This window comes from Mercenaria mercenaria, chromosome 4 (assembly GCF_021730395.1).
Source record: "Mercenaria mercenaria strain notata chromosome 4, MADL_Memer_1, whole genome shotgun sequence".
NCBI classification, from domain to species: domain Eukaryota; kingdom Metazoa; phylum Mollusca; class Bivalvia; order Venerida; family Veneridae; genus Mercenaria; species Mercenaria mercenaria.
Genome location: NC_069364.1, coordinates 47,082,419 through 47,226,597, shown reverse-complemented (window position 1 = coordinate 47,226,597; position 144,179 = coordinate 47,082,419). Strand labels below are relative to the sequence as shown.

At 33.2% G+C, this 144,179-nt stretch overlaps 1 protein-coding gene and 1 long non-coding RNA gene across 3 annotated transcripts; one reads left to right on the top strand and one right to left on the bottom strand.

The window, feature by feature from the left end:
• The first annotated feature begins 60,728 nt into the window (after positions 1-60,728).
• Positions 60,729-65,535, top strand: LOC123553367 (uncharacterized). The gene is made up of 5 exons (XR_006686718.2): positions 60,729-60,843; positions 61,301-61,402; positions 61,905-62,060; positions 62,406-62,490; positions 63,644-65,535. It is a non-coding gene; the product is annotated as an uncharacterized LOC123553367 (long non-coding RNA).
• A 14,578-nt stretch (positions 65,536-80,113) lies between these two features.
• On the bottom strand, positions 80,114-132,616 carry LOC123551600 (WSCD family member CG9164-like). 2 transcript variants are annotated; one of them, XR_006686441.2, is made up of 3 exons: positions 131,613-132,616; positions 87,986-88,234; positions 80,114-83,585 (listed from the first exon to the last, which is right to left on the bottom strand). XR_006686441.2 is itself a non-coding variant. In XM_045340645.2 (3 exons), the coding sequence occupies exons 1-3, from the start codon at positions 107,514-107,516 to the stop codon at positions 83,395-83,397; spliced, it is 831 nt and encodes a 276-aa protein (XP_045196580.1). In that variant the 5' UTR covers positions 107,517-107,589; the 3' UTR covers positions 80,114-83,394. The 2 variants fall into 2 exon arrangements, 1 of the variants encoding a protein (XP_045196580.1); XM_045340645.2 differs by lacking the exon at positions 131,613-132,616 and adding an exon at positions 107,126-107,589.
• Between the last annotated feature and the right edge of the window lie 11,563 nt (positions 132,617-144,179).

Here is a 144,179-nt window from a genome sequence, read left to right as displayed (position 1 = left end):
CAGAATATAACTTCATGGGCAGAAAAATGGTTGGTAAAATTCAATCCTTCGAAAACTGAATCCTTACTGATATCACGTAAAACTCACAGAAATATCAATCATCAGCCAATCAGAATGTAAGGCATACAAATAAATGAAGTCCGTACACTGTGAAAAAAGGGTCAATATACGGGAGTGTACGGTACCGTATATTTCGAAAATACGGGAGTATACGGGATGTATATTAAAAATATACGGACCTAATATACGATCCCGTATTCGGAACATCTAGTATACGGGAAGTCCGTATATTTGTCATGCATATACGGGATCCCGTATACGCCGAATATACATAAATGTATATTTCCCGTATATATGCAATATACGAACTTTAAAAAAAAAATCCCTAGAAATGGTATTTATTCGTGTCCTGCTTTAACATAAGTTTCATTTTCATGTATTCGAAGGGTCTTGCGACTTTTTTTCCCGTATACTTTCCGTATTTTAGAATATACGGAACACGTATACGAGCCTGTATATTCCGAATATACGTAGTATACGGATCCCGTATTTTTGCCATATACGGACTGTGATTGCATCTAATATACGGGGCATATACGGACTTGTATTTTCTAATATACGGGCTTCGGATTTTTTCCGTATACGCATGATATACGTAGTATATGGATCCCGTATTTTTATCATGTACGGACTGTGATTGCATCTAATATACGGGGCATATACGGACTTGTATTTTCTAATATACGGGCTTCGGATTTTTTCCGTATACGCATGATATACTAAGTTTACGGATCACGTACTTTTGTCATATACGGGGCATATACGAAACTGTACTTTTTGATATACGGGCTACGGACTAGTCCCGTATATGCATGGTATACGCAATATACGGATCCCGTACTTGTGTCATATACGGGGAAAATACGAAACTGTATTTTTTACTATACGGGCTACGGACTAGTCCCGTAAATCCGTGGTATACGCAATATCGGATCCCGTACTTGTGTAGTATAAGGAATGTTTTTTGCATCTGATATACGGGATATACGAACCTGTAGTTTTTGATATACGGGCCAGGTTTTCCCCGTTTATGCAAGATATGCAGAGTATACAGATTCCATATTTTGTCACTTTAGACTGAATTTGATTTTCGTATTCGGGAATTCACGGACCAGTATTTCTAAAAGATACATTTACCAGACTTTTCCCGTATATGCATGTTTAGTATACAAATCCCGTATTTTTTCTTTTATGTGAACTGATTTTGTATATGGGCACATACTGAAAGATGACAAAATGAATGTCGGTGATACCTACAGCAGAATACGGTATGTTAGAAAAAAGCAAGACAAAGACAGGTATGAGAAAAAAATCATATTGTTATTAATTGGAGACATGTCAGATTAAACTAACATTTTATTCAACTTAAATACTTTTTAAATCAGTTTTTCAAACGGTTATGAATCATTTTCATTTCTTGTCCAAATGAAATAAGCAGAATTAAAATGTGAGTAATCAATAACATCAAACATTTCTTAATATTATTATGTTCATTTCTAATTGAAAAACTAGCAATTCGCACATTTAGTTCTGCGCGGTTGACTCAACAAATCAGTTGAGTATCACTTCTTTTACTATTGTCTGTACATGTTTTCGTTATTCCCATGAATGCTGATTACCGCTATAGGCTTTTCGATTTGCCGTCTTCTAAAAAGAGCAGTACACCCCTCCTAATGTCCGAAGATGTACTTTAAAAAGACGCATGTTGGTTCTGTACTGGAACACGATATGTAAGCAGGTTACAAATGATGAACCACATGGAAATATTCAGTTTCCTGATCTCAATAAGTATAAGCTTTTATCTGTTGTTACGAATGTCACTGAGAACGAATGGCTCATCCGGGCTGTCTGTCTGCATCTGTTGATCAAACTAGTAGAAACTTCACACATGAGTATATTCTCTATCGTGAAAATAAATAGTCGTCCCGTTTTCTGATTCCAGTAAACAACTCTTGTGTCAACCTGGAATAAAAAAAAAATCCACGCATTAAAAGTTATAAAAAATGGACTCATGCAATTCATAGATACTGATAATTATATCTATTAAATGATATGAAAATTATGACGAATAAAATGACATGTGGGCAGGGATGACGACATCATTAAGTGTCAGAACGCCCATACTCATTTCGTCGCGAAAAGAAATTAGATATCATTAAATGTGCCTGTTGATATTTAATACAAGTTATCTATGTAGTGTTTTATTTGCATTTTATGGTTATATTACGTTAAAATCTATCTCCCAAATTATATTTAATATAAAATGCATGGTGTTCATAGTGCCGTCACACGTTGTCCGGTCAATCCTCACCTCATTTTGATGAATTGTCTTCAAACTGACATACAGTAATAACATAAATACGGGAGAGACTTTTTTCAAGAGAGATTTTACCTGTCACAAAACTTCAAAAGCACATAAAGTACGGTAATGGGATCTAAATAACACTTCCCCATTTTATTCCTACCAAAATGTCAAAACTACAGCCACGGTATAATTTAAACCAACGCTAGTGTTAACGTAAACTATGCTAAATTAGTGTTCCTTAACCTGTCGGCCATTACGCAATCCTCCGTGTTAGAACTTATTCAAAATGCACAATAAATCTTTTGTACAGTTTGGATAAAGTATATCAGAGTGACATAACAGCATTCTCGCATACCAGAGGTCTACCGTGGTTTCCTGGGATTTTGACGAACATCTGACTGATGAGAATGCATAACAGTCGCGTTTTTTTTTTTTAATTTAATATTTCAAACATCTCTTTAAACTTTGTGACTGAACAAGTTCTGAACGATATATTTGCCTCTAAACGTTTTAATATTTGGTTAAACAATCTGAAGAGTTTCCAGAATTTCCAATCTCGCGGTCAGTATAATATTCTTAGACAAGTAAAATATTCATCATAAACGTCCCATCTCTTTATCATGTTCAAATAAATATAATGCATCTGTAAATCTGGATTTAAAATTATCCAAATCTCATAGATTAACCTAACTAAAATATAATAAATAATATCAGGGTATCAATATAATTTACATTATTTCATATTAGAGTTGCCGAATACTAGTATTCGATAATAATTATGTAACAGTGTTTACATGTCTAATCTGTGGTAAAATGAAAGAAATGGTACTAGTTTGATTGAATGTTTGAAGATCGAATATACAGACATACTCGATTTTATTCCTAATAAATGACCACTTTATTTTCAGAATGATTGGTTTTGCACGAGCGCATGTCTATTCGTGCACGTGAACAGGCCTGGCTAGAGTAACAGAAAAACGGTAGACATGCAAAGATAGACCTTCCCGCGAGATGTTCTCACAGTTTTTTTTTCGAAATATATAGACCCCAGGCAAACAGGCTTTAATATTCCTTAATCAATATTCCTTAAATGCACAGGATATGCTTGACGATAAAATTCTACAAATAACATCTACGGAGTAAAATATTGAAAGGAGGTTCGATTAAAAAGCACAATTATCAGTTCATCAAGGATACCTTTTAAGCTGAAGTTGTCACATTATGAAACTTAAAATAGGAATCATTTTGTTTCTATAAACTATTAAAAAATGTCATATATAGAAAAAAAAGACGGTCGCGCCGGGAAACGAACCCTGACCGCAGCGGCAATAAAGAAGTTTTTCACTGTCGTTACCAATTATAACGCAAGGGAGGGTTTAGTGTTTAATGCGCGTTAAATATACAAGTTTTATCGTAAAAATTAGTTAAAACATCTAATTCTCATGTGTTTCCGCAACATTATAGTCTGTCAGTATACGTAGCATAATTATACACCATTAATATCCATATATCTAAAAAAAATATAATGCCGTGCCATGAGAAAACCAACATAGTGGGTTTGCGACCAGCATGGATCGAGATCAATGTATGGTCCTGCGCATCCGTGCAGTCTGGTCAGGATCCATGCTGTTCGCTTTCAAAGCCTATTGGAATTAGAAAAAACTGTTAGCGAACAGCATGGATCCTGAGCAGACTGCGCGGATGCGCAGGTTGGTCTCGATCCATGCTGGTCGAAAACTAAGACTATGTTGGTTTTCTCATGGCACGGCTCAATTATATATTTTTTTTCTGTTCTTGTCGGACGATCTGGAGGCCAGTGCCTTTTTTCTTTTTGTATTCGTTTAAACATTGCGTTATTTCTTAAATTTATTTTAACCACAAGATTGCATACAGTTACACTAAAAATAAGATAATTTAATTGTGTCAATGTTTAATCACCCTTTAAATTTCATTATGTATTACAATATTGCCTGGGGATAAGAAATATCCGGTCAGTGTTGTTTCAAACTGGGTCAATAAAATATGTTAACCCACTTACTACAAGTGATAGGTTATTTTATGGTTTTATGGTTAACCTGTTAAGTACATCATTTTGCGCCCTGCTGAAAAAAAAAGACGTTTGTGGTCATATTTGAAGTATTGTAAAAGCTGAAAAAAATGGAGTAAACAGAGAACTGAAAAAAAACCAGTCAATCGGAAATATGTCAACCTTAAATTTGTTAAAATGTCAAAATGTCCGTTGAAAATCTATTTAAAATATACAGACTATGCCTGAGCAAATTACTTATTGTTTGTACATGAATGGTCCTGAAAGAAATGTTGGTTTTAGATGTTAATATGTAACGATTTTAAATATGTTAGATACCATATTCTATACTAAATTATACTATTATATTTGACAATGAATAAAGTATTTATACATATCACTTTTCCGCATTCATTTAATATTAATTTAAACTTCATTAAATACATTCGTTAGTAACCTTTGCCTGTAAATGCATCTTTTTTTATAAAATTATAATGACCAAAAATAGTTATCGATTCACCCACCCCCACCCCGTTACAACAACAAACTTGTACGGAAATCGACAAATTGGATTATTTGTTCTCCCGCTATCCGTTTAAAGATGTAATTATCAAAATTGAATGCAAAAGATCTATTATTAGTTATTTTTAGGTCACTATAAAATTTTTATTAACTTTCAGAATTAATAAATTCTATAATATAAAATTTTGTATTTTACCAACCTTTTTTTTACAATACTTGAAAAAAAAAATACGCATCACAACCGCTTACATAGACTTACAAAGTCTGTAGAGATAAATAATCTGTATTAGTATAACTTTTCTCTTAACAGAGGCAAGAGTGTATTTTTGCAAAAGTGCCATCTGAAAAAAAGCGTTGTCAGATACCGGTACCCATTTCTAAAAATAAAAATTGTAATTATTAACTTATTAATGCTTTTCCGAGATTCCAGTTTTAATCGAATGAAAACTGCGTGCCGCCTTATCATCTAAGCTAGCCTCGGCTACCTAGCTTCTACGAAATAAAACTTCTATCTGGAGTTGTTTTTGTCCTTTCAACTTTAACCTCGTTTAACCCCAATGGTATTCATCAAATGATTTTGCACGATATTGTTTTTTTTATTTCAAACACTTGCAACATCAACATTTAGTGACTGACATCCTTGTAGACTATCGGATGAAAAAATGAATGAAATAATAGTTAAATGATTAGTTGTGAAGAAATGATCAATCGAATGAATGAATGAATGAACTATTTAACGGCTATTCTGAATTTCTTTTTTATATTAAAATTACAAAATTAAACTGACCTTTTGACGCTTCTGAATTTGTTAAAGCAATAAAAAGCAACCGGTGTTTCCGATTAATTGAAATATAATTCATGGTCTGGTTTGTCACAAAAAAAATCAGTTTATTAAAAATTAAAACATAAAAAATCAAATAAGTACTTACTCGTGACTTCCTTTCCCTCTGAAATATGCAATATACAGATTATCGCGTGCGGTCACTTGAGCCAGATGTTATCGCTTCGGGATATGAACGCGCGAAGCGTGACGAAGCGTGTTGGCAACTGATTGGATACCTAATATCTATGCATTAAAGATCCCAATTAATTTGCGCTAATTTGTGTTAATTGGCATTCATCGAGTTTCTGATATTGTCAATTTGCAGGTAGAAAAAATGTTAGAAATTGTCAGACTGGATTACCAGGCTTAGGGTACATGGGCTATCTATCTGATTTAGTTAATATGCATACAATTATTATCAATTAATGTTGCAGTAAAAATGTTCGGCAGAAATTATATGTACAGTTTATTTTCGTGGAGATGGGTAAATCAGGGTAAATGCTTATATCATTTGATTTAATGAAAGACACTCATTAATCTTTGCCAATATTTTTCGAGCGTTTTCGTTAATTTTAAGCAATATTTGTATTTTATACTGTTAATCAGTGTCACGCCATCCACGTTTGCTTTAAAGTAAAGTAATGTGATGTTATCGCTACCTGTTTTATCTTTATAAATTTTATTTTTTCTCTTAAAGTATTTATTTTTTAGTACGCTTTTGACTGGTAATGTGTCTTTCTTTTTGTCTAGAATATTTTAAATAATTGACTTTTTTTACAACGGGTGAATATGATAACTTTTAATAAATGGACCATAAATATCACGGTGCGTTTGACAAATAAGTGGAAAGTTTGCAAATAAATTTAGGGGAAAAGGTATGGCCAAAACTCGAACCCACTACCCTGATATTGGCAGCTAAACGCTTTGCCGCCCAGCTACCTGCACATGCGATAGTATAATATCAACTAAGAATTATATATGTAACATCTGTATCGCTATTTATGTTTGGACATTGAAAATGAATTTCTGGAAATATACGAAATATTCACATGTGCTAGGTCAATACTAAAGGACCCTACATGCACGAGAAATAAAATAGTCTGCCACAGTGTATACTACAGTGGAATAGAGGGGACATAGGAAACATTTTATTTATCACGTGCGCACGTGTTAACACCACATTCGCACATGTTAGATACCACGTGCGAATGTGTTGATTAACACGTGCGCACGTAATAACTATCTTAGCTAACACGTTCGCATGTGATAGCTATCACGTTCGCAGTTGTTAGTTGACACGTGCGAACGTGAAATATTACCAACGAAACTAATCGAGATATCAGCCTTTTTTCAAAAACAAGAAACACTTACTTCGTAAATTACATCTAACTATAAATAACACTTCCTTATGAAAGACATCCATTTAGAAAAATTGCAGATCTTTCACGCTTTTTCATTGATCAGTTATCACATGAGCACATGGTAGTATAACGTGCTGTCATTTGCGCACGTGATAGTTATCACCCGCGCACGTGTGAATTACCACATACGCACGTGGTAGCTAACACGTGCGCACAGAAAAAAATAGAATATTTCCTATGTCCTCGATATGCCACCGTACTATACATAGAACATCTGCAGAATTACTTCGAAACAGAAGTCAACGGATATGAAAATATTTTTCGCTTAATAATTTATAATTAAGTAACAGTTGAAAGTGAACATTGAACAAAATGGTTTAAAATACATATTTTATAGCTCTTTGAATTATATTAAACTGAATGACTTCGGTAGATTATGTGCTTTCTTTATTACCAAAATGCTATAGTTTAAAGATTCGACCCACCTGGAGTGGGTTTCCGTGGTCGAGTGGTTTAGATCGATGACTTCAAACCAGTTGCCCATCACCGATGCGGGTTCAAGCCTCACTCAGAGTGTTAAAATTCTCCATGTGAGGAAGACATTAAGCAGGTGCTCGCTCGTCACGATGAAATAATGCACGTTAGGGCACCTGGGGTATTCCTCCACCAAGAAAACAAGAAAGTCGCTAAAGGACCAATAAGTGTGTCAGCGCAACGTTAATCCCAACAAAAAACACAAAAAACGACCTACTCGGTCGGTAGCAGACGATACTGTATTAAATCGAACGAAAGGCGTTTGTTCGAATCTTTGGACGCAGACACATTATATCGATTCTTTTTCGTCTGTAAAAATATTAGAATTGATTTCACAAGTAAAGTATCAATACATGTCTTATATACTTTTTCAGTACAAAATATAAATGGATTAGTTCCTCTTTGTTTCTATAAATATTTGCATTGTATGCACAACCGTTGGAAATGTGCAGAAAAAGAGTTAATTTATGCTTGCATTAGATTTTTACAATGGCGATGATCCACGGATGTATTTATCACTACAAATAAATAGGGATGAATTGATTAATCCTTTTCTTTTCTCAATCGGCTATTTAGATTAAATTTTAAAATAAATCGGGAACGCGCTAGATGAAATGATGGATTCATTCATGTTTGATTTTAAATTTATACCTGTTTTGGTCCGTGAATGCTTTTTTTCAGTTCATGTCATATTAGTATTAAACATTTCTTTCTTTCAATATTGGCATTCATTCTACATACACGTACAAGTTCGAAAACATACAAAACGTTTGACCTTTGAAATGGCCGGAGAATATAATTTTCACTACACAAATTGATTGCATCCCGTATTTTTGAAATATATAAATTATTTAAACCCCGTATTTCCGGCATATACGTAAATATACGGAGTTGTATACAAAGCATATACGGACATATACGTCCCGTATTTTCGAAATATACAAATTATTTAAATACCGTATTTCCGGCATATACGGTAAATATACGGAGTTGTATACGAAGAATATACGGGAAATTTAATCCCTGTATTTTCAAAATATAACAAACTATACATACCCCGTATATCCAGAATATACGGGAAATATACGGAGTTGTATACAAAGAATATACGGGAAATATAAGTCCCGTATTTTTAAAATATACAAATTATTTAAATCCCGTATTTCTGGCATATACGGGAAATATACGGAGTTGTACACCAAGCATATACGGGACATATACGTGCCGTATTTTCGAAATATACAAATTATTTAAATCCCGTATTTCCGGCATATACGGGAAATATACGGAGTTGTATACGAAGAATATACGGGAAATTTAATCCCTGTATTTTCGAAATATACAAACTATACATATCCCGTATATCCAGAATATACGGGAAATATACGGGGTTGTATACGGGACATATACGTCCCGTATTTTCGAAATATACTAATTATTTAAATCCCGTAATTCCGACATATACTGGAAATATACGGAGTTGTATACAAAGAATATACGGGAAATTTAATCCCTTTATTTTCGAAATATACAAACTATACATATCCCGTATATCCAGAATATACGGGAAATATACGGGGTTGTATATGAAACATATACGGGAAATATACGTCCCGTATTTTCGTAATATACGGATTTATGTATCCCCGTACACCAGACATATACGGGAATATACGGTGTTGTATACGATCAGAATAACCCTTTTTAAAATATCCCGTATTTCAATAAGATACGGGGTATCGTATACTAAGAATTCCGTATTTCATAGTATACGGAAATCCGTATTTTGTTAGTATACGGACTTTAAATATACAAGCCCCGTACACGCCCGTATTTTAGTTTTCCCGTATTTCTTCCCGTATACGGGTAATATACGGGATCCCGTACACTCCCGTATATTAACCTTTTTTTCGCAGTGTTAATCATAAACACTTGGGTATCAATCTCTCGCATGATCTGCGGTGGTCCACACACATAGAATACATTAAAAGTAAGGCTTGGAAAAGAATCAATATTATGAAAAAACTAAAATTTCAGCTTGATAGAAAATCACTTGAAGTCATATATATATCTTTTATAAGACCAATTCTAGAGTATGGAGATGTATTATTTGATAACTGTACACAAAATGAAAAACGAGAGCTTGAGCAAATTCAACAGGAAGCGGCAAGAATAATTACTGGAACAGTCAACATAACTTGTATCCATTGGTAACCTCATGACAGAGGTTGGTTTAGAATCCTTGGAGAAACGGCGATACAAACACAAACTTTTTCTTTTCTTTAAAATGAAAAACAATCTTACCCCACAGTATCTTTCAGATCTTGTCCCTTTGTCAGTTGGCAGTGAGCATCGCTATCCAGACATGTCGAATACTGAATTACTACATTACGCATTTGTTTCTTCAGATATGCATGTGAAATCTTCAGTGTCTCAATTAGCTATGGTTCAAGATCAGTGTCTGCAACTTGTACAGTTCAGTAAAGAGGAACCTTTCATTTTGTTACATATTTGCTGTTATTGTAGGACACACATGAGGAGAGTAGCTAGTCCTTTCCAGCCATGCATGTAAATGTGCTTCAGAGACTCTGAGAATATGTACACATTACACTGTTACATGCTGTAATACAGTGTATTCCACATTATTTTCAAAATACTGTGTCTTTTAGTGTATCAGCACTGTGTTGTCTCAGTTTATAGCGCAGTATGTTCACAAATAAAACTTAAGATCATGCAATACCATAGTAAAACGTTTGCTAACTTTTGCTTTTAAAGTTGTAAGTTTAAAGTTGGCTAAAAAACTTTTCTCCTTCATAAGTTTAAGAAGGTGATTGGTCATTATAATTGCAATATCATTTTAGTATGACAAAGTTTATATTGACATTTTACACCAATGTGAATTTTTCAACTACTCAATGGATTTTCTCCAGTCTTAAAACATTTGTTTATCGTACTTGTCATGGTTCATTACTCCTCCATATTACTTGTGTTGTACCCTTTTCAGTTTCACTGAAGAATAGGTAGAGCTATTGCACATCCATTTTTCAGCATCCCAATTTTAGAGTGTTTTATGTACGCTTGTAACTCAGAAATATGTCTCACCCAAAGGTGGGGGAGACGTATTGAGTTTGCCTTCGCCGTCTGTCCGCATTTGAAATTATCATATACCGATTTTAGGCCAAATATAAAGAAATACTTTTTGTCTAAATGGCAATCGTAATGGAACAATGCTTCATTCCATAAACTTCATGATATCAAACCTACTCTAGGGGAATGGCACCAAGTGAACAGATCTGTTCGCAGTGAGGAAGTTGTTCTTTCCCGCTGTCGACTAGGTCATACCAGTTTGACTCATTCTTATCTTTTAAATAAAGAAGATCAAACCGAATGTGTACCATGTCAAACACCGCTAACTATTAAACATATTCTAATCGACTTATGGACTTTGCTACACAACGCAGTACATATTATGACGTTCAATCTTTGAAAGAGTTATTTGAAAACGTTTCAGTCGGAAATATTTTATCGTTTTTAAAGCAGTTGGGAATATATCAACAAATCTAACATTTCATATTTTTATTTACATTGCAATGTTATTATGTTTAAAGCTGATATTTTTACACACACGTGTATACATTTTTACATAACTGATTTTAGATATGCTTTACATTTTTACATGGATGTTTTTAGATATGTTTTACATTATTCATAGTGTTCTTTACATTTGTACGTGGATGTTTTTAGGTATGTTCTACATTTTTACATAAATGTTTATGCTTAACAGTTGGCGTTTGCAATATGACTTCTTCTCGGCGATATATGACCATTGTGTGTCAATTCGCCGTAAACCCAACTCACTCACTCACTCACTGTCAGCATTAAGTCTGTGCGGCTTTCAGAGGACAAACTGCTGGCCAGATTTCAACGAAACTACAGAAGTGATCAGTACCAAGCCTAGTGTTATGCATATTGCTGCACAAAATGACAGCCAGAGCTAAAAATAGAAAAATCTTATCCAGCTTTCACAGGTCACTACTGGAAAAATTTTGATTAAACTTAACAGGAGAGAGCAGTACCAAGCATAGTTGTGCACATCACCGACACGTTCCGTTGCGCTGCAGGACATAGCCGCCATAGCTAAAGGTTTACACACAAAAACACCTAAAACACCTTCCAGTTTGCTAATGAAAAATGTATTAAAACGTCTTACAGTTGTTCACTGTAATAATTTGACATCAAATGCACAGGTTCCATAATTGCATTTGCCATTTTTACAAAATTATTGCCCTTTTTTACCATAGCAATATTTTGTGTAACATTTTACCTCATTAAACATCATAGGAGCAGAATGTTCTATGACTCAGAAATTTTGGCACTTTTGTACTTGTCATGTGTATGTTTTCATTATTTTATAGTGTCATTACTTTTTGTTTTGGCAGTTTGCGGAAGTGAAGACATACATTTGTAGTTGTGGTGTGCGAGCGTCCGTCCGGATGTGCTTGTCAGGACTATATTGTGAATTATTCAAACATTAAGAAGTAGTATTTTAAGTCAGTATTTGACTTCTTGTTCAGTACTTCTTGATTTCACTGTTACTATGAAATTCCCTTTTCCTAGAAATAAGTTGGCTTATTTTTGGTGAACTTTACACACTGATTTTTGTAATAGTAATGAGATATATCAGGTGAATGTTTCTGTTTATATTGCTCTTCCATATATGCGTACTGTTTTAGCTCACCTGTCACGTAGTGACAAAGTGAGCTTTTGTGATCGCCCTTCCTCCGTCGTCCGTCCACAATTTCCTTGTGAACACGATAGAGACCACATTTTGTATTTGATTTTGTTAAACTTGCACATAACTTGTATAGGCATAATATCCAAGTTACTTTCGAAAACTGGCCTTTGGCTTCAGAGTTATGGCCCCTCAAATGGCCGAAAGGTGCCTTTTTGGCTTGTGAACACGATAGAAACCACATTTTGCAATCAACTTTAATAAAACTTACTCACAACTTGTATTAGCAATAAATCTCGGTTCCTTTCCAAAATGACCAGATCCCATCATGGGTTTTAGAGTTATGGCCACTCATAGGGCCAAAATTTGCTATTTTGGCTTTTGCAGCCATATAGAGACTTCATTTACGGTTTGATTTAATATAAACTTGCTAAATATCTTCAACAGCAATAAATCTTGGATTCCATGATGCATCTGTTGGATCCAATCATAGGTTCCGGGGTTACAGCCTCTGATTGACCCCTGACAGAGCCAAAATTTGGTAATTTTTACTTTATGAACACGAAAGAAGTGACATTTTATATTTGATTTTAACAACACTTACACACAACTTAAATCACAATAAAATCTCGGTTCCATTCGAAAACTGGATAGATTCAGTAATGGGTTCTAGAGAATTTTTGCTTTGATTTGATACAAATTTGCACAGAATGATTATCTTGATGATCGCTAGGCCTTGATCGAAACCGGATTATGTCGGGTCAAAAACTAGGTCATCAGGTCAAATTAAAGGAAAAGCTTGTAAACAACCTAAAGGCCACATTTATTACCCTAACTTCATGAAACTTGGTCAGAATGTTTATCTTGATGATTTCTAGGCCAAGTTTGAAACTGGGTAATATGGGGTCAGAAATAGGTCACCCTGTCAAATCAAAGGAAAAGATTGTTAACGCCCGCCCGCTTAGCTCAGTAGGTAAGAGCGTTGGTCTACGGATCGCGGGGTCGTGAGTTCGATCCTCGGGCGGGGCGTATGTTCTCCGTGACTATTTGATAAACGACATCATATCTGAAATCATTAGTCCTTCTCCTCTGATTCATGTGGGGAAGTTGGCAGTTACTTGTGGAGAACAGGTTTGTACTGGTACAGAATCCAGGAACTCTGGTTAGGTAAACTGCCCGCCGTTACATGACTGAAATACTGTTGAAACACGGCGTTAAACCCAAAACAAACAAACAAACAAACAAAAGATTGTTAACACTCTTACGGCCATATTTATCTTCATGAAATTTGGTCAGAATGTTTATTTTGATGATTCCTGGGCCAAGTTTGAAGCTGGGTCAGATGGGGCCAAAAATTAGTTCACCCGGTCAAATCAAAGGAAAAGCTTGTGAACACTCTTGTTCCTTTGATGTGCATGAAACTTGTTAAGAATGTTTGTCTACATGAAATATCGAAAGAGTTTTTATCTATGGTCATGTGGGGTCAGAAATTAGGTAACGAGGTCAAATCAATGAATAAGCTTGTTTACACCTCAGGGTTAATTATATCTTCATAAAATTTTGCCAGAATGTTTATTATCATGAAGTCTTGAACGATTTCAAATCTGGGTCACGTGGGATCAAAAAAAGATCACTAGGTCAAATTATAGGAAAAGGTTTATACACTCTGGAGGACACTGGGTAAAACATGCTTACACTGTTATAGATTATTACACAGGTAAGCGACCTAGAGCCAACTTGGTTCTCTTGTTTATGAATTGTAGTTATTTTCTTTATCTCATGAAAAATATCCACCGTGTAAACAAAACTATGTATACAGATATCTCATGCCAAACCATTTTATGTTTATCCTTTTAGTCCCTAACTTTCAAGTCGGAAATGACGAGCGCAGTTATTATGTATTGTAAAACAAATAGATCTATAAACTTGATAAAATGTTTCCTTTTGATATTGAAACTAACCAATTATTAGATACTCTGTCAAATACATAAGACATTTGCATATATATATTATAACTACATAAGTTGTAAATATTTGCTTTTAAGTTAGTTGCAATAAAATATTGTGGAAAGGACTATTTCTTACAGAAATCATAACTGTAATTTCTCCATCATAAAGATTATATTTTCACCTGTTAACATGACACCTCATTTTCATTTGTATAACATTTATACTTTTGACTGTCAACAAAGTGCAATACCACATATTATTATTTTCATACACATCTTTGCACTATTTTCATAAACTATTATATAAATAATTAGATATGATATTAACAGAATTTAATAAATATTAAAGAACATAAGTGTTTTCTGATTGTTACATGTAATAGACCATAGGTCAAGTTAGGGTCAATTCTGACACTTTATATGCAAATTGATAAGGGAGATAACTAGTACTGTCTAATGTAGCCAATATTTAGTTACACAGTTACCTTCCCTATATACAAGTAGGACTATTTGCTGTTGATCATCTTTTGAACATTTTTCCATTACTGATGACAGAATATTGAAAACAGAAGTTGTTATATCATGCCATTACATTATATTATTATTATTATTATTATTATTATTATTATTATACGACATTTATATAGCACTCTTTTCATGCACTTGTACACGTTCAAAAGTGCTTTACAGAATAAATTGCAAAAATACAAACAAATACCTATACAAAGATAATGCATTCCACATTGACAAAAATCATGAATGAAAACAAGTATAATTTAAAACAAGATAAAAACATAAATGTATCGGTCAGTTAACAAAATATTGTACAAAGAAGTGGGTTTTGAGCAGGCTTTTGAAAGCAGCTAGCGTGTCAGCTTCCCTGATCTTGACAGGAAGGGAGTTCCAAAGCTTTGGAGCAGTGCACGAAAAGCTGCGATTGACATACATCATGGTTTTAGATTTTGGCATAACCAGTGACAACGTGTCTTGTGATCTTAGGGTCCTGACCGGTTTATACACTTCTAGCATATCCCTAATATAGGCAGGGGACTGATTGTGTAAAGCCTTAAAGGTGTCGGTCCGAACCTTGTACTGCACCCTGTATTTCACTGGCAACCAGTGAAGCTCCTTCAGAACCGGTGTTATATGATTGCAGCGGGGCGTCTTAGTGATTACGCGAGCTGCAGTGTTCTGGACATGTTGCAACTTGTTAAGTGTGCTGTTTGGTATACCACTTAACAAGGCATTACAGTAGTCTAACCGTGAAGTAACAAGGCTGTTTATAAGGGTTTTTGTGGCATCACTGGTAAGATACCGTCTGATTTGACCTATTAAGCGAAGTAGTGCATATCCAGCCCGGCACACCGAGTTGACTTGTTGTTCCATATCCATACCGCTGTCAAACACTGCTCCAAGATTCCTAACACATTTCGTGGATTTTATCTCAGAATCACCGGCCTTCACAGAAACGTCCTCAATGTACTTGGAGTTACGCTTTGATGTCAATAGCATTACCTCAGTTTTATCAACATTGAGCTTTAGCATGTTGGAATTCATCCACGAGACAATTTCAGCCAGACAGCTCTCAATGCGGCGCAAAGCTTCACTTCTGGCAACAGCCTCTATCGGCTTAAAAGGTAGGTATAATTGAGAGTCATCAGCGTAGAAATGATGAAGAAGTCCATGATGTCTGCATATGGCACCCACGGGTTTAGTGTACATGATATAGTTCTTTGGACCAAGCACTGATCCCTGGGGCACACTGTATTTCATCAATGTAGGCGTCGACAACTCACCATCAACGCATACAGTTTGATAGCGGTCACTAAGATATGATGACATCCATTCAAGTGTTTTGTCTGTGACTCCAAAATGATGTTCGAGCCGGTGTAACAGTGTGTGGTGATCAATCGTGTCGAAAGCCGCAGAAAGACCGAGTAGCAGGAGGACTGTTACAGAATTTTGATCGAGAGATGTGAGGATGTCATTCTGTACCTTTATCAAAGTCGACTCAGTTGAATGAAACTTTCTGTAAACTGCAGTCCCTCATGTAGCTCATTTTCACTCAAGTGCCGCTCAAGACGCGCATCTACTACCTTTTCTAAGATTTTTGAAATGAAAGGGAGGTTAGATACAGGCCTGTAGTTTTTGAAAATGTTTGGTTCAAGACCTGGTTTCTTAAGCAGGGGTCTTATCTTAGCACTTTTAAACTATTTTGGTACATAACCTAATTCCATCGATGTATTTATGATGTTTGTTATCAGCGGCAAGAGCTCATCGAGATATTTCTTCAGAAGCCATGTTGGTAAAGGGTCAAGTTCGCAGGATTTGTTTGGAGATTTTTGTATAATTTGTTCTACCTCTTCTATCGTTGTAGGAGCCAAATCAATAAGACAGTTTGCTACTTCTTGGTGTTCTGAACAATGCAAGTCTACTGAATCACGATCAGTTTGGCTATGCGAAATAATATCATTCCTAATGTTCTCAATTTTCTCGATGAAAAAGTCACTAAACTTCTGCGCAAGTTCCTTTGATGATGTGTTAGTGGGACGGGAAGCATCTTGGCCGTCTCCTAGTAGATTTTTGGTTATCTTGGCCAAACTTTTGTGGTCAGTGCCACACGACTTCACATTATCAGAGAAGTAGTCGGTTCGGGCCTGAATTAGGAGTTTATTCATGGTAGCACATTGGTCCCTATAAAGTTGATGGTCGATTGTTAGTTTGGATTTACGCCATTTACGCTCAAGCTTGAGTTTTAAGTGTTTAGCCTCATGAAGTTCGTCTGTAAACCACGGGCAGCTAGGTCGAAGAACGATAGTTTTTGTGCGTAAAGGAGCGTGTTTATCTATGAGTAAGGATAATCCTTTTGAATATGCATTTACTAGCTGATCCACGTCTGCGCCTTCTGGAAACGTATTTAGCGCAAGGGACGCTGAGATGTCTTGTTTGAAAGAACTTACGTCAATACAGCGTAATTTCCGAAAAGAAACTTGCTTCCGTATCAGAGCTGGTCTTGCGGCACAGGCGTTGAAGTGAATTGCATGATGATCCTGTGACATATTACCAGTATTGTCACAAAGACTGGGATCGATGACCTCGACACATGATATTATTTTGCTGTCGTTCCTGGTTATATCAACATCTAATGTATGACCGCGGGCATGGGTTGGTCCGTTCACATGTTGATGCATACATGTACCACATGACTGAAGTACACTTTTAAATCTGACAGCATCTCGGTCTGTTGGAATATCAAGATGGAAATTCATGTCTCCCGCAATGATGATGTCTTTATCAACTGTAGCATACCTGCCTAGGAAAGTAGGCCATTCTTCCTCTAGAAACACGCTAGTCTTTAAACCGTTTTGTTTTGTTGGTGGTGGTCTATATATCACTGCCACTCGTGCAGAAAATCCATTGATGCTCAAATTACAATCCATGTATTCAAATTGTTTAAAATCTTTGTCACGACTAGATGCAACAACACGAAGAGTAAATGCAGACTTATGTATGTGAGCCACACCCCCTCCACGGCTGCCGCTGCACCTTGCCACACTTTTAATTGAATATCCATTCGATAGTTCGCCAATACACGTTTTAGCCATGGTAGTTCCGAGCCAAGTCTCAGTGAGTGCTACCAAATCAAAGTCATTTGAAACTATATGATCACACAGAGAAACTGTCTTATTTTTGACAGATTTTGGGTTGAAACTGCATACACAAATTTTCATCTCGCTTCTTCCTGTTGTAATGGATTAACATCTAATTTTGGTAACATTTTTGGTATTTTGCTGCTGAATTTCAAGGTTTTGGCTATCCATACAATTTGAACTGTTAATACAGATTTCATTTCGTGGTCGAACTATAATTGTGATTTCTTCAGGCAGTACTTGTAAATTATACAAATGGACCCCTATATTGACATCCCATATTGATTTAACTTTATGTTTACCTCCTCTTGAACCTCTGTATTTTAAAATACCTAACTGTTTTATTGTTGTTATATATAACGATGTATACTTTTTATTGCATTTGTTTTTAATATTCTTTAAATTAGGTACAATGCCTTGTGGTGGAAAATCAATTAAACTAAATATTTGGTTTCTTTTTTTATTTTCATAACCTTTTATTTCTTGAGCGTCGATTTGACCTGTAATTCTGTCGGTGCGACGATATCTCCAAAAATATAAAATAAATAAATATGTTCAGGCCTTCTTACTGGTTAACTGTTTCTATCTTAATGTACTGAATACAAACAAATGTAAGCATGTGACATTTTAAGTCATTACAATGTGAATGGATGTACTGAAGGGACTTGTTTGCTTTTATTGAATCGCATATTAGTCTCGGAGAACCTACATATTGTTTGGTGAATAAGAGGGGACTTTTGTTAAATGTGTCTTATTTTTTACCATGTGTCATCTATTTATCGTTTTACCGAAGACATTTATACATGGAACAAAATATTGTTGAGCTCAGACGCCCTATACCTACAGCGACAACTTCTATCCCCAGAAGACCCATAACCTGGGCAACCACTTCATTTACCCGAGAAAAGCCTAAACCCGGAGAACATCAAGATCTACATATTCGAGCGTTTTGTTGTATAATCCTTCTACTACAAAATGCACAGAACTGTTTTCGGAAGATTCGAAACAAATCTGATCTACAATTGCCTGTTTAGCCCTTGTCCACCCTGTGACACGTATTCATCATAAGAATTAATATTAATCATTCACACCAATAATTCCATTTGCCTTATATGATACACTTGGCACTTGAAAAAAATAAGCTAAACATGTATACCTTTCAAAGACCATCCTTTAAGGAGGTAGGTTACCTTCATATTTGTATGTGCGCATGTCGAACCGGAAGCTAACGTGACGATTTACGACGACGTTTACGACAAACTAAATGTGTTTGTATATACATTCTTCTGAAAACAAATCATGACTCTGTCTTCGATCTGATGCTTTGTGGTTTAATAATGCGGAAATAATGAATAAATTGCCGCAGAAACGCTTCAAAACAATGTTGCCTTAAAATGACGTCACTGACGTCATGACGTTACGTGTCAGTTACCGCGCAAAATTAATAGTTTTTATCTTGAAAGTACGTAATTCTGTGCATTTTTTTTATTTTAACTATTTTCAAATAACCATTATTTGCTGAAATATTTTTATGAGTCTTTTGCTCTGAATAAAAATCAATATTTTGCTGCTTTTATGTAGTTATATTGAAATGTTATGCGGAATGTAAGAAAATGGATGATGGTAACCGATGTTATTTGGAATATAGTTGGGTGAAAGGTTACTTGTTACGGCCATTTTCAAATAAAAAAATCTAGCAGTTTGATTTGTAATACCTATTTTTTCAGGTTCCGTTGATAATTTGTTACTTATATACTAAAACTAAGATCTAAAATTGTTCAAATTTCTGTAGAAAATTGTGGTTTCTTGAATTGAATTGATGTTACCATGGAAACGAAGCCCGTGACCTATGTATCTAAATGTAAAATTCAAAAGCGTTGACACTGGTCTATTTAAGAAACACAGCTTCGGCTTTTTATTTTCATTTCAACAATATCCACGAGAATAATAGCAGCATGCTAAACGATTTTTCCATGAAAAATGCCAGACGAGGGGTACTGCTGTAAGTATTCTAAGCTGTGAAATTTGTTTGAATAAATGCAAATAACACGAAAATATAACTTACGTTAGAAATAATGTTTTATAGCTACATTAACTAGAAAGATAATCTTATTCAATATTTTTTTATAAGAAACTACGACAAAAGGCAAGATATAAGCTATTTTAAACATCTCTGTTGCCATGGTTACTTTAAACTTTAAGAAAAATAGGGTACCATGTAAAGTGCATGGTATTTTGCTAATAATATTACCCAACTATTACATGTTGGTCATTAACAGAATGGCACTGAAGCCATCGAAAACCCCTCTTTTATACATAGTTGTTTAAAAATGAGAGAAAATGCGTTACCATGGAAACACGAGCCCCGCGACATATACATTTTAAGCTTTTATTAGAAAGATAACGTGCATACTAGTAAAATTATCAATTATGCAGACTTCTACGGATATCAATGAAACTAAAATACACTGAAAAGTGGTAAATATCCGTATTTTCCTTCTTCTTTCAATATGAAATACCTTTGGAGGGTCATGTTCTTCAAACCTGGATAAAAATTGAACTTGAAGGGACAGAGACAAACAAAATTGAGATTGTAGCAGTTAAAACTTCATATTACACGAAATACAAAAATGTGCTGCAGTTCAACTAATTTGAATTTTACCCATGTAACAAGGTAACCTACATCCTTAAGTGATCAACCTTATCTAAATAAAGTAAGGGTACGCAAAATAAATTTGAAAAAATAAATTCTGCACCTGTCAATATTATCCAATAAAAGTATTGTTTGAAAACCACAGTTTGAATTTTATAAAACGTGCCAATTTCATCGAATGCGTTTTTAAATGATTATTATGAAGAACTACAACATTTCGACGCTGTTCATTTGTAAATTTCTCAAAGAACATTATTCCGTTAGGAAATTTACTTGTGTCTAACGATTTTACACGTATTTCAGAATTTTTAACGATTACTTCATTGAAAGCCCTCTGATCATCCTGAAGTTGTTTTTCAAGTGACTTTTTCTATGCTTGTATAAGTTTAAGGCTTGGGCGACTGTGTTTTATAACTATAAATCCTGTACAGAAGTTTCTCACGCCATATTTCGGCGTCAAGATATCAAAAGAATCGTCAAAATATGGAAAAGGGCTATGTAACCAAACAGTATCAACATCTGTAAACACAATATCAAATCCTTGTCCTAAGAATTTCATAATATAGTCTGAGCGTTTTGAAACCAGTCGATAAAAATTCTTGGTTCTGTGCGCCAATGCCTCACTCGATGAATTCTGCGAAGTAAGTTCAGTTATAATAAAAGTATCAAATTGCTGCAGTTTTTGGCAAACAATGTTATCTTCAGCAATGACTATTATTCTGTTTTCCAAATAAAGCTGTTTGTAGAAATGAAACCAGTTCTGAAAAAAGTCGAAAAAACCATCATTAACTGACGTTAATATAATCCAATTATCTTTAGATTTCGTCTTTTTTTCCGAAGTCTTTATTGTTTTCATGTTAAAATAAATCGAGAGATAAATACATGAAATGATAAGAACTAAAAGCCAATGTCCCCGTATATGCTCAAGAAGTGTTGTCATGTTTCTGATTTATTTATATGATTGTTTGCATACAGCTTCATCGTTAAAGTATGTACAAGTGTGAACTCAATAAAATGGCTAGAACACTGAACATTTTCAGTTGAACAAAAACTGATAAAATACAATGTCATGGGCTTAAATATGAAATCCAAATATGAAGACATAATGTTCTGTAGGCTCATGATTTTCTTACCCGATCCCCGAACATTAGTGTAATTTTAAAAATAACTACGTGATCTGGTTCTATTCTATTATAACATATTACTAAAATATTAGTACCATAGAAAATAAAACAGGATATATTTTGAATTTATCAAAAGCCTGTAATCAAAGTTTGTTAAAGGAAATACTTGGATTCAGTGTTTTCATTTTTTCTGGTCCTTTGGTATCATGGTATCTTAATATCTTTATAATAGATTTCCACTTTACTTTTTTTACTGAGGTGGGCGTGACGGTTGTTGCTCTTTTCATCACCGCTCAAGAACAAACTATTTCAAACCAAGTTTTCTATTGTTTTACTTGGTTCCATTCTGTGCTTCCAAATGATCTTTTTAAAGAGTTTCTTAACTATTTCAATAGCAATTTTAAGTGCCATGTGGTGGCCGTAAAACGTTTACCCGTACTTAGATTCTGTGTTTTATTTTTTTCTGCTCCTTGGGATCGTGGAATCCATTCAATGTCTTTCTAATACAATTCCACTTTAGCCGGTGCTAGTGATGCGTAATGAGTGTTGCACTTTCCACTGCCTGTCAGGAACAGGCTCAATCAAACCAAGTATGTTATTTTTAACAAAAAAACAATTGTTGCGCATCTTAACCCACATCATATGATCCAAGGGTCATGACTCTGTCACCATTATTGCATGAATTAAGCCCCTTTGCACATGAAACTTCAGGTTAAACACCAGGGTAAAAGTATAGAAGGCAGACAAGCTCAGAAAATGTCTACTTTTCAGTTGAACACAGTGCTATGAACAACAGAAAACTGATACATTATAAATATCTCTACTTTTATTGAACTGTTTTTTGTTTTTTTTTTTTAATTTGGAACTGTAAACAGATGAATCTCGAATGTTCAATGGCTGCATTATTTACACTTTAGGCGAGTCCATTTTAAATTATTGCAGTTCTGTTAATATCTGTTTGATTTAATTTTTATTTTAATATAATCAATGTTAATGGTAGCTGCATAATTAGCTCTACATCATTTTAATAATTTCATAATAAATATCATAAACGTTTTTGCATAAAAACGTTAGTCAATAAAATAAGTATTTAAACTTGATTTACCTATTTTTAAAATGGAATGAGACCGTCCATAGTGCTGATTACACATCACAGCGGGCGGCACGCGCTGCTGTGACGGCACGAGCTTGATGACCGGAAGTATCGCCGAAACATCAAAGGTGACCTTGATTTTGTCCACCGACATGGGTGACCAATCGTATATTAGGCGCCGCTAATTAATTAATAATCATTTAACTTAGCAATCATCATGGAGATCAGACGTGTGCTTGTTTTGCTGATTTGTTCGACCTTCTGTCTTGCTTATTTTCCACATGAAAAGGTAAGTAAATAAATATATTTAGGGCTTACGGCTACTTTAAAAGTTCTATACAGTCAATAATTGTAATTTATTCCAAAATATTCATTTTTCATCATACCAATATTACCTAGGGTCTAACTTTCATTACAGAAGTACATTCAATTATTCAAAATAAATGTGAATTTTAAATTCTTAAATCCATATGATGCATGTTGGCAGCCTACTTCAATTACTTGATTACCATGTAGAAAAAGAGTACCAGAGTGTTTTCACTTTTATGCAATACTTGTCTTTTTTCTAATAATTTTCAGGTCGAAATTTGTTTCAGAGACATATATAATTTCATGTAATAATATAATTATATGTCCCGGTTCATTATATTTTTGGATTATGGAGGCTTATATTTTTGGATTATGGAGGCTATACTTATACTTAAGACTCAGATTTTCAAAAAACAGGCTAATTTTTAATTTGATATTGAATCTTTTGTTATTGAAAACTGATTGAAACATGCAGGATGAGTTACAAGAAGCAACATGTCAGTTTTAATAAGTATATACCCCTCACAGTAATTGGTATTACAGGGGCGTAGGGACGATTTGAGCTTTGGGGCGGCGGAGGGGGTGGGTTTCGGAGGTGGTAGCACCATCCCTTCAACGGGGTCCCGGTGGGCCAAAGATATTTTGCATATACTATTAGCTAGAGTAAATGGTGCATTCTGATGACTTCTTGGACTGATCAGTAGCTGTTGAACATACTCGTTTTTTTTCTCGAGTTTTCATCCCTATAAAATTTACAGTTTACTGTGTTTAAACACTGTAATGGCGGTACAATGTTTGATACGGACAATGTCTTGCCAGGGTAGAACCAATAATGTCTAAGTAGGGGATCGAGCACAAGAGCCTGACTTACAAGGTTAATCCAATCCCTTAATATGGCATTTTAGTCATTACATGGCACAGGTCTGGTTCCAGAAATATTTGACTGCAATGGGGAAGGGGTTGGGGGTGGGGAGGCACCAGTCTAGAACCAAGACGTGACTGCCGAGGCGCATAGCGCCGAGAGCGGGTAGGTACGGGAGCGGGGTGTGAGGGGAGGATTTCTGCCCATGTAATGGGTTCAGGGAGGTCTTGCCCTGGAAAGTTTTGAAATACAAGGATGAAATGGTTGCCTCAGGAGCATTTTCTGGGTACTCCCCTCAATTTATGGGGGTCAGGGGACTCTCCCCCTGGAAATTTTTTAATTTCAGTATGAAATGGTGACCTCTGGTGCATTTTTAAGTCTAAATTTGTATGCAATGAAGGAGTTAATTCCTGCTTGATGGGAGGGGGGTCAGCGGGCTCTCTCTCTCCCCCTCCCCACCCCGCCCCCCCCCCCTGGAAAATTTTAAAATAAAGGTATGAAATGGTGGCCTCTGGTGCGTTTCTGGGTCTAAATTTTGAGAGAATATTATTCCTTTGCCGAAATAGTTGGGTGTACATTTGATAAGTATGGATCCGCGCCTGTGGCATTTATAAAGGTAAATTTACGTAATTCACTGTTTTCTTTCTGAAAGAAGCACAAATTATTTATTCGTATGTTACTATATTTTCTTTGATATTTCAAACAATATGTTTAAGTGTCAACAATTTTTAATTTTATATATTTTGTGAAAAGACATCTAAATATGTCGATTTGCTTTTCTGTTTTACTGATGATACTTACCTTTGTTGGCAGAATCTGAGACACAACATAAATTCGAGTGTCTATTATCTGTTAAGCAGTAAGCAGTTAAACACAATTAACTTTCTTTAATTGATGTGTCGCCTATAATCCGACTCTGCGGGGCGTGAAAATACAGCGAACTTGGATTTTGTACAATACCTTGTCACCAAGATGATCTAGCAAATTTTAAGGTGTAAGCAATATAACATATCAGTCGCCGATGCACTTCATGATAAATTGATAATTGGCAAGGGAAGACCGCCGTATTTATTCTCAATTACATTTTCTAGCCTTTTCAAAAAATTACGAGTTCGGCATTTCGCCGCTCCTCGAAATATTGGAAAATATCTTTGACCTGAGGGCAAGCAAGTTGAAATTTTTAGCTACTATTCAATTCATACTTGAAATTTGGTTTTTGCAGGATAGGTATCATTTTTTCCGTGTTTTCTAATGCAACATGGTGTTATACTTTCATGGGATGGAAAATTAAGAGATGTTGTATATTTTCTCATCATTTGCAGAGAAATATCACATATAGCTGAAAATTGTCATTCATTGATAAAAACTGAGAATTATTATTATTTTTTTTTTCTTTTTATTAGATTTCAGTAAGCTGTGAATTTATATGTAACAAAGAATATAGGAAAACACTGTCTTTGTAATTGCCCTAACAAATATCTTTGTACAAATTTTGAATTAATTTAATTTAACTGAATACCTTAATCAATTTCTGACAAATTCCCTCCCAATTTCAGAATTATGTTACAATTGTAAATTTTGATGACTCTATATAATTTTATCCATTTTATAAAATAAATCCGATTTTAGGAAAATTATTTTGGTAAATTTCTAGAAGTGCAACCGCGCCAGTCGAGTTCCTAAAGTCATGTGTTATTTGGAGACAGATGCCCCCTTCCTCCTACTATTATTAGGCTAATACTGCTATTTCCTTACTTCAACTTCCAAATGGCGAAACTGTGTTGAGCTGTTTTGTTTCTGCAGAAGTTGTTGCAACAGACCCTGTTGGAAGTTCTTTCACTTATTCAGATATGGTACGAAATTTACTTTTTTAAAATGCCCACTGTAGTAAGGTAATGGCAATTGTTGGTCAGTTCATCTATTAGAAACTTGGCCGCCCATTCTTATAAAATGGATAGATATAATTTTTGATACGCAGGTATTTATAGGTGCCTAGTATATCCCTATAATTATATGAATAGAGTAATGATCTTCGTGTCCAGAGTGTATCTTTGGCATCCATGGAAGGATTTTGAAATAACTTGTCACAAAAGATAACCATAACGTGTCGCGTGCAAAATCAAGGTCGCACTTTAAGGTCAATTTGTTTTTTTTTTATTTTCAGCTCACCTTTCACGTAGTGACTGTGTGAGCTATTGTGATCACCCTTTGTCCATCGTCTGCCCGTCCACAATTTCCTTGTAAACACGATAGAGACCACATTTTAATCAAACTTGCACTCAGCTTGTATCCATGGCATAATATCTCGGTTTCTGTCGAAAACTGGCCAGATCCCATCATGGGTTCCAGAGTTATGGCCCCTTAAAGGGCCAAAATTTGCTATTTTTTGACTTGTGAACACGATAGAGACCACATTTTGCAATCAACTTTGAGAAAACTTGCACACAACTTGATGGGAATAATATCGGTTCCTTTTGAAAACTGGCCAAATGCCATCATGGGTTCCAGAGTTATGGCCCCTTTAAGGGCCAAAATTTGCCATTTTCGGCTTGTGAACATGATAGAGACCACATTTTGCAATCAACTTTAATCAAACTTGCACATACTTGTATTGGCATAATATCTCGGTTCCTTTCGAAATCTGGCCAGATCTCATCATGGGTTCCAAAGTTATGGCCCCTCAAAGATCCAAAATTTGCTATTTTGACTCAATTTGCAGCCATATATAGACTTCATTCATGGTTTGATTTGATACAAGCTTGCAAAATATCTTGGATTCCATGATGAATCTGACAAATCCAATCATAAGTTCTGGAGTTATTTATATCTGATTACCTCCCCTGATTTTATCATGACCCCCTTCGAAGAAGGAGGGGAATATTGTTTTGCAGATGTCGGTCTGTCGGTCGGTCGGTCGGTCGGTCTGTATGTAGACCAATCCGTTTCCGGATGATAACTCAAGAACGCTTGGGCCTAGATTCATAAAAGTTGACAAGGAGATTGGTCATCACCAGCAGATGACCTGTATTGATTTTGAGATCTGTATGTCAAAGGTCAAGGTCACAGTGACCCTGATTTATAAAACGGTTTCCGGATGATAACTCAAGAACGCTTGGGCCTAGGATCATGAAAGTTGATAGAGAGGTTGGTCATGACCAGCAGATGACTCTTATTATTGATTTTGAGGTCAGTATGTCAAAGGTCAAGGTCACAGTGACCATGAAGAGTAAAACGGTTTCCGGATGATAACTCAAGAACACTTGGGCCTAGGATCATGAATAAAGGATAGGGAGGTTGGTCATGACCAGCAAATGACCTCTATTGATTTTGAGGTCAGTGTGTCAAACTTCAAGGTCACAGTAACCAGGAACAATAAAATGGTTTCCAGGCAATAACTCAAGAACGCTTTGGCCTATTGTCAAGAAAATTGATAGTGAGGTTGGTCATGACCAATAGATGACCGCTATTGATTTTGAGGTCATTAGGTCAGAGGTCAAGGTCACATTTGCCAGGAACAGTTAAACGGTTTCTGATCTTCTTGTCCTAAACAACAGGGCCTAGGGCTTTGATATTTGGTATGTAGCAAAATCTAGTGGTCCTCTACCGAGGTTGTTCAGATTATTTCCCTGGGGTCAAATATGGCCCCACCCCGGGGTTCACATTGTGTATATAGACTTATATAGGAAAAAACTTGGAAAAACCTCTTGTCCAAAACCACAGATCCTAGGGCTTGATATTTTGTATATGACATCATCTAGTGGTCCTCTACTAAGTTTGTCCAAATTATTCCGCTAGGGTTAAATATGGCCCCGCCCTGGGGGTTATATGGTTTACATAGACTTATATAGGGAAAAACTTTTTGTCCAAACCACAAAGACTAGGGCTTCGATATTTGTAATGTAGCATAATCTATTGGTTCTCTACCAAGTTTGTTCAAATTATCCCTCTAGGGTCAAATATGGCCCCACCTCGGGGGTCACATGGTTCATATAGACTTATATAGGGAAAAAACTTAGAATCTTCATATCTACAACCTACATCATTCAAATTTGGATCACATGTATTGTTTTAAGTGGCAAGATGAACCTTGATGTGAGTTGACCTTGATCTTGACCTAGTGACCTACTTTCACATTTCTGTAGATACAGCCTTCAAATTTGGACCACATGCATAGTTTTGTGTTCCGAAATAAAATTTGACCTTGATTTTGACATAGTGACCTACTTTCACATTTCTTAAGCTACAGCCTTCAAATTTGGACCACATGCATAGCTTTGTGTACCAAAACAAACTTTGACCTTGTTATTGACCTAGTGACCTACTTTCACATTTTTGAAGATACAGGCTTCAAATTTGGACCACATGCATAGTTTTGTGGTTTCGAAATAAAATGTGACCTTGATTTTGACATAGTGACCTACTTTCACATTTCTCAAGCTACAGCCTTCAAATTTGGACCACATGCATAGCTTTGTGTCCGAAATGAACATTGATCTTGAGGTTGACCTATTGACCTACTTTGACATTTCTGAAGCTACAGACTTCAAATTTGGACTACCTGCATATTTTTGTGTTCTAAACTGAAATATGACATTGATTTTTACCTAGTATCTACTTTCACATTTCTCAAGCTACAGCCTCCAAATTTGAAGCACATGCACAGTTCTGTCTACCGAAATGAACTTTCACCTTGAAAATGATCACATGCAGAGTGTTTTGTACCAAAATGAAATTTGACCTTGATTTTGATCTTGAGCTAGTCTTAAAATTTGGAACAATAAAAAATGGCTCAGTCGTCAGAAACCAAGGTCACTCTGTGATCTCTTGTTAGGTCAAGGTCAGATTGGACCAGAACAGTAGAACTTTTGTTTACAGTGAGCTTATAACTTCTGTTCCTTGTGCAATTACTGAATGCATCGAGGGGGGCATTTCGTGTTCGACGAGCTCTTGTTCAAAATGGATTTATATCAGTAACTTCTTATAGCACTCATTTGAAAATGCATTATTGTCATTAGTTGGACTCAGACTATCAGGGTAGATAACTATGGACTGATTTTATGTCAAATTACCTCCCTTTATTTCAAATTAAAATTTGTATATCCCCGTAACTAATGAAGGTACTGATTTGAAATTTCATTTATGCAATCAGATGGACTTGGACAATCAGTGAAGAAACATATTGACTGAATTTATGACAAATTACCTCCCTTTATTTTTTATGTAAATGGATATACTTAGCCGCTTCTAATGAGACTGCTTTGAAACATTATTTATGTCTTCCATGGTATGAAATTACTACTTTTACTTTGTTTTCTAATATATTGTTGTAAAGGCTTGTACCCTGTATCTTTTACATGCATATACCATTACATGATTACTTCCCCTGATTTTAGTAAAAATATGTATTTATCTCAGTCAGTATGTAAGACTCATTTGAAATTTCATTATTGTCATTAGTTGGACTGACACAATCAGGGTAGATAACTATGGACTGGTTTTATGTCAAATTACATCCCTTTGTTTCAAATTAAAATGGGTGTAAGTAACCAATGAAGATTCTGAATTGAAATGTCATTTATGCCATCAGTTGAACTCGGACAATCAGTGTAGATAGCTTTTGACTGAATTTATGACAGATTAGCTCCCTTCGCAGCACATCTAATGATATTGGTTTTAAATCTTATTTAAGTCTTCCATGTAAGGAATAGTCATAGTAGTGCAAAAATGCAGCATTAAGGCCTAGGACATGAAACTAGGAACGGAGATTGGCTATGACTAGTATATGACCCATTTTTTATCCTAATGATATTTAAAGTGTATGCCTCTGTGATCTATGTCAAAACTTGATCTTATCAATAAGAGCAATGGTACTTAGGTGAGCGATATAGGACCATCATGGACCTCTGGTCTTCTTTTTTGTCTCTCAGGTCAATTTCACAAAATGATGTTGTTTACTTTTGTTTTTTCTTCGGCATATTAAAATCGCATTCTTTAGCACGCATCGGGGGCATTTGTCACCATTAGTGACATTTCTTGTTGGGACATATTTTATCTGAAATAACAACCACTTTTACATGCATAAACCAAAAAGTTAGTTCGTAGTGATGTAGATAATGTACATTTACAAACTCTAATTTACTAAATTAGTTTTGATAGTTTTTTACACATGTTTATATCCTTAAAGTTCAAAGTTCAAATTCTGATTTGGTCCAAATATTTTTGCCAAGTTATTGCACTGTTTTCACTGAAAATTTTGACAAAAATGCCTTGTTCCCTCAATAACTAGACAGGGCATTTGTCACCTACAGTGACATTCCTTGTTCTCTAAATATATGGGTCAGTTTCTGGCCAAATGGGACCGTAGTCCTTTTAAAATTGATGCAATATGATAATTGACTCCTGTATAAAATGATATCTTTATAAATAAGCAATCACTGGCTGTGGGAATGGAATTAATAGCATCAATTAGGTCCGGAAGGAATGCGTGTTATTTTTCATTTATCCATCCATAACTTCCGTACATTCATTTCTTGTCAGGTCTTTTCAAACACTTTTCATCCAGTCGTCACCAAACTTGATAAAAACATTTTTCATCCAGTCATCACCAAACTTAATAAAAATATTTATGGGCATGCTATCTCAGCCAAGTCCAATGACAAGCTAAATCTCCTCCGAAGTACATACTTATTAAGTAGGTGGGTACTCTTTTTGGAAATTGGTAAGAAGCAGTCTAAATAGCATTCATTCCAAAAATAACATCAAATATAGAAATAAATAGCTGTCTAAAGTAGAAACTGAAATTCTTTTTCAGGTCCACATGTCGTTTCTATATGTAGGACATACACACGAAGACATTGATGCCTCATTCAGTAAGATCTCAGAAAAACTTAGAACGACAGATGCAGAAACAATTCCCCAGTTACTGAATCTAGTCAGAAACATTGAAGATTTAAGTACACTGAAACTATGGGACGTTAAATCATGGCTAGAATCTTCACTAACAAAAGTAAAAGGCATCATTGAACCGTCACATTTTAAAATTATGAAAACATCTGGAAAAAGACAATCTGGATCCCATACTAAGAAAGATATTGGAAAAGGAAATAAGTAGACCTGTGGTAATTATATAAATACTGTGTATTATTATGTATTTGTAATGTGTTAATTTGTGAGTTAAGAGTGAAATTAAATCTATATTTTTATGCATCTGACTGACCATTGTCAGAGCCAATTTTACAAAATATTTTCACCTTGTTCAGAGCATACTGAATGGTTTGGACATCTACATGGAAGGACAAGTTCACATTTGAAGATCAAAGGTCCAGTCATGTATGAATTAGCTACTGCTAAAATTTAAGATTAAGACATCGTATCAGAACTTTTTATTAACGATTAATGATATTTTCCAAACATAAGTTTTAATTTCTGTGAACACATTAAAAATTTACAGTTATCCTGTGAAAGATGACGAAATTTAAAAACAAGTTGAGAAAGCTGAAGTCAAAAAAAAAAAAAAAAAAAAAAAAAAAAAACAGAGCGCATCCAAGGAGGTATTGGTTCGGTTTTACATCTATTTTCAACAAGAATTCAGTTATAAAGTTATATCGAACAGTTCACCTAACCATCCTTCCATGGCACCCCAAAGTCTGTAAGCAACTGCCTACTTTTTCACGCAAAGAATCGTGGTCGGTAGCAGAGGTATATCATAAGTACTAGAAATATCATATACCTTGTGTTTGGAGTAACTTAAATGAATCTGTTTCCTCACATTTTTGAACTGGCAACAATCTAAAAATTAGTTTGTCATGTTTATAGATGCTTCATTGTTAAAATGTGAGTGTTTCTTCAGCCTAACTGTTTTAGCCTTAATTTAGTGCAGACAAAATTAATTAATGCTGACTTTCATGATGAGAAAATGACTACTGCCATTAAATAGGCAATAACAGACAGATCTATATCATGAAAAAAAATCTGACTGATCAGACTATATTTTGAACAAATTTTGGCTTTATTTTGTTCTGATAAATAACAGAACTTTACAAGGGTATTGTACTGTGGTTGTTTCCAGCATGTTAGAGCATAGTGCCAATTTAAAAATAATCATACTCGGAATACTAGTGATTCTAAATAGGTGGAATTGCACTTACGCATTTGTAAGCACATGCATATTGCATTCAGAAGGTCATGAGCTTAAGTCTTGGTAATTTTTAATCTAAAGCAAATCTTTTATCTGTCACATACTGCCTCTATATGTTTTGTATATATTTACATGAAGATTTAACGATTGAGAGCATGAAGTTTCCTTTTCAATTGAATTTAAAAAAAAAAATATAAATATTTTTTTTGCTTGTTTTGTTTATGTTCCTGTTTTGTGTATTTCAAGAAGGATTGGTGTTAACCGTCAAAGCACTGTAGTACAGGTTAATAGAAAAAAACTAAATCAACAACATCAGCAGTGCCAAAGAGAAACAGACAAACAGGTAAAGGAAAAACAGTGTGCATTTTATATCAATATTTTTAGAATAATAAAAGCATTAATTTGTTTCTATTTAAATGGTTAATTGGGTGAACCAAAAGTGTGAGCCTTTAATTGCGACCATCTCATAACACCAAAACTAACCAAAAAGCAAATATTATTCAGAGTTAGCCATAACGTTCAGTGGTCAATAACTTACTAGAAGAATGTCTATATAACTTGGCACACATGTATATTGACACAAATGTCTTCCAAAATACTGGACCTGTAACATTAGTTTAACTGTTTACTCATAATGATAATTAACTCTTACCCTGATTTAATCTGCCTCCCTGTCCTGTTAAAATTCTAAACTGTACTGCTCCATCTTTCAGTTTGGACAGCACCATGTAAAAGTTTATAGGGGAGTTTATAGAAAAATTACTTACTTAAAAGTGAACAGTGCAGATTGTGATAAGACTGCGCAGATGTGCAGGCTGATTTTGATCTGCACTGGTTGCAAAGGCATAAACCTTTGCTACCAGTAGCCAGAAAGTTAAAAGACATTCAGGGGTTGTTACTTTATTTTTCTTTTAATTATAACATGGTAACAATTGTTTGTCTTCAGAAAGGCGAATCATGAGCACCATACTCACAGATGAGAGGAAGAGACACATATGGTTGATAATCATCTTCGAACTTCTGGGACATTTACTCCTGTACATTATCTATGTTTTTATACTGACCAGATGTATCAAAGAACTTTTTATTATGATGGAGTTTGGAAAGCTATTTTGTTAGCACACTTTGGTCAGTTTCTGTGTGTTCTTACAGTAAACACATACTTGGAACACTTTTGTTTTGTGTTTTGTAATGTTAACAAGTCATTTCCTGGCAGTTTGTTGGTTTCTTATCTTTCAAGGCATTCACTTAGTATTGCGCAATAAACAGATCAGCACATTTTTAAGCTCACCTGAAGACAAAGCACTCAAAGGTATTATTGTGATCTCCTTTTTATCCGTAGTCAATCTGTATGTCTGTTCACATTTAGCTATATGAAGCATGGTCAGAATGTTTGTCTTGATAAAATCTCGGCCAAGTTCCAAAGTGGATCATGTGGGTTCAAAAAGTAGTTCACTTTTCAAATTACAGATGAACCTTGCGAACACTCTAGAAATTTTTAAGTGTTAAATCAAGCTGAAAATAGCTCAGAAAGTATATCTTGATAATTTCTAGGTCAAGTTCGAATCTGGGTCATCTTGGGTCAAAAAATAGAAAATCATTGTGAACACACTAGAATCTACATTTAAAGTACAATCAAGTTGAAAATTGCTCAGAATGTTATCTTGATGTTCAAATCTGGGACATCTTGAATACAAAAGTAAGTCACAAGCTGAAATCATAGAAAATTCTTGTTAACTTGGCTTGTTTTCCTTTTTTAAGTTTATTTAGAAAATATTGCAATTATTGTTAGAATACACATTTTTATGCTTCCTGAAGGGCAAGCATATAGTTGCTCTTTGTCATATCAATCATAGAGGCCATTGAGACGAAGAATCAAAACTCTACCTTACCTAGTTATATGCCCAATGGGGCGTATGATGTTAAAATGCCGGTGTATATCCGTCCGATAGCAATTTCGTGTCTGCTCTGTAACTCTTGAAGCCTTGAAGGATTTCAAAGACACTTGGCACAAATGTTCACTACTTTGAGATGATGTGCAGAGCCCTTGTTTCGGATGGCTCCCTCCAAGGTCAAGGTCATACAGGTGTCAAAGGTCATATAACTTTGTTTCATGTGTATATTGCTCTGCATTGTGGTGCTCTTGTTTTTATTTGGGAGATACCCTTTTTGTTCACTTACAATAATTTTTATGCCCCCAAAGGGAGGCATATTAGTTTTCAGCTGTCTATTCGTTCGTTTGTTAGTCACAACGTTAACATTTTGCATGAAGGCACTTAACTCGCGAACCACTGCAGCCAGGACATTCAAACTTCACATGCTGATAGTACTTATTGAGTACACGACCCCTACTGACTTTGGGGTCACCAAGTCAAAGGTCAAGGTCACCAGGTAATAGGTCAAGGCGCTGCGGGGGCATTTGTCACCATTAGTTACAGCTCTTGTTATTGAATAACTTCCCTTTTATTTTACTAAAAATAGCTTATTTTGTTATTTTATTATTGGCCTTAGGGAAAAACCGAGTACATTTTTCTGTGGTACAACATGAATGGTACATTCAATTTTTAGGTGTATTTTGACATATCTGTACCTGGTAAGAGTCATTTTGTAAACTTAGAATTATTTTTTCTGTCCACTTAGAATTGTTTAGTTATTTCTTCGCTTTGTTCTTCCTATTGGGCTTCAACAGTCAAGTTCTTTTAATTTTGCTCCCATCCTCCCCTGATATAACGCTTAGGGCGTATATTGCCCCGCCTGGCGGAGCTCTTGTTTATAGCTCACCTGAGCACTTTGTGCTCAGGGTGAAGTATTGTGATCGCTCACCGTCCGGCGTCCGTCCGTCCGTCCGTCCACACTTTCCTTTAAACAACGTCTCCTCCTAAACCAACAGGCCAATTTTGATGAAACTTCACAGAGATGTTCCTTGGATGGTCTTCTTTGAACTTTTTCCAAAGAATTGAATTCCATACAGAATTCTGGTTGCCATGGCAACCAAAAGGAAAAACTTTAAAAATATTCTTCTCAAAAACAAGAAGCCTAGAGCTTAGATATTTGGTGTGAAGCATTGCCTAGTGGACCTTTACCAAGTTTATTCAAATCATGACCTTGGGGTCAAAATTGACCCCGCCCCAGGGGTCACTTGATTTTACATAGGAAAACCTGTAAAAATCTTCTTCTCAAAAACCAGAAGCCCCAGAGCTTAGATATTTGACATGTAGCATTGCCTAGAGGACCTCTACTAAAGTTATTCAAATCATGATCCCTGGGGTCAAAATTGACCCCGCCCAAGGGGTCACTTGATTTTACATAAGATAATCTTCAAAAATTTTCTAAAAAAAAACCAGAAGGTCTAGATCTTAGATATTTGAAGTGAAGCATTGCCTAGTAGACTTCTGCAAAATTTGTTCAAATCATGACCTCCGGTGTCAAATTGACCCAGCCCCATTGGGTTACTTCATTGTACATAGAAAAACCTTCAAATTTTTCTAAAAATAAACCAGAAGGCCTACAGCTTAGATATTTGACCTGTAGCATTGCCTAGTGGACCTCTACAAAATTTGTTCAAATCATGACCCCCGGGATCAAAATTGACCCCGCCCCAGCGGTCACTTGATTTTACATAGGAAAATCTTCAAAAAATTTCTAAAAATAAACCAGAAGGCCTAGAGCTTAGATATTTGACATGTAGCATTGCCTAGTGGATCTCTACAAAATCTGTTCAAATCATGACCCCCGGGGTCAAAAATTGACCCGCCCCAGGGGTCACTTGATTTTACATAAGAAAATCTTCAAAAAATTTCTCAAAATAAACCAGAAGGTCTAGATCTTAGATATTTGACATATAGCATTGCCTAATAGACTTCTACAAAATTTGTTCAAATCATGACCCCCAGGGTCAAACTGACCCCGCCCCATGGGGTTACTTGATTGTACATAGAAAAATCTTCAAAATTTTCTAAAAATAAACCAGAAGGCCTAGAGCTTAGATATTTGATATGTTACATTGCCTAGTAGACTTCTTCAAACTTTGGCCCCGCCCCAGGGGTTACTTGATTGTACATCAGAAAATCTTCCCAAAATTTTCTAAAAATCATCAGTTTGACATTTGAAACATGTAGCACATATTACTCTGGTGAGCGATCCAGGGTCATCATGACCCTCTTGTTTAATAATCTCCACATTTTATTAAAACAATGCTTGTCCGGTGCATAATTTGAAAGATAGGCATTTGGTTGAAATTTCATATAGTGATAAAGGCCATTGTCAGGAAGTGGTATGCCAAAGAACTAAACTCTACCTTGCCTAATTTTCGAGTCCTCTCCCATTATTATACAAAATTATGCTTGTCAGGGGTATAACTTGAAAAGTATTAGAGAATGTGATTGAAAATTAATGTAACGAGAGGCCATTGAAAGTAAGTGCAGTGTCAAAGAACAATAACTCTTCCTTACCTAGTTTTTCAATTATCTCCCCTTCTTATACAAAATAATGCCTGTCAAGAGTACAACTTTAAAAGGATAAACAACATTTGACTGAAACATAATATAATGATAGAAGTGCAGAGCAGATGTGCTGTCTGGAATAACCATAACTCTACCTTATTTTTTCTCGAGGAAGCGAAGACATAGTTGTCCAAATGGCTGTTCGGTGTATGTTCATGCATCTGTCGGGGTTTGTTTTTCCAGACCATAACTTTGACTTGCATAGAGCAATCTCGTTTATATTTGGCTTGGCATGAATGTTAACCTCAGTGAGACGGAGTGTCATGCCCAAACCGCAGGTTCCTATCCCAAAGGTCAAGGTCACACTTGGAGGTCAAATGTTAAATTCAATAATGACTTTGTCTTGAGCATTTCGTCTTCATGCATGGAGGGATTTTGATGTAACTTGGCAAAAATGTTCGCAACCATGTGAGGGAGTGTCATGCGCAAGAACCAGGACCCTAGATCTAAGGTCAAAGTCACACTAGGAGGTCAAAGGACAGATACGAGAATGACTTTGTCCGTAGCATTTCTTTTTCATGCATGGATGGTTTTGATGTAACTTGTTCACCATCATGCGACGGAGTGTCATGTGCAAGTAACTAGAATTACTTCCTTTTGTTGTTACTATAAATAGCTTATATTGTAACTTATTTATTACTGGTTGTGGGGAAAAATCAAGACCACTTTTCTGTAGTACAATATGCATGTAACATCCAATTTTGAGGTGTATTTCGACCTATCTCTACTAATAAGGATTATTGTGTGGACTTAGATTTTTTTAAAGGTTTACTTGCCTTTGTTGTTACTATAAGTAACTTATTTTGTAACTTTTTGCAATCATTTTTATTTGACATACATGTTTGCCTGAATGAGACAGGGTGTCATGTGCAACTCCTAGTCCTTATGAAAGCTGGCGGGCTAGACATGTTGCCTGTGGGCATCTAGTTTATTATCTCCCTTTATTATACAAAATAATGCTAGTCTGGAGTATAACTTGAAATGTATTAAAGGCATTTGATTGAAACTATATATAATGATGAATAATTGTAGGAGGAAGTGAAATGTCAAAGAACGATAACTCTACCTTACCTAAATTTATAATAATCTCCCTTTATAATACAAAATAATGTTTTTTCAGAGCATACTATGAAAAATGTTAAAGATATCTAATTAAAACTTCACAGAATGATCAAAGCAATTGAATGGAAGTGCAGTGTCAAGCACTTGCTTCAGAGAGTATCATTCAGTTTAACTGATCCCTTGTTTGTATTTGAATTAGAAATATATGTTATATATACATACATACGAATGTATGAATCCTATTAATTAATTAATTTTTCGAAAGATAATTTTACTTCTTGTTAGACTGACGTATTGATCTATTCAGCACCTGAGTAACTTCATGTAACATTCTTGATATTTCGTTTCGCATCAAGATTGTGTAACTGATAATTGATGGAGCTAAATTGCTTGGTCAGTATGTACAAGTCTCAATATTTCAAACTCTTTGCTCTTAAGTTTGATTCAGTTTTCACTAACATACAAAAAGATGGTTGTAGTATACCTTCATTGAATTTCTTGTTGCATACCACTACTTCTTTGTACATTAATAAGGTTGTCAATAATGAATCTCTTTGTCAGTGTAAGAACATGTATAAGTAGATATACTTGTATTTTGTATACCAATGTGATTGGTTTAAAACTTAATTCCTGACATCAGGGTATATGTTCTTATTTTATATCAGTAACCTCCCCTGACTTTATTCAAAAATGCTATATAAGTACATGTTACTTATTTGAATGAATCCAGTAAATATGATATAACTCATCAGCTAGTACATGTAATTGAATTAGTTTGAAACTTCATTTATGTCTTCCAATACAAAAATGGTTACTTGACTGATCTTTTAATGCAATAAATGAAACAAGTTTAATTTATAAATTTACACATTTCATTTTATTCGTAAATTTACAAAGTTAATGTTTCATTTCAAATCACTGTATTTTTTAGCAATTAATTTATGTTGTTCGTAAATTTACAAAATTCATTATATTCGTAAATTTACGAAGTTCATTGTTTCATTTCAAATCACTGCGTTTTTTATAAATGAAATAAGTGTTTTAACAGTTCGTAGATTTACAAACTTCGTTTTATTCTTAAATTTACGATGTTCATTGTTATATTCAAATATACAAAGCCTATTGTTTCATTTTAATGTTAATCAGTTTAAGCTACTCCGTTAATTTATGAAGTTGTTACTTGTTTATAAATTTACATTTCTTAAAATTTGATATTTTTTTCACTATTTCAGCTTGTTTGTAAATGTAAGAAGTTGAGCTTTAAGTTATTCAGATTTTTGCAATAATGGACAATTTTAATCAGTTTAAGCTACATCGTAAATTAACCAAGTTGTTACTTGTTCGTAAATTTACGAACTGTGTCAAATACATTTCTTCCCATTTGTTAATTTTTCACGGTTTTCATCTTGTTCATGAATTTATGAACAAGTAACAACTTTTTTGCTTTGTTAGATTTACATTTCTTACAATTTGTTAATTTTTCATCTTTTCATCTTCTATGTAAATTTATGAAGTCAACCTGAACTTTCTCATTTTTGCGAAAGATAAACAAATAAATCACTTTCAGTACTTCGTAAATTTACGAATTATGTCAGATTTACATTTCTTCGCATTGTAAATTTTTCACAATTTCATCTCTCTCGTAAATTTTCGAAGTGGAACTTTTAAAGTTTCTCAGATATTTGCAAAATAGATATTTTAATCACTTCAAGCTACTTCGTAAATTTACGAAGCCGTTACTTGTACATAAATAAACAAATGATGTCAGATTTACATTTCTTCGCATTTGTAATTTTTCCACAATTTTCATCTATTTCGTAAGTTTACGAAGTGGAACGTTTGAAGTTTCTCAGGTTTTTGCAAAAATAAAATAGAAATTGTAATTACTTTAAGCTACTTTGTAAATTTACGAAGTTGTTACTTGTACATAAATTAATTAATTATGTCATTTGTTTGTTTGTTTTGGGTTTAACGCCGTTTTTTCAACAGTATTTCAGTCATGTAACGGCGGGCAGTTAACCTAACCGGTGTTCCTGGATTCCGTACCAGTACAAACCTGTTCTCCGCAAGTACTGCCAACTTCCCCACATGAATAAGAGGTGGAGGACTAATGATTTCAGACACAATGTCGTTTATCAAATAGTCACGGAGAACATACGCCCCGCCCGAGGATCGAACTCACGACCCCGAGATCCGTAGACCAACGCTCTACTAGACCAACGCTCTACCTACTGAGCTAACCGGGCGGGCTTAATTATGTCAGATTTACATTTCTTCGCATTTGTAAATTTTTCACAATTTTCATCTTGTTCGTAAATTTACGAAGTGGAACTTCTAAAGTTTTTCAGATTTTTGCAAAAATAGACATTTTAATCAGTAGAAGCTACTTCGTAAATTTTACGAAGTTGTTATTTGTTCGTAAATTTATAAACTGTGTCAAATTTACACTTTTTATTTCTTTCACTTTTTCAGCTTGTTCGTAAATTTACAAAGTCCAGCTCCTTAACTTTCTCAAATGTTTGCAAAAACAGAAATTTAATCAGTTTAAGCTACTTCGTAAATTTACGAAAAGTGTCAAATGCACATTTCTTTTCTGTACAAAGCTGACTGTTTCATTTTAATGTTATCTTATTTCGTGCAAAGCCTTGGCAAACTTCGTAAATTTACGAACTACTTCCTTTGAACACTTTTAAAATCCAATTTATGTATTAGTTTATATGAATTTTTACGACTTATTGCATTCGTAAATTTACGAACATGTCTTAATTAAAAAAATCTTAGCGCTAAAACTTAAAAGTATGTTTTTATTTTTTATTAAATGCAATTAAAGGGTTGTTCGTAAATTTACGAAGTTTATCATATTTGAAAATTTCCCAATAAAATTGCTTTTGTAGAATATGAATGATGATTTTTATTATGTATTATATGTATTTTATATATATATATGAAAAAAAAATGTCATTTTATGTGTTGATTTTTTACTTCGCTTGAAAAATTTACGAAGAAATTACTTTGTAAATGGGGAAAAAAACACGTAAATTTTTAAGGATGAGGTTAAATGTATGAAGAAATGCGTGTAGATTTTTTCTTCGCTAAAAAAATTACGAAGAAAATACGTAAGAATTTGGAAAAAAAAGGACGTAAATTTTTAAGATTTTGGCTGAAAAAGAGGAATCTGGATATAAAATCCTCTTTTAAAATACAAGAAGTTCGAAGCAGATTTCCAATTTTGTTGCCTCCAAAAGAAAAAATCATGAAAATGTTAATAGAACGAACACATAAACAGTTACTACATAGTGGAGTTTCTCACACTATCAGCCAAATCAGACATCGATATTGGATTCTTCAAGGCAGAGCAACTGTACGAAATGTCATAAAAATATTGTGTTGTGTGTCGTCGTCTGGAGAGCGGACCCTATGAAATGCCGCTAATGCCATCACTACCTAAGAAAAGAGTCACGGAATCTACGCCGTTATCTAGAACGGGTTTAGACTATTTTGGTCCGGTTAGCATTAAACATCGGAGGGACTAAAGAAAGTATGGGTTTGTCTTTTTACATGTTTGGTAACCCGTGCAGTTCATTTAGAGATGATACAGGATTTGTCTGCAAACGAGTTTGTTATGTGTTTGATGAGATTCATAGCTAGTGATTAGTGATAATGCACCACAGTTTAAACTTGCTAGGCAGACAATAGATTTATTGTGGAAAGGTATTATAAAATGTGACGATGTACAAAGCTATGCATAAACTGAAAACTTCAAGTGGTCATTCATCGTAGAATTTGCTCCGTGGATGGGAGGATTTTATGAGAGATTTGTTGGACTAGTAAAAGATCATTACGCAAAGCGATAGGTAGGAAAATCTTAACCGACGTTGAATTTGTTACAACATTGAAAGAAGCAGAAGTTGTAGTAAATTCTAGACTACTGTTGTACGTTAGAGACGACATTGAATCTTCAATCACATTGACACCCGCAAGCTTTGTGTGAATAACTTCTGGGAAATATGGAGAAACGAATGTATCTCCTTAGTTTAAGGGAACGAACTAAAAACAAAATGAAATGTGGCAGAATTCAGTCAAATGCATCACCTAGAGTGGGTGATGTAGTGTTAATCAAAGAAGATATTCCAAGAGGCAACTGGAAAATGGGACTAATAATCAGTCTGCATACAAGTAGTGACGATGAAATCAGATGCGCAAAGTTAAAATCAACATCTTACCGAATTATTTGTCGGCCTTTAAACATGCTATTTCCTGTGAAATTGTCGGAACAAAATGTTGTTCCGAGTGATAATGAGAGACCCACAACGGAGATTGTTACGAAGCAAAATCGACCAGAGCGTGCAGTTGCAGATAAAGCAAAGCTGAAAATAGAAAATATAACATAGTTTTCAGATACTTTGCTAGTTTGACGGTCGCTATACGCAAGATAACATTCTCTACAAACTTTATCCGTAAAGAACGATAATCAGATCGTATTTTGCGTTTCATTCGACCTGGCGGGGCAGAGTTAATCACTGGCTTACGCAAAAAATGGTAATCTCAAAAGGCGAGCAAAATAGGTAAATCAATATAATCGTTTATTTTCAAAATCTTCGGTAACCAACGACTAAAACTCAACGCTACATTGGATACATGTACTACATACCTTACACAATAATGTAGTGGATTGTTGCGAAACCACGCCCCACAAGGTGAAATAAAATGTACAGTATATTGTACGAAAAGAACTCATAAGCAGCTAAGGATAACAAATGATGACAAAAGTTAATACTGATATAAACTGGTATTGACAAAGTCAAAAATATTATGTTCACCAAAAATGTTTATCATTCTTTAGGCGTACTACTTGTGCTCGGGGGAGTTTTGTGTCTATTTATGTCTTATAGATTTGACAACGGAATCATCGTACACGGTTAGCAACTTTCCTTAAAGTAATACGACACAATGCTATCATATATCTGAAAACATGTTTCAGTTGAATATTTACATTAACATCAAGTGTGAATACACTTTCGTATAAAATAATTCTTCTGCATAAAAATCCCTATTTCAAAAATAATATGAGACAGAAAATTTATTTGAAACTCATGTCATCGCTTTTTACTAAATTCAATCAATTTTCGCGTGTGATACAGCTTAGCTTTCAAAGAAATGTTAAAATAACTATATACAGAACAAATTATGGAGTATATAAAGCATTATTATTTTTTTATGGTGGTGTGTATCCAGGCGAGGCACAACTTTGTTAACCAGGGTCAGACATTGGAAGGTATTATACAACTTAATTTATCAAGTGTTCTCTGGAACAATCTGTGAAGCTAAAATGGATGTTTTTTTGTTTTGTTTTTTTTTTGTTTTTTTTTTGTAAATTCTGTTTATATTATTCTTAACAGAATTGCAAATTGTATGGACCATTGTGACTAGACAAGTTTGTCTTACTGTGAGGAAGAGATCAGAAATGTGATTACTTACAGGCAGCTTACAGTCTGTGATAATTTTGTTATCAAGCTATCAACATGTTCAGACGAAACAGAAAAATGCATATGTTTATAATTCTAAAGGTAGCAATAGTGTTGCTGTTTATTTGTTGTTATGTGGTGATATACATCCGTGCCCTGGTTCCATGGCTAGTGACCCAGAAGAATCTACAAAAAATGTCCGTTCATTTCATACATCTAAACATCAGAAGCCTCCTCCTTAAAATCGACGAATTACGTATTTTAGCCCGAAACTGTCGAGCAGCCTGCATATTTGCAACAGAATCATGACTTGATGAAACTATTTTTAACTCAGAAATACATATTGATAATTATATTCTCAAAAGAAAAGACAGAAACAGACACGGGGGTGGTATATGTATGTGCATCAGAGGTGACTTGGCATTTAACTTAATGAATGGTATTTTTCATAATGAACTTGAAGCTCTTTCGATTGAGATACTTTTGCCTAAAACTAAACCTTTTGTATGTGGTTGACTCTACAGACCCCCAAAACAGCCTAACTTGATATTTTAGTAAATGTGTGCTCATCAAATTCTTGTTTTAATTAGAAAGAATGTATAATTTTAGGTGATAATAACATAGATGCTTCAAATGGTTCAAATGCCGGACCTACCGAAAAACCGGAAACTTCTGAAATCGGAAAATTTTCTCAGGCCCGAATATTCTCCTTCTAGTTTCTACACAGACCGTACTTCTACATACTGGAACTTCCAACGGCTGAACGACGGACGATATTTACGTAAAAGTTGACTTATTGGATTCAGTGTTATTGTATTTGCTGATCCATCGGCATCATTCAGTCCATTCAATATATTTGTTATAAAGTTCCGCTTAAGCCGGTGCTAGGGGGCGTGAGGGGTTTTGCACTTGCCATTACCGCTCATGAACAGTCTCATTCAAAATGAGTCTGCAATCATGTTGCTTGGTTGCATTCTTTGCTTACAAAGGATCTCCTTATAAATTTTATTATTTCAATACAATTTTACTTCCAAAACACGCACGACACAAGCAAGAAGATATTTGTTTGAATTCAAATCTGTACCACCCCGGAAAATTTTATCTGTGATTCCCTTGTTTACGACTTTGTGTTTGCCGATTAATTTGACACGCATTAGAATCATAACCTGTCAGTTAAAGGATCAAACACCACCAAGGATCTTGCTAACCAGATATTGATCTTTCATTAAAGAAATGATCAGCGGTTTAAATATTGATGTTTACATCACACAACCTAATTGGTTTTTAATTCTAATTGCGATATTATTAAATGCTAGCATTTAGTTAAGGAATTTAACCAGTTCGGACATTGTTTGATTTCATAATTGTCAAACAGTTTCTCAAACTGTCGCAATTTCAAAGCTGGATGTAGGTATGTAAAACAATGAGTAAATGTTTTAAACTCACGGCATTTATGAAATCCTTACCATTTTCATAATTGAAACGACAAAGACACCGTAGAAAATCGTAAAACTGAACTGTTCCGTACAGGACAAGATTAGAATAATTTGCGAGTCTGATCTTGCTCTAAATCACAAAGAACAAATATTGGTATGCAACCGGACTTTTCTTATGGTCCCGAGGATGTGCAGTTTTCGGAAATAACACTATACAGCCTTTTCACTAGATTGTTAATATTATTGTTAACAGAATTTGAAATTCACATAATCGAAAAAAAAAAAAATAAAAAATAAAAACTCGTTTAATGGTTGCAGATTAATATTTTAACTAAATATTTTTACCAAATGGATATCTTCCTTCGGAACAAAGTTTCTAAAATGAAAACTATACTATCGATGTCTGTGAAAAATATTGAACTTTATTATTATTACTATTATTATACAGATTAATATATATAAATTGATCTTTTTAGTAAACTTGGGGAAATTATTTCATTTTGTTACACAAATGCATTGCAAAATTCTTCAGGAATATTTAAGGCAGATTAACATATAGCGTAAATAACTACAAAATGAATTGAAGTGTCACTAGGATTTGCATGAAGAAATTGCTGCATGCTGTTTAAAGACGCTCGATGCAGTTTCGTCATTTTTTCGCAATAATAGATTATAATGAAATGTTCTGTGTAACGAGATAATTTTATGATGTATTGAAAAATTAAATAGAATAATTGGTCACCAACACTGTTTTATTTTTATTTGTACCCGGATATGATGTTATTTTGAACATTTTTTTTCAAAATTTCCGTTCTCCTACCATGTATTTCAGTGAAGTACAATAACTAGCATAAATTTGAAATCTAAGCAGTTTTATAACAGAAAATAATAATTCTAGTAGCAACATGCTCAGAGAAATCAAAAGAAATTAATTTTGTAAGGAAACAAAAGTTGTTCAGCAGAACCGATGGTTATTTTTTTTTTTCGTATTTTTTGTCGATCTTAAGTCGGTATTTCTGCTGTTTCATCGCGTTTTACATACTAGAATTAAATCAAAAACTGCATATGTATTTGCCTATGTCTATCTTATCTAAAACAAAAAGAAAATTGTAGGTCACCATTATTTGATTTCGCTTACATTAACTTACAACTTACTTGTGGATGTGGAGGGCATAACGGAGATGACTACGAAATACGTAATCAATTTTTATTTAAACAATGGCATATATTCAGCCAAACTCTTTGACAGTATTCTGTTTTTGTCGACAGATTAAGGCAAATATAGTTAACAAGAGGACCAAATTGTCTTAGGTCACTCACCTGAGGAACATCTGGAATAAACTGGCTGAAAGTGTGACTGAATAATCTGTTTCTTTTCTGTATTCTTAAAAGACGAAACAGAGAGAAATCATTCCGGCTGCTGCATCCTTAATCTTTAATCTATTGATCTTCAAAGCAGTAGGGTTTATCTACTCCATTTGGCCACACCCACCAAGTTGGAAGGATGTAGATTAAAGGCTTCTCAACAAATGCCATTTGAACTATTTTCTGTGTTTAGAAGTCAATGATATGAACATATGACGTATTCCCTGGGCCAATTGAATTGCCCTCTAGGTGACTGATGAAGATGTCTTATCAAACAAGCGAATATTACATTCCATGCAGAAGTAAATTTTCTTATCGCCTTACCAAATTCTTACTTACAATTATTACGGGAGTGATATTCAACGATTTTCATTTAAAAAACAATATATACATATAAAACAAGGAATTCCAGTGAAAAATCCAGCCCGTATTGCATACCAAAAATATTTCCTTGAATTGACTGGGTGACCTTGTTTTAGACCCCAGATAAATACTAATACAACCTGATTTAGATTTCATCAAGACTGTCTTTCTGGTCAAAATTCGTGAATTTCCAGTAAAAATGCAGCCCCTATTGCATGCACAAGGCTTTTCTTTGTTTTGACCGGGTAACCTAGTTTTTGACTGTCAGAATAATTTGTATAGTTGATAGTTTCCTGACATAATAAGTAAGCACAGATAGTGCTTGAAACATTTTTCGTTGTATCATTACTGTAATTACAGTTGAATTATTGTAGATAATTGAATTTGGGTCATTTGTTGCTGATTTGGGTTCATTATATTGATAGCTGGATCCCAGCATCAAGCATTATGTTATAGACATTAGCTGAAGGGAACCAACTATTTGATAAAGCAAGTACCAGTTTTTAAATACTATGTTCGAATTGGAACATTCTATAAATAACATAGACTAAAGAAGAGTTGCGGAATTTCAACAAGGTTTTAAGCTATAGGAACAGCGCAAAGGAGTTTTACCTTAACGGTAGTTCAATGCTATAGAAACTCGTAGAAACGTGTCTAAAGGCTTTTAACGTCTGCAACCTTTCAAAAATGTCAATGAAATTTAGTTTGTATTTCGTTTCAGTGTGACCACCTTTTAGAAAAAGAGACTGAAAACGTGTTGAAAATTGATAAAGATTGTTTCAATGGCTTTCGAAGCAGTTGTGTAATTTGTATAATTGATCTTGACTCCATTATTTCCTAACACTATTTTGACTTTTTTGCGTTTACAGTCACACTGACAAAATAATAGACAATTTTTCAGCTTAAAATATTTGCGGAGAACCCCAGTGCAGGTACCAATTAAATGTAAGGCAATGGTGAAAATCTAGGTGGAACCACCGAACTTTCGCGAGTCAGATTCACGGTTTTATTACATGACATGCGACAATAATTGAGAGCAACCTTTTTATATACCGTTATAATTCGAAATACAGACACTACATCAAATATTTAATTCAAAACTAATATTTTGTATTGTCACTTCACAGCCTTGTCTTTTTTTATTGTTCACTTCACAGCCTTGCCTAAGCCGGTCAAGTCAAATGAAGTTAATCAGCAACATTTACCATCGGAACCATATGAATCAAAGTTTACGAGTCATGTATCAAGACCACAACTTAACAATGCAACTGTGCTAAGCCAAAGAAAAATTGTCCTCATTATAGCATACCACAGGACCGGTGCAACGCTAACGGCCTCGCTTTTTCAGGAATATCCGGACACGTTTTATGTTTTTGAACCTCTTCGAAGCGTGCTAGAAAAGTTTAGTGATCTGCAAGAAAGCAATGGAACATACATCACTTTTCATTACATGTACACAAAAGAAAGGTTATAAGAATTATAAACATTTCATTCTCGGAAAATGAAAGGAATAAAATTGCACGGGAAGTGTTGCATTCTTTTGTCTGCACACTTATTATGTTTTCAGTGACTCTCTCATACTTAAAAATTGCAATTTATGTGATATTTTTAATATTGAGAGCAATATGTGTTTCTGATCAAATATAGTCTTGGATGACCAGACATGTCACCTAGAGGAAAAATGCCCTTTTTAATTATTTACATTATTTTATTTAACAAATTTCGTTCTTACGTGCATGTATTATTTTGTTTCAGGAACAATACTATCTCAAGTAAACAACAAGCAGTTTCGGATGAAATAAATAATTGGTGCACGTGTAAGCTTGGTTTACTAAGGATAGAGAGTCTAACTGACAATTTTCACAGAAAATTCAGTACCATCATGAAGAGTGTTCACAAATGTAGCAAAGGTTTGAAAAACCAAAATTACATCAAGACAAAAGTTGTTAAAAGATGCCTAAAAACGACAGAAAGTCTTTGTGAAAAAGCACCACTAATAGTGTTAAAGTTTATACGTTTAAAAATGATGGAAGTTGTCAAAATGTTGCCATTTTATCCAAATATGAAAATAGTACATCTTGTTCGAGATTTTGAATTCTAGACTAAGGTCAGGGCTGTAGTATCAAGTACGTACCAGAAAAAATGTTCTAAGACATTGCGAATCAGTCATGGATAACCAAAAACAGTCAAAAAGAATTTTTCAACGGTACCCGAACACATTGAAAATCATTAATTATGAAGATATCGCAGAATATCCTTTGGAAACGTCGCGTGTTCTTGTACAATTTGCAGGACTGCGTTTTACAAAACACATGCAAGATTTTATTCGTACACAAACAAATTCAACGGTTGACTCATGTCCTCACTGCACACAGAGAAAGAATTCAAATGCAACAGCCCGTAAATGGATGAGTGAGCTGAACCAAAGTTATGCTAAGTATATTTATGATACGTGTAAAGCAAGTAATATTGTTTTAGGATATCTTCCATTACCGTCTTTTAATAAAAGTAGGGAGAAAGGAGCTTCTTTCAGACAAAAGGTGAATGTACATAAAGAACTCTTAAAAAATGAAAAATTTTGACAAAATTTCAGAACGTTGTTATTGTGCAGATTTCAAAGGAAGACATGTTCATTCCATGCAATGAGTCAGTTACTCTGAGAAATGCTGATGAAGAGTGTTCATAAATAATTGGATGTCAAATTGCAAAATATACGTGTAAATAAAGAACACTTTGAAATTGATTTCGTGATCCTATATTCACATTTTCCGTTTGAAAGTTAAGTTTTACTGATCAAAATTGTTATCTTCCTAAGCTGAATCTTTATCAAAACTAATTAAAAATGATGCATATTTATTAAAAGCTATATGCCATTTAACTGAAAAAAGAACATTTTTTACCACTGTTCAAGTTTATTTTAATTTTAACTAGTCTTGGAGGACGTCTTAATACAAAACTTGATTCTTCAGGATTTTCCGCATGAATTGCGAATTTATTTTAATCAAATTGTGTAAAAGACATTCATACAATAAATATTTTGTTTATCATATATTTTAACGGTTGCAACATAGTTTGTTTACATTTACAGCCAGCGGTAATAGCAGTACTACCTGTTCAATGAAGTCAAAAATGGTGTTCATTTCGAAATACTAGTAAATAAAACAACGTTACAGTAACAACAAAATTAATATTATTAAACAGAATCCCACTGTTCTTGATCACTTTCGACGTAGTGTTTCTTTACAGCTCTTCATTTCAAAAGCACAACCTTTTTCTGAGTAGTTCCTTAATATTTTTTTCATATGATAATCTATGACATCTAGACTCCTGGTCAAGAGCTGCGGTAACCGGAACCTTAGACCTTTTCTAAAAAGTAGGGTATACGCAGCTCATGGTCGTGAAGTTGTCCCTAGGGAGTTTTGTGAGCAACTCACGAAGGTCGCAGCGGGTTTATTAATATATATCTTTTGTAATTGAGAACATTCAGTAAAGTGCAGATAAAAACATTTTGGAATATTTCCTTAAAACTTTTTGGGAAGTTTTAGTACAATGGACGTAAAAGAAATGTCTAAGGCAATAGAAAACAAAATACATCTACACTACCAAGACATGTCCTAAAAGTAAATACCCGGGCGTTGAATTAAGGCACAATTTTCAAAATACAAAACAAATAAATACGATTTGGATTTTATTCAGGCACATACCTGAAATTGACAAAAAGTCAAAAAAATTAGATTTCGCTGGACCTACGATTGCTAAGTAATGGCTGAAAACAGCTGTAAGTACGAAGCGCAGCGTGAACAGATCAAAAGGAATAAAAAATACAAAAACACATTTATATATTTAGACGAGATTCCAGTTGATATCTTTTTGCGTAAAGGTTTAAATACTAATACTGTTATTTTGTTAGCATTCGACTCCGAATTTTTGAATATGTTCAAGTTGATTTTTGCAAAGACTTAATAAACGATATGACTTGAAAAGGATTATTTGCAGGGCGGCGGAGGGGTAAATTATCCAGGACTACCCCCACCCCTCCCAAATCTTACTAAAGCCAGCAAAATATTTTTTCATACTAATATCAAATTAATTTCATCTAAAAATGCTGTCCAGGAAATCTCAATTTACACATTTCGGGATGTGTCAGTTAAAAAGATTGTCAACAAAATATATAAAATGAAGGATGAGGTGGACAAAACCCCTTTCCTTGTATCTAAAAGAAATAAACATAAGTTTGCAGATGTTATCTATATCTATATTATTTCAATCCCATTATAGAGAACGGTTAGAGACACTGACCTCCAAACTTCGGCTAAAAGTTATATGTCAACTGATACTTGTCTTATCGTATCGTAGGCATGGTTCTACTTGATTTACAGAATGCTTTTGATACTGTTAATCATAGCATTTTGTTAATGAAGTTGAAATCCATTGGTCTTAGTATAAATGCTGTCAGATGGTTTCAGTCATACCTTTCTGACAGACAGCAGATAGTTGATGTATCTGGTGTACAGTCTAGACAATCTTCTGTCACGTGCGGCGTACCCAAAGGCTCGATCCTTGGTCCCCTTTTATTTCTAATATATGTGAATGACATGAGTGCAGTGGTCAATAATAAACTTTTATTATATTCTGATGATTCTGGTATCCTCGTTTCTGGTAAGAGTAGATCGGCTATTGAATTTATTTTATCCCATGAGCTGGATCGGGTTAGCGAATGGCATGTTGACAATAAACTTTCTCTACATCTTGGCAAGACAGAGTCAATTCTTTTTTGGTCTAAACCTAGGTTAAGGTCTCAGTCAGTCTTGAATATCACTTGCAATGGGACAAGTATTCAGGCTACCAATCAAGTTAAACATTTTTGGGCCGTTTTGGATCAGCATCTGTCTTGTGAAAGAGTGCAAGGTCAGTGATCAAGAAGGCAAATTCCCGCTTGAAATTTTTATATCGCAAAGGACAATATCTCACACTCCTGGGAAGTTGTTGGTCACATCTTAAATAAAGTGTCTTTTTGACAATGTTTGTTCTGTCTGGTATCCTGGTTTGTCTCAATACTGGAGAAACAGGTTACAGACTACCCAAAATAAACGTTTTGTGCTAAAGTTAGATTCCAGGTCCCACATAGGTACTGAACATTTCAAATTTCTGAACTGGTTACCAGTATCAAAGAGAGTTGACCTGATAACTCTTTGTCATGTGCATAAAATCAAGTATGGCAATGCTCCTAGTTATTTAAGCGAGCATTTCGTGCCTCTGAACTCAGTACATGATAGACTTACACGGTCTAGAGTGGTAGCTCTATCTCCAAAGGACCCAGATGATGGCTTTTCATTTAATGACACTGGACGTTATTCATTACCTAGGGTCGGTAGTTTTGAGAGAAAATCTTTTGCCTTCAAGGGAATAACACTATGGAATGCTATCCCGCAGAGTCTTAGAAATATTGAAAGTCTTGCTAAATTCAGGGATGCCATAAAAGTCCATCTTTTGACAAGTTTTTTTATTGTTTTTATTTTATTTATTTATTTTGGTTTTTGTCTTTATTATCTTTTAGGATTGGTCATAAATTTTAGATTTGAAGTAGTACCAATGTATCGTATTTACTTAGTTTTTACCAATTAAGGCCTCTGATATTCTCTAGGTAAGTAGTCTGTCATTCTTAATTGAATTTGTGCAATTTTATGTGTAAAAAGCTATTCTGTGATGCATTTCATTCTTAATCATATGACTATTTTGATAAATGTGCTGCCCAATTAATTCATTAATAATTTTGATCTCTTACTATACATGACTTTCTGTGCCAGGCCTCCAATATCAGGGACCACTATGGAAATAAGAGGAAAGTTACTTCCCCTTTGTTGTGTTATCCCTGGTATCGGTGTGCACTACATGGCTCAATTTGTATGTCATCGTGTTTTTGTTACTTGTTTTAGCACATGCATCTTATTGATAATTGTCCTGTAAATCTAGTGTCAAAAATGCAAATAAAGGAAAAAAATTGCACAGAAATGGTTTTTTTTTGTTTTCATGTGTTGAGTCAACAGTGAAAAATCTACCAAAATCTAAGTACGCAAAATATTATTTTTTGGGCAAAAAGGCTGGAAACTGTATATAAAATTGCAACATTCTGGAATATTGATAACACGCCTATAACTATGAGTAAATTGGAATTTTGAAGCTTAAAAATGTTGAAACTTATCTTGTATATTGTCTTCAATGAATTCTTAACATTGCATGTATAAAAAGATACACAGACATACCATTGGTGCCATTTTATAGTTCATTTTAAAGTACTTTAACTGTGATGCAAATATTTCGTTTTAAATCTGCGAATTAAATTTGGGAGAAAAGGGTTGGAACCCTACTAATTTCTTTAATTTAAAGAATAACTATATAAACTCACTTCAAAGTCAGATACTAACTTAGGCAAGTAAGCCTGCGGATAAGATTGCATTCTTTTATTGTATTTCCATGTCTAACTTACATAGTTACTTCTAGATTTTAATCGTGTTGTCTGCTAAACATATAACATTTAGGAAACACTGTTTCTCACCGACCAGGAGATAGTCTGCTTTATTTCTTCACAAATAATCAAACAAGTCCTGATTTCTGAGCTATTATCAGCTCGAATAATCGAAGAATAGTCTAGCTGTTCTATTCTACTTACATTGGCGTCGGCGGCGGCGTCTCATCTTGGTTAAAGTTCTGCATGCAAGTACATATAGCTATAACCAGGTGATAGCATCAAGAACTATAACTCTGACATGCATTTTGGCCAAATTATGTCCCTTTTTGGACTTAGAAAATCTTGGCAAAAGTTTTGCATTCAAGTACATATAGCTATTACTTAAAGGCATATAGCTCTGTAACTTATTTTTTTTTCTTTTCTATTTCAATTACCAACCTCATTGGGTAAAGTCCCATAACTCTGATATGTATTTTTGGCAAATAATGCCTCCTTCTGAACTGCTGAAAATCCTGGTTAAAAGTTTTGCATGCAAGTTACTGTCTCCAAATCAAATGCAGATATTAAATTGAAACTTTATTGTATATTCACGGTTCTAAAACTAGGTTATACATCATGTAACAGGAAAATTTAGAGAAAGTGCTCACTTAGAATGTAATATTATTTTAGACTAACACATAAAATTCCTGTTATTTTTCATAATTTAAGAGGTTATGATGGTCATTTTATTATGCAACAAATAGGAAAATTAAAAAAAAAGAAATATACGTTATTCCTAACAATATGAAAAGAAATATGGCATTGATGGTAAGTGATTTGATTTTTAGCTCGACTATTCATAGAATAGTGAGCTATTGCACTCGCCCATGCGTCGGCGTCGGCGTCGGCGTCGGCGTCAGCGTCCGCGTCCCGATTTTGGTTAAGGTTTTGTATGTAAGCTGGTATCTCAGTAACCACTTGTCGGAATGGATTGAAACTTCACACACTTATTCACTGTGACAAACTGACTTACATTGAACAGGTTCCATAACTCTATTTTGCTTTTTTACAAAATTATGCCCCTTTTTCGACTTAGAAATTTTTGGTTAAGGTTTTGTATGTAAGCTGGTAACTCAGTAACCACTTGTGGGAATGGATTGAAACTTAGCACACTTATTCACTGTGATGAACTGATCTACATTGCACAGGTTCCATAACTCTATTTTGCTTTTTTACAAAATTATGCCCCTTTTTCGACTTAGAAATTTTTGGTTAAGGTTTTGTATGTAAGCTGGTATCTCAGTACTTACTAATGGGAATGGATTGAAACTTCACATACTTGTTCACTATCATGATCTGACATGCACTAAGGAAGTCCCATAACTCTACTCTCTTTTTTTTCAAAATTATGCCCCTTTTTCGACTTAGCAGTTTTTGGTTAAATTTTTGTATGTAATCTGATATCTCAGTATCCACTAATTGGAATGGATTGAAACTTCACACACTTGTTCACTGTCATGATCTAACATGCACTGTGAAGGTCCCATAACTCTACTTGGCATTTTTACAAAATTATGCCCCTTTGACTTAGCAGTTTTTTGTTAAGTTTTTGTATGTAAGCTGGTATCTCAGTATCCACAAATTGGAAAGGATTGAAACTTCACACACTTGTTCACTGTCATGATATGACATGCAGTACAGAGGTTCAATACCTCTACTTTGCATTTTACAAAATTATGCCCCTTTTTCAACTTTTGTATTCATTCAATTGACAAGGCTGTTGAATAGTTGAGCGTTGCTGTCCTCCGACAGCTCTTGTTATATATAGTTTTCAATTTATGTCTCAACCATTGGATAACTTAGTAAAAAAATATTCCAGAATTTAAATACACATCTCAAGGATTAAAAAGTAAAAAAAAAAATGCGAAGCTGGAGCATTCAGTTGCACTTGAATTATTGAAAAGAAAAGGTATTGATCCATATGATTACATGGATTCATTTGAAAAATTCAAAGAAACAAAATTACCTCTTAAAGAAGAGTTATATACACAATTAGGATTAAAAGTAACAAAAAAAGAAACCCATAGAATATTAACTTTTGACGAAAGTCCATGGTTAAAAGGATATATTGATTTTAATACTCAAAAAAGATCTAAAGCAAAGAATTCTTTTGAAAAAGACTTTTTAAAGTTAATGAATAATAGTGTAATCGGTAAGACGATGAAGAATTTGCGCAAGAGGGTTAATATTAAATTAACACATGATGGAAGTTTTTTATTAAAATATATAGCAGAACCTTAATTTGTTTGTTCAACAGTGTTTAATAAGAATTTGTTTGGTATTCATAAAATAAAAGAAAGTTTATTATTAAATAGACCTTGTTATGTTGGAATGTGCATTCTAGATTTATCAAAATATTTAATGTATGATTTTCATTTTAATTATATTAAAGTAAAGTATAAATACAACTGTAAATTACTATTCACTGACACTGATTCATTATGATTTGAAATAACAAGAAACGCGGCAATGCCACGAAACCAGGTTTTCAACACTTTTCATAAGAATAAAAAAGTATACTGAATCACAGTGCACCACTTTAAAGCACAACCCTAACCCTAACCCTAACCTAACCCTAACCCTAACCCTATTTTTAGTAACAATGACCTTGACCTTGATCCCAGAAACCCCAAAATAAATCCCAAGCTACAACTTTATATGAGTTTTCTATACACCAAGTTTCATCATGATAGCTCATTCCTATCTTAAGTTATTGACCGGAAACCCTTTTTCTATTTTAAGTAACAGTGACCTTGACCTTGACCCCAGAAACCCCAAAATCAATCCCAGCCTTTGTCTTGATATAAGCTACATACATACCAAGTTTTATTCAAATATCTTTACCGAAACAAAAGTTATTGACCAGAAACCCTTTTTCTGTTTTAAGTAACAGTGACCTTGACCTTGATCCCAGAAACCCCAAAATCAATCCCAGCCTTTGTCTTGATATAAGCTACATACATACCAAGTTTTTTTTTAAATATCTTCACCGAAACAAAAGTTATCGACCGGAAACACCAGTTTGACGCCGCTACCCGCCCATCCGCCCGACCGACGACATACCCAAATCTAATAACTCAGGTTTTCGTTAAAAACCTGGTTAAAAACCAAAGATGCGTATACGGATTTTATAAAGACAAAGATTTATCTGATAATAGTGATTACAACCCAAAATCAGAGGTATTTTGATTGCAAGAAGAAAGTAATTGGAAAATTCAAAGATGAAGCTGCCGGCATTCCCATTGTTGAATTTGTCGGACTAAGAAATAAAATGTTTTCGTATTTATTAGGAAATGAAGTTAATTTTAAAAAATGTAAAGATAATAAAACGCAAGTTGTAAAGAAAACAATAGTTCATAAAAATTACAAAGATACTTTGTTTAATTCAACCCAAATTAACCATATCTTTAAAGTTATTCGTTCTAGTAAGCATAATCTTTTTTAGTTATGTTATAAATAAAACGTCTTTATCATGTTATGATGATAAAAGATATATTCTTAATAATGGTATTGATACATTAGCCTATCATTAAATTACAGAACCATAAATTGTTAATTGAATATTCATAACGTTTATGGAATTAATATAAATTGCATCATTCATTTTAAATTCATTAGCATAATTAATAGAAATAGATTCATTTTTTTTTTCAGTTATTTTTTTGCATTGTAACTTTGAAGAATTTTATTTTCTTTGTTTTTAAGTCCAATTTAGCTTCTCCTTTATCTAATTTAATTGCATCTATAAGAATAATTAAAATGCAATTTTGTTTCATTGTTAAATTATTACCATTTTGATCTAAACCAAGACTAGAATTTACAACTTTCCATTAAAATAATCCAGCAACATTTTTTGTTTCAGATGTTAAAAACAGAGGAGGTTTTCTTATCATTTGCCGTTCTATTTTTATTTACTTTTTCCTTGATATTATTAAATATTCCCATTACATGAAAAACACAGTAATTAATTAAAACTTTAATTAACTAGATAGAATCTGACATAACTTAAACGTCGCTCCTTTTTTTAAAATTAACTTTAATCTTTTTCTTAAAAACCAGAGTTGTATTTTTTAACCTCAGATGTTATATATTCTATACCATTTGTGTGATTATATTCCAACCGAATATTAAAACGAGCTTCACCAGATAAATCAATGTGATGATCATAGTAATCAGTAATAATATTCATTTCAATTATATAATCCCCATCTTGTTGGATTATGTAATCCCCATCACGAAAATCATAATCTTTTTCAATAAAACATTTATAATCTGTAATCTTATTAACTCGTATTCCAACTAGTGCAAAATAATCTAGGGTTCTTGATACCTTTTGTTGTAACTGTTTATCTTCAATATCAAATTCTCTTCCAGAATAATCCCTTACATGTAGTTGTCTGCTATTGTAATATTCGAAAAGAAACACTTCATGTCTTACTTTCTCTAGTTCAGATTTATATTCTGTAAATTTATTTTCATGTTTAAGAATTACATCTGCTAAATCATTAACTCGTTTTGTTGTAGCTACATCAGAAACAGATAAATTGTCAACAGTATTTTTGCTCTAGCTAATTTTGTTTCTTGTTTTAATAATTGATTTTTTAATTTTGTAATTTCTTCTGCATTAGTAGAAATTGCTTGAGTATTAGCAGTAATTGATTCTCCTTGTTTCACTAATTTTCAACTACAAAATCCGGTTCATTTTTTTTTTTTTACTATTGACTTCGTTAATATCTTTTTGTATTATTTCTGTAAGTGTATTTAGGTCTGCGTATTTTAAATCGTGACATGTTCTATTTTAGAATTAAGCTCTTTTTTAACGTTGCCTAATGCTGTGTCATGGTCATCACCTCTTTGTGAAGCTGCCTTTTCCAGTTCAGATTTATATTCTGCAAATTTATTTGAAAAGTCAGTATTTAGTTTATTTATTTCTGTTCTGATTTCTAACTGATACATATTTTGTAACTTTTTCTCAGCTGCAATAATGTTGTCTTTTAGTTCTTCATGTTTAATAATACTATCTTTTAATTCCTGAACTTGATTGTATATTATTTCAAAATTGGTTCTGAATACTTCTTTCATCTGAATATCTGTCAAATCAGATTTCTCTTCAAGTTCTTTAATAGAATTAACCATACCTTTCAGTTCTTTTTATTCAATTTTACCTTGTAATTTAACTATTAATAATAAATTGTTTAGAAAAGAAATCTAAATCTTCAATATTCTTTACTTCGTCTTCTAGTGTCTGTTTAATACTTCTAATATCTTCAAGTTTATAGTCTTCTATTACACTTTGATTTTTTTAAACACAAACCGTTTAGAAACAGCATCACTGGGTTTATCTGGATTTCCTAGGTTGATTATTTCATTAGCTCTCATATCTAATGCTCTGTTCATTGTGTTATCAAGTTCCTTATTTTTATGAAGATATGTGTCCATGCTCTTTTTGAATTGTTTTTAGTAGCATAATCACTTAAATCTATATCAAATTTAACTTTACTTATACTGTCTGGTTCACTTATTTGTTTTACATCATTAAAAACTCCCATTATATTATTTAGTAAAGTTTTTTCTTAAAAACTTCCTTGATTTTCAACTTAAAAGAAATCATATTTTTGGTTTGTTGCATTAGCAAAAGAACTACGATCTATATTTTGTACATTACAAATCATATCATTTTCCTTTTTACCTGGACTTTCAAACAAAATATAATGTGAACAGTTAATCCGGATATCTTTTGGTGTTTATAGTAAGACTGACTTAAATAAATAACAGAACAGTTTTTATGACGTCCTTGAATAAATTATTTTGTTTTTTTCATTTTGAACTTTTTTTTCTTCACATATAAAATCATCAAATATTACTACTTTTTGTTTTTCTGGTTCAAGATCATTAACATAAATTATTTCATTATTAGAATATTCAAGTATTTCATTTGGTTCTAATTTAATTTCATCTGCAATTTCATTCAAGTGATATATTAAATCCTGATATTTAGATTGTTCTAGGTTTTTAGCATAATTTATCATAAAATATAAGAAGTTTTCGAAGCATATGCATTAATGTATTTGCTTTTCCTGATCCGGAAGATCCACATAATAACATTCTAAAACAGGAATCTGACACAAAAGGATAAATTTGCTTAAAATTATTAGATTTATCACTTTTTTTATCATAATTAGGAATTTTCATTATATAAAAATCTTACAATATCTTGCATTATCTTACATTATTTTATATTATTATATAAATGCTAGCAAAACTTAAAGAAATAAGAATAAGACAAAACTTAGTTGGGCAAAAAAATAAAAAAATCAGAACAATAAACATCTCGCGGGAATGTCTATCTTTGCATGTCCACCGTTTTTACTGTTACCCTAGCCAGGCCTGCTCACGTCCACGCGGATAGACATGCGCTCGTGCAAAACCAATCATTTTGAAAACAAAGTGGTCCTTTGTTAGGAATGAAATCGAGTATGTCTGTAAATTTGATCTTCAAACTAGTACCTTTTCTTTCATTTTACCACAGATTAGACATCTATACACTGTCACAAAATTATTATCGAATATTCGCCAATTCTCATACGAAATAATGTAAATTATATTGATACCCTAATATTATTTATTATATTTCAGTTAGGTTAAGCTATGAGACTTGGATCATTTTAAATCCAGATTTACAGTTAGTTTTCTATTTCCATACTTTAATACAGGACTACTGAATTAAAAGCCGAGATGCATTATGTTTATTTTAACATGAAGAGATGAGACGTTTATGAAGAATACTTCACTGGTCTACAATAAATCTCAGCGAGAATATTATACTGACAGCGGGATTGGGAATTCTGGAAACTCTTCAGATTGATTAACCAAAAAATTAAAACGTTTAGTGGCAAATACATCGTTCAGAACGTGTTCAATCACAAAGTTCAAAGAGATATTTAAAGTTAACTAAAAATGCTTAACAAAGAAATGCACTAAATGTTTCGAGTCCGGTCATGTGTTCGCGGAGTGCAGCAATGACTGAGTGTGCTTAAAGTGTAGAATTAGTGGTCACAAACAAAGTGAATGTTTATTGAATGCTAGCGGCAGTGGAACCGATTCAGATTCGGATGATTCAACTACAGAGGATGGGCCCTCTGAAACTGACGATAACGAGGAAAGCGGGGAGGACATGAACCAAACAATGAAATTTGTTCCCCAAACGTCCTCACCAAAACCCACTGAAGATGAACCGTCCGAGATTTCCGTGAATCACGAGCCATCTATCATGGCTAAAGTGCAACAGCATATGGATAAATTCCTGAATAAAACTGAAACGCCGAACAAGGGTAGACAGTTAAACGTGACAAATAGATCACCCCCGACTCCCACTGAAACTCTACATGATAAACAGCAGAAAAAGAAAAAGAAAAGAAAATAATTAACTTTACAAATATGAAATGTTTCTTGAAAGTAAACTGAACATTGATAACGTTTTACGGACTATGAATACTGAATTATGGATATACTCTATGATTGAAAGAAACTTTAAAAACATGTATAGATATGTAAAACTGACACACGGCTGTATTAAGTACAGTATATATTTACAATATGTACACTTTGCTATGCAATTAATTCTGTAATAGGTAAACATATTATACTGATGTATGCTCCCTATTGTAACAGATACTTTTATTTAAAATGTATAATGGTGTATATTCTAATACTAAGCGTTTAGACAATCATTTGTTTGTACACCTGTCCAAGACACTGTCTTTTCCTTCATGTGTTATAATGTCAAAGGAAAATAAGTTTCGTGTTCATTGGCGTGTATTATGCAAATTTGCATATATTAGACATAGTACTAGAGCCGTTTTACGCAATCGAATACCGCCGGAAGTAGAACATTTATGTCAACACCGGTTTCGTATTTCACGTGAAAACAGCTGAAAACTGAGAGGTTATCAAAAAATTATTAAGTTACGGGTACCATTAGGATTTTTCATGCATTTAAACGGTAAGTATAATGTTTATGGATTATTCAATACAGTATGAAAGTAAACTTTTACACTTTAAATGGAAATTATGAAAGAAAAGTCGATAAGAAAGTATTGACTTTCTACTTTCACTTTCATTGTCGCTTTTAAATTGCCCAAATATGTTCTTTCTGCTAATTTGTTTTTTCTTGTTTTTTGTTTGTAAATACATAACCCTATAGCAAATTAGTGTGTGAAATGACAGCTTATTTAAAGCATCTGCGATTAACTGGGCCTTAGTTTACCGATTTTTCCATTTAGAATGACCTTTGACCTTATAATAGCTTATAGTCTGTTCTATGTATTTTAGCTGTAGTCAAAACAGAATGTAACTGAGCTAAAATGAATTTTCAAAATAAACTGCTGCAAATTGTAGGAATAGAATAACATTGTATATTTAATATTAGTTATTGAAATATTATAATTCATGCATTTCAGACAGAAGTACAAGCCAACAAATGACACATTACAGTGGCTGCAGAAGCTCGAAAAGTTACTTAGAGCAGGGGCAGTCAGAACAATGGGATAATGCTTCTAATAGTATGTAATTTATTTTTAAAGGCAATTTATATAGGATAGAAGGGTATCACATTCAATGTTTTACAATTTACATGTAGTTTTATCTCTCTTTATGATGTTGAGAAAACACAAGTCAGTGACATCAAATTTATAACAACACAAACTATTGACCGTTGATCTATATAAGGCAGCATTTGAGAGCCTATTAGTATTCAAAAGAGCAAACAGTTGACAATTAACAGGCAGGCCATTCTTTTTAATAACACCATAAATAAACTTTCATAATTTGTTTTTCTTCAACTTCTGAATTTAGGCTGGGAGCCATTCCAAACTATGAACTGGTAAATTAAATAAGGAGTCATGTAATGATTATGGATGGGATACATTATATTTTTATGGAAAATAATAATTTGAAACAATAATATTTTTTTAAGATAAAGGTGTTAAGGTGATTTTATAAAGATGGTGTTATGTTTTTTGCATGATGAGTCTTTTCACAGATTTTATTATTTATATATTTCAGGGTGTCCTACATGTCTAATCAGGTTGACAGAAGTGGAAGATGGTCTAGTGGTACAATGATGTACGGATGAAAATCTTTAATAAGTTTAACATGTAGAAGGAAATGCAATGCCAGTTATTAAAATTACATTCCCCACAACAGATACACAGTGTAAATGTAATTAAAATGATTTTATGTAAATTTCATGTAGGATTGTACATCAACCATTTTGAATTAAGAACTTTTGATTTAGGTAAAGATATCTATTCAGACTTCTTAAATCTTAGCCCTTCATATGATACAGGGATAAAAGATCTACTATTGCCAGCCACTGTCCATGTTTCAAAGTTTTTAAACACACAATAGCAATAACCATTTTGTTAAAATATCTTGTTAATGCAATGTTTTTTTGATATCTGTCACTTGATGTTTTCAATGGATAAGAGTCCTAATTTAATGTAAAGTCTGTATTTTTCAGTAATTGAAGTACAAAATTTGTAGGAAGTTGTTTCTTTATTTCAGTGTAAAATGTTCTGTGGATTCATATGATGGGAATGCCAGTGTTGATCTGTATGGTTTAATTAAACACAGATATTGATACCTTCAGGTAATTGTTTACAATATTCAAATAGTTACAATGTAGATCAATAATTGATTTGGTATATATCACTTCAAGAGGCTTGTGTAAAGTTTGTTTCACATGAGACCAAGGGTTAAGTATGATATAAACTTTACACTTGCAGTAAGAAATGATACAGTACCAAATAATTACAGACTTATGAATGTAACTTTCCAAATATCTTACAATTTTCTCCTGAAATTAATTCAAAAGGTAAACACAATTCTATCGTTTTAAGCTTAAAAAGGTGAATGTAAGATATAAAATATGAAATGTCAGGTATAATGTGTGTTATTTACAAAGGAATTTAATATATAGTATAAAATATAGCCTGCCATCATAATATTTCAAAATACAAAATATATGCAGGCTATATTGGAGTCACACATGTCTATCTGTCCACTTCGTATCTTCTAAACTTTTTAAAGGGTTTTCATGAAATTAACACCAGTTGTTGAAATGCAGAGTGCACACTGCATGTCACTAGTTCATCGGGAACTGGTAACAAGAAAAACAAATATAGGAAAGCCATTTGAGAAAGGAATTCGAAAATTGTATTATCGTTTGGTAAGTATGAATATTGGCCTGAAAAATATCCCATGGGTTATCTCTGCAGTTTTTTCGTTGGTAAACATTTAGTTAGATGTATACCCTTGTGAAAATCTTGGGCAAACATAACCTTCCTCTTTCTATAAAAAAGAGATTTGAATGTTGCAGTATTGCTTTCATGTAGATCTATAGTTGGAAATATATTTATATGACTTTTCCTCTTTAATTGCTTGGCGGATCTTTATTAAACTTGGCTCAAAGGTCTTTATTTAAATATGTTAAAATGGGAGCACTTTAACTGTTGCATTTTTTTTTATATCAAACACTAATGTTACTATTAATTTTTCTGTGTGCCATACATATATTTTAGATCAAATAGTAAAGGTCAAGTGAGTGACTTACGGTCACTATTGGCCTCTTGATATATTCTACTAAAATGGCTCTTATGCATAAGATATATCGAAGTTTTATTAGTCCAGAAACAGTTTGACTTTTATCCTACCTTATATTCAGAAATATACATATTTTGAATATTAAATAGCTGCAGACATCTCGAATACAGAGTTACTACATTATGTATTTGTTTCTTCAGATATACCTGTGAAATCTTCAGTGTCACCATTCAGCTATAGTTCAAGATCCGTGTCTGAAACTTGCACAGTTTAGTATAAAGGAGCCTACTGGACCAATTTTGTTACATATTTACTGTTATTGTAGGACACACATGTAGAGAGCAGCAAGTCCTGTACAGCCGTGCATGTAAATGTGATTCAGAAACTCTGAGAATTATGTAAACATTACACTGTTATAATTTTCAAAATACTATGTCTTGTAGTGTATCAATACTGTTTTGTCTCAGTTTATAGCACAGTATGTTCACAAATCAAACTTAAGATCATAGTGATCAGTATTATTAAAATCACTGATTATTTATATGGTGACAAAAATTAATTTCATGCAATACCACAGTAAAACGTTTGATAATTTTTGCTTTTGAAGGTGTAAGTTTAAGGTTAGCATAAATTGTTTTTCTCCTTCATAAATCTAAAAGGTGGTTAGTCATTATAATTGCAATATCATTTTAGCATGACAAAGTTTATTTATATTTAACTAAAACAGCAGTGTAAATTTTTAAACTACTCAATGCATTTTCTTCAGTCTTAAAACATTTGTTTATCATAAGTATCATGGTCAATAACTCCTCCATATTACTTGTGTTTTGTCCTTTTTAATTTCACTGAAGAATAGGTAGAGGTATTGCACATCCATTTTTTAGCATCCCGATTTTGTCTCAGAATTATGTTTCATCCAAAGGTGGGGAGACGTATTGTTTTTGCCTTCTCCTCCATCTTTCCGCATTAAGCCTATCCAGCTTTAACAGGACAAGCTGCTGGCCAGATTTCGATGAAACTACACAGGACTGATCATTACCAAGCATGGAGTTGTACATACCGCTTGCATGTTCCATTTCGCTGCACTAAATTGCAGCCAGAGCTAAAAAAAGAAAAAACTTGTCGGCTTTCACAGGTCAAACTACTTAACAGATTTTGATGAAACTTCAAAGGAGTGATCAGTACCAAACATATTTGTGCATATTGCTGACACTTTCATTTTGGTGCACAAAATAGCCGCCATAGCTAAAGGTATACAAAGATTGGATACATGTTTTGTCATAAAAACACCTAAAACACCTTCTAGTTTGCTAATGAAAAATGTATCAAACTTCTTACACTTGCAAAATGTAATAAATTGACATTAAATGCACTGGCCCCTTAACTGCATTTGGCATTTTTACAAAATTATTGCCCTTTTCTTACCATAGAAATATTTGGTGTATTAGTCTTCACGAAACCTTGCAGAACAATTTCCTTATGTTCCCAGTGTCAACTTTGATAGTGACATGTTTACTTTAGAAACACTGCAGTGATGTAACCACTGTACTAGTCAAACGTTTCGTATTTCAGTTTTTTATCACATTACAGGCTACTGGTTTTTATCAGCCTTCATAAAACTTTCATATTTCAAAAAATATTGTATTTGGATTTGAACTGGCATTATTCAAACATTATGAAGTAGTACTATAAGGCAATATTTGACCTCTTGCCCAGTACTTTTTGATTTTATCTGTAACTATGAAATTGCCTTTTCCTAGAAACTGGTTGGCTGTTTTTAGGTGAACTTATGTTTTTAATGAATTGTAGTTATGATCTCATGAAAATGTCTATTTTTAAAAAATTTATAATTTTTACTGTCAAAAAAGTGCAATACCACATATTTATCACTTTCATTAACATACTTGTACTATATTCATTAAACATTATATAAATAATTATATTTCATATGAACAGAATTAAATAAATATTTAAGAACATCAGTATTTCCTGATTACTAGATGAAACAGACCATAGGTCAAGTTGGGGTCAATTCTGAGACTTTATATGCAAATTGATAAGGGAGATAACTAGTACTGTCTTAAGTAACCAATATCAAGTAACACAGTTACCTTCCCTTCACACAAGTAGGACTATTTGTTGTTGATCATTTTTTGAACATTATTCCATCACTGATGACAGAACATTGAAAACAAACGTTGTTCTATCATGCAATTAGATCATATATAAAAAATATACATTTTTATTCCATTTTTTAAATGTTCTTTAAATTAGGTACTATGCCTACATATATTATTCTTTTTTTCATTTCGTAAGATTGATAAGTTGCAAAAATTTGCTGATTGTTCTGTATGCGCTTTTATATATGGTTGTAAATGCACTCTCATCCAGAATCATACAAATGAACTTTTTGACTCTGCACACTAGTGTCGAGAAAAACATAATTACGTTTATGACACATATAAGAATACTGTATATGTGTAACAGTTGGTCACTGTATAAAGGTATAAAGTATACGCACCCCTGTGTCGGACAAATAGTAACATTAATAGTAACAATTTACGCCATCCACGAAGTTTTCGTGCGTTACATTATATTATTGGATATATTTAGTACACTGAGTCTCCCATTTTTCGTTGAAATTTTAAACATATAGTATTCGGCAGGTCGTCAATTTAATAGTTCTTGCTGAAACTGTAAATATTTTCACTAAAGTCTGTCCCACCTATCTGGTTAACATCATTCTTAAAATCATGATATGCGTTATGATGCCCTAAAATATGTTTTTATATAGCGCAGATCCATATCTCTAGGCACTTTTTTCATTTTTCAAAAAAATTTTTTTTTGAAGTTGATATGTTCAATTTTGTATTTTCTCCATAGACCGTAATGCTAAATGACGTCGCGTTGCTTCTTGTATATAAACAATATGGCGGCGCCCTGTAATACATTTTTTAGGGGACAACTCAAAATTATCGACGTTTAAATGTATTAGAAAATAAAACTCGGGCCGAGTTCACTCTGTATTGCTAAAAAAGTCTCACTGTTGTTTTATGAATTCAAATAAATGTTATTGATAAAAGATGATACGGGGAACAATTGGCATGTTTAACTTCCAGTGTTACAGAGTAATTTAAACATAGTTTTGATGTTTGAGTATTAATCGTTAGTAGATCAAAATGTTTTAAGAGCTTCCCTAAATTTGGGTCGATTTTAAGATTAATGTTACCCGTAAAGCAGAAAAAGGTAGAATATCTTACCCTTTCTCATGCCCAGCTTAATTTTCCCTCGTGCGTATCTGGGTCGCCAGCATTTGCGTTATGAATTGTTTTTATTTTTTTAAAAATACTTAAATATAACTTGCCTAGATCTACCTGCATATTAATAAAAAGACATAGCTTAGATGATAGCGCTTTGAACATTCTCATGAACAGAATACGGACAAGATTCCCGATTTCCGGGATAAACCAATTGACATAGTGGAAGAAACACTGGTATTTATAATTCCGAATTAAATAGCGGATATCAGTTACTTGATATTTTTATCATAAAGTTTGTCTTGATAACTTTGTCATTTAATCATTTTATTTATAAAATTCTAAAATAAATACTGAATACACAAATCGTCGGCCGGCGTCAAAAATACGAGATTTTAGCATGACATAATCGTAATCAATTGAAATGTACGTGAAAACAACCCGATATCTTAACGTCTGTTTTGAATTAAGATTTAAAAATTGTCATTAGACCCTACGACATTTTTGCAGAACTTTCATTAGCTAATTTTTTATTAACTACGATAAACTGGCTTATTTTCGGGATGTAAGATATGGATATGTAAGTCAAGGTAACCGGCTTTGATAAACTGTATTATAAAGGATCATTACTTTAGTTAAAGAAATTACATTTCTTGTGATTAATTATTTAAGATCTTTTCGTGATTTACCTATTTATTTCGCCGTATTTACTCGCTCATATCATATCGGCCGATATTGTGTTTAGTTGTCAACAAATGATCAGAGTGTCTTTATCGTCATCAGCATGTTTATAGCTTCCTAAATTAAAGTCTTTAATAAAGTTTTGTGGTTTGTTACATGTTGAAAATCATTTTTGATAGAAGATGTCAATTATCGGCGGTCATTTAGAATTAGGTCTTTGATATGTAATCTTACAATACAATTGCCTTAGAATAAAGAGTTCATCATTTTGTTCAAACAAACAATAAGAACCAACCAAGCTAAGATTATTGACTAATGTTCATGTATGATATGTAGATATAGAGCTGGCTACCTAGACCTAGACTAAAGGTTCAGGTAGAACCGGCTACCTAGCCACTGCCAAATTGAAAACTGGGGATCTTTCATAGTATCAATAGAGGTCTGAAAGTTCATTATTATGATAGTAACTGTTATGCCTAAGTTCTTGCAAAAATATTACTCATTTGTGTTTTGTAACTTGCTTTCCTTATATTATATAAAGATTGCCCTCTTTTTGAAATCATTGAGAGATAATAAAATCTGGAAAGTAGATCCCTCGGAAGCACCGAGAACAATGCAAACAGCGAAAATTGCAGACTCGGTTTGATTGAGTCTGTTCATGAGCAGTAATGGAAAATGCAACACTGCCCACGTCCCCTAGCACCGGCTTAAGCAGTATTCAATCTTCAAATCTAAATGAGTTGAAATCAATTATCCCAAAGGACCAGAAAATATAACAACACTGAGATGAAGTCGGGGCGACTTTAAACACCCGCTGTTGTGAAGTAAATAAAACACGGATTACCACTGTATGTGTAATGTTGATTCGTAAATGTGACTTTAGATACATATGTTTTATAGTTCTATTCAGTCTATAATTCATGAAGGTCGAAATATCTACCAAAGAAAATCATATTAATGCATGTACAAAAATTATCCTTCATATTCAAAAGAACCCGATTACGTTCAACCTCGTAAACCTGTTTGCATGGGTATCAGGAAGGCGGTACACGATGTTGAAAGTTGAGACTTTGATGATGAAAAGCCGAAACTACAATGATGAAAAGTCCAAAATACAATGATGAAAAGTCGAATGTATGATGGTGAAAACTCGAATCTACGATGATGAAAAATCTAAACTACGATAGTGGAAAGTCGAAACTAAGATGCTAAAAAGTCGAAACCGCGAAACCACGATGGTAAAAATACGAAATGATTTCGACTTTCAGCATCATAGTTTCGTGGTTTCGACTTTTAAACATCGTAGTCTCGTTCTGACGTTGCTTCGAGCTCACATACGTTATGAGGCGATGGCCCTACCGGAACACCGTGCGTAGACATCATGCGCGGATCCAGCCATTTTTCTCAAGTGGTGTTCAGACCGAACCCTTACCGTGGCAAACATGTGTCTGTTTATATTTAATAATTTGAGGTTATTTATGTGGATGTTAGCCGTTTACAAGTAAAGAGTTGTCAATAAGTATTTGTTGAACAGGCTAAAAGAGGAAATAGCGAGGCATACTCCCCCTGAATATTTTGAAATTCAGCGCTTCATTTCCTGCATTCTGGGACGTTTAGAAGCATTTAATAACATCTTTTCCATTGCCATTGTATATACAATATACCCCTTATTTTTCACATTTTTATGAGCTAACCTGTTAAATTGAAAGGTAGAATTATTCGTATCTTTGAGATAATTAACATAAATATGAATTAGCGCTCTACGTGAAGCAGCCCCATACACTTTGAATACGGTCCCTAATGTTGCCTTTTCGAAAAATCATTATCTTTCCTTCTTCTCTTCTTTCCTTTTTTAGGATTTTCCAAGGGGTCCGGACTACCGGACCCTCCCCCTCTGGATCCGCGCATAGTTAAGCTTACCTGGACCGCGCATAGTTAAGTTTACCCTTTTTACCATAAAAACAAAATTTCGGCTCCATTTAAGCATTTTGGTAAAATTAAAATTTTTCGAAAATGTTACTTTAGAGCGGTATTTACACAGGACAAAAATCTGACAATATTAAAACTATAGAATTATAAATTCTTTTCAACTTTCAAAACCCTTAGAGATGTTTAAATGATGTAGATCTACATTCTCAATCGATCTGGCTCTATAGCATTTGACCCGCGATTCACGCTCTGAACATTACGGATTTATAGTTGGCAGGGGCGTAGCTGGCTTTTTCGTCCTGAACAAAAGTTTGTGCATAAAAAATCTGAACCACAGGAAGACGTAGCCATATGCCTTTGCTTTTTTATCGTTAAATTTGTTTTATCAGTTGTCACAAGTTCAAACGAAGATGGAATGCAGACGGAGAGAACTTTGCTCTGCTTTAAATCACGATCTAGTATCTCAGATGTGAAGCCGTTGATCCCATCTTATTTTTTAATAAACTTCATGTGTGTGTTTGTTTTTTGTTGTTGCTTTTTACATCACGTTTCCTTAAAAACTCTTTCGATTTCGCTAATGCACGGGATCCCTCTCACATGCAGTCGACAAAATGTTGCCTCTTTGCCTCACAGGATCTCTCCTAACTCCCTTCACCCGGCACGGGAACCCTCTCTGACACAATTTTCTATCAGCATCGGCGCCCTCTCAATTTAACTTCAATGTTAGAATTATGAGATTGTAGATCTATTCATATTTTTTAAAAGTTGCACAATAATGCAGACTTACAAGTGTGGTCCCTCTTTGTATCAAATCAAATTATGCAAATTCTAGTTTTAAATTAAGCGATTTAAGGATCATTCTAATATTTTTAACATTTTCTTTTTATAAACATAGAAGAATTTTAACGTGTAGTGTTTTGCCGATTAAAACATGTTTCACAAAATGACCTACTTTTGGTAATGCGTCCCTTTACGCCTAAAAAGGATTCAAGATTGAAATCCCTTCAATGGAAATAGATTTTAGTTTTGCCTGCTTTGTGGGCAAATAAAACTATTTTTTCGTTCATATGCGTCGTAATTAGGCCCTAATCATCTCTCTTATCTCATTGGTCAGGATAAGGCGGACCCGATGATGCCATTTTCAAATTTGGTGCCAAAATATTTAGTGCAGGGTTAAAAAGCGCTTATAAAATGTTAACTACAGGCTGCAAGCAATGTCTAATTTCCGACATTAACAAAGTTGCAGGGCGATATTTTGCGGGGCCGTGGTATACGAGCGAGATAATAGTTAAACTACTGGTATCTGTTTTTATCAATCATGGAAATAAAATTAATAAGCTCTAATTACATGTTCAATGCGGATTTTTAGATTATCATAAGCTCCTATAGCCTTACCCTCCTTACCATTCCATTTTTATTGCTTATTTAGCATTTTTATTTTTCTTTTTCTCTGATATCTGCAGGCCCAGGCCTGCCGTGCCTTATAGAAGCGTACGCCACTGATAAGATGAACAGTACTTAAGGGAAGTCTACCGTGACGTCATTCAGTTTTATGTCATTTGTGATGTCACTTTCAAATCGGACGCGATAGAAAAGTGTAGTGTGTTTTCAAAGCAGTAGTTTTATGGAAATTAATTTTGGAAAGGGTGATATATCGATGATAATTCTTTGAAATACATTCAATGCGAAGGAAGGATTTTTAAATTGTAGAATACAGGTTATTTTTTGAGCCATGCGTATGAAAAATGGTGTAATCGACGCATTGTTTCATATGTATGGTGCAATTGGTGCCTGGATATCATCTAGAGTGCCAACTTGTTCGACATAGAACAAAAATGAAGTTGTATTCCGATTGGACGGTGGAAAAATAAATTGGGAATTGATAATTTGTAGAAATCTAAATCGGACCTTGGGATACAGCATACAGTTAACTTGGAATTTGAAAGTTGCATGTGAATAAATTTGTCTTCCTTGCATTTGAAATTTGTTTGGAATATATGAACTGTTCAATCTGTTGAGCTTTCAAGGTATTTCAGTACAAAACGACGATTATTCATTTTTAAATCCATTTTGAGTGGCTCCCCAAGTAATTCACGTGAACATTCATGTTCTCCTCCTTTTTAGAGAGTAAACGCCAATGGCGGCCGATTTTTTACAAGAGTGAGCTGCCGTTGGAAAAATATATGTGGCATTCATTTAGCAATTCGAGTACTTAGAGAAAAATTCTTGGAATTCTCGAGGGTGACTTTTTTGCAGTTTAACTAACGCTATTTACTTAACCGATAGCTGCTCCAGTTTTGTCACCATGCATCCAAGTTGATGTTAACCGATGGGATGGGACAGACTTTAGTAGTTTTTTATTTCGTATGTATGCTTTAGGATGGCTATTATTTATTATATATGTATTGTTGTATACTTTAAGACATCCTTTTAAAATTAGCACTTGATATTAATGAGTGAATCAAAACTAAGTTTCTCAAACAATCACTTTATTTCTTTAAATGCACAAGGTTTAAACGAAATAAAACAATTGTCAAGGCTGCTGGCATGGTTAAAGCAACAAAAGGCACAAATAGTCTTTTTACAAGAAACTCATTTTTCACCAACTATTCGAAAAGATTTACTTTTACAAACTTCTGAATGGGATGTATTCCATTTGTTTGGAGCTACAGTAGGGGATGTTCTATTTTTATTCTAAGACACATTAATTATAAACTCATTGATAAATTTTATGATGCATATGGGAGATACGTAATTTTAAACATTGAACTGAATAATAATACGTATACACTCGTAAATATTTATGCACCAAATGATAAAAAACTCAGAAATACATTCTTCAATAACTTAAGAGATCTAATTTCAGAGAGCTGTCAAGGACTTAAACTAATAGGTGGAGATTTTAATGATACTTTAACAACAAATGATAGAGTATGTAGATCTCAAAAAGAAAAAAAATAACATTAAGAATATTCCAGTAGAAACTCTGACAAAATTGATTAAAGTTCATAATTTGGAGGCAAACAAATGGAAAAATAGAACAATTTACAAAATAGAACAATTTACTTGGCGTAAAAAAAATAGCCTGGAAAGGAGTAGAATAGACTTTTGGTTAATTTATGAAAATATTGTACCCCTTATACTTTCAACTGATATTAGACCAGCCCAAATACAATACACTGATCATTTAGCTATCTCTTTGAAATTAAGAGTACCTGACAAACGTGGACCAGGCTTCTGGAAATTTAACAATTCCTTATTAAATGAGGAAAATTATATTTCGTACATTTCAGTAATAAATTCCGTATTAGCTTCAAATATTAAAAATGAGCAAATAAAATGGGAAATTTGCAAGTTAGAAATTCGGGAGTCTTCTATTATTTTTTCAAAAAAGTATCACGGGAAAGATATAACCAGTTATTCAAACTAGAAAAGGAACTTAAAAAGTGCGTTCAAATACCTAATCCTGACATTAATCAAAAAAACAGAATACAAGAACTTGAAAAAGAAATTGAAAGTATATATAATCTCAAAACAATTGGAGCACAGGTTCGATCTAGAGTATCCTTTCTTGAAGAAGGTGAAAGAAACTCTAAATATTTTTTCAGTTTAGAAAAGTCGCGACAATGTAGAAAAGTAATAAACTCTCTTGTTGTCAATAATAAAATAATAACAGACAAAAGTGAAATCTTAAATCAAGAAGTGTTATTTTATAAAAACTTATATAGCTCTGAAACAAGCGATATAAATTCACAATCATACCTTGATGCTATTTACTTAGAAAACAAGTTAACTAATGAGCTTGCAAACAAATATGAAGGTTTATTAACTTAGAAGAATACACTCTAGCTATTAACGAAATGAAACTAAACAAAAGTCCGGGGTTAAATGGCTTATCCGTTGAATTTTATGTACAGTTTTGGAATTTGTTTGGTAATTTAGTTGTTGATGCCCTAAACGAAGGTTTTAAAAATGGCGAAATGTCTAGATCTCAGAAACAAGGTGTTTTTTTCCTTAATTTACAAAAAAGGCGATCCCGAAAATATTGAAAACTGGTGACCGATCTCGTTATTAAACATTGACTACAAAATAGCAGCTAGAGTTTTAGCTAAAAGACTTCAATATGTCCTTCCAAAAATAATTAGTCTTGACCAGGAAGGATACATGAAAAATCGATATATTGGTTATAACATTCGTCAGATTCAAGATATTATCGATTACGCAGACCTTATTGAAATTAATGGTACTATTCTATTTTTGGATTTTAAGAAAGCTTTTGACAGAATAAATTGGGCCTTCATGTTTAATGTCTTAAACAAATTTGGCTTTCAAGGATCCTTCATTAATTGGGTAAAGACATTATATAATAATATATCATCACGCTTAATTAATAATGGGTGGAAATCTGATTTCTTTAAAATCTCACGAGGTATACGACAAGGATGTCCATTATCAGCTTTACTCTTCATTATTGTAGCCGAAATTATGGCAATTAAAATCCGTAAAAGTCAAGATATAAATGGAATTCCAATTAATGATAAAGAAATTAGGCACTTGAAAATTACTCAACTAGCAGATGATTCTACACTTTTCTTGAAAGACAAGTCAGAAATTCCTTTTGCACTTCAAATTATCGATGAGTTTGGTGTATATTCTTGTTTAAAACTGAATAAATCAAAAACTGAAGGTTTATGGATTGGAAAATTGAAGAATAATGAAAGTACAAAAGAATTTGACATCAAATTTACAAATAAATCTGTCAAAGCACTAGGTGTAATCTTTGGAAATAACAGACAAGAATGTGATAAACTTAATTGGGAAAATAAAATACTGCAATGGCAATCACTTCTTAATAATTGGAGTAAAAGAAATTTGACAATCTATGGCAAAATTCTTGTAATCAAGTCTCTAGCGTTACCAAAATTTACATATCTAATACAAAATTTAGAAACTCCAAAAGATGTTCTAAGTAAGATTAATGCACTCTTCTTCAAATTTCTTTGGGATGGTGAAAACGATAAAATCAGGCGAAACACTACTATTGTGCATAAATGTGATGGGGGACTCGACATGAATGATATTAATATATTCTCAAAAACAATGAAAATAAAATGGGTACACAATCTTTTATCACATGAAAACGCGAATTGGAAAGTTATACCACAGCTTTTCTTAAATCAATATGGAGGGAATCTTCTGATATTTTTCATGAACTTAGATTCCTATAAGTCACTACCACGTACTAAATACACTATTCCTAATTTTTATAAAACACTTATAGATGTATGGATTGAATTCAATAAAAGCAAAACGATACAACTAAATTAGAATCTTTTCAGGAAATACGTAAACAAATACTCTGGGGAAATCGTTTCATAAAATATAGCGGCAAATGTCTTATATTTAAGTCATGGATAGACTCCATTGGCAAGATCATTTTCGTTAATGATATAATCTCAAATACTGGAGAAATTTATGTTAATAAAATATTAACCCTTATCAAATCAAAGCATAACTGGATAGCTGAAACTCAAATCATTAAGAAGGCAATACCACATTCATGGAAAACGAAACTAAAATCAAAAGATTCGTACTCAACAAGGGTAAAGACAGAATTAGCTTTATTTATTGAACCTAATAAACCTTTAAAAGATATGACAAATACTTTTATATATGATATGCTTCTAAAAAGAAAATTTGAACGCCCATATATCCATAAGTATTGGGAACAGCAGTTTGGTAAACACATTATGTGGAGTTCCTTCTATTATGTTTTAAATAAAGTCACTTTAGACAACAAAGTAAAACAGTTTAAGTACAAACTTATCCATCGTATTGTTGCTACAAATCTGAATTTATTTACTTGGAATATATTTGATAATCCGTTTTGTAAACACTGTAACTGTATTGAGGATTATTTGCATTTTTTCCTAGACTGCAGATATCTGATAAATTTCTGGACAATCATTTCTAACGTCTTCAAAAAATGTGGTTTTTCGAGATCGTTTAAAAACTTAGAAAGTATCGTCATTGGTTATAAAATTGAACTTAAAGAGTATCAAGGCGTAAATTTATTATTAAATACCATTTCGTATTGCATATATAATACCTATTTTATAAGCGATAGACGAACTAAATATTTAAATATTAGTAATGTCCTGTACAATGATATTATTGTTCTAATAGACTATTTAGAAAAAAAATACAAGACTACCTATTTTGAAAACCTTTTTGAAATACATGTAATGTAAGAAATGTTGAATAATACTTTGTCACACATTCTTTACATTTATATTTTCTTTTATACTGCTTTTCATATTGTATACGTTAATTTTAAAAAAATAAACGGGTCGTTCTACAGATGTAAGACGATTCCAAAAAAAAAAAAAAAAACATTTTGGAAGAAATAAAATGGAGAAGTGTTATTTAACTCCCATTGCTGCACATTATGTGCATTTTTATAATTTTGTAAAAGTAAAATCTCTCTTGAAACAATTCTCTCCCGTACTTATGTCATTACTGTATGCCAGTTCGAAGACAATCCTTCAAAATGAGGGGAGGATTGGCCTGACAACGTGTGACGGCACTATGAACACCATGCGTTTTATATTAAATATACTTTAGGAGATAGATTTTAACGTTATATAACCATAAAATGCAAATGAAACACTGTAGATAATATGTATTAAATATCAACAGGCACATTTAATGATATCTAATTTCTTTTCGCGACGAAATGAGTATGGTGCCATTGACACTTAAATGATATCGTCATCCCTGCCAATATGTCATTTTATTCGTCATCATTTTCACATCATTTAATAGATATAATTATCGGTATCTATAAATTGCAAGAGTCCATTTTTATAACTTTCAATGCGTGCATTTTTTTATTTCAGGTTGACACAAGAGTTTTTTTTAGTTAACTCCAACTGGAATCACAAAACGGGACGAACATTTATTTTCACGATAGAAAATATGCTTAGTTTGATCAACAGATGCAGACAGACAGCCCAGATTAGGCATTCGTGCTCAGTGACATTTGTAACAACAGATAAAAGCTTATGCTCATTGAGATCAGGAAACTGAATATTTCCATAGGGTGCATCATTTGTAACCTGTTTCATATCGAATTCTAACACAGAAGCAACACGCGTCTTTTCAAAGCGCTCGTTTTGAATACATCTTCGGACATCAGAAGGGGTGTACTGCTCTTCTTATCTGACGGCAAATTGAAAAACCTGCGAAAACATGTACAAACAGTAATAAGAAAAGTGATACTCAACTGATTTGTTGAGTCAATGGCGCAGAATACAATTTGCGAATTGCTAGTTTTTCAATTAGAATGCGGATAAGAAATGCTTGATGTTATTGATTACTCACATTTTCTGCTTATTTCATTTGAACAAGAAATGAAAATAATTCATAATCGTATGAAAAACTGTTTTAAGAAGTATTTAAGTTGAATAAAATGTTAATTTAATCTGACATGTCTTCAATTAATAATAATATGACATTTTTTTCTCATACCCTGTCTTTGTCTTGCTTTTTTCTAACATACCGTATTCTGCTGTAGGTATGTTTAACCTTCATTTTATGTCATCTTTTAGTGTGTGCCCATATACGAAATCAGTTCACATAAAATAAAAATACGGGGTCCGTATACTACACATAGTGCATATATGGGAAATGTCTGGTAAACGTATATTTTAAAAATACTGGTCCATGAATTCCCCGAATACGAAAAACAAATTCAGTCTGAAAGTGGCACAAATATGGAATCTGTATAGTATATATATCTTGCATAAATGGGAAAAAACCTGGCCCGTATATCAAAAACTACCGGTCCATATATCCCCAATTATTAGATTCAAATACATTCCGTATATGATACAAGTACGAGATCCGTATATTGCGTATATCATGCATATACGGGACTAGTCCGTAGCCCGTATATCAAAAAATACAGTTTCGTATATTCCCCGTATATGGCAAAAGTACGGGATCCGTATACTAAGTATATCATCCCTATACTACGTATATCCGGAATATACAGGCTCGTATACGTGTTCCGTATATTTAAAAATACGGAAAGTATACGGGAAAAAAGTATAAATTTGATACAGAAATCATTGGAAATATCAATTGGCCGTCAAAACCAATAAAGGCTCTTGGAATAAAGCTTGGACACAATAAAACAGAATGTGAGCAATTAAATTGGCAAAGCAAATTAGAAAAATGTAAATCAGTCATCAACAATTGGTCAAGAAGAAATCTAACGATCTATGGGAAAGTTCAAATAATTAAAACACTTTAATACCAAAATTTACTTACGCTATACATTCCTTAATAGTACGTAAAAATGTTGTACAAGAACTGAATACAATGATATATAGATTTTTATGGAACAACCAAAACGAAAAAAAATTAAAAGAACAACACTAATTGGTAATAAAATTGAAGACGGAATTGACATGGTAGATCTAGAATCATATATAATATCTATGAAAACAAAGTGGATCAAAGGATTTACAGACGACAGTAATGCCAACTGGAAAGTAATTCCTAAATACTTTTACAATAAATTTCGGCCTGAATTTTTAGTCTTTCAAATGAATATCGATAGTATAAAAAGCATCGACACAACATTTTTGCCAGACTTCTACAAAAATATTCTTGACATCTGGATTTTTTTAAAAAATAAACGGGGAACAAACATCCAAAATCATTTTAAGAAATAAGAAAAGAAGTTATTTGGGGAAATAGGTGTATAAAGTATAATGGTAAATCATTATTATTTAAGAACTGGATTAAATCGAACATAATATTCATAAACGATATAATAGATAAAAATGGATTACTTCGTGAAGAGCACATTTATAATAAACTTCTCTATAAAACAAATTGGATCGCTGAAATAAATCTTCTTAAAAAATATATTCCTAAAACTTGGATTCACGCACTCCAGAAAGAACATTCGCGTCTAACGAAAGTAAAAACAAAACTCGAGTTGTGCATATATAACACAGAGATTCACGATCAACAAATAAACAAATCTATAAACACATGGTTAATATGAAATTTACGAAACCGTACATACATAGGTATTGGAACGTCTATTTTGAAGAAGACATTAAATGGCTGCCTTTTTATAGGTTTTTAAAAGTTTACATGATAATAAAATAAAACAATTCAAATATAAACTTTTTCATAGGATTTTTCCTTGTAAAGAAATACGTTTTAGATGGAAAATGGTCGAATCACCTTATTGCAATATGTGCGATGTAGTTGAAAATTACGAACATGTATTTTTAGATTGTACAGTGGTTCAAGAAGTTTGGAATTTGATTTTATGTGCACTTAGAGAGTTGGGTATCGAAAGAAATTTAAAGTCATTGCAGACAATTATCTTGGGATATAAACTTGCTTACCAAGGGTATTATACTCTTAATACGATTTTTGCAATGTTAGGTTTTTGTATTTACAAAGCATACTTTTTAAGTGAAAGCAGAACTAATCAGTTCAATATCTGTAAATTGTTTAAGTATGAATTATTAGTTTTGTCAAAACATTTTGAATGTGACAAATTTATTACTAAGCTAACATCTCACATACTTTAAAATGTATCAAAAGGACGTTGCATTTCATGATAAACAGGTATGTATAGATCTATATATATATTTTTTTTTTACTTTTTACTTACACTCATGACAGTGTATGCATGTATTGTTAATTTGTTTTAAAAAAAACTGAATAAAGGTTAAAAAAAAAAAGTCTCAAGACCCTTCGATTACATGAAAATCAAACAGATGTTAAAGCAGAACACGAATAACCACCATTTCTACGGAATTTTTTTTTTAAAGTTCGTATATTTCATATACTGGAAATATACATATATGTATATTCGGCGTATACGGGATAAAATAAAAATACGGAGTACCCGTATACTAGATGTTCCGAATAGGGGATCGTATATTAGGTCCGTGTAAAATATTTTCCCGTATACTCCCGTATTTTCAAAATATACGGGACCATATACTCCCGTATATTGACCCTGTTTTCGCAGTGAGCTAGAAGAATAAAAATAAAAAAGTTTTTTTTTTGTTTCTATATAAAAACTCCAATGAAACGTTTTCCAGTATTTTAGATTAGGAAAATCCAATTGGATTTTTTTCCAATTTCAAATTATTCCAGCCGGATACTTTTCCATTAAAAATGTTCGAAAAAAATCCCATTGGATTTACCAAAATTTCTCAGGAGACTGCTTTTTGATACAAATTACGTCTTAGATAAAAATAAGTATACAATAACATATTATATTTACACACTTTGAAAAAAGATCTTTTCCGTCCGGAATAAAATCCAGTAAGCCAAAATATTGGAAAATATTCCGGTTGGACTTTCAAAAATCCGATATTTGTATCATTTATTGCTCCTTGGCACTTTGCTCCTTGAACTTTCATCCTAGCTAAAGCAGAAGTTTCTAAGTCACTTAGAAATAGTAGCGAAGTTTGCCAAAATCCTGGATTTGCAAAGATATACTGGCGGCTGTTTGATGATATTTTTTTAAATCAGATTAAATTTCAATTTTAAGATAAATTGTCGCCTTACTTCCTAAATCCTGTAAGTTTTTAAAAGCGATCTCTAAAGATGTGTGTATCAATGAAACTACTAAACAGCCTTAGTTCTACAAGAACAGCAATTAAGCCTCATAGAAAATATCATGCCTGATGACACAAAAGTCTCAATTTTGTCAAAAATGGACGTATGGCTGTCTGGACTTAGGTGGCATGCTGAATACAGTGGATAATGACTGAACATTTTGAATCGGCCACCAAAAAGGCTGTCTCTATATGTCTCTAAACTCTTTATTTATCAATCTCCTCCACAGAGCATAAAACACACATTATTATGTTTTGTAACCTTAAAATTGCATGTGAAAACATGACTTGACCCTCACATTTTGGGTTTATTGAGAAAAATTCCAGCGACTAAGTGTCATAACTCTACTTAGCCCATTTTTTTAATCCTTGCCCTTCATAATTTGAAATTTGCATTGGGAAACTCAGAAACTGCATCACATATAAACACAGGTAGAGAGTATTGGCATGAAGCAATAGTCCTTATTTCTTTCCTAAAAGGTAAGGGTAGATTTCTCAGAAGCATAGAACACCAACGACACAGCCTCAGAGCCACGTATTTGCAATGTAGACCCACAACGAAAAGAGTAAATAATACAGAACAAAAATACAGAGACAAATATCAAACTGTAACATTGACTTATTTACGAATAACCTCCTTTCTAGATTGTTATGAAAAATATACTATTTATGAATACTGTTTGAAACTACTGAAAGAATTTACTTGATATTTCATAAAAAAGTTAGCTTTTAAACAGAAATGCATATGAAAAAATCATGTCACTCCCAATGGAGTGTGTGTGTGTGTGTGTGTGTGTGTGTGTGTGTGCATTTTGAATCTTAAAAATACTGCAAATGTACAAAGTTATTTGTCCATTTCTTTCAAAGTTTAGAGCTTTTTGCTTTGGAGGCCCAATTGTTCTAATCTTCAGGACATTGTTCTTTTACAATATGTATAAAGACAGACTACAACATGACCTATGAGGTAAGTCGAATTTTGCATGCCTTGGTATTTTGTATAGTTTGAAATTAAGAGATACAATATGAATGCATTTTGACTGTTAATTTCAATTAAAGTTACACATTCTGAACATGTTTATATCATGGCACTAGGAATAATCTGAATTTGATAGAATATGAATTCAGTTGAAAAGTTAATTGCCATTCAAGAAACAATGTGACGATACGTATATCTATTTCATCAAGGTAACAATGTCTCTTCCTTGAACTTGTAAGTTATACATGAACGACTACCAATCCCACATATTGAACTTCGATTTTAAATCTGAGTTATCATACTTAAAAATATTGCTCAAATTGTCATTTTCATATTAATTTCCTTTTACATAATATTTGATTTAAGAGCAAAAGAGTAGGCATACATCTTATTTTCGAAATACCGTATGTGTATTCAAACATGTAGTCAAACGCAAAAGAAAGTGTGCACTTTTTAAATTTGAATATTCTCAGTTCTAAAAGAGGTATCCGTCTACAATTTGCAACATACTTTCCTCGAAGCATGTACTATTGATCGACCTTCAATTTTACGATAAAAACTGTGTGGAGTCAAGATAACTATCGATAGTGGACTTTTGCACGATTTGCACGTGCTGCCCATAGGAAATGTACATGTCTACAAAAACGTGTTTTGTCAGTTTTCTTATACCTTTGGTGAAAGGAACAATACATTACATTTCAAATCTGTGCTATTATAAAATGCCACGACTTGATGAAACTCAGCGAAATGAAGCATTTACTATGCTTCAACGGGGCAACAACGTTACTTACGTCAGCAGAAAGTTTGGGTGCCAAAGTAATGTCATAATTCTTTTGCACCAGCATTTTCAGCAGCAAACTGGTCGAGTTACTGTACGCCATAGATCCAGCAGAACTCGGATGACAACCGCTACTCAAGAATGGAATAAAATTCCACGTGGCGTCATTCTACTGTTACGTTAGGCCTAGGCGTTGCCATATCAGTGCTTGACACACGATATTTAAACAAAATAATGTTTGAGGAACAGGCAGCTTTTTTATCATCTGACAAGACAGAGATTTACGACTTCCGTTTTTGACCCCTGTTGGCTTTGAATAGCCAAGAATCCCCATAAATGTCAAAATTTTGAAAATAATCGAAACAAATCTAATTGGCCATAACTGACTACACTAAATTTTGGTACCAAACATGACATAGGCCTATTTTTAGACAAAATAATCTACATCGGACAACATAATCTAATTCAGTTGACGAAAACCTGCGTGCACACTTTCTTTTGCGTTTGAGTATATGAGTAAATAAAACACCCACACTGAATATTGCAATATATACAAAAAAAATTCCCATTAATCATAGTACAAACATATGTTTGTAATTAACAAATTAGACTCATGCTCTGACCTTACAGATAATATTTCATAATAACTTGATTACATGAAGCCCTTAGTGACCAGTTTATCAGATTATATTATTTTATGTTCTTCTGGTGAATCATCCGCGATCGTTAGTCTTCCTGCAACTATCCAGTGAACTAGAATCAAATCAATTGCAACATGTTCACTGCTTGTGGCGAGTATCCAACGGATATTTTCCTCAAATAGGTATGTTTGCGTCATGCTCGTTGCATTGTCACATCATCTTTTACTGTTTCGTAAGTGTATGACTTTTAAAAGAAGGGAAGAATTTGTAACTGTCCCAGCCTCCTATTGTTTTCTAGATTTCGTTATATTGAAAACATACCATGTAGTGTAATGCAGTCACAATGTCTAAGCATATCGTAATTCTGTATATTTAGCTGCATAAAGTTATTTCTCCCTATATAAATGCAGGCTCACTTATATAAATTCTTTAATGACGTATATATTTCCGCCGTTCTTCACCATCGTATACGAACTTTGACAATAAATTACAGTACTGAACGACGCATGTTTTGCAACATTGCACATCTTTCGTGCATGTAAAAATTGTTAAAAAAGCAAATATCATTGATTCTGTTTCTCTATTTAAACATTATTATTATTTGAAATACTGGTATGTATTATGTATTATCTCAATTAAATGTTAAAGTTTCGGATGCAATGTTTTTGAATTATCGCAATCCAATCATGTAATATCTTAAATCATTTATTTGTCAGGCAAATTCCACTAAATTCATTCAGTTGCGATACTTTTACTGCAGCATATTAAGGAAGTAAAATTAATACATGTTTCTATTTTTTTTTCAATCAAAATTATTAAATCGATTGATTAGTATGTAGACATAAATTGATTGAATTGAGACTGCTTAACTTTGAATTTCTGGTAAAATATAGCTTTTCAACGCCGTTTAATTTACAATTTTCATCGTTGATAGAATAATTTTGTTTACAGCTTTCCTCATATTGTTATCATATAGTTCAAGAAAACTAACTTATGACAGCCATTGTGCGTGCTTTCGCTTTCTTCTTTCAACAAAATTGCTTGAGGCACAGTACAAGGTTGACATCTAAAAATTGTGCCAATGAATATACTTCTCTCATTCTGTAGGCCAGCAAGTTTTCATAAACCAAGAGGTACACAGGTTTTTGTAACGCTTTCAGCCAATATAACGTCATCGTTTTCCATTTTCTAGATTTCTCAGATACGAATGTCTTCCAAGCTGAAAATAATGTAAATGCAAGTGCATACGTTCAGTAATGGTTAAACAAACCGACAGTTCAGTTTTGTTATACCTTAATTTATACCAGAATATAAAAGTACTGATGTTACTTAAAACGATCCTGATAATCGTATGACAATTACTGCGAATGAAATATACCGCTGTTTATCGTATGTCGATAACTGCAAAATGAAAAATACTGCTGTTTTTTCTTGGAAATTGAACTTTATATTCTATACCTGCACAAGGAATTTTTTTTATTATTATTATTTTATAATATTTGTTCACAATATTTTGTGCGCGGATGCTAAATTTGAATAGTATTATTTTCAGGGTGAGCTATTGTGATCGCTTACCTTCTGATGTCCGGCCGTCCGTCGACCGTCCGTCCATCCACACTTTCAATTAAACAACATATTCTTCTAAATCATAAATCTAATGTTGATGAAACTTCACAGGGACGTTTCTTGGATGGTTTCCTTTGAAAATTGTTCAAAGAATAGAATTACATGTATAACTCTGGTTGAAATGGAAACCGAAAGGAAAAGCTTTAAAGTCTTATTGTCCAAAACCACATGTCCATAGGGCTTTTATGTTTGGTACCAATCTACCAATTTTGTTTAAATTATCCCCTAGGGTCAAATATGGCTCCGCCCTTGGTGCCACATGGTTTACTTAGACTTATGTAGAGGAAACTTTAAAAATCTTCTTGTCAAAAACCACTAGGAATAGAGCCACAATATTTAGCATAGGACATCATTTAATGGTCCTCTATTAACATTGTACAAATTATGCCCCTGCGGTGAAAAGAGGCCCGGGGTCCCAAATTTTACATAGACTTATACAGAAAAAAAATACTTAAAAATCTTCTTGTCTGAAACCAAACGACCTAGGCCTTCGATATTTGGTATGTAGCACTGCCTTTTGGTTTTCTACCAAAATTTTTCAAATTATTCCCCTGGGATGAAAAGAGGCCCCGTCTCAGTTGTCTCAAGTTTTAGATAGACTTAAATAGGAAAAATATTCTTGTCTGAAACCACAAGACCTAGTCCCGACCCAGGGGGGCCACATTTTTATAGAATTAAATAGGTAAAAATATTATTGTCGGAAACTGCAAGCCCTAGTCTTTAAATTTTTGGTATGTTGTTTCCTAGTGGTCCTGTGCCGAGATTGTTCAAACTATACCTCTCGGTTAACAGGAGGCCTTGTCCTGGGGGTCCCAAGTTTTACAAAGATTGACACTGGAAAAAAATATTCTTGACTGAAAGTTCAAGGCCTAGACTTTTGTTATTCAGTATGTAGCATTGCCTAGCGGATCTGTAACAACATTGTTCAAATGATGCCCCTGCGAAAAAAGATCACACCCCGAGAGACACATAACTCTTATATAAGTTATATAGGAAAAAGAACTTCAAACAACATCTGATAATATTGCAACGACTGTTTATTTATAATACCCTCATGACCCCAAGTATTAAGGGGCCACTTGACTGTAACTTTGACCTACTGAACTACTTTCTTGTTGTTTTATTTTTAAGAGACAGTCTTGACGTTGCAGGTTCCACACCGATTTAAAATCAGATTTTCTGTGACCTTGAATGTGACCTACTGACTTATTTTCGTGGTTTTTAAGACACAGCTTTGAAATTTGGATGACATGTATAGTTTTGCATGCCTATTTTTAAACAGACTTTCAGTGACCATCAGTTTGACCTACTGACATACTTTCTTGTTTTCTAAGTTACAGCAAAAGGATTTGGAACACCTGTAATATTTTTTTATTTGTTTTGGAATAACTTTACGCAGGTGAGCGATATGGGGCCATTATGGCCTTCTTGTTAAGCCACATCCTTGAAATTTGGATTACATGTACAGTTGTACAGTTTTGCGCACTGATCTTAAACCTGATTTTTAATGACCTTGAATGTAACCTACCGACCTACGTTCTTGCTTTACAATATACAGCTTAGAAATTTGGATGGCATGTATAGTTTTGCATGGCGATCTTTAAACAGACTTTCGGTGACCATCAGTGTGATCATATTGACCTACTGACCCACTTTCTTGCTTTTTAGCTACATCAGAAGAATTTGGAACATCTGCAGTATTATCTTCTTACATATTCCAAATGTAATTTTGCATAATTTTAACCTTGACCCACACTCCTAATTTTCTTTTCTTTTTTAAAGCTTTAACTAAGAAATTTGTTCAAGCAAGCAACGCTACTCAGGTGAGCGATATAGGGCAATCGTGATCCCCTTGTTGGCTTTGTTTTATGCTCATATATGTCTTTGTTTAGGGAGTTTAAGTCTTTATATTAGAACAAAAATTCATGGTAAAAGCAGGACCGATGATTTTATATACTTTATGCAAGCATACAGTCAAAGCTCGTGGCTATGTCGTGATTCCCGTGAAAATCCAATATTTTGGCGGGACATAACCATACAAATTGACTAGGCCAGCTTTCCCTTGTGCAAAACACAATTTACTGATTGATGACACTGTGTCACTCTTCTATTCCTGGGAGAAATTAAATTTTGCTCGATTGAGGTAGGAATTTTTTTTGTAAGATTTTTGTATGATTTATGAATTACGACTTTATTTAGTAATTTTTTGTCCATTCTACAGAATTGTTATAGAAGATATTACCTTGTTTCGGTATGTTAGGCTTATTCATTATTTTTTTCTGACTTTTGTAAATTATTTATTTCGAAAGATGAATCTAAAATATTTCGTTTGTATAAATTGCAAAATTGTTTAACGGTAACGTGATAATTACAAAATATTTATTGTCATCAATCGTATTTGTGAATCTTCTCGTTGTAAATTATTGAACGCAGGTACTGCATTATTGTATTGTATAAATGTATTGCTTGACAAGTATACTACCGTGTATATAATATGTAATTTCAATTTAAAATTATGTTGTGCTATATCTGTACAATGTCCTTTTTGTTGTATGGTAATCGATAATACGTTCATAGCAGCTACTGTGCTACATTTTATTTGTATTGCATATTTGTTAATTTGTGGTTGTAAATAATAGCTGCAATTAATAATTTCCTTATCTATAATTTTTCATCATAATCGTTTTATATCTTAATCATACTTTAACTTTACACTAGTAAGTAATAAATTTGAGCATTAATGGAAGCAGGGATACAAACACCGGATATTAGGGGCCAGAATGGGGTCAACGTCTTAGCGATTTAATGGGACTCTACCTTACCTAATTTTAGTTTTACTATAAGTTTCAAGTCAAACGGAAACATCTGTGTAAACATCATATTAATGAGAGTTTATAAGGAATCTGAGAACTGAACACCTATTTATAAATCAGATATTGAGCTCAGAGCGTTTTTTTTTTTCCTCTTTTTTTCCATTCTGGTTTTTTCCCTTTTTTTCATTCACTGTAACTACTGATTTCCTTTTGTAAATATATTTGTAAACATTGTAGTTGTGTTGAATTGTTCATATAGTTTCTGCCCCCGGTTCGACTTTTCTGTCACAACCTTGAGAAAGAAGTTTTTAAATGTTCATAGTGTTGTGATTTTCACTTACTGAGATACTTAAATTACTAAAATCAGTCTGATGATTTACAAGTGATAATAAGAGGTTTAACTCATCTGTTCTGCAGCTGGTATCATCATGGGGGAGTCATTTTTTTAATTTGATTCAGTTGTTATAAGTAATATCTGAGAAATGTGTTTAGTGAGAATCGCAAACAACACAAACGGACTTCCAGTGCGTTCGAAGCAACACATTGTTAGACGGTCAAATGTGTGTCAAATGTGTGTTGACGTAGAGCATAACTATTCCTGCAAATATGTTGGCTTTTATTCCAGTAAATGCTAATACTGTTGCACACTGCATCTTTGTCTTACAGAATAACCCAAGATTTTCCTAGACATTATGTGGAGTCAAAATGAATGTGCTTAGAAAACATTTAAGGGAAATTAAATATGTTTGTATATACATTCTTCTATACAGTTATATTAACTTGTCAAGTTGTTTTATATAAAGTATTTGCATTTTGTATTAATATACCTGTATGAAGATACTAATTACCATGCTACAATTGGCAACATATCTGTAGAGATTTGTGTGGCATCGATAACAGAAAAAAAATAAAAAAGAAAGAAATGAACAACTACAGACAGACAGACAACTAGGCGGACGGACGGACGAACAGATAAATTGTCTATATAAAAAAGATAATACATCGCAAATTCGAGTTGAAGAGCATAATTGAATGCCAATACCTTCTTATGAACTGTATAATGTTACTTCTTAATTATTAAATCGCAGGCATATAGTAACGTTTAATTCATTTATATAACAACTTGAATCAGCGCTTCATAAAATATACGTTCATAATACTGTATAATTATCATACTTACTTGCACCGAAATATTTTCCTCCTGCATGTGTTTCTGCATCCCGATGATGTTGTCTGTTGTATTCTGCCAGTATAGCCTTATATGGATTTCTAATGATATAAATAGCCTTTGTATAGTTGAGATGATGTGTGTTGACCTTTAAACAGTCTTTATTACGTACCATGTTGTCTGTTCTGTGTGTCTTAAAGATAAAGGCATAACCTCGGGATGGGCACGGCATTTCACTGTATACAGTACTTGTCACTTTACCTGAATCAAGTTTGAGCATATACGTAAAAAGTCATACATGTCGAAATAAAGATCGATAAAACATATGTGTGATTATTGATATAAATCACTTTAATCTCTAAAAAATCAATATGATATTTTTATGTATGTGAGCAAAAATGACTTGACTTATGTAATAAAGTTTCCGTGTTCCTTGCTTTGCCATGCAGAATTTTCAAGGCAAGATCCGCTGTTGTCTGCCTTTGATTGTTCAATTTTCCCTTAAGCTATTTAGAATCTACACCTGGAGAGTTAGGAGAGATTATAATATCTTTTGTTCATTTTCGAAGTGAAACATTTATCATTCCTATTGCTTAGACATCAAACGTATTCAAATAAAAACGAAAATGTACCCGACTATTCAATGTACAGAGAAATGAGCCACGCCATGAGAAAAGCAACATAGTGGTTTTGCGATCAGCATGAATCGAAACCAGCCCCTGTGCATGCGCGCAGTTGGTCAGGATCCGTGATGTTTGCTTTCAAAGCCTATTGCAATTAGAGAAACCGTTAGCTAATAGCATGGATCCTGACCAGACTGCGCGGATGCTTGTCTGGCTCCATGCTGGTCGCAAAGCCACTATGTTGATTTTCTCATGGCGCAGCTCAAATCGATATTTTAAAGTATATATTGAATATGAATATTCTGTCCTCAAGGGTGTGTGTGGTAGGTAAGTCATACCAATGATTAGATTAAATTTGTTTTTCAAAACAAAGAGTTTATTACGGAAGAATATTCGTCCCTAACAAAGAATTCCAAAAATGCGATTCATATATCAATAGTGGGTTAATAGCCTTGCTTATACAATATGACAAAAAAAACAAGAAAAAGTAAGAAAAAGGAACATAATATCAAAAAAGAGGCACAGAATGAACCCAAGCAAAGTAATAAAGATTCTTCTTGCTTTTTAGCAATGAATTAGTGTATTATATACCGTAAGGAGTAAAGGCTGCACTCTACGCTTACGACCTGGTGCTAGGGTGCAAGGAAGAACAGCCAAAACAGGCATATACAGGAAGCAAGAAAATATAATAGGTAAGGGTAGATTTCTCGGAAGCACAGAGCACCAAAACACAGCCCCAGAGCCACGCATTTACATAGTAGGCCCACAACAAAAAGAAGCTGTAATGGAAAAATATTTCAGACGGGTTACTCCAAACATCCAACAAGTACATATTAATATAAGCTAAATAATGATAAAGGGGCAGGAAATGGTAAGGGGCGAAATGGGGTCGGGGTTTGGATGGCGGGGGGGGGGGGGGGGGGGGGGGTCCGTAGGAGAATGTTGAACAAAGACAAATATACAAGGAAATGCCATGTTCTTTAAAACAGTCGCACTACAACGTAAACCACAATGGCGCAGACGCTCATGTACCAAAGACAAACATTTCAACGACGATCAACCGAATAACATAGAAAAACGAACAAGCAACACATACGAAAACAGTAGGGCACCGTTATAGACTCACAAGCTTACAAACGCACCCACACAAGTAGGAAAAATACAATCAAGTACCGTCTTGGGATTCGGCTGCCAAAATAAAGAGGAGCCACAAAAACTTACTAAAAGAAAAGGGGATGGGATGCAAAAAAGGTGCGTAAATGCAAGGGAAAGGAGAAGGCAAAAGGGGGAGTGGGGTGGAGGAAAACGCTTACAACAGACAAGAAAACATATGAAACACACAATACAAGACAGACAAAACTAACTGCTGAAAATAGGGGCACCGCCTTGGAACGGTCAATACCCTAAATAAAGGAAACTGGGGTTTTAAACGCGCTTAGGGAATGCCAACCTCGCACTTACCCTATCTTCAACAAGTTGAACAACACAATGTAAATAAAATCCCCGCTGAGAAAGGCTCTAACATTAGTGCAAAAGTAACAGATAAATAAAGCAAAACAAAAAATTAAAGTATATTTAAGGTACAATTACACCAATGTACACATCAACTTGTTTGAAGTCAGAGCAACAAGAGCCTAAATTTTAAGGGCACTACTAAGAACACTGTAAGACAAAAATCAACTCTCTCCATCCGTTGTATGTAGGATTTAGGAGAAAAGCGCCATGGAGTCCTACACTTTATTAGTCATCGCACCATCAAATAGGAAAGCGTAGCAATTAACTGTAGAGAGGTCAATCACTAAACATGCACTGTACTTCACGATTTTCGCATCGTATCCTCTTTTGATAAACTTTTCAACCAATTTTACAAAAATTTGATTAAAATAAGGGTTATGTTTAATTTTCCGAATTTTATAAACTACATCTCCATAGTATTCCGGGTGTGTAAGTCCAAGTTTTAAAAGTGCTTTAAGAGGCGTATTGTATTTTTCTAATAGTTCAGACGATATGTAGTAAAATGTACTAAAAGCTTTCCGTAGCTTATGATAACGGTAACCCTGTTGTAACAAGTTCTTGGTGATATGAAGATTTCTGTCATTAAAATCATCTATCTTTGAGCAAGCTCTTGCAAAACGAATAAGCTGTGAAATATAGACACCGTATGATGTTGCTCGAGGGACATCTCTATCAAGATGGGGAAAGTTGACAATTTTAAAATTAAAATCGTCCCTTTTATCTTATATTTTCGCTATTATATTATTATTCACAATTCTTAAATTTAGATCCATTTCTGAAACATATTGGTTGTCCATATTTAAAATATCATCAAGATACCTTGAGGTTACATTAAAAGCTTCAAAAATTTCAAATTATGTCTCAGTGGATAAACTTAGCATGAAATCTCGTTCATAACAGTATAAGAATAAATCAGCAATGAGGGGGGGGGGGGGGGGGGGGGGGGCGCAGTTGGTTCCCATCGGGATACCAATTACTTGTCTGTAAGTTTTATTACCAACTTTGATAAATATATTATCTAGTAGAAACTTTAGAGCTTCCCAAACCTGATCACAACTCCATAAGTTGTATCCCTTAAATGCACTGTTAGAAAAGAATGTTCTAGTTTCATTGCAAGCCAAATAATTAACGTTTTTTTTTTTTTTTAAATAAAGCTACTAGTTTGTCTTTAATAAGATTATGTGGTAAATTAGTATAAAGAGTAGAAAAATCATAAGTACTTATAATCGAACATTTGAAGTGTTTGTTTTTTAGCTTTTTGATAACATCTCCAGAGTTCGTGATGGACCAAAACAGAATCCAGAGTTCTCATAAACCTTGGAGCAATACTTCTGTACGTGGTCTTTAATTGTAGCAAGACAGGAAGTCAAAAGTACAGAAATATTTTTTTGTAGTGTATAAGGTTGACTTTGCAATGAATCGAGCTTTATATGGAGTTTTGTGAAGTTTAGGGATCCAATAAAGAGTAGGGAGCTTCATTTGACTGTCGTCAAGTGCGACATTAAAATTTATACAATGATTTGCATGACTTTTTGCAATAGTTTCCTCATCTAGTTGTGATAACTGGTAAGTTTTTGTATGTTTCAGTTCATTTTGTAATACTTCTGTGTAATAAATGCATCATATAATAATAATATTATTAGAAACTTTGTCTGCGGGAGTGAAAACAAAATTCGTATGTACCTTGGATAAAGCTTTCTTTTAAACTTCGAAGTGAAAACTTGGGTTTAGGAGGTAATTAGGACGGATTTGATTCATAAAATTTAACTCGAGTTTTAATGATTTTTAAATATATTCTTTTTTCCATTCAGTAAGAGCGTTCTGATCTGCATTTTCCTTCCGACGCCATTTTTTCATATAGTCATCGATAGACTGAGTAATTTCAGAAAGACATTTTTCAAAGTTTATGGACGAGTGAATTCTATATTTTGGACCTTTGGAAAAAATATTTCTGATTCTTTTATCATTAAAAATCTTAAAATTACCCGTTATGACATGGCCAGTTGGTTGGTAACAGTATTTAGATTCTTTACAGTTACAACTATTTGGAACATTAAGTTCTATATCTAAATCCGAGACAATTTGATTGTAATTAAATATAACGTTTCTAACTGGTTTATTATATTTGTATCAGATAATAGGTGTTTCTAAATTCTTGAAATATTTAGGAATAGTGTTAACTACAGATTGGTCTCTCGAAATACTAGGTAAATCGATAAACTCAATTCCTTTATTTATGAAAGATAATTTTAGAAAGTTTCGTTTAAGATCGGATTCGGAATCAGTATGAGGTCTAAGAAAATGTTGTGTATAAGTTTATATCAATGAAGCAGTGTCGTAAAATGGATGTGTACGCATGTAAATATTATCAGCTTCTTGATCGATTTGCCTCAACGAAGAAACAGGTAAAGAGGTTAAACACGATAGCATAACATGTCTACCAGAACGTTTTAGTATCATATGGCAATCAGCAACACTCCTTCTTTTGAGAAGCTTACGTTTGATATTCCCATTTCGTCGGGCACCATGAGAACGAGTATTGCGTCTTCTTGGGGAATAGATAGAGAATATATCAATTCCGGAATCTTTCGAAATATTTCCCTTTTGATAAATGTTATCATTTAAACCTAATGGAAAGGGTGTTTGTAGAAATGTAATCCATTTTAGTTCAGAGACATGTCTGAGTTTTGTTTTGTAGCCAGAAGTCATGTTAACATCATACTTTCATTGTTCAACAGCGCTTGAACAGAAACATCTTTAACCGAATGTCCAGTTTTACGAAAACGGTTGTATAAGAAGTTTCGAAATTTATTATTGTTACGAATTTTGTAACAGTGTTCCCGAAATCTGGTTTTAAGAGGTCTTTTCGTTTGCCCAACAAACTGTATACCACAATTATGGGCATTTCATGTAAGAACATAGATAACATCAGAGGAATTTCATGACATGTTTGAATGAATATTTATACTGAAATTTCTGTTATTAACAGTAGAAAGTATTGTCGAGTTAGTATTAAGATGAGGACAGCACATGCACCTATTAGAATGGCATTTAGAGACTAAGTAAAACCTAACGCGCTCAGTAGCAGATGTGTTTATGTTGTATTTCCTAAGAATATGTGATTTAATTGGTGAAATCAGTACTTTTAAAATATTGTTGTAAAGTGCAATGTTTTTAATAGTTCTCTTAGAATTATCTAAATGTGAAGGCCACCGGCCGCCACATTATAGCTAGTAGATTCGGATGATAAGTATCTAATGGACACGTTATTTAGCACACAATTAGTAGTAATGTATTACTAATTGTAATACTAATTGTAATTGTAATTGTAATAAGTATAATAATATTAGTAAAGCCATAAACAAGCTTTCAGCTTGAGCTGAGGATAAGTGTGTCGCGATCAACACAAAGAAATCATCCCCACACTATTAGGTGCTAGAAAGTCTACACCGATCTTCTTCATGGAGTAGCTAACAGTTATGCAGCCGTTTAAAGTCTGTAGATATGCATAGGTCATGATTCAAGCAGAGAAGCTCATGCCTTTTCAAGACCATGTTGGATGGCTACATCAAAATCGTCTCAAGCGTAGCAGCTTCTTCACGAGGCAAAGAGAGTTCGAAACTCGGCCGAATATACAACCGACTCTTCTTGGTAGAGAAAGCAATACACACCCTCTGTTGAATGATCTGACTTAAGTGACTAAGACTTGCTATCCCTCACCTTGACAGCGGAAAGCAAGGCGCAAAATTATTCGGAAGAGCTTTTCACTAGCTATGATACATGAAGACTATCCTCCGGAAACGTGGACTCAAGTATATTGAGATGGATCAGCCACATGCGCTGTCAAAGATCGAGTATCGGGAGTTTTCATTCCATACCAATCTTGAAAGAAGAAATCACTGTATGCAGCCAGCCTCAGGAAAACACTGCAAGGCGGAGACTGAGATACTCATGAAGGCCTTTCCAATAATTGAAGACTCGGCAGTAGATGGCTCCACAGATGTCTTTCTCACAGAGGCACTGTCTGTCATGGAAGGTCTGATAAAAAATAAAGTTACACCTCTGGCCAGGAAAATGCAGAGCCTGAGTTTCACATGCAAAGTAATACCCCAGTGGATTTGATCGCATTGTGGACTTGCATGCAATGAAAAGGCTTAAAAAGTGCATTAAGTTTTTGTTGCATTTATCTCATAAAGTATTTTGGCCTTGAATTATGAAACAATTTCAAGAATACTTTTTCAGCAGTTTTGCACGAATGTTGCTTTGTTAGATATTTTTTTCACGCAGCCCATAGTTATGGCCTTGACTTAGCCAAAAGTATTTCCTAAATTTCCTTTAAGTTTGTTTTCCACTTATCTTTATATGTAACGTATTTGACCTAGGGTTATGAAACAACAGGAATATTATTCAGCATCTTAAAATCGCGCAGCTTGGGTTTTGTTTTCTTTTGGATTCCTGTCGGCCAGACCAGAGTTATGACCATTGAATATGTCAAAACTTTGCGTAAGCGGTAAGTTTCTGTCACATGTATAGCTATTTAGAGTCATAAAATATTTCAGGATTATCAAATAGCATGTGACATTGCGCACCTGGTTAGGTTTTGGATTTTACTCAGCCAGACCCGATCTGGTTGTTGACTTAGTGAAAAATAAACGTTATATTTTGTGTTGCACATTTCTTAAAATATTTCAGTCAGATTCATGAAACCATGTACAGTGACAATTTGGTGCTTTTGTTACTGTAACAGCAATCTCCAACATTTGAAAAAAAGATGAGCTTCTTTAAACGTAATTATGAGATGTTCTATCATTATAACAAGAAAATTGATGTATTTTATTCATAAAGTTGTAATTTTATAAAGGAGTTATCTTCTTACCGCTGTAGTCTTCATTAGATTTTCGTTTCAAAGAAATCAGAACTCTCAGCATAAACTTTTTCATCACCTTAGGGAAGCAACTCTACTCAAGATATATGAATATACATGCCTTTCAAAATAAATTCAATTTTTCCCAATAAAATGTTCTGGGGAGGCTGGTAGGGTTAGATCACAGTGGTAAGAAAACAGTTTCTTCAAACTGCACAGTACAGAAAAAAAAACAAATTTTTACCCCCCACCAACTAAATATATCTATATATATGCTGTAATTAAAGAAAACGCAAAGAACCAGTGTTAAATAGGCCGACTCGGATAATGATTTTTTCGACAGCGGGATCGACCACACATTAACAGTGGTAAGAAAACAGTTTCTTCAAACTGCACAGTACAAAAAAAAAACAAATTTGTACCCCCCACCAACTAAATATATATATATGCTGTAATTAAAGAAAACGCAAAGAATTAGTGTTAAAGAGGCCGACTCGGATAATGATTTTTTCGACAGCGGGATCGACCACACATTAACATCACGCCGACTAATCTGACTGAAATCGTAGAAAAAAATCAATTTCTCAAACAGGCAACTTTCTGAAAATGAAATCAAAGTCTTATTAAAGGGTCTCTAATTTACACCTTTGCCTTAAACTAAAACTATCGAAGAGCTAATCACAGATGTTAATGAATTTCATCGAAGATTAAGACTAAAAGAATATTTTCATAATATGAACGTAATACAAGTTGATTAGTAAAAAAACAGAAGTAATGTTGAACCCCCAAAAGAAAGAAATCAAATACTAGAACAGTATATCTCTACAACTAATTCTTTTTCAAATGACAAAACTAAGTATGTACATCATAACATCGCTTTAAAAGAAAGTAAAGCATTAAAATCATTAGTGGAAGATAAATGCATAATTATTAAATAGGCTGATAAAAGTGGTGGTATAGTTTTTATGAACATAGATTTTCATAAAGGTAAGATCTTAGAAATGTTAAATGACGATTCATTCTATAAAGTAACAACTGATAAATGCATACAGGATACAATGAGAAAGATGTAAAAGCTTATGACTTCAAATAGTAATTTCATGACCAAAGACGAAAATACTACCTACTGGAATTCGAATATATATCAAGTTACATTAACGGCCTAACTAAGCTTCACAAAAGTAAGCTAGTAATTGACAAATGTAAGGAAACGAATGGTGAATATTCAGAATAATTTAATTCGCCAGATTAAAATTTACACCTATCATTGCAGGTCCAGCTTGTGAAATACAGCGATCCAGTAGTTTAATTGACATTCTGTTAAAACCATTCATTTCTAAAGTACAACGTTTTGTAAGAGATGACCTAGATTTCTTAAACATTATTCCAAAGAAAGTTAACAATGATACATTATTAGTCTCGTTTGATGTTATAACGCTCTAGACGAATATTTCGCACACATTAGGTATTGGAGCAATCGCTTACTGGCTACACAGACACCTAGAATTAATTCATAAACGGTTCACAAAAGAGTTTATTCTTGAAGCAATCAAAACTATAATTGAAAACAATAACATTATATTTTATAATATTGTTATCTACGGCCATGGGCGCAAAGTTTGCACCAACATATGCTACTTTATTTTTAGCATTTATACTAAATTAGAACAGAAATATGACTTAGATTTTATACGAGAAATCTTGAAAAGATACCTTGATGAATGTTTCATATTCTGAAATTAAACAAAAGAGAAGCTCAAAGGATTGCGTGCAATTTTAAATGATCTTCATGAAGACATTAGTTTTACCATAGATTCAAGTAACCAAACGTTTCAGTTTCTTGCCATATTGATCATTAAACACGACACTGACATTAGTACAGATATATATTTATACTTAACAATACTTAAACTGTCATTCATGCCAACCAAAACACACAAAAAGAAGCACCCCTTATTATCTAGCAAGACGCGTTTGTACCATCGTATCAGATTTCAAACTTAAAGCTCAAAGACTTGAAGAACTGAATGCTTCATTAATGAAGCGAAACTACCCAAAGGATTAAATAAAAAACGAATCGAATTAGCTACCAGTTTACCAAGAGAAACCCTTCTCAGACCAGTTGAAAAAGATTCCAATGAAATGATACCCTATGTGTCTACATTTAATCCAAATAATAAATATAAATTTAACGTTCTTCGAGATAATATGTCAATTTTAGAGACTGATTCAACTATGAACGAATTATTAAGAGCCAATACTAACATTAGGAGCAAAAGACAGCCACCAATCATGAAAAAAAATTAACTAGAGCTAGATTTTCTGAAATCAATATACAGAGAAACAAAAGAGTTTATAAATGCAATAGACCAGACTGCAGCCTCTGTGAACAAATAGAAAACAACTAATTCATTTAACTTTAATGGAAAAATATTTTATGTTTATGAAAACATGTCCTGTAATTTGAATAATGTTATTCATGTGATGACATGTAATGGCTGCCATGAATATCACATAGGTCAAACAGGAGACAAATTAAGATATAGAGCATCTTTATCTAAAAGTTTTAAAACACATTTTGGGTTTAAGACAACAGACTATAGATATTGCTATTTATGAGGAATTTGGAATTATGCCTTTATCTATCATTCGTAAAATAAGAATTATAAGATTTTGGGCCAGAATAATGAAATACTCTTTTGAATAAAACTTTGTACTTAACAGATCATCGTAGAAACGTTGTTAATACTTGGTCATTAAATATTAAAAGATTACTATGTGAACATGGATTTCAGTATTTATTGGACGGTAATTCAGTAAGCAATTCACAAATAGATAATGTTATAGAACTAATAAAAGATTAGTATGTAAAACAATGGTCTGCTGACTTCAGAATTTCTAGAAAACTTGAAACTTACAAAGAATTTAAAACAGAGCTTAAAACTGAAAAATATTTGAACTACGTTACAAGTATTAAACATAGAAATGCATTGTCAAGATTTAAATGTTCCGCTCTTAGATTAGCTATTGAAGAAGGTCGATTTAGAAATAAAGATAGAATTCTTAGACTTTGTACAAAATGCAATATGCAAGTTGTTGAATCAGAGTACCATTTCTATTGATATGTCCGTTTTACTCTGAACTAAAAATTTTGTATTTACCCAGATACCATTATACTTGGCCAAATTTGAATAAGTTTAGGAATATAATGAAAGATAATAGGTAAGGGTAGATTTCTCGGAAGCACAGAGCAACAAAAACACAGCCCCAGAGCCACACATTTACACAGCAGGCCCACAACAAAAAGAAGTTGTTATGGAAAAAATGTATTTCAGACGGGTTGCTTCAAACATCCAACAAGTACATATTTAATTATGCTAAATATTGATGGAAGGGAAGGAAACGCCAATGGGCGAAATGGGGTCGGGGGTTGAGAAGGGGTGGGGTGGAATCCGAAGGGGAAGTTGAACAAGGACGAATATACTAGGGAATGCTATGTTCTTTAAAAACAGTCGCACTACAACGTAAGCCACAATAACGCAGATGTACCAAAGATAAACACAAAACTACGTTTAACTAAATAACATAGAAAATCGAACAAGTAACACATAAGAAAACAGTAGGACACCGTTATAGACTCACAAACATTTAAACGCACCCACACTCGTAGGAAAAACAATCAAGTGCCGTCTTGGGATTTGGCTGCTAAAACAAAAGGGAACCAAGAAAACTTACTAAAAGTAAAGGAGGAGGGGATGCAAAAGTAGCGTAAAAGCAAGGGAAAAGAGAGGGCAATAGGGGACGTAGGGCGGAGGAAAAACGCTTACAACAAACAAGAAAACATACGCAATAGACAATACAAGACATACGAAACAACCAATTAAAAATAGGGGCAACGCCTTGGAACGGTCAGTAACATAAATAAAGGAAACTGGGGAGGGTGGGTGGGGGGTTGCATGCCAACCTCGCACTTACCCTATTTTCAACAAGCTGAACAACACAATGTAAATAAAATCCCAGCTGTGAAAGGCTCTAACATTAGTTCAAAAGTAACAGATAAATAACACAAAACATAAAATTAATGTAAATTTAAGGTACAATTAAACAAATGTACTGAAATCTTCCAAGAAATATATTCTTGTTAAATTAGCCAGATTTATCTATCCTGCAACAGTTAGGAGAAACTTCGCAAATTGAGATATTTGATAGTTATATTTTACTATATATATATATATATATATATATATATATATATATTCAATATATATTATATATCTTTTTTATTCTTGTTTTATCAGTGTTGTTTTGTTCTCATACCATACATGTGTCATACTTTTATTTATTTTTTATTTGTGTTTGTATTTATGTAGTCTTAAGCCGCCAAATATATGACTTGGCAATGGACATGTATATGTTTAAGCCAATAAAAAATTGACTTGACTTGTTACAGATCTTATTCTCAAAACATTAGTCCGATTCCAATTACTGATTAGTTTTATCATTCAATTCATGTTTTGTTTTATTTCATTTTTTGTTTGTTTCGTTTCTATTATTCACAATATTGGCGGGATGTTAGAACCGTCAGGCATGCTCACCCTTCCAGGTAGTCCTGTTATCGATTACAGACTGGCGGCACAGCATATAACATTTTGTATGATATTCGATTCGCCTTGAATATGTAGATGTCCTATAAGCATTGTGCGCGCCGTCCAGTGACTTTGAAGTCTTATTACTTGCTACTTTACCTTGTAAATAAGCAATTTCGTAATCATATTGACTTCGGTATACATATGTGACAGAGCATGAGATTTTGGGTCCAAAAGCAATTTTGGTCAAATATGGGGTTTTGGGCTAATCTGACAGATTGACTCGTTCTGAGTAAAAATCTTTAATTTGACAACAAAAATCAGCCGTTGTCATGGAGATATTACCACTTTTGGGACACCATGTTTTTGTGTAACTGTATCAAAATTGAGGCAGTATATCTTAATAATGACTCCATATTTAAATAATATCAAGATAAAATACATGACAAAATAACAAAAGCAACATGCAATTAATGAAATTTATTTATTTTTGTGTCTTTCTGGCATGTACTATAAAAATATTTATGTTCTAAAAATCGTTTCTATAGCAACACTGTTGTTTAACCTCCTTTTTAACAGTCCCTTGATGCATCTAGCAATAAATTACATAGAATGTGAAATAAATACACAAGTAACTTTTTCTAGTGTGCAAACAGTTTACAGACAACTGTTTAATGGTATTCTTTTGAACAAAATACAGACATAATTTGATATCAAATTAGACAACACCCCAAAAACTAGGACATTAATCTTATTGTTATAATTACCTAATCTATTAAACAGTAAGAAAGAAAATCAGGCAAGAAGATATAATCATTAGACTGTTTTATTAACTGTGAGTTTGCTAAAATTTCAGAAGACTTAGATATACTGATCAGTGAATCATTACCATGACAACGATGTGGTATTTTCTTACAAAAATTTTAACATTACCATGGCAACAATGTGGTATTTTCTTACAAAAATACTAACATTTTTGTTAATTTCTTTGTAATAATTTGAAGTGTTTTCCATATATTTACATCAAAAGCTTTCTTATTTTAAAGTAAGAGACATCATTCCATGCAACTTAATGAAATATTGTTTGAGAAATACATACTTTTCGGATACACCTCTCTCGGTTACAACTCTTGCCATTTTAAGGCAGACTTGTGTGATAACATAGTGCTTTGCTGATGCAATTATTACGTATGAAAATATATTCACTAACATAATACAGCTTAACAAATATAACATAACTAGAAAGATGTTGTTTACATATGATGATATCCAAAATAATTTAAACGTCAAATTAATGTTACCATGGCAACAATGCACTATTTTCTTGAAATAGTAGTATTTTTGTAAAATTTCCAGAAAGAATCAGAACATTCATTTAGCATCTGGTCAGTATACATTTGTTTTACACCACAAATGGTCAATAATGATCATTTATAATAATAATAATAATAAAAAAAATAAAAACATATTTCATGTAGTATAATTTGACATTGAGAACTACATATTTTCCTGATATGCCTATCTGCATTATAACTCTGCCATTTTATGGCAGATTTGTGTTATGACATGTTTTGTTGATGCAATGGTAACATATTAAAGATATTTTCTTGCAGAACATAGTCTGATTAGCAGAATATAAACAAGAAACATGCTGTCTACATAATCAAACAAATCAAATTTTAAGTAAAATTTGTGTCACATGTACCATGGCAACTCACAATGTTTTGCAACAAAAATTAGCTATTTCTGCAAAGTTCATGTACAAATATCTTTTAACACAATTATAACCATGGATTTACATGATTAATTCTTGAAATAAAATATATTATATTTAGCCAGTAATAAATATTTTCTGCTATATTGGAAGTTTTCTGTCATGGCCATTTCTGGGAAAATCCTTCCTACACTCACACTGGCAAGGCAGCTTTGATTTCAAAAATGTTTCATCCAAAGGTTGGGCTTTAAATGTCAACATGTTTTTGCTTTGAAACAACTAGGATTCATTCAATAGACATGTCTTAGTATTTCATGCATGCAGTTTTGGAAAATTCATAAGTTAAATTCTGTATAGTTAGAACAATTAAGATAGTGCTTTTCAAACCACTTCACAGCTGTCATGGCAACAAAACACTTATAAAATACTTTTACCCAATATGTCTCACAGTTGACTCAGTTTGACTTTTTCTTGAAACACATTTGTAATTTGAATAAGAATGTTTAACTCTTTCAGGTCATGAGGGCAGGAAACATGACCTTATCTGTGCAATATGGAGTTATTTGCTCATAACAGTATTTGTGACATGCACTCTACTCCATAGGCATGATTTCAGCTAGATGATAGGAAGAACATATTAATTCTTTCTGCTTCATTCCCATTCACATATTTATAGTTCCTTCACCACTGCAAAACAAAAATTCAACTACATTAGAACTTCATTTTAGGATTAGTATAAGGTTACAGAATTTAAGACTGTAAAGCATCTTTTTAAGCTTAAGAGCAATTTATAAGTATAAATCCATCAAAGAATCTTACAGTATTCAAGCAGAAAAAGTAGCTTTTAAAGAATACATAAGCTAGCTAAGATTCTGACAGACTAGACATACAATTCACGCAATCATACTTACATGACATATTTAATTATTATATATCATTACTTATTCGCTTCTTAATATACTAACACATATTTGTTGAATGGGTCTATAATTAAAATCTTTTCTCTTAAAATGTTATGAATAAAATAGATCATAAATGTTTATGTTACTTTAATGTCTTTATCTTTCTTAGAATATCAGTATAGTAACTGTAAAAATGTATGAAGAAATTTAGAAACCTCCAAAAAATCCAGCTTGTGGTATATAGACCTTCCTGGCAAGACTTTCAAAACAAAATTTATCTAAAGTTAATATTCATTTTACAAAGTCGTTGTCAGTGACATGCCAAGAACAGTACAAAATGGTGAGGAATCCAGAAATAATGGCCAAGTGAACAGTATGCAAATTTAACAAAAATTGAAAAGCTATGGAAAAAAACTGTCTCATTCCAAGTAAAAACAATATTTGTGCCTTGTAGAAGTTTTATGTATGAACTGATTTGACATTACAAGTAAGAAATAAGTAATTGAAGCTGACGATAGATTTGTTTCAACTGTTCCTGATCAGTCACTTTCATGGCATGGCTATATAAAATTATCAGGGCTTCAATTATGTAACTAAACACTATGACTGACTATTGTGTTTTTGTCTGGCACCAAAGTCTTCTTGCATATAATCTAATTGTCTTGCATACTGATTCTACTGAATAAGAGTCAAAACCGATTAAAAGAAAGTTTAATTCATGGCAGATTTAGTAAATAATATATAGTCTATAATACAGTGACACTAATAAATAAAATGTGAATTGCGCTACCTCCAAACTGTTATTTGTGTAAAATCCGGGCTATTTTACGAAAAATATATCGGACAAAACAGTCGATATGAACTCAAATAATATTTTGAACCCTACATATCGCTTCAATACTTACTTACCTTGAGATTCGTTAACTGTCATTCTTTATACAATCGAAATAAATCATCAAATAACTGTTTTGGTAGTTTCATTTTCTCCGCGACCTTCGATGTTTACAAATGTCGTGTCGATTCGAAGGGCGATAAATTATCAATCATTTAAATTTTTTAAAGTAACGCGATTGCAAAACACGGAAATGTTTATGTCAGTTCCTTTGTTTCTTGTGGCAAGGTAGAGTATTATTGAAAACAATAATGCATTAATTGCCGCGAACACGTGGTAACGTCGACCTTTTTTTGAGACGTAATTTTAATCGATGTTTTCTGAAATGACGTGACGCCGAATTTGGACCCAAAATGTCATAGTGCGTCGTATATGCTCTTAATTTCTTCTCATTTCTTGAGATGTTCGATCCAATCCTGGCCCTGATTCTACAGGTATATAATCTATTACTGGATATAGTGGGGTGTTTAACAGTGGTCTTAGTGTTTTGCATCTATATATACTGTGTTTGAAACCCGATATTGATTTCCTTAATTCGAGACTCAATCGTATGCCATTTTACGGACACCTGGTTGCATATGTCTCTTGTATCTGATGACCAGCTCTTGCCAAACTTTCAACCAACTTTTCGATGTGATAGAAAGAACCGTATTTTTTGGAGGTGTCGACATTTATATGCGAGAGGGTATCAATGCTTCAGAAAGAGTACATATTCCAGTTATCGGTCTCGAGCTTTGGCTGGAAATTATTTTAACAAACGAACAATTACTCAAGACATAACCGACAGTATCTTTTAAGCTGCATATGAAACTATACCAAATAAAGCAGTAGCCGTCAATGGAAATAACATTTCATGGTCAAAGACTAAATTAAGAAATCTTATCAGAAAACGCAAGCAGATACATAAAATGGCAAAAAATCTGAATCTGACACAGTTGAATAATGGGCTAAATTGAGGCAAGTGCGTACATAACATATATAGCAAAACTGGACTATCAAAATATATTAATTGAATAAGTTTATACATCCAACATCTCATCTAAGCTATGGATCGAAACTGCAAAACAACTTACACACAAAGAAACATCCATAACTATCACAGCCTTATACGAAAACAACATGGAAGCGTCAACAGACCAGTATAAAGTAGAGTTTCTCAACCAGTACTTCTGCTCAAAATCTCCCACTTAGCCAAAATATTAATCAATTCATCTCCATCTAATATTACTGTCACTCCCAAGGAATTAAAAGATGCTCTTACTTTTATAGACCCATCTAAAGCCAGTGGTCCAGAACTTGTCAGTCCAAACCTTCTCCGTGAAGGCGCAACAGCATTTCCGAACCACTTTTTATATTCCTTACCAAACTTTTAATTGAGTCTTACTATCCAAATTCTTGGAAACTTGCAAATGTCACACTACTATTCAAAAGGTCAGATCCATCAAAACCATCTAACTACCGTCCAATACCGTCTTGTGATATTTCTAAATCTTTTGACCGGGTGTGGCACCGTGGTTGTCTACAGACTGTCTTCACTGGGTATAAATGGTTCACTTATGCAGTGGATTTTTTCCCTATCTATCGTCCTGTAAACAACGTGTACCCCATCTTCTAGCTAGTCCTAGATTAATGCCGGCGTCCCTTCTGTTTCTGACCTATATCAACGACATTGTCTCTATTAATAACTCTAACATTCGATTTTTCGGCTGACGACACAAGTCTCTTTATAGTAGTTGAAACTCCAAATAATGCATCAAAGACTTTAAATTCAGATCTCCAGAGAATTCATTCTTAGTCTGATTCCTGGTTGGTATCTTTTAATCCATCAAGGACTGAATCAATGGCATTCTCTCGTGAAAAATCCAAACTACACGATCCAGTATTATCTTTGAACAACGCAGCAATAAAAAGAAGTATCCAGTCATAAACATTTCGGACTAACTTTCTCAACCGACTTGAAGTGATTATCCTATATTTCCATTATATTGAAAAAGCATGGCAGAATTGGAATAATGTGGTCCCTGAAATTTGTGCTTAACCGCTCCAGCCTTGAACGAATGCATTTTTCATTTATTCGCCCTCTTCTTGAATACTCAGATGTTGTCACCGAGCAAAAACAATAAGACATTCAATTGATACTTTTGATTATTGTCAAAGTAAAGCTTATGATTTAAAATGTCTTATTAAAGAATGGTGTACCAAATTGACAGTCGTTTTTGTAATGTAAAAACGGAAATTTAAGGATTGATCACTCGTTTTCAAACTATTTTATAAAATTGCTGGAGCAGCATCTGGGACTTTCTTCACCATATGACTCTGATTTCAGAGTATAAAAATAACCTAATCATCTGTAATTCTTGTTTGAATGTTGTTGGGTTTTTTTTCTTACAGTTTTAACAATGAGGATCGGATCTAAAGTTCACATGTTGAAATAAAGATTTGGCGATTAACATATTCAATAAACAAATGATTGTTTTAATATATTAATGAATGAATCGGCTGATCAATCAGTGGTTTCGGTCTATCTTCCTCTTATTTGTCTAATCTCATTCCAGGTCTTAAATATTATTTCAATCTTTCACTTAATAAGTTATAATTTGCCAGACATTTTCTTCCTTATTTATCCATTCTATTATTCATTTAAGTAATTGCAGTAAGACCGCCATTAAGTGATTAAACATTTAGAAAAGTAGCCAGTCAGATTGTCAGTTTTAGGTTTATCAAACGTATAATTTTGACAAGAAGCTAATATGTGTCATCGATAAAGCATACGGCCGGTTGGCCTGCTTCTAGTTTGTTTATTGCTCATTATCACAAATTAACGTGTATCAAATTTTCCACTCAATTTTTACACAGTCCGAAGAGTTGTTTGTATATTTACATGTTTTCTTCACCACGTTTTCGGCATTCTTCGATAGTTTCTTGAAAAAGTAATTTCATAGTATGACTAATAAAGGCCGAAAAAATCATACATGTTATATACAAAGATGGATGTTCACTAATGTAAACCTGGAAAACCGTGTCTTTCGGAATATTGGTATTAGGAAGATTTTGAAATCACTATAATATAAAAGAAGTTGATTGGTCAAGAAATGAAATTCATGAGAGCCGTACATGTCCTCAACGTACGCGTGGAACCAAAAATCGTTTACATCTATAAACAACTCATTAACAGTTTTACAGCAATTCCCGTTTCGCTTTCAGAAGGTATCAAGGTTTGACATCCGGTTGAATAAGTAACAAAAGTTATTCATTTGTTTACAGAAATACAATATTTACAATCACATTGATATCAGGCTTCACCCATCAAAAAGAAACCATTCTCGCATTAAGAATACGTTTTTGTGAAATCATTGCAATAATTAACTAAACAGTAAGAAAACAATTAACTTCAGCAATAAGAATTACTATGTGGTTAAAATGAGCTCGATCAATAATATTCAGTACAATAATTGTTATGAAAGTTATCGTTATGTTCCATACTACAATGTACTACCAATATAATTCTAAAACCAATGCACATGAGAAAAGAGGACAAGAATCTAATTTTGGCAGATCCTGATTAAAAGTTGCTTCCAGTTTGATTTTCCAAAGAAGCCTCTTCTGTAGTTAATACATTAAAACAATAAGATCACTGACTTATTGTCGTTTTCTCTATTCAAATCCTGTAAGAATTCTTATAGTTTCAATCAACTAATACTAAAAATGATAACTGTATTGTAAACAAATCACTTATCTTTATTAATTTATTGACGATTTATCTAATGATGACAAATTTTGGTAATGAAATTTCGAACATATGTAAACTCGTATTTATATAGCGGCCACCAACGTGTTTCAGACAAATAAAAACGGTCACATATGGAATCCTTTTGCTTAATACAAAAGTGACTAAAAATGATTTTTTACATATTAAATTATCAATTAAACGAACCCTTAGGAACGCTTTTATGAACTTGACCATTTAGTACATGAAAGTATTCAATATGTGTACAATATTAACCAAATATAATCATTGAAAGTACATTTTTTTCATTGAGATATAAAAAGTTTTACCCGTTACAATTTCCGAAAGTCCCCTTGTCATAGTATTTCCTGAACCCGGAAAGCTAGCTAGAGCAACCTTTGGAAATGTGCTGTTGAACAGCTTCCTAGGCTTGAATAAACAGTTTAAAGTTTTCAAAGATTCGCTTGTGAAATCATATTCTATACGGTCCTTAAAATATCCATTTATTTTACATACATTTATCAGTCCTTTTAAACGTTCCATCGTAACTTGCAGCTTGATATAGTTCCGAAGAAGAAATGTGCAAGTATCATTTTTTTCATCACTTATCTTGTGAATTATATGATTGGTACGAACATATACCCTGCTATTCATTAGCATCACAACGATCACACATACAATTGTAAAACTTATCAAAACAAAGATCACCGAACGACTCATATTGAATAATACAAATACAGTGAATACAATTAAGCAAACGCCAGTTACAAAAGGTTCTACTATCTTGACTAGAATAAGCAGTACTTCTTTAACATGAGATAAAAAGCGAACACGTATCGCTGAAACCAAAGTCCATTCGCATGAAAATGTAGTTGGTTGTGTAGAGAAAACAATTTAAAAATTTAAGTTGTTTAAGATTTCAAATCGAAATACAAATTCATATGGGTTGGTTGATTTAAGTAAACGAACTGAAACAATTAATATATATTTTTTTTTGTCTTCATTTTTCGGACAAGCTAGATATGACTCGTGCTACGATTAAATTTATTGCTTATGTGAAATACGTCCCGCTACCATATTTCATCAAAGATAATTAAGTCTGAAGTCGACCCTAAGAGGAAGAGTTTAAAAAACATTCTCAGTGTGTTTAATATACAATTATACTAATTCATATGTAATCAATCATAATTTTATATTCATAATATATGCAGAAATTGGACATTATTTAAGGTTTAAAAAGTGCTGTGAAGCTCGTATTTACTAAATGACTATCAAAGAGTTTAGTGTCAGAAAAAACAGTCATTTTTTAAAACATCTGTAATGAAAAGTGACTCATAGTTACGTTTGAACATATAAAATCATCAGTATGTCGGTAGTGAAAACAAAGTTTCATTGAGCTGTCGACAATTCATTTACAGCATTTTTTCTTATCAGATAATTCAGTACATTCCTAATAGATACTTAACATCGCATAGTTCATCGGCTTACGTTTATTTATAAGATACTGGACCCTTAACATGAAGAGAAAAGGGACCCGAACCCCTTCCGCCCATATCTGCCGAGTCTGATAACATTGATTTCGCAAGACAGTTGTCTGTTAATTTATTTATCATTAGAATCATAAAACCTGCCTAGAACAGGGTACATCTCTTATTTCGTAAAATTGACTTCTGAAGCAAAAAATAAATAATTTAATATAACTTAATTTGAAAATTCATTCGCTGATGAAACATCTGAACGAAACAATGTGGCATTTGAAACTATTTTTCTTCATATTTGCATATTCAAGCCAGATAACGCCTGAACAAGCATGGTGACCTTCGATGTTTGTTTTCATAATTCTGTTTCTAACATGATATTGTGACACTTCATATACAAAGTTTGAACAAATACTCATGTTGTTTTGGTTTTGCCAGAAATTCTACTTTAACAGTTGATTCGTGGTGTCAACAAGCTTTTGCTATAACTGAGTGGTTTGTAAGTCGACCTCTTTAAATAATAATAAAAAAAATACATATTTATTTTTTAAATTTGAATACAATTAGCCCGGCTTATAAATCCTAAAATACGGCCGAACCTTGCACATTTTAGTAGAGACTTAAGATAATACATTTCTTAACGAACAATACCAGAAGATAAATTCTGGATATGGAACACTCGAATCTGTCAACCATGAAAGCCTGGGCAAACTGTTTTATGACGTCATCTTTAGGACTATTGAATTCGTAAAAATAATTTGATCATGTTCAGCAACGTTTAAACTTTTATCGCCTTTTTCGAAATTTCTAATAATCTGGTGACAAAACAATATGGCTATGTAGAGCTTCTCAAAGTTACATTTTTTTAAGAAATGTCAAAGAAATATTACTTTTGGAATAATTTGTATGAACAGGGATACATTATCTAAAACGACGTATCACATTTCTTAAACTTTACATCCTGTTTTTAAACAACGACAAAATTTTTATAAAATAGTGTTATACAAAACAGGAAACATGTGTTCATAATTAGATTGTATCGCTTTAGAATTGTTCCCAACTATAAATGCCCTTTCGGGTTATTTTAAACTTGTCCACACATACGGGAGTGATTCCTCATATTTTTCTCATTCTAAATGTGTATATTTCTTTCATGTGGATACGAACTAAACCTCTTGTTTATGTAATAATTAATTCATATGTAGATCTTAATTTGAATTAAATATTTTCCTATACTTTTGCAGCGATATATTACTTGATATAACATAATGAAGAACAATGTAGAGTGGTTAATTTCATGACTATTTCGCAACAGAGCTAGACTAAGGGATGGCATATAAAATACTAAGAAAAGCAAACCCTTTCTAACTGCTAGAAAGCAAGAAACGTATATAAAACTGAAAGAAGATATATTCCCTTAAAGAATATTTGTAGGGATAGGTCAGAGAGATTTTATTAGTACCGCGATGTTGCATACAGCTGTAATGACAACATGCACTTAACAAATCTTATAGCGTCATACTTAGACTTTTTCAAATACCGTTCAAATTACTACATGCAAATATTTTTTACTCATTTAGAAAAATATATTGATAGTAAAATGTCAAAAATTACAGCTAATTGAAGCATGCAATATCATATACTTTTATTCACATCAATGCTTCAACCGATTTAGAAGCTGCTCTATAAAAAACTTAATATATCTAAGTATCTAGCTCATATTTTATTGTTTATTGTAGTCATTTGTTCAGAACTATAATTTTAAAAGTTATATGTGAGATAATATTTTGACACGAACTAATGCAAGTTGATCCCGATAAGGTAAAATATCCGGAAAGAAGGTGTGTGTTGTGTGTGTGTCTGGATGGGGTGGGGGGGGGGGGGCGGGGAACTCATACTCATCCGAATATACTTTTTAATTGGTGAATAAAACTGAACATTTGCGCATGTTTGAAACGATTTATTTCCTCACTGAATTTCATTTTTGGGGTGTTTTTACCTGTCAGAGATATATTATTCTATTATATAAGTTAATATGGAAAAATGTATGATTGCTTAATAATATTGTGGCGACTTTGAAATACATGATTTTTATTTAAAGCGCGTGTGAAGACTACCGCCGTCTGTAAGCTAAACACGTCCATATTTTTCATACCCAGATGTGTACCACTAAACCACAGTCTATTTCTTAATGAAAGGAAGTGTAAGATGAACATAAACATTTTTACACATCTTAGTACTTTAAAACGATTGCATTTGATGAAATGAAATGAAATAAATAGTTCTACCGAAGTTATTTGGCTTTCCAAAACGGGACTACAAATATCAGAACGTTTGGATGTACGATTGCTTACAGACGTCGCGTCGTCATTCTTTTGTAATTACACTAGACATTAGTCATAAGACACTTTCATGATGTTGCATGCTAGTATAAATGTATGCCCTAAGTTGAAAAGCTTATCTATAAAAACAGTTAAAGTAATGCAAAAACTGAATCAGTGTAAACAATATTAAAGAAAGACAAATAAAAAATGTGCTTATATGATATAAATAGCAAATTAGCAGTTTCCATTTTGGTATGTACTACATTGACGCGTCCGAAATACGCACCCCTTAAAACACGAATATATTTAGCTGATTTTTACTTTTCACTATGGCCATAGACCTTCAGGATGACAGGTCAATAACAACTCTGTAAGACTTTTTCATGCTTTGTGTGATTAATGGTTGACGTAAGTAATAAATCGCGACTTAGTACTGTTCAATTGAGTAAATCTTTAATTACATTAGTTTGCAAAAATATAAAGAATGATGTTACAAGAAGAGTAAAACAGCTTTGTTAGATATATAGAAACATTTCACTTAAAATATCACACCTATGTCTTTATATTAATCACGCTGTTAAAAATATCGCATTTTAATTAGATATATTAAAACATTTTGGTTCAATTACTGCGCATCTGAGCTCTGAACTGTGATAAATCAGGTGAAAAACCACTCGGCGGCCTTCTTTATTTTTATTCTTACATGGTCATTGAAATTTCATGATAAAATATATTTTGCTGGGCTTCATTTATCTAAGTAGTAATAAACCGGACGTCATGTCACCATTTGACGTCATAATGGACTTCATAATGCTGTCATACCGGTCCACGCGTCAACCGTTGTTTATCGCAGATTCTGCAGATTCTAACACAACCGAATTCATTTTCCTATCTGATTATTGTGTATTTTTATATATCAATGCATTTTCCTGACGTCACAATGTTTACGTCAGTCGCACAGGAAAATAAATCAACACAAAATAGAAAATAGGCAAATACTAGGATTTGGTGGATGCCGTCAAGGATGTGTGTGTGTTCGGGTTTAACGTCTTTTTCAACAACTTTTCAGTCTTATAAACGACAGTTTCTAGTTGTAGCAGTGAGCAAAATGCCCAACTTTATAGTGCTGCCAAACTGGCATATCACACCGTAGACACGTGGTTCTACCCAGGTGCCCGCTTGTGATGAAATAATGCACGGAGGGGCACCCGGGGTCTTCCTCTACCATCAAAGCTGGAAAGTCGCCATATCACCTATAATTGCGACGTTAGACTCAACAAAAAATACCCCACCAAGTCACATTATATTGACACCGGGCTGACCAGTCCTTGCACTATCCTCTCAATGCTGAGCGCCAAGCGAGGAAGCTGCTAGTACCATTTTTACGTCTTTGGTATGACGCGGCCGGGGATCGAAACCACGACCCCCGCACTCGAAGCGGACGGTCTACCACTAGGCTACCGAGGCGTACTTTAAAGTCATTCGTAACGTGTAAGAATCGAAATAATATATCAAATTTAGTGATATGCTCTTCATTGTTTGTCATCTGATGCGTATTATTATATCACTCGAGCTACGCCCTAGTGATATTAATTCTTATTTCTTAAATATACAGATATTGACTACTTTTTCTTTGTTTATTAAACTACAGCCAAATCCAGCTAGGTCATAATGTGCAATTTATTTAATGGTAAATCGCCATGAATGATTCCACTTAATTTTTCTTTATGAAACTACGAACCATTTAATCTAAATACATAAGTGATTAACCATTACCAATATTATAACACATAAATCACGGTAATGCGACAAATATGCACAATATATTTCCATTTACCGATTACCTCCCTTTTATTTGCGTTAACTGATTATTTTTCAGGAAAATGATATATTCGTTCGCAGATAATGTCACAAAAGTGTAATAAGTGTTGTTTTAAGGGTTTTGTATTGAAAATTGAGTATAATATTACAAACATTTTACGGTAATTTTAATAAAGAAAGAATGAACGGTAGCTGTCCATAAATCACAATGAATATTTTATTCTTTTTCTGAAGTATATTATTTATTTACATTATTTCAATTTTGCATTCCTAGAAAGATAAATTATATGACAATTTTGTCAGAATTCATTAAAAAAGATAACTAATAAGAGCATATTTATTAAAATAACGGAAGTCGTTGCGCATGAATAAGCTTGAGGGTAAACCTGTTTTTGATACTATAAATAGTAAGATATTAACACAAAACACTTAAATCCCACAAATCTTAAAGATTCATTAAAAATTGAGTGAAATATAATGATTTAAAAAGAAATTTAATTAAAATATCCTTTATATGAGTTGTCTGCCCCTGACAAGAGAAGGTGCAAAAAGTCAGTGTTCCATATCCAGATTTCTATTTGACATAACCTTCAATCATTTTATGTTCATGGCTTGTCTCTACTAAAATGTGCAAGATCGAATGACTTATAAGCCGGGCTAAATAGCGGTAATTTACCATGACAATTCAATACGGCTGAAACAATTCATTGGCCGATAATGGTATTTTTGTTGTTGTTGTTTGTTTGTTGTTTCTTTTTTGTGATGATAACCGAGCGTTTAAACACTATATATACCCTTACTTGGACCTCTTATCGACTTTAAGGCACATTTTTATGATGATATGCATATAGTCATCCGTACTTAGATATTAATCTGTTATACATTTTTACAGTTTTACACTTGTAAAATTAACATTTTAATTCTTTTTGTTATAATGGTTTAAACGAAAACAGTGATATATAAAACCAGAAGCTATTTCATGAAGCAGAAATGAACAGACTTTCAGGTACATTCTATAGCCAAAATATCGACATTTTAGTGCTTGTCTTTACAACCATTTTGCGATTTTTTACAGAAGAATTACATAATTTGATGAATGAAATGCCTATTGAAAATGATTTAGCTCTCCTTTGAAGTATATATCTTGAAAAACAAATGCCAACTTGTACCCGAAAATCCGGACAGAAGACAGAAAAAAATATTTTTAGGTGGTCATATTTTTTCAAAACTAGAATCGACAGCTGCTACATTCAAGCATTGTTCCCAACCATGCTGAATATCATCCGACCGAAACCTGCTTTTTAACCTGTCAACTCATATTATACACCAAACATGATGTTTTATAGATGTATTATACAGGTATTAAACAAGTCATCAAATCAAACAAAATAAAGATTCAATAATGCCAAAATACCTCTTTATCAATTTTTGTGATTGTCATCAGAAGAAATTCAAACGAACGCAAAAAACAAGACATATCAGTCTGGCTTAACCAGGAAATGCAAATGTAAGATTTGTATTGATTTTGATAGGAAAATTAACATACATTTAAAAAAAAAAAAACGAAATTTCCGTTGATTTAATCAATAACTGACAAAGAAATCACCATTAGAAAAAAGACTTTCGATCAACTTAAGACCGCCAGCCGAACACCCATTCTGGTAAACTATAGCTGATTGACAGCTCATTGTCTCTTTTGTCGTGATTGGCTACTTTTGATGTTTACAAATGGTAAAAAGGTCAATCCGTTTTCTGATACAAACTGAAATTCACAATTTTAATGGAGACAATCATAGGTTTTATTGAAAAGCTGATATTGTAACATTAATGTTATAGATATACTATTAATATAAAATTAATTTACTATCATGTATGGTCAAGTATGCATCCAGCAGAATGACAGGTCTGTTGATAATCCTACAGTCACATTCTTCCTACCCAGCCCAGCTTCCTCAAAAAAGAGGGACCCGACCCGTGCCCTGTAAAAGAGCTGGAAGTTGGATGCATACATGGATGGTACAAAACATGGATCCAAATCACCGCAGTGCGTCGCAAAAAAAGATAATGGAAACAAGTCCCAACCATGTGGCGTATCATTCGACCAAATTAACTGTTATTTTTCTCCAAACTGACTGTCTGCGCCAAGTAATGTTTTAATGTTATATTCAATATGCATACCTCTTAAGTAAACAGGTAAGACAGGTGTTCAGTCAGTTGAAGGACGGGTCCAATAAGTACCACAGCCATACATTGCCCAAATAAAGAAAGGTCCACTTATGAGCTAATTACTGACCGAGCATCATATGTGATAAGAACTGGTTCCCCATCCTGGACCGTAAGCATAAGAAAGGCAAGACAAAATACCCGGTAGAATATCATCTTGAACATTTATTGTATATATTTATAATTTAAGATTAAAGTTTGGTAATGAGAAGACACAATGATTTAGCATATACACAAACCAATCAAACAAAATTAAGCAGGATACTTTTCAACCAATCAGAACGGAGTAACACTAAGTTTCAGAAAGTAGGTCACAGCAAATTTTTGGACGTTTGATAAAACTAAAATGCATACCCATTCTGAAATGTTTGATAGACCTACCGCCATAAGAAATATATTATTTCATAAACAATTACTCTGGTATTTGTCAAACACATTTTGAAGACTGTATAAAAACTAACATGCTTAATACAATATGGTAAACACTTCCATTTATTAAGTTTTTGAAATAATAAACAAAAAGAAGAAAACTGATATGCATTTTGAATGGAATGAGCGGAGTACAACAGACTAATTTTTCAACCCTATTTGGCAATACCACTCATATCCTTTGCGCACATGGCCATTTTTACAGAGATTGCATTTAGCGTATTGAAACGAGTAAAAAATTCGTTGCCTCAGAAACAGGCCAATTTTTACAGCGATTTGCCTGTTATGTTATGAGACGGGTGCCTTTTTTGAGGTTTTAAGACCAATTCCCTGTACGAACATCAAAACAAGAGGACCATGATGGTCCTGAATCGCTCACCTCTTCCCACATGATCCAGTTTAGAGTATGACGTCGTTTTTTTATATTATTTGACATAGTGACCTAGTTTTGAGCACATGTGACCAAGTTTTGAACTTGACCTAGATATTATCAAGATAAAAATTCTGACCAATTTTCATAAAGATCCATTGAAAAATATGGTCTTTTGAGAAGTCTCAAGGGTTTTCTATTATTTGACCTATTGACCTAGTTTTCTGAGGCACTTGACCCAGTTTCAAACTTTACCTAGATAATATCAAGGTGAACATTCTGACCAATTTTCATGAAGATCCATTTAAGGGTATGGCCTTTAGAGAGGTCACAAGGTTTTTCTATTTCAAGACCTACTGACTTAGTTTTTGATTGCAGTTGACCCAGTTTCAAATTTGACCTAGATATCATCAAGATTAACATTTAGACCAACTTTTATACAGATCCCATGAAAAACATGGCCTCTAGAGAGGTCACAACATTTTTCCATTATTTAACCTACTGACCTACTTTTTGATGGCACGTGACCCACTTTCAAACTTGATCTAGATATCATCAAGATGATGATTCAAACCAACTTTCATGAAGATCCATTGAAAATATGGCCTTTAGAGCGGCTTTTCCATTATTTGAACTACTGACCTAGTTTTTGATGGCAGGTGACTCACTTTCAAACTTGACCTAGATATCATCAAGATGAACATTCAGACCAACTTTCATACAGATCCCATGGAAAATATGGCCTCTAGAGAGGTCACAAGGTTTTTCTATTATTTGACCTACTGACCTAGTTTTTGACGGCACGTCACCCAGTTTCGAACTTGACCTAGATATCATCAAGGTTAACGAGCTGACCAATCTTCATGAAGATCTTGCGAAAAATATGACCTCTAGAAAGGTCACAACGTTTTTCTTTCTTTACACCTACTGACCTAGTTTTTGACCGCACGTGATCCAGTTTCGAACTTGACCTAGATATCATCAAGATGAACATTCAGACTAATGTTCATACAGATCCCATGAAAAATATGGCCTTTAGAGAGATCACAATGTTTTTCTATTATTTGACCTACTGACCTAGTTTTTGATGGCACGTAACCCAGTTTCGAACCTGATCTAGATATCATCAAGGTAAACGTTCTGACCAACTTTCATGAAGATCTTATGAAATATTTAGCCTCTAGAGAGGTCACAAGGTTTTTCTATTTTTAGACCTACTGACCTAGTTTTAAAAGGCACGTGACCCAGTTTCGGATTTGACCTAGATATCATCAAGATGAACATTCTGACCAATTTTCACGAAGATCCATTGAAAATCATGGCCTCTAGAGAGGTCACAATATTTTTCTTTTTTTAGAGCTACTGACCTAGTTTTTGACGGCACGTGACCCAGTTTCGAACTTGACCTAGAATTCACCAAAATGAACATTCTGACCCATTTTCATAAAGATCCCATGAAAAATGTGACCTCTAGAGATGTCACAAGGAAAAGTTTACGCACGGACGGACGCACGGACAGACGGACGGACGCACGGACGACGGACGCTGCGCGCTCACAAAAGCTCACTTTGTCACTTCGTGACAGGTGAGCTAAAAATCAAAGAAGGGGTCGGAAACTCATAGTCTCAGAATTACTTCATATTTTCTCCCTTTTTAGTATTCAAGCCATATATGAAGAATTAAGGGTTAAAAGATATGAATCAGCTCTGATTACCATGGAAACGGGAATATTATACTTTTTGCAAAAATGGCAATTTCTGAGAGTCGAATTTTTCTAAAATGTTACAAATTTCTTTACATATAGTGCTCTCTATGTCTGAAATAGAGCACTAATTTCAACATTTGCCTGAAATACATACCTGAAACAAATATTGTCTTTCAACATTTCCACAGTTTTAGAAGCAACAACTTTATAAATACCCCCCTTTAAGATTTTACATTATCTTTTAAAAAGGGTCTGCATGTATACTTTTTAACTTTTAATAGAAAAAAGTGCACGCATCTGAATATAATACCGGTATGGATTCAGCAGAGCAATGATATCCATTTCAATGTAAGGAGAGATTTTAGTTGGTCATTCATATTTGAGCTTTTTAGAGAATTTTGAAAATTGACAAAAATGAGTTTTCAGCAAACTCATTTATGCCTAAATTACAGGGTAACCTGAAATTATATTACATTGCCAGATACAGAATTGTAGCAAAACATAAGTATTTCATGTATAATCATTTTACAAAGATATATTGTCCAAAACGTTGTCTAGAATTTAAGGCGAATGTTCCGTTACCATGGCAACGTACAAGAAAATTATAATTCAGACTTTTATCAGCACTTTCTGTATCAGTTTTGTATTCTATAAAATAAGAAAAGTTCATCGGCAAACTGTCAATAACGCACCTAAAACATTTTCTGGGCAAAATTAAGAAAGATACAATAATAATAATGATCTGTGAAACGTCAAGCATTTTCACAAGGTCAGTTCTCAACAGCCTTGTATGCACTTTTCTTTCTTTCGGGTAAACTAATTTAGAGTTAAGAAGCAGTTGGAAATACTGATAACCAACTGTTACTGGCCCTTAAGGTATTGTATGGTAACTAATCATGACTGTCTAAATTTTTTTTCAAGTTGCCATGGTTACAACATTCATTTTGCATTAAAAAGGAACTTTAATCACACTTTTTTGCTGCAGTTACTATGAAGCCATATAATTATATTAAATGACATTTTTGGATAAAGTAAAAAAAATCAATTCTATGTGTGTTTGTGTAAAGACAGTGTCCTTTCACCTTTGGAAATCACTTTGTTGCCATGGTAACAAATGGTAGTGAAAGCAAAATCATGTATATTTCGCAATTTGTTTTAATATGTACATTTTAAATACAATTCAAAATTATGAACAAATAACACTGTATATCAAAGACTGAAAAATATCATGATATTTGAAAATATACAGTATATATATGTATGTTCATGTCATAACAATTTAGGAAAGAGTATTAGGTTTAAATACTTTAAATGGTAAAATGAAAGTTTCTGTTATCAATTTATATTAACTTAAGCATGTAACAAAATTACAATGCTCAATTATTGGGATCTGAAATACAAATATCCCAGCCATTTCAGTCCAGCAGATTTTTTGGTGACTGTTTTAAAAATTGATATTTCTGGACCAAGATACACATTCTTCTTTTAACAATCAAATTAAATCAAATGATCTACAGAACAGTTTAGTCAATATTTTGCTAGATACAACTTTAAATGTATATAATTCTTTCAAACTATCAAGACAATGACCAGACATTTTAAGGATAGCTATAGATAATTTGGATTTAAGACTTGACTAAGTTTATTCAGAAAGACCCTAATCATGCACATTCCAGTGCCAGTAAATACTCAGTAAATACAAATGCAGTTGCAGACATGTCTCCTAATTCTTTCAAAAACTTATCAAAATACACAAATAAATCTACTTTATTTATTAAAGTAAATACATGCAGGTGAAATATGATGTTATATACCTTGTATATCTTCTTAGAATGAAACCTATTTTACAGATGACAACTTAATAGATGTTGTTACAGGAATGAGGTCTTAAATTATTCAGAAAGTCAGCCAGGAACTCAGATGTTCTTTTTAATCATTGGCCAGTTAGTATATATGGGCTTAAGTAAATACCTTACACAATATAGTTAACTGTTAAAATGTATGAAATTCTCATTAAAATCTACATTACAGACGTTTTATAAAAAATAAATTTCATCTGAAAATATGATTTTATGATACAGTCTTAAGAGTGAAAAAGAATTGTAATATTATAACAGTCTCACAGAATCAAGTATACTAATTCAACCATTATTTTGCTAAATTTTCTCAGCATTTTTTAAAGATTTAAAAAATCTTTATAAAATAAAATTATCTATGGTATAAAATATATTAGATCTGCATATGTTTGTAAGTAATAAGCCATCGTGTATAATAATGCTGTAAACTGGTAACCAATAAGAATGCGAATAATGAGAAATGTAAATCATGTGCTTTTTTACAAAAATTCAAAGACTGCCATGTGTCTATTCCATTTAATTATGTTCAAATGCATCTTTTTAAAGTACATTAAATTTTATCAAATTTAAATATAACAAATTTAAATACTTGTATAACAAATTTAATGTTTTACATGCAAAAGTAATCAAACAATATTAGAATGTTTTTGATTTAATTTAAAGTCAAGAGTTAACATATTTTTCCATTTAAGGGCTCTTCTTCTTGATCACTCAAGATAGGATGTCGTACGCACGAGATAAGATGTTGATCGCTCGAGATAAGATGTCGTGCGCATGAGATAAGATGTTGATCGCTCGAGATAAGATGTTGATCGCTCAAGATAAGATGTCGAGCGCACGAGATAAAATATTGATCGCTCAAGATCAGATGTCGTGGGCACGAGATTAGATGTTGATCGCTCAAGATAAGATGTCGTGCGCACGACATAATTTAATTAAAAAAAATTATTGCATGTCCTAAACATTCCACCGTAAATTTCTGAGACAGTGTGAGCATTTTCCCAATACCACTGGTTTTGGTGCAGGGTATTCCCAAAAAGATGAAAAAAAAAACGCCTAAAAGTGTTATCTTGGTAAAATAATAAGAAATGACTGTCAAATGTTTAAGAAAATAACCTCTGTATGGTCTTTAAATCTGTTGAAGAAGGTGACCAAATATCTTACATGCAGCATAGCTTGAATATTTTACATGTCAGATTAAAACATAAAATATTCTGAGACTCACCTGTTTTCATTGTAGTGTTATCCTTTAACATTGATCCGTCGATCAGTTGATACACACTTCACTTATTGAAATGCACAGACAGATTGTTATCCACAGTTTACAGACATTTCTGCCAGAGAAATTTTCCCAAACAATGTCGCTATTCAGCAAATTCCAAACGTGTTTTTAGTTAGAACGGACACATCCAAGCATCACATGCCCATTTAGCATAAAATATCTGACTGGCATTGTATTGATATACTAAACATTTGCAAAATCCGAGTAGAAATCTGATTTCAGCATAATCCAGGAAGTAACTTAGTTAAGGTCAAGGTGGTTTCCTAAATGAAGAACATCAAGAGGAGGTAAAACTAGCTTTTGAAAATTAAGCAAGTTGGGGATTTGCATCCTCGTTTCCATGGTTACCGGGACATATATTGAAAAAAATGAAAAACAGGATTTTCTTTATTTTGCATCCTCTTCAAGAAAAAAAATCGTTTTAAAGGAAATCTGTGACTATGAGTTTGTCCAACAAGTTTTGGTTCTTACAGAGAATTTGTCTTAAAACCGGACCGATGATTTTGACGTATTTTGAAATAAAAATACGTTTAACAACGTTAAAATGAACCTGAATACGTTTTTTTCCTGTTGTAGCTGTTTCTTCAGCTGAAGAGCAGATTTTTCATTATAATGATTTCATTTACCGTTTAAAATCGTATAAAATAACCAAATATACGTTTTTCAAAGATACAGTGCTCTTTCGGGTAAGAACCAAATACACGTTCTTCGTCGATACAGTGCTCTTTCGGGTATTGCAATAATTCCTAACTTTTGCCAACATGCCCACTACGTTCAAATACGTATTTAAAAAATAATCAGTAATGATCGATATGACCAATAAGACCGATTTATTTGATCACTTTTTTAATTTTATCGAGATAACCCATGTATTGTTTCCAAATCTACATAAGTCTTATGTTTGTCTTATAAGGTTTTATTATGCATGATTTGAATTTAAATAGGTCAGGGATTTCTCAAGAATGCTTAAATTATGCAAATTTGACAGTTTATTGATTTATATCGGTAAAAATAGGTATTTAAATAAAGACATTCCTAACACAAAATACTTATCATGAATTTAGGGGTAAAATATTAAAATAGTGAAAGAAAATTTAAAGTCCGCTTTTTAGAACCATAAGTAACAAACGTTTCAATTTTCAATTTCAGGAATTAAAAGTAAAAAGAATAAAAGTTTCAGAAATTAAAAGTAAACAATTAAAAGTTTCATGAATTAAAAGTAAACAAAAAAAAAATTCAGGTTTCCTACGCTAAAATGGGGTCCGGTTTTGAGGATAGAAATATTTACCCAGTTTAAAAGCGTTATAGGCGTTCACTTTAAAGATTGGCCCGTTTTTGAGGACTAAAAAATTTTACCCGTTTCGCTACGTTACCGGTGCGCAAAGGATATTACAAAACGTGTAACAGAAACAAGTAATAAGATATATATTATGGTAAATATAATTAGGTAAAACCGACTCAAATCTAACCGAAAATGACTTAAAACTCGAATACATTTTTATTCCCGGCTAAGTTCTTGTGTTATCTTCACTTTGTTGTACAAATATTTGTATTGGAGATTATTTCAGACATAATTAGAAAAATAAAAAGTTAAAGTAAAAAGCCTGAATTTTGGCAAAACTTTGGCAACCTCTTTATCTCTTTGCTTACAATTTACATCACATTCCAAATTGAAAATTGAGTGGCCCCTGAAAGGGACGATTCTTTAAATCGTCTTGCTGTGATGACGGCCCACACCTGCTGAGGACTGAGGAAGAAGACTAACAAATGACGCGGCCCCAGCCTTAAAAGGGACGGTATGCTCCACGTGCTTCCCTAAGAGGGAAGGATGAAGCCTGGTTGAAACAGAACAGTTCGAAGACAATGCCGAAGACCATTCGACAACGACGACGACAGGTGTGTAAGCGGTGCTACGCTCGAAGACCCTGGCCCCGTGTTCACAAAACATTTTTCGGTCTCAGCTGAGTTTGAGTTTGAAATTTTAGTATCAATTTTACTAAAACTTCAAGGTTAAATTCCAACTGAGACTGACCATCATTACTGAAAAATCGTTTGAAAATCGTTATTAACTTAAAATTTAGTTTTAATCATGCTATTTAGATATAAATGACAAATAAAGTTTCATTATCAAACTCAGCTGAGACTAAAAATGTTTTGTGAACACGGGGCCTGGTTCCTGTTTCTTTAAAGGGAAAGCGGTTGTTTGAAATTGTATCACAGTTTTGCTATAAATTAACTAATTTACGAATTCTATCAGTTTATATTCATTTGGGGGAGAGGTGGAGGTGGGGTGAGGGGGACTGCTACTCATAAATAATTGATATGTTTGTAACAATTTGTTTCTGACAATTTTGGGAAATTTTATTACACTATTTGGTAAAATCTGCCTATATCTACGGAAATTGTGATATCTGTTGGCATTCTCTGTTAATGCTCGGATATTAGTACAAAAGTGATCCTAAGGACCAAACGTGATATTTACAGGAGGATATCCCCTTTTGTGGTTTCTCATTAAGATATAATGAGATCATAGGTCAAATGAGTGCAATCACAAATAAACTATTCTACTGTACACTCGTGTAATTTCCATTTACTCCTATAAATCGGATTAACCTTTGTGTCTTAATGCCTTTAATTATTCTACTAATATTCGTTAAAAGCATCAAAAAATTCTATGCTTGTTGGCAGACAGTATAATGAATTACTTTGATCCGACGACGGAGAGACAGACACCAGGTTATACTGCATGCAGTATTCTTCGCTGACCAACTTCCTTGTTATAAACACTCCAAATATAGATCACTACTGGATGCACATGCCATTAAAAGGCTCATGAAATTGGCCTTAATTTTTTCAAACATTTTAACAGAGTTTTAACAGGTCACCATTAAAACTCACCTCTTACTTTTTACTATTTAATGGCATTTTCATGACCATAGCTTTAATGCCATATATTAAAAAGCCATGAAAAAAGTACATTAAAACCCTGGTTAAATATACCTTGTTAAAATGAATTGAAAAGCTACTAGAAATAAACCATTAAAATAATTTAATTGGCTCCTTAAAACCCCATGATTTTTTTAAATTGGCATTAAATTAATGAGCCATTAAAAGGTACCCCATAATTTCACATTAATTAGTAAATACTAAAAGGGTCATTAAGTTTTTGATACTCTATTAATGGCTGTTAATTACAATGTATTAAGAATTAGTTAATGGTCTCATTAAATATGTCAGATTCAATTTTATTGAGTTTGCAATATTTAAATGGTATATCAAATTAAGGGCCATGAAAATTTACCACCAGAATTAGACATCATTAAGATAATCAAATTCATATTGATACTTGTCTTATTGATTTAAACTTCATATTACTACACATGTAATAGTATCTATACATATGTACTGTTTTGTAAAATGCTAGAAGAATATTTGATTTTTTTTCTCATTATTTTGTTATGTAAACACATGTAACAGCCTTGTACAAACATTTGTCATATTGTATCCTCATTCTGTCATATGTTCATATAAAATGAGAAAGTAAATGGAAATTGTATTGTATTGTGTTGTACAGATAAGGGTTTACAGGTACCGGTTTTACTATTAAGATCAAGTGAGCATGTGGGTAGTTTTAACTAACCAACATTTTTATACTGACAAACATTCTGACCAAGTTTTTCTTGGTACAGACATTAGGCGTCATGTGTATTCAAAAAGCCGCTGTTGATGACAATGTCAGCACACAATGGGCGATCACAATTTAGCTCTACTTCAGTACTTTGTGCTCAGGTACATGCACTTAAACAGCTAGGAGCAGATGTTTGAGGGATTGCATCACATGTAGCTCCCACCAATCAAGCGTACCACACTCTTTGATTCATTGAAAAGAAGAAGCCATTGGTCTGTCAATGCCCCAAGTGAATTTCACTTCTTTATAGAACTTAATTTCTTCTCGAGGATTAAAAAATGTGAAAATCTAAACTGGTCTGAACACAACTCATAATGTAAATTCCTTACCCCACCCACTTTCGTATACAAATGCTGATTATTTGGACAGGAAAAAAATGGCATGCATCAATACGTATTTACCCTTACCAAAATAATGTAGATTGATGTTATCAAATAAATTGGTATGTTTTCATCCGACTTTCATTGAAATAAATCCGATTTTTTTTGTAGGAACACAATTTGGCAAAAATTTGAAGAAAATGGCATAACTGCATCAAGGGGAAATAATTTTAATCCAACTAAATATAACATCGTGATATATTATAGACGATGTGGTCGTAGTATGTATTTATCGTGATTAAAGGCCATTTTAGGACAATATGGGACTGGAATTATAAACATTCAATGGGACGAGCGCAAGCCAAAAGCTAAAACTATATTTTTTGTGGTTCTGAAAATATACTAATTACATTTAACAGTGTTGTTAAGGGCCATCAATTTTACTCTTAAATGAAATCGTACAGTACCTAAACATTTAATGGGCATTAAATCAAAGTTGAGGGCCATGAATAATCCTGTTAAATTCAAAATATACAGAATTTTATTATTTTTTTAAAGCCATTAAATTTTTAGCTACCACACCAAATTTTTAACGGCATGATTCATGGTTAAAAGTGGATATTTTAACATGTAACCCATCAATATTGTGAAACCTGTTAAATAAAGTGATGCAAGAATTAATGGAGTTAATTAACGGTTTTTCCTATTTTAATGGTTTTGTTACAGGGTTTTAAAATAGAAAAAGTGGAAACTTCACAGGTCGCTCAACACGACAAAAACGAAAACGTTGCAGGCTCGGTTTGATTGAGCCTAAACCATGTTTAATAGTATGTGCATCTAGTATTGGATGTTATGGCTCTTCTCATTCACTATTCTCCATATTTTATTGCAGATATGTTTTCTTTACAAAGGGCCAACTATTTACACATAAGAATGATCAAGGTATAACCGTATATTATATACAAGGAAACCTTACAACATACAAACTATGTGTACTGCATCACTGGCAGGGATTCCACTTATTTGCTGTTGCGTAAAGGGCAAGAAAACAGTCTTTAAGACGATGAAGTCAGATACCGTTTCCTGCTCCTAGTTTATTTTTAAGAAAATACACTATACAGTCTGTATCACTGTTGTTAGTATCAAGTATGGACTTAAAAAATGCAGGTCTGTAAACGAGCTCCGCTGCGATAGGCCAAACGCTCTGTGTTGTTATCAATTTATCAATGAATGATATGGCGAATTAGACTTCTACAGAATCCGAAGCCACAGCTTCTATCCCCTTCTCCACCCCGACCTCAGCAAATACTTCGGTTATGAATATGATGAGGACAATAAGTATTTAAAGCCTAAATTGATGACACAGTCAGGAGCCGCTTGAGAGCTTGTAAAAGACATGGTATGTGAATTATGAATTCATTACACGGGTGCATGTTTGATCAATATTCAACAATAGTACACAGTAATATATTCATGCGACGTCAGCACAGGAGATATAGACAGTGGAATGGTACAAAATATACTCACAAAGCTTACTTACTTCAGAAACTAGTATTACAACGATCCAAATGACGAAAATGTATAACGTTTAGAATGAGCGCACATAAACTGTTATAATTTCACACATTCTGTTTTTACAGATGTAAGTATTTCTTACAAGTAGACGGAAAACGTGGAATATGTAATATGTGGGTACTTGATGCTGTTTGGAAACCTCTATACAAGATATTTAGCGTTATGCCATGTATCAATTTATATACATGCATTATCTTATGGACATCCCTCTTTTATATGAAAAGTATGTTTTTGATTATGGAAAAAATGTGTCCTACATTTCAACCTGTTTTAATTTCTGGGTTATAAATGTAAGCAAATATATGTTTACTTAAATATGAAATAAGTAAATCTTTAAAGACTTATAGTATTATGTGAATACACATTATTTCTATTTCATGCAGAAAAATCCAAATACACTATGTTTACTGAGTTTGAGATGCTTAAATTCTACAATATGTGTTCAATAAACATCAAATATCATATAATTTATTTAATGTCAGTGAAATTGTAGTGTACAAGTTTCAACGTAACTATACTTTAATAACGCAATATGAAATTATTTAAAGTAGTACACATATAATATATACCAGGTAGATTCGCCCAATCTACGAAGGGGTATACTTACCATTTAGTTATTAATATGTTTATAGATAAGACCTTTTATGTCAAGTAGTTATGCATGTGTTATAGTTGTTGAAGACCATAAACATAGCCTTGCAAAATATTCGTAAAATACAAACAATCGGAAAAAAGTAATGAACATTATAAATTAATAGATAAAATAATGATTTTTCCTTTTAATTTTTGCATACAATTTCATCAATATTTTGCAGAACATGATTGTATTTCTTTTTACTTAAAAGTATATTATGTTTTATTTTCCTCAATTTTACAACCAAAATTAGTATTGAAACCACGATGATTTCCGTAAAAGTGAACAATTCGTGTATCAGTATATATTATGTTGTGATATAGAAGTTTCTGCAGCAATATTGGCGGCCATCACGAACTGGAGCGATTGACTCACCACTTGCAATCTGGCATCAACCAGTTCTGAAAACTATATGGTCTAACAAACATTTTGTATATAGTTTTGTATTGGCACATTTGTAGACCACCTCCCTCTCATAGAGGTGGTGTTGTTTGCGGCAGTATTATCTGATTTGAAAACGGTCGGTTTATTCCACAATCATCAAGAGAGAGAATGATTGATGCAGCATTTATTTGATTGAACAGTATATTAATCATTTATATATTGTCGCTTCATTTATATATTGGTCTGAAAACTAAAACTAATTTAAAACATTTACATATGTTTTTTAATTTAGTTTTTGGATCAGTTTTTATACATAAATACGTTAGAACTAGATAGAAAACAGTATGGAAGGTAAATTAATTTGATAAATTGATAACTTGCGCGCGCCTTCTAGTTATTTGAAATAAAGTAGCACATGCATATACGTTAGCTGAAATAAAATTGCGCGTTGGCTTTGTAAAATCTAATTGGTTTTATCTTTATTTTTGAGACAAAAAAACTTCCAGGCTTAAAAAAATAGCGATACAGATACAGATGTGTATATCCAACATCATAAGTCTGTACCAAAGACATCTGAACAATTATTATATGGACGTTCCTTTAAATTACAACTCTGAAGCGATCTAAACATAAGTAAAGGAAACGTAGGGTAAAATGAAAAAAAATCTAGATAGCCAGTGATTCTAATTGCCATTTTAGTCATTTAAAATGGAAAAAAGTCACTATGTGGTAAACTTCGCAGGGATGGGCAATGCTTTTTAATGCTATTTTATGTTTTCCTCGAGAAGTTGAAATTTTTATAGATATTTAACGGAACGGAGATGTCAACATATGTCAAATTGATGTTAAGATTTCTCGCGACTGAATCAATACGATGAGAATTAGTTACTAACTTAATCTCAATTTTTCCTTCAGCAAAATAAAAACAATATTTCTTTCAAGAAAATCTTGTCAATATATATACATGTGTAGTTTCATTAACTTTATTAATGCAATAATTATGATGTGTTGTTAATGATCAATTGTCATTGGCTAATTCATCTAATTGTAAGTTGTAGGCTCCGCTAACAGTCAAAACATGAACGATAATCCCACCATTTTGCTTTCAGTAATTTAAGTATGGATAAATAGGAATATTAGTAGGATTGAGTTTTCTCCTAAGGTTTGAAAGAAAAAGGAAAACACAACTGTTTAGTGAAAATTCTATTTACAAGTAATGTAATTTTTGTGAGCATTGAAAATCTTATTAGATTTAAGAAAAAATGTAAATAAAGGCTAGGAACAAACGGCTGAAAAAAACCCAGTACAGATGAAACAAATGAAATCAGAAAACTTTTACTCGAATTGAAAATCCATAGGTATTTAACTAGGATCCTCTGCGCATGTGTGGACTGTCTTTTTGGTGTCAGAATGTACATCTAACACTACTAAAAGCATTGGGCTAAGTTCTACGTTCTTTTAAACACTTATATTCAAGATAAAAAGGCAGGAACGTTCATCATCTATGCAACGAATTATGTTTGTATTTTACTTGCACTTGTTTTGTAAGCATTATTATATTATATTTTATTTATTTATTATTATATAGCATTCTGGAAAGTATTGGTTTCACAGGAAAGAACATTACCCTCTTTCAAATTATGTTAAAAGGATATCGTTTTGTTTCTAAAATGTTGCAGTATATTTAAGCATGAAAATCAACATTATATCTTCAAGTCACTTTTACACTTTTATGCAAAGTGAGGAATGTCCCGCCCCCACCTACCCCCAAACATTCATCCCCTTTGATTGTAGCATTCGTGTATTTGTATATATGTGGTGATATCCTCCCTTTACAATTGAAATAAAGGTGAACCAGTGATATTTTTTTACTTATTTTATGTACACAGAAGAACGCATGTTGACATGAATTTTCAAATTTCTCAAAGTGGAGGTAATGCTACTCTTTTAATTAGCGTAATATATGCCGTATTCAAAAAACAACGTACTGTTGATAAGGGTGGGGAGGTTGTGGATTTTCGGCGAAAACATCGATTGAAACGATTGATTTGATAATGTTTGGGCTCTCTGAAAGCCTGATATAAATAGAATATTTGTTTGATAATATCTGTAATATCTTTAACAAGTGAACACCACATGCAATATGTTCACCAGTGGCAGAGCCACGAGTGAAAGTGTAAGATAATGTTTTATCTTACATGTAAAAAAGCAACAACACATTTTCTTTTTATTTCATGTTTTGACTCAAATTACCCATTTTATAGTTTCTTACCAGGGAAAATATTTGATATTTGTCACTGTGAAATTACTATATATATTTCAATAAAATAGTTCGATAATTCACTGAAAAAACATGTAATAAAGTTCTAAAAACAATAGTTCCATGCTAAGAAAGATCATGTGTCCCTTTAGGAAAAAAGTAGCATTACTATTATTAAATCGTACCTGTTGTGAAATTCCTCTATCAGAATTGAAATAAATTCCCAAGTTTTGAAAAAAGATTAATACAGTAGAATACACATCTTAATTGCAAAAACACCTTTTGTCAAAATTCAAATAAAACTGTACTACGAACCGGATTGAACGGTCGTCTCTTTTGCAAAACTTGAGAAGTCATTACTATTCTTTTGAAAGAATATTCCTCCTTTTAGAAAAATGTAAAAAAAATAACATTTTCGACATGGATTCTCAAGTTTTGCAAACGTGAGGAACGTTCAACCCTTTACATTAGTACAGTATATGCCTGTTTTACAGAAATATGTATAATTGTTTAAAGGGAGGAATATCTCACGGGAGTCCCACAGTATAGCAAAACATATGGGAGAAAATAATACACCTACGGGATGACTTACTTTGACATCGTACCAAAAATTCATTTTTTTTAGAAATTAAACGATCAATTAATTCTTGATAAAACCAGAACTATTTTGATGTAAAAAAAAACAAACAAACAAAAAACCCCCCAAAAAACAACAAAAAACAAAGAAACGTTAAAAACAAAAGGTAGAGGAGTTTGCGATAATTCCGGATTTGCCAGAAAAAAGCCCTTACACTTACCCACCTGTCTGTGTCTAATTAACTCAAAAACAGTCATTAAATCAAGGAGAAACATTGAACAAAGCTTTATTCTAGCATTTAAAATAGCTAAATCTATAATATTTATATCTTTTCAGTAACCATGAGCTCTTAAATTTCCTTGATGTACTTGTGTATACCGATGCTTGTGTTGTTCCTAAAGATTAAAATGAATCGCAATATGACCTATAATTGTGTCGGTGCGACGTTAAGCCCAACAAAATAAATAAATAAAGTTTAAAATTGACAAATACAAGTTCTGTTGATACAATCGTCTTCAGGTTTTACCGAGAGCTATAAACATACCATGCAAATGCCTATGTTGCCCAACATTAATAAATTCATATATTTGTATCACTATTCTTAAATAAAGTTAATCATACATCTTTTGATATGAAATGTGATATGAAACAGTAGCAATTTAACGCTTTATTTCCCGATTTTTACATATATCACATGTCAAATAAATTACAAGAAAATCATTGTATTTGTAATTTTAAAAGTAAATGTGGCATAACACATTTCTTAAAAGCATATTTTAGTTTACTTTAGTAATGCGTATTGTCAGTGCCAATTTTATGAAAATAGTGAATGTGTCAGCAAGAAATGCATGGCACTTTTACATAGATCTGTTAATGTTACTGTAAATATTTGTACATTTTATAAATAATCCTTTTTTGCACATTAATCTTATGGACATGATTGAGTCTAAGTTATCTATACTTTTGTTATGTTTTCAAAAATATAACAGCAATAAAATCTGATATTGACAATTAATTCCCACGACGACAGATATGTTCACAAATCTAACTAATTTATTTTGTGATACCTAGACCTTATTTTTTTGTAAATTTCTTTATGACATCAAAGTGCGATTATGAAAGCATTACATAGGAGACATTGAATTTATGAAAGAAAACTGTTTTCCTAATTACTTTGTTAAGGAATTCTTAACAGTATTAAAAGTAACTCTTATATTCACTTTCGTAAAGATTACACTAACAGTGGATATATCTGATTACTAAAGTTCATGAAAGACACAAGACATTTGACAAATCAATTTCACTAAATAACGAAAAACACCTATTGTTAATTAACTACTAGATGCAAATATCAAATAGGACACATTAAAACTGGCAACACACCTGATACTGTTGATATGAATAGATTGTATCTTTTCTGTTGAAAATGAGCGGAACAATCTTACCGACTATATCCCAAGTATAAACGGAATTTAGCTGGACCCGATAAGATGAACTAGTTAAAACTAAATCTACATGTTTTACCACCTGTAAATGTACAGGATAGTAGCAAGAAAACAAAGTTTGTTGGACAATGGAAAAGTCTCATTTTACGCTTATTTTTATAAATAAGGATTTCCTACATATAGAAATTACCCTTCTATGATTTGGTGATGTTCAAATTCTAAAATGTCACATATCCATAGAATCCTTAAAAACTATGTAAAAACAAACCTATAATTTTGCCTTGATTTCTGTAAATTCATATACTTAAAAACATGTTCAATAATTGGACTCACGGCAAATGGTCTGATAAGGCAAAACTTGAAGGAACATTCTTTTGTATTTATACAGTATAAAATCAATACAAAATATCTTTGTACGTATAAGTAAATAAAAGGAATCGATTACCTTCTGTATTAATGGTTCCTTAGTGTATCCTTGGTGTTCCCAAACTAAAACCACAAAACTACACAACACTAAGCCACATATAAAAATAATTGCATATTGTTTTTCATATTCCTTACTAACTCCTTTCTCGTGATTATAAAATCATTTTTATTGTACAAATATTGTAAAATTTATAAATATTACAAAACGTTTTCAGTGTTCATATGAACAGAAGAAAATTGTTAGTGATTTGATTCGCTGCCAAGTAAAGTCGTTGTATTGATTTCTTTTTAAATATAGGTGATGTATGTGTAAACGAGATTAATAAACAGCTTAAGTACAGGAAAATTGAGGGTGATGGTGCCGCATCATGGTGCAGTCCGAGAAAATCTAACTATTGATAGTCCATACACATAAAACTGCCCTTTTTAATAATGATTGCGGTAATTTTGAAAATTCTTCAATTTTGGTGTTGAAATCAAGTCTGTTTGAGTTATTCTTTGTGTTTGTTGTAGATCTTCAGTAAATTGGCAACATTTCTCGAAATGTGTGTTATGCTTTGATAACACCTACATTGAAACAAAGCATAAGCTTATTTACAATTCCTGAATGGATATTTGTAGCAAGCACAGCTCTTAAACTGGTTGAGGTATATCAGCCTCTGAAGTTGCCGGATTAAAAACGATTAAAATTCATTTTCCACCTTTCCCTGCCAAATATTTAAGTCTTGATGTTGATGGAATACATATATTCATATCCTTTCCTTTTAATACCATGTATAGTAAAATTTGAGTAGGTAGAATAAATTTGAGAAAATTCTGATCGCATTTCTACTAGTTTTCTTATCTTTGATTATAATTATATATTTCAGCCCTTTTGAAGAATTTAATACAGAATGGTACGTAATTTATTGCCACAATGTGATCATATATATTAAGCATACGAGTTTTATAATTGCGTGTCATAGTCAGAAAGTTTTTAGAAATGCAGCTGTAACTTTTATATAGAGAAAACAATCATCTGTATAAACTGTTGAGTATATATGTGAGTGGCAACACAACATCCTTTGAAATCAATTACAAAATGATATTTTGTGTAATGCATTAAAATCATCATGATTTATGATATGCCGATGCATTTCTTTTAAGAGACCAGGGGCGGATAATTGTACATTTAACTTACAAACACTTAATAAAATTTTACCATTTACATACTTATGAATATTCAAGAAAACTTTTAAAAATGGGCAGATAATTCGTTAAAAATGACATTTTCAAAAAATACAAAGAACAAATCTTCACTATTTGTGTTCATAAATAGACAAAACTGAGCAGAATTACATTTGAAACATTACTTTATTTATATATATATATATAGATACATATCTGTTTTTTTAGCATTAGTTATTGTTTGCAAGAGTTAATACTGGCAAAAGTAGGTGGGGTGTGTTAATCATTAAAAAAAACAATAGTAAAAAACTGACAATATTTACCTATCTCACATATTGACCATATTTTGAGATAGTAAGATGTTTTAATTTTGGGAAAGTGTTCTTCATAAATATCAATTAAGAGCTTTTCTGCTCATCTGCATACTCATGGATATTAATTAAAATGTATCAAATATGCATTTATAACGTTCATTTAGTACACATATATCTGTTCTTAACCATTGATGTGGCTCTTATCAGTTTTATAAATGTCCAAGTAAAGCTTGTATATATTCTAAGCATTAAGAATATGATTAGCAATTAACACTTATTCAAATACTGCACAACGTAGTTCACACAGATCAATCTTGCTCATAGTCTTTTCTCTATACACAATACCAGAAGACATTGTTTTAAAAATGTCACAACTTTATTTTCCTCGTTGCCATTTACATTTCTACAGTTGGTATATAAATAGCCTCACATTCACATTCAAACATCAAAACCTGGTTGAATCGGTAGCATTTGCACCTTGAACTGCCACAGTTCGTCTTGCAATCCACATTAGTATATGATACGATACTTTGGGTGTTATAGGAATAGAGTCAAACATGACACCCATGATATCCTAAATGTATTCATGCAAACTTAGTACCATTACTTTACGCTATGGATGCAAAGTTGAAAAGCGTATGTAGTATATATCCAAACTGACATATATGTATAGCTAGGATGGCCTGCCGGTACACACAGGATACACAAGTGGTCAGTCTGTATAACCCTGATACCAATAATGGCCTGCATCTATACCTAAAGTACCCATAGTTGCCTCTTTGTATGTCACGGACATTCATAGTGTATCTGTTTGTATAGCTAACCTGACCTGTATGTATATCCATGATACCCAGAGTGACCTGTATACCTTGGATACATTGGAGGCCTTTCTGTATACCAAGGCTATCCGTATTGACATACATATATAACCAAGATAGCCTGTATGTGTACAATGGATACCACGAGATGCCAGTTTGTACACCTAGGATGTCCATATTTTCCGTATATATAACAAGGATGACCTGTATTTATACCCAGTATAGCCAGAGTGGCCTGTGTGTTTAGCAACTTTACAAATAGCGGTAACAGGATACAATAGTTGCCTGTATTTATAGCCAAGACGACCCGACAGTATACCAAGGATACCCATATAGACCCGCATCTATACCTAGGGCACACCGGTGGCAAGTCTGTATACCCTGGATATTCATAGTGGTGACATTAAGTATACGGTCAGGATGGTATAAATACACAGGATACTAAAGTTGGCCTACCTAGGATGCACTCAGATGACCTGTCAATATACCAAGCATATCTCATATACTGGCCAAGTGTATAGCAACGATGGTCTGCTTGTATACCCAGGTGTTAGACCCAGAAGTATACACAGACTATCCGGAGATATCTGTATCTAAAGCAAGGAAACACTCGGTTTGCCCTTTTGTATGTCCAGAATACCCAGAATGGCTGTATATTCAGTATACCAATATTTGCCAGTATGTATACATGGGTAGCCAATATGACCTGTCTGTATGCACAGGATACCCAAATAGACCTGTCTGTATACCCATGATACAATGTTCCCATAGTGACCTGTATGTATAGCCAGGGTACCCATAATGGACTGTATGTATAGCCAGGGTGGCATTTCTGTATGCACGAAACACACAAAGTGTATGATTGTATAACTAAGATTACCCATAGTGGAATGTACAGGACTTTTTGTATGTATACCCAGGATACTTTTCCTACATAACTAGGATGCCCATTTTATCTGTCTTTTTATCCAGCATACCTATTGTTGCCTGTATGCATAGCCAGGTTTTCCCTTGATGTCGATATGTATAGCAAGAACGGCCAGTCTGTATACACAGGATGCCCAGAGTGGCATGTTTGTATGCCCTAGATACCGACAGTGGCATGAATATTTATCCCGCATGGCCTGTCTATATACAAATGATACCAAAACTGGCCTGCCTACATATCACTGATACACAGTTTGCCTGTCTGTATCCTAAGAATATCCATAGTGGCCTGTATGAAAAGTCAAGATTGCCTGCTGGTATACCTATAATATCCATTGTTACCTTCTCTATACCTATAGATACATTGAGTGCCCAGTTGTTATACTAAGTATACCATTGATACCAATTTAGGCTATCTTGTCTGTAAACCCAATGCATGTTTTAAATAGTATATTGTTTAATTATCCGTCAAAATACTGCAAAACCTTACATAAAACCTTTTATACATTCTACAGTATATTAGAAAAACTGAACAATCTTATTACTTATTACTTGTCTGAGATGGTATCAACCTGATTTAAAGTATTTAATACTTTTTCAATCACAATACTGTACTAAACTACATAAAACAATTATATAAACTCTATAATGTAGTCAAAGAAACCGTAATATATTAACTTTTGGAAGCTATTTTGAAAATGAACGTCATATTGGTTATCTGAGGTTGCATACATGGTTTATGGTCTTATCATCAATTGTATTTATCAATCTTAACACTGCAATAAATTACATTAAAACATATGTAAACTCTCATATATATATATGCTTACTTTTGAAAATATTTACCATTGGTTGTCATCTTGGTCGCCATTTTGAAAAAAATGGCAGCCATATTGGCTGTGTGACATAGGTTAAAATAACCGTCAGGTATGTACCTAATACAAAATAAAATGCCTTGCTTTTATGAAAAACTACACAATTGAGCAACAGATAACTGTAGGTCAGAAGTCAACTCACCCCACCCACTTCAAGTAGTATCTACACATAAAACACATATGATGGTGATATAAACAGTTGCGTTTATCAATAAATAAGTATCCCACATATCATTTGTTACCTTTCAAATCATGAAAATGATTTATAAAACAATAATTATTGTACAGCTGTACATACATGCCAATTTTTATCGCAAATTTGTACGATTTTGCCGCTTTCATTAATACTAATTAATATGTAAATAAGCTAATTTGCATATAGTGATTTTATTTTACAGTTAAATACATTGGCTTCAATTAAATACCATTTTTGCATATTTATTTAATCAAATAGCGCTGATATGAGGCCATACAAGGGAAATGTGTAAAAACTGTACTTATTGACCTTTGACCTAGTTTCATGGCCTTAATTTGACTTTAAGATAGTGACTACCGGTATCAATGAACTACTTATATCATATAGTTCACATATAACACATAAAAGTTGAATCTTCACGAAATGCCTACGTATGTGTTATCCAGCCACATATATGAAAATAATAGGTAGACTAGTATACCTAGAATTTTCAAAATTGTTACTTGCGTAGGCATTCTCTGAAATGGACGACTACCATGTTAAACGTTATCTACTAGGTGCCACAAGAAAGACTTGCCCGGTAGTCACGCTTGAGATGCCCTTTATAGTGAAATAAACGAGGTCAAAGGTCATTCGGTGCATATTTTCATGTGTGTCACATAAAATACCTTGTATCTTGGTCATTTATTAGTGTAGAATAACAATAATGGTATCAAAATGAAGCCAGGGCTTTGTACATTTATTTACAAACACTTAATCAAAAATTTTCTCATTTACATACTTATGAATATTCATGAAAACTTAAAAAACTAGACCGATAATTCGTTAAAAATGTTATTATTAAATAATACAAAGATAAAATCTTCACTATTTGTGTTTATAAATGGACGAAAAATAAGCAATATTACATTTAAAACATTACTTTATATAAATATATATATATATATATATATTTGTATCATAATTTATTGTTTGCAAGAGTAAATACTGCCAAAAGTGGGTGGGGTATATTAATCATGAAAAAAAAACAACAAATATTAAAAAAACTGACAATATTTACATTTCTCAAATGTAAACCATATTTTGAGATAGTAAGATATTTCGATTTTGGACTAATGTTCTTCATAAATATTAATTAAGAGATTTTCAGCTCATTTGCATACTCATGAATATTAACTGAAATGTATCAAATATGCATTTAAAACGTTCATTTAGTACACATATATCTGTTCTTAACCATTGATAAGAATCTTATCAGTTTTATAAATGTCAAATTAAAGCTTGTAAATATTCCATGCATTAAGAATATATATTATTAGTATTTAATACTTATACAAATACTGCACAACGTAGTTTACACAGTTCAATCTTGCTCATAGTCTTTTCTCTATATACAATACCATAGGACTTTGTTTTAAAAATGTCACAACTTTATTGTCCTTGTTGCCATGTACATTTCTAAAGTTGGTATATAAATAGCCTCGCATGCACTTTCAAACATGCAAACCTGGTTGGATCGGTAGCATTTGCACATTTAACTGCCACATTTCGTCTTGCAATCCACATTAGTTTATGATATGTTACGTTGGGTGTTATAGGAATACAGTCATACATGTCATCCGTGGTATCCTTTGTATGTATGCAAACTTAAATCCATTATTTTACGCTATCGGTGCAAAGTTGTGAAGCGTAATTAGTATGTACATGTGTAGATAACTTGCACATATGTATAGCTATGATGGTCTGTCTGTATAAACAGGATACACATGTTGTCAGTCTGTATAACCCAGATACCCAAAATGTCCTGCATCTATACCTAAGGTACCGACAGTTGCCTCTTTTTATGCCACGGCCACTCAAAGAGTATCTGTATGTATCACTAACCTGACCTGTATGTTTATCCATATTAATTACCCAGAGTGACCTGTCTACCTTGAATACATTGCCGGTCTTTATGTATATCAAGGATATCCATATTGACATACATACATAGCCCAGATAGCCTGTATGTATACAATGGATACTACGAGAGGCCTGTTTGTACACCTAGAATACCCATAGTTTTCTGTATATATAAGCAGGAAGACCTATATACACAGTATACCACCCAGAGTGGTCTTTATGTATAGCAAGTTTACAAATAGCAGTACCCAGGATCCAATAGTGGTCTGTATTTATAGCCAAGAAGACCTGACAGTATACCAAGGATACCCAGATAGACCTGCCTTTATACCTAGGGTACACCGGTGACATGTATTTATACCCAGGATATTCATAGTGGCGACTTAAGTAAATGGTCAGGATTTTTGTATACCCGGGATACTTAAGGTGGCCTACCTAGGATTCACTCAGGTGATCTGTCTGTACAACAGGCATACTCAACGCATATACTGGCCTAGTGTATAGCAACGATGGTCTGCTTGTATACCCAGTTTTTTTTACCCAGAAAGGCTTATTATGTAAAACCGGGATATCCATAATGGCAAGTATGTATGGCCACGATGACATGTTTGTATATCCAGGCTACACAGAGTGGCATGAATTTATACCGTGGATACATAGGTAACCTGTCTCTATACCAATGCCATCCAAGATGACCTGAATGTATAGCCGTGATGGCGTGTCTATATACCCAAGATACCCAGAATTGTGTGTATGTAAATCGAAGATACCCTTAGTAGCCTTTATATACAACTGTAAAGCCAGGATGACATGCCTGTATACCCAGAATATCCAGAGTTGCAAGGAAACTCGGTTTGCCCTTCTTTATGTCCAAAATACCCAGAATTGTGTGTCTGTGTATTCAGTATACCAGTATTTGTCAGTATGTATACATGTGTAGCCAATATGACCTGTCTGTATGCACAGGATACCCAGATAGGCCTTTCTGTATACCCATGACCTGTATTCATTGCCAAGGTACCCAAAGTGGACTGTATGTATGGTCAGGGTGGTTATACATGTATGCACAAAACACACAGAGTGAATGATTGTATATCTAAGATACCTATAGTGGAATGTACATGTATGTATACCCAGAATAATTTTCCTGTATAACTAGGATACCCATTTTATTTGTCTCTGTATCAAGGCTACCTATTGTTGTCTATATGTATAGCCAGGTTTTCCCTAGATGTCTGTATGTTTAGCAAGTAGGGCCAGTCTGCATACACAGGATACCCAGAGTGGCATGTCTGTATACCCTCGATACCGATAGTGGCATCAATATTTAGCTCGGATGGCGTGTCTGTAAACAAATGATACCAAAAATGGCCTGACTATATATCACTTCTACACAGTTTGCTTGTCTGTATCCTAAGAATGTATGAAAAGCCAAGTTTGCCTGCCGATATGCCAAAGATACATATTTGCCTTCTCTATACCACTAGATACGTTTAGTGCCCAGTCGTTATACCATGTATACTATTGATACCAATTTAGGCTATCCTGTCTGTAAACCCAATATATGTTTTAAATAGTATACCGTTTAATTGTCCGTCAAAATACTTCAAAACCTTACATAAAACCTTTTGTACATTCTCCAGTAAATTAGAAAAACTGAACATACTGACTTCTTGACGGTCATTGTGAAAAGTGGCTGTCCTATTGGCTGTCTGAGATGGTGTCATCCTGATTTAAAATAGTTATGTTTTTCAATCACAACACTGTGCTAAACTACATAAAACAACTATGTAAACACTATAATGTATGCAAAGAAACCTTAACATATTGACATTTGGCTGCCATTTTGGTTATTTGAGGTTGCCTACATGGCGTATGGTCTTATTATCAGTTGTATTTATTAATCTTAATATTGCAAGAAATTACATTAAAACTTATATAAACGCTCATACATATATGCATACTTTTGACATACTTACCTTTGGTGGTTGTTTTGGTCGCCATTTTGAAAAAGAATGGCAGCCATATTGGCTGTGTGACAAAGGTTCACAGTTTGAAATAGCCGGCAGATATGTACCTCATACAAAAGAATTGCCTTGCTTTCGTGAAAACAACTACACAATTATGCTAAATATAACTGTTGGTCAGAAGTCAACTCAACCCACCCACTTCTAGCAGTATCTACACATAGAACACTTTTGATGGCGAAATAAAAAGTTGCGTTTATCAAGAAATGAGTATCCCACATATTATTTGTTACCTTTCTGTTTTTCAAATCATGAAAATTATATATAGAACAATAAGTATTGTACAGCTGTAAATACATGCCAATTTTTATCGTAATTTTGTACGATTTTGTCATTTTCATTAATTTAGTTAAGATGCAAATGAGCTAATTTGCATATAGTGTTTAATTTTTATAGTTAAATACATTGGCTTCAATTAAATACCATTTTTGCTCACTTATTTCATCAAAATGGCAAAGATATGACACCATGGGCGCTTTTGTTTGCAAAAATCCGGTTTGGGTTTTAGGTTTAGGTTTGGATAAAAAATAACGACAAACTTAAACTGGTTTCTGTTAAAATGAGTTCTTGAACAAACAGGCGGTTTGTATGAACATAATGGCGAATCTAGAAAAACTGGTAATTAAATTTATTCTAAATGGAGATAAATGCTAGATTTTGTATCTAAGAGCCAAACGTATTAAATAACATGTACTACTACTATTACTACTCCTCATGTGCCGACAGGACACTATTTAACATGTGTATATAGCAAAAGACAGTTGAGTCACTGCCTTTTGCACTCAACAACATAAGCCATTCGACCAAATGAGTGAATACAAATGTTTGTTTTTGTTAAGTTTAATGTCAGACTGACAGAATTATAGGTCATATATCAACTTTCAATGCATTATTTAAGGCATGGGCGGGCAGCTAGGTTAAGCCACTGTCCTTTAAGTCAGCTGGATTACTTAATAATCCACACATGAAAGAATTCTACACCCTGAGCAAGGTTTCGAACACACAGCAGTGAAAGACAAATAATTTTAAGACAACTACCCTAACCATCCGGCCACAAAGACTAAGACTGAGATGTAATCATTTAACTGTATCCACTATCAAGCAGACATTTTTTATTTCAATTTGCTGAAAATTAGAGATTAAGTGTTTTATAACAGGGATAATTCCTTAGTTAAAATCATTGCTGTTTCCTTGTTTTAGACACACTCAGCAAAGTTTAACAGTTGTGATGTAGTTAATGTGCAAAAATAGATGATGTTATACTACTCAAGGTTCAAGCAAAGCACATATACTCTGACTCTGATGCTGGACTGATTTAAGTAACCAGTTGTATTTTAGGCCAGCAAATGTGTCTTACCTCACAAAAACTTGTTTAAATAAATATTAATTAAGATTCTTCAAAAAATGGTTGACATATTTAATCTCTGACATTGTTTTTGATGACACACTGTACATCCAAAATCTGGCAACAATGAGTTGGATGGCATCCAATGACATCCCTGACTTAATCAGATAATACTTAATACTTTGAACTTTTATGTCACTGTAATAAGGGGGACCAGAAACCATGGATATACATTATTAAACATAACTGATACTTATGTATATAATTATATGTATTTCAGTAAACTGAAATTTCTCTACACTACATGCAGCCACAGGAAAACACTGAAGCAATTACAAGGCAGAGACTGAAGCACTCATGAAGGCCGTCTCAATGATTGAAGACTCGGCAGAAGAAAGCTCCTCAGTCGTCTTTCTCACAGATGCACTGTCTGTCATGGAAGCTTTGATCAACAATAAAGCTCCGCGGCTAGCCAGGAGAATGCAGAGCCTGAGTATAACCTGCAAAGTAGCACTTCAGTGGATTCCATCCCTTTGTGGACTTGCAGGCAATGAAGAGGCAGACAGACTGGCTAAGCTAGGAGCTCAGTCAGATCAACCAACATAACCTGTGAGTTACAAGGAGAAAGTCACCATTATCAAGGCACTAACGAGACCAAGGATGGAGGAAGATGCTTTTCATCTCCTTGATCGGTCTGAACAAGTGATGATGGTCAGGCTCCGCTCAGGGCACAACAAGCTGAATGCTCACATATACAAGAAATACAGACTGGCATCATCGCCAACTTGTCCATGTGGTGAAGAATATCAGACTGCGAAGCATATACTTCAGAGATGTAAAAGACATGAACAGGAGCGAGCTGCGACATGGCCGATAGACACCTCAATCCACCAGAAACTATATGGAGGCATTGAGGATCTGCGGCAAACCACAAGTTTCATCGGGGCTATTGGTCTGACAGTGTAGTCGCGAACGACAAGATAAAGAAGAAGTGAAATGTCTTCATGTCATTGTACTATTTAGAGTAATATGAGCGGGAGTAGTTATTGATCTTTAGAAAGTAGGTATCATATTTGACCTAATCGGATTTGTTAGATGTACATGCCACTTTGATAAGGCAGTAATCACATTTTGAATACCTGAACCATACCTTTACCTTCAGCAATTTGCATATATTTAGTAAAATGGAAATGCATTTTGTCACAACTGGTTAAAAACTCACTTTCAGGTATTGTGACATGTGCATATAATAATACCTACTCTGAAAACATCAGTCAATTATTAAAAGTCTGAAAAAAAATTTGAAATCAGTAGCTGGTTAGTGTTTCTCTTTTGACTTTGAAAATGAGACAAAAGAATATTGTATGGAACACGAGTACAATGCATTTTCAGTTGAAACAAAGTTGTGCAAACTTGTGTCCGAAATTAGCATTGTAATAGATTGTACAACATTTGACAACAAGGTACAGGATTAGCTCTTTTTACAGACTTAATAGTCATTTTTTTTGTTGTTGATAACTGCTTTGTCTATATTGAAATGGCAATTTCATGGGGACACGAATGTATGGAATTCAACTTTTGAAGATAAAAACGATGGTATTTTATCGGCTTGTTAGAAATTAATTACACAACTATGAAATCCATGAAAATTAGTCCCCCACAAATATTTATGACTTTGCAGTGTTTTTCAGCCATCTTTCTGCATAAGTTAACAGGTCCTATGTCAGTCAATGTAGTTTCAATTAATATATTGTCAGGGATAAAAAAATTAAAACTTTAGTTGGAAAATGAAATGTTCATTGATATGAATAGTTGTATGCATGAAAAATACTCATTTTGCTCTTAAAATTTAAAACTGCACCTTTTAGTCAGGCTAGAGAACTGCTTTGCATATGTATTTATATACTAATGATGTTTATGTGCATATAAAGTTATGTCAATGTGCATAGGGCTTCTTGCTAGGACTTGAACCTAGAATTCTTACAAAAGTAAGTGTGTTTCTTTACACTACAAGAAGTGATCCCTTGCTTAGCAACAGAGCCATTTATTTCAATACAAAATATTGCATATGTATGTTATCCTTCAGAAACAGACACATTTACTATAAATTAAAACTTTATTCTATAACAGTAATTGGAAATTGGACTGTTGGAGGTCGAATAATCTTGGAACGAAATGAATGGAATATTTCGATGGTTAGAGAAACTGATGAAAAACATGTATGCCAATCAAAGAGAATGTTTTTAGAAGTAATTATTGACAAATGAATTCGGCTGAGCATAATGATTACCACGGGATTTCACCAGAAATGAACCAATTCTTAATTTTTTCTTTACCCGTTTCCATTTCGGTCCACACGGTCCGCCATTTTTTCTCGAACTGCAATAAATTTCGGATACAACAAACCGAACAAACCGCCTCCGGGGGCAGTTTGGTCGGTTTGACAAACCGGTTAGCGGTTTTTGAAAACAAATGACACAAACCTTTTCGAGATCAAAACCAATTTTACAAAACAAATCGAAAGTTTGGCAAACCGGTTTGAAACCGAACTGAGTTTGTTACAAACAAAAGCGCCCCATATAAGTGAAATTAGTAAAAACTGCACTTAATGACCTTTGACCTAATTTCTTGACCTTAATTTGACCTTAGAATTGTGACTACCGGCATTAATGAACTACTTATATCATATACTTCACATATAACACATAAAACTTTCAACTTCACGAAATGCCTACGTTGGTGTTTTCCAGCCACATATATGAAAATAATTGGTAATAGTAAACTATATTGGTCATGTAATATTTCAACTGCATTACTGTAGTTAGCGTTTGTTAGGGCAAATCTATCTTTTTTCTGTGCTGCTTCATCCTCCAGCTGTTAATGTAGATAATTAAATATTTGCACATCCGTTTAATTCTGGTTTGAATGCACTGCTGAACTAAAAATCTTGCCATTCTAAGATGTTTCCGTGGAAAGTAGGTAATGAGAACTTTGGTAGGCGGGAATATTGCGTCT

Bases quoted from the DNA above. Each gene is read 5' to 3' on its own strand.
- LOC123551600 (XM_045340645.2), bottom strand. From the start codon at position 107,516: ATGAGTCGTTCGGTGATCTTTGTTTTGATAAGTTTTACAATTGTATGT. The intron at 88,235-107,125 runs GTAAAACTTTTT...AACTTGATTCAG, and splicing joins ACTTTCGGAAATTGTAACGG to GTAAAGTGACAAGTACTGTA. The intron at 83,586-87,985 runs GTAAGTATGATA...CATTATTTTCAG, and splicing joins AGGAAAATATTTCGGTGCAA to CTTGGAAGACATTCGTATCT.